We start from the raw sequence: 142,392 nt of genomic DNA on the forward strand, positions 1-142,392 counted from the left end.
CATTAACATTAAACTTATGGAAGAAAAAAATAATTGATATAATTTTAATAATTAAAATAACTAATCAAAACATTTTAAAATTTAAAAATCAAAGTACTGTAGTAATTAAACTTATATTCTATTTGGACCACCAGACAAGTAATAAATAATGAAATACCGCAAAACACGCCCAGTTTGATTTCATGATACCGACACGGGAGGCAAGGTACTTACTACTAGTAGTACACTACAAAATTAAGGCAAATGCTAATCATACTTTTAGGCCTTCGGTTATTGATTATATATATATATATATATATATATATATATATATATATATATATATATATTGGAATATTAAAATTGGATTTTTTATATTAAAGATTCTAATTCAATTAGTTGAATAACATAGATAGATATTATAAATCTTGTAATATCATATTTAATTTTTATGAAAAAGATTGAATTCCTTTTGTAATTTTTTTTTCATGTTTTTTGAATAGATATTTTTTTAAGTTTTAATTCCTTAATCAATATATAAGATTGGTCATGAGTAATACTCCAAAATTAAATAATGATTAGTATACAATAATACCCCCACCCCCACCCCCGCGTACAGAATTCGTTCAGAGTACAGTACACTATTTTTCCTACAAAATTTACTCTCTCCTCCCTCCGTATTTATCTGTCTGAGGTCACATGACTACCCTGCAACTAAGGAATCTGACAAAATTTAATAAATAAATAAAAGCAAAGGAAACAACTTCCCTCTCTCTCTTCCTCTCTTTCTTTCTGTTTCCTCTGCCACTCCCCATTACTATTGCAAACTCCATTAAGCTCCCACCATCCAAACCTCTTTCTTCTTTCTCTCTGTCTAAAAGGCAAAGTCACTCTCTCTCTCTCTCTCTGCCCAATTGTGTATACTGGCTCTCCCAACCATGGAAGCTTTCACCTTGCTCAAATACTGGAGAGGCGGCGGCGGTGCTCTCGGACACCCACCTTCCTCCGACACTCCCTCTTCAGACACCGCAACCACCACCATCCTCACCGGCGTCGAAAACGAAAATGCAACCGAAAGCGACGATGACAACGACAACAACGACGACGACGGCCCCTTCTTCGACTTAGAGTTCACCGTGCCCGACGAAGACGCAAATGAAAATCCAAACGCCAACCACACCCAAGAAGAAGAAGATATTAGCTTAGAAGAATCCGACGGCGAGAGAGAGTTTAAGTTCACTCTGTCCCCTTCGAGCAACGATCGTAGTGATCCCAACCTTTCCCTGCAGTCTCCTTCAGAGGATATCTTCTTCAAGGGAAAGCTGGTGCACGTCGACCCTAATTCCGAACCTAACTCCAAGCCTCAGTTCACCGCCTCCCTCTTAAAATCCGCCACCAAGTTCCGCGTCTTCATGTTGGGCCTCAAGAAGCCCAAGCCCAACGATGGTTCCGATTCCACACCCGCCGCGATTCCAGAGGCCCACAAAGGCAAGAAGCACTTCACCGTCAAATTCAAAGTCGAAGAGGTCCCCATCGTCTCTCTCTTCAGCTCCAAAGGTAACAAAAAACAATCCTCCGAGGACCAACCTTCCGAAGAAAAACGTTTCTCCAAGGAAGTAATGCAAAAGTATTTGAAAATGGTCAAGCCTCTCTACATTAGAGTCTCCCGCCGCTACGGCGACAAACTCAGCTTAAACTCCGCCGCACCAGAAGGTGTTAGTGTTGGTGGCGGCGAAACCAACGTGATGAAGACTAGTACTCAAAGTCAGAAACTACCTGCAGGGCTTAGCGTTGTGTGCAAGCATTTGGGGAAAAGCCGTTCAGCATCTTCGGCGGCGGTGGCGGCGGCTCCTCCGGCGGCGTTTGTGTCTTCGAAACGACGCGATGATTCGCTGTTGCAGCAACAGGATGGGATTCAAGGAGCCATCTTACACTGCAAGAGATCCTTCAATGCATCCAGACCTGGTAATATATTTTGTATTTTATTTTTTCGTCATTTAATGCTTATAGTTAATTAATAATAACTAGTGTTGTGTGTGTACTTGTTGAAACAGAGTGCGAGTCTTCTCAGCTGCCGCGTTCTGTGAGCCATCAATGAAGCCAAAGACAAGCGCCTTTCAGCATAGAAAATATTGCTTCCTTCCGCCGGTGTCAGTGTGCAAAAAGGATAAATGTATGTTATTCTTACTTAGATTAGACTACAAGGAACTGAAAAAGAACAAGATAAAAATAGTAAAACTTGAGTCTTGGGCCACCATCATTTGTTCTGAACTCAGATGAATGAATGAAGCTCGTCATCCATTAGCTTAGTGACTCTTTTTTTTCTTCCTTGGTAGTGTAAACTGTAAAGCTCTTTCCGATAAAGCGAAAGAAGAATCAGAGCTTTTCCCTATATGTTTCTCTTGGACGTGTCTCTATGTGTCTATTTCTATTGTGATGTAGCTACTAGCCACTAGCCACTAGCCAGGCTAAGATCAGATAGCATCCTTGTGTACAAATTGCTTTGCTTTGGTTGGTACTTAGTACCATTGACTTCATTCATTATTTTTATTTTTTATTTTTTGAGATCTAAATAATCGATATTTTAAAAGCTGGTTCACGAATCTAATGTTTTCGGGTAGACATAATTGGGTATTTTAAACCTGATCTAGCGGTCAAGGGGTGGGTAGAAAGATTGGCTCACAACAAATAATTATTGCTGTTGATTTCATGAAGTTTGAAACTTTTAATAATATGAAGCATCATAGTTACTCGAGAGAAGGGAAAATGCGGTCGGTCAGAGAAGTGGGAAAGAGATGGACATGAGCAGTGAAAGTTGGATTTTCTTTTGGGGGGAGAGAGGAAAAAGAGAGAAAAAGATGGTGTGGTGTGGTGTGTGGTGAGGTGAGGAGAGTGGAAATGGAATTTTACATGGGAGAATTGAGAAGGAGCCATGTTCTAATCTGTGCTGTGCAATGTGCATACTGGTTTGGGTCTTTGGCTCTGCAATCACAATGTGTCGAAACTGTCTGTTTATTAATTTTGGTGCACCGATTCGTGTGTGTCGGGATATAGCGTCGTATATTCAATTTGTCTCTTTGTGTCACATTTGGACCCCAAACTCAAAGATACCCCTACTAACTACTAAGGGTTCTTGCCACGTCCTCCTAAAAGTTGGATAGGAACCCCCATCTATCCACCATCATCAGCCCAATGGGCCCACGCACGTTGATCATCATGTTCCTTAAAATTTTCCCCACCGCTTGCATATGTCATGATACTAAACTTTGTCGTCATTTCGTTTTAGAAGTAGACAACTTAATAATATGAGTCGTTACTTCGTAAGTTCAAAATGAGGCGAATGAGAAGATGAGGACAAATCTAAGTATAATTTCGCTTTGACAGTTAAATAGCTTATGTCTCCCGCTTCTAGGATTGATAACTTTTCCTGATTTAACACATCTTGTATTTTCCTGGATCTTGTGTGCTTACGCTTCAAACCTGCTACAAAATGTTTCCCTATTATGAGCAAGAACGTGTTCCACATTACATGCACTGTATGGAGGATGGGATTCATCATCCTCCAGTTAATTCTTCATGAAATATGGATAGCCAAAGAATAAAGTCGATTAATTCTGCATCAATTAAATTAAGCTATTTTTTATAATAAATTTTTTCTTAGAAAAAAAATATTTATGACAATTACAATTAAGTCTTATTTCACTAGATGATATCATAAATCAAATGACTCTTCAATATCTTGTGGTGATTTTTGAATCATATTTATAGACGAATTATTGAACTTCGAAACGTTTAAAATGTTTTCAGCTATATTTTTTTTTTTCCGAAGTCTCCCTTTACCTACAATGACAGAGGAGAGCATAATCAGCATTTTTTTTATTAGGAGCCAAATTAAAATATAATATTAATATTTTATAATCATAACGATTGTATATATTTTAATATTTTAATATCAAAAGAATTTTCATTCAAATACAAGTACTCTTCATTCTTACATAATAATAAAGAATAAACCATCATATTAATCCCTCAAGGCCTCAACTACTCAAGCATTATCTTCTCTCTTATCTGGTCCCTAAAATAATAAATAAATAAATAAATATATAGGGAATCCCCCTGATTATTACATTATCGGTTTAGTCACTTAATTGGTTTATTTTACTAATGTCAGGACCCAATTGATAGAATTTTTTTATACTTGAAGGACTACTTGTTATATTTTTTTATATCTGGGAATTATTTATATAATTTTCTTACTTTAAGAACCATTTAAGAGAGAGAGAGTAACATTTTAGAGATGAAATTGACATTTTATTCTAATATTAAATTTATTTATTATTGAAAATAAATGAATTTTTCAGCCTTTTTCCTGTAAATGTATATAATTATAAGATTTTTCAGTAACTCATCTTCCCATTTTATGACAAAATCAAGTCATAACAACGTTGGAGATTGCTATAAACAACTACTATGCAGACTATTTATCTCAATTTATGATAAAAACTCTTAACATTAGCTAACAAAATCATAGTCCATTATATATCAAAAAAGGTTAAAAGAAATTTGAAAAAATAGTTTTTTTGTCAAATATATATAAATATAAGTGCATAAAAGTGAAACTAAGAATATTGGAAAATAACTAATGAAGGGGAAAAAAATGAAAATTATATATAATATTCAAACAGGTAATTTCTTAGACAATTCGTTCCATTCCGTACTTGGTATGGGCTTTGTTATACTTACCCTCTTTTTGTTAAGTTTACATTTGAACCTTTTCACCTTTGTTACAAAAAAAAAAAAAATCTTAACAGAAACATATATTTCTAATTGCATATTTGTCACAACAAAAATGTATTTCTACTTTGTTACGGAAGTGTGACGGCATAAAATAAAAAATACGCTTCTGTTTTGTATTGTGAATTTATATACAAATGAAATGTGTTTCTATTATACTATATAGTGAATCCCATGTGTCATATGACCAAAATCTTAAATGACCTTGATCGTGAGATATAATTTTATTATAAATATGAATCAGAATGTCAATAGTGTGCACACAATAATGTCAACTCTAATAATTAATATCAAACTTGGGTACACAATCACAATAAAAATATGTTTTCAATGTGTTTTGAAACACAACAAAATAATAGAGACATGTTTTCGTTATGTATTAAAACTTGGGACTGAACAAAAATACACAATGATTTTTTTTTTATTACATCTACAATAAGAAAAGAAGAAAAAAAGAGTTTCGAAAGCTCTCCTGAATATCATCGCAAAGCTGGAAGAAGATAGGGGAACTATATGCCCGATGTAGGACTTTTATACTTCTCCGACACTCCCCATTAAGTCTAACTAGATTGATCTACTTGTGACTTGCATACCACTATGATTTAGAAATATAAATATTTGGTATTGTTATGTAAAAGATGATTTTGTCTCAAAATTTTAATTTGATTAGAAGTGATTAAATGTAGCTTTTGTATTAAGTTGAAAAATTTATACTAAATTCGATAGCAAACTTACTTTCAAAATAAAAGCATCCAAACATAATTATTTTACTTGAAAATCAATTTTACAAAAATTGATTCACACACTTCCTTGTATTGAACTCTGTTTGATAGTCCCCCTCCTATTTATGCTGAGGCTATATATCTTTGTATTTATATATCAAATAGATATTTTTTTCATTTTGCTAGAAAAATAAAATTAAAAAACTGAAGCAATTAAAAATAAAATAAAAGAGAAGCCTTCTTTTATACGTGCTTGGCTGAAAAATAACTTTTAACATTTGCATAACGACTCATCTTTTTATTCTGCTTTTAACTTGCTTTATGTTAAAAGATTTAGTTAGCTTATTAACTTATTCTTGTGCGTTGAATCGTTTCACGCTCGTTTATTGAATAGAACCCACAAACTTTCTCGTGGACTAAGCAATAATCCATGCTTTTCAGTATTTGGGTAAGTGTGTCTTATATTTTTGTTAAATTAATTGTAAAATAATTGATGCAAAAAAATATATTTAAGACCGCTATTTTGAAAGTAAGCCTTTTCAGGAACTAAAATTTTGTAGGAACTTTAATCCATTAGTAAATCTACCTGTGAATTCATGTGAATAATGTAGAAATGTCCATGAAAATCCTTCAGGAGAAAAAATACAATTTGGTGGGAAAATATCCTGTGATTTTTTTTAAGAGAATGTCCTGTGAGTTTTATATCTATAAGAAAATGTTCATATAATTAGTAGTCCGTAGAAAAAAATTGTATGAAATGCATGTGAAAAAATTTACAGAAAAATCGTATAATAATTCTAGTGGTATACATGCAATAATAGTTTTGATAATTTAAAGATAGTTATTAACATAATAACGTTATATATAATAACGAAAAAGTTAAAAAGCAAAGTTAATAGTTAATGAACCATATGAAAATAAGTGTGGGTCAAAACATAATTATTTTATTATTATTTTCAACCATAATATGAAATTGTTACTTATAAGTTATGACAATTAATATGTGTAGTATATGTGCAATTAAGTTGGCAAAAGTGTAAGTCACACAAGATAAAAATCTGCTGCTTGAATGAACTATGAAACACCAGTTAACAGCAATATCAGATGCCACTCAAAAGGCTGATGATTAGTTATTTTCTTTGGCATATGTGGATTGGAACAAAGAAAAGAGAAGTAAAAAGAAAACATAAACAAAAGAGAGAGAAATGTTTATTTTAGAAACAAAAAATCGTTTTTTTTTTAACTTTCCTTTCAATTCAATTTTCTTTTATCTCGCATCCTTTCTTTCCGCGGCAGCAGCAGTTAGTAAATATTTGTTTTATAATTTAAAATTTATAAAAATATATTATTTATATTAATTTTGTTTTTATAAAATAAATTATTTGTTGTAGGATATGTTAAAGGTAAAATTAAATTTTCTATATTTTTTAAAATTTTACTCTAATAGGTCAATGAGATTTGTTAAATTTGCTTCGATATATGTGAGTTGTTACTTTAATTTTGATATCTTTAAGTTGTTTTTTACCAGTCAAATTATTGTTATTATATACCTCTTTTCTCCTCTTTGACACAAATATAAAAACAATTTACTTTTATTTTTTTTAACACGATTTGAACCAACAAATTGTCGTATTTTGAGAGAAAAGTGTAATTAGATTTTTCTACCAGTGTGGTGGAGGCGTTGAGGGCGTTTTCCCTCTAAATATAGCATTTGTGCGCTCAGTATTTTATTGATTTACATTTTAAAGTTATTTTGTTATTGTTGTTTAGTTTAAAAATTTATATTTTCTTCTAATTTATTTATTTTATTTTTTCCAAGAGCAGCTACATAGACTATAAAATTGAAATGTAATGAATTGCCATTTGTCAATGTAAAATATTTTACTACTATTGATAAATATGATTTCTTCATTAAAGCCCTGAATAGTGTGATCATTATGAAACATTTACTTTCTAATGATTTGACATTAATACAGTATAAAACGAAGAACATTAACAACCTTGCTAGTTGGTATTAGCATTGGAAATGTTGTGTGGAATATGAGGTCAGGTTGAGATTCATAATACAAGCCATTCCTAAGGTCTTTTTCTTATTTACCATGTTCAGCACGTGCACTGTACCACTTAATTTTGCGTAGCTTCTGAGTTTAAGCATGCCTGCAGAGTCAGAGTGGGCAGTGTCATTGGTTAGATTTCTCATTATTACCAATAGCTTAGTGCTGAACCTCATGTGAACCATGAAATCGATTTCTTTGGTTTCTCTACCCTCCAATCTCGCACCTTCCAATTCCCAAGCACCAACTATAGAAGCCCCATATAGCACACTCACTCTACTGTTCCCGTAATAGAAGCGACCGAACAAGTTTGGATTCGTGAGGGACACACGAGCAATCATAGTCACGTTCAAGGAAGAAGTTGATGAAAAACTATGATTTTTAGTGTTGTGCATCAATCTAGCTGATTTCAACTGAATCTGGGGATCAACCACGCGCAACACGATAGATGCAAAAACAAGCCAAATGAACAATATGGCTACAAGGACAACCAAAGCATACACCAAACACTTGCTGCTGCTTTGTTTTTCTTCTTTGCGTGATGGGAACATGGTGATCACTTCCTCTGTTGTCATGTTATATTTGTTTGGAGACGGACTTGACAAGGACTTTGCCATGATTTCTTCTCTTTTCTTCTTAATTTCAGAAACTGAAACTTTAATTTTTGCCAGAGAACTTCTGCTTTGGCTTGTAGGACAAAGCTGAGATTAAGTCCTTTTGTTTTGGGGGAGAATACATATGCCGGGTTACTCATATATATGGATTTTTCTTTTCTTTTTCACATTACTTTATATTTTTTTATCTCTTAATTTCTTTTCACAGACTCATCATGATATTTTATTATTTACTCTTACTCCTTTTATTTTCATTCTGCTTCTAATATTATTCATTTCAGATCGAGTATCCATATATACAGTACTTAATTTCATAAACGAGCTGAGAAGAAAAGTTGTTAGCTAGAAACTAGAAAGTATGTGTTAGACTGAACTCGAGCTCATAGTTTTACATCCCATTCTTTTTTCTTTTTTCTTTTTACTTTTTAATTAATGAGTGTCCCAAAGATAGCTGCTAGTATTATCTTTTTTTATTTAAAAAATGTTTCGAAAAGTGTGTTGTGAGGTTTCGGCATACTTATTTTTTTTCAAAAAATGTATTTTGTGGTCTAAACTATTTTTTTTGGTGAAATAACTATCAGAATCTGAACCAAACGTGTTTAGATTCTCATTATAACTTTTAAATCATATTTTTGTATGAAAGTTGTATAGAATAGAATATATCTCGTGTTCAAAACATGATTTAGAAATTTCCAAATCAAAGTCCAAATTTTTTTTATGGCTCTGAGATACTTCTGGGAGTTATATGGTGAACTAATTTTAAGCAATTTTTTTTAAGGTTACAATTACTAGCTAGTTGAAGGCAAATTTTAGGCAAATTCTTACTTACGAAACCTACGTACGTATAATAATTCTTCAGTGAGATAATATTTATTTAAGCAAAAAGTTCAGTGAGATATTATTTACTGCGATGCTTCTCTCTCTTTTCTCTTATTAGCACTCGCAATTCTCAAAAAATAAAAAGCACTCGAGGCAACGAATTTGGATGTACGTATTGAATAATTAAACCTTTTTTTGTTTACGGAACACGCTTTCAATTACTTCTCACAGAAGTTTTTTTTTCTTAATTTCCTGAAAGCCTTCTCACAGAAGTTATAAATAAATTAAAACTTTCACATTATATAACTCTTTTTTCTTTTCATTTTCCACTTTCCAGTATATGGATTCGCCACTAAATTCTACGAGTTAATCCACCTAGCCAAAGAGTCTTGTGGCAAGCTTTTTATATATGTGCGTGGTGACACAGAAAGCGTAAGATCCATCTTTGCTGCTTCCAATACATGCGTTGGCTTTCTTGCCATTCAAACGGAAGGGACTGGAGCTCTATCTATTGCATGCCCTACTATTTTTAGCTTTTTCTATTACAATTTACAAGGTTTTATGAAGGTTACTTTTGCCTCAAAAGTTGTTTATAATTTTGCCCCACTCATAAATGTATTAAATAATTTTGTTGTAATTGCTAACTTTTTCTGAAAAAAGTAGTTGAGAAATTTCTATCACCGAAAAGTTTCTATTTCAAACGATAAAAATTTCTATAATTTATAAGATATTAGATTATTTTAGAAATGAATTTAAGGAAATATAATTGTTTTTTCTTAAAAATAATTGTTGATCGAGTAACGCTATAACCGCCCAATAATGATATATACTTACTAGATAGTCTGAAATCTGAATAAATACATTATCTACTTGTTAAGCTTGACCGTGTTCATCTTCTAAATCGATCACTATCCACTTTCAAGCACTATATTAAGGAACACAAATGTTCTTTATCAAAGTTTCAGTTTTAATTTATAATTTATAAAAGTAAAGAAAATCAAAGCATAAATTTTTTTTTGATAAACACCAAAGCATAAACTTAATCATATAAAATTATTTTAATCAAATTTTTCGTAGAATTTGTTAAAAAAAAATTAAAATCTTAAAAAAACATCATAAAAATTACACTTATAAACTTAATTAGACACATCTTTAAATGCGTATATAGTAAAACTAAGTCCTAAAATCTATTCTAAATACTCCAAATTCCAAAGAACGTCCATTGTTGAAATTAAATTCTTTATAACAAAATATAAAAAAAAATACAAGAAAATGATTGGGAACGAACGGAACCGCGTCTCTTATGACTTATGTTAGCCAATATGGGCCCCCATAAAAAACGTATCATCGTGGGCAAAATTAAATTTGACGTTATGAATTCGCAACTGAATATTCGGAGAACTATAACCATGTACCAAAATTTATGCACGTAGTACGGCAGTAATGTAATGTAATGGAAACAAAAAGGAAAAGATCACCAAGAATCTAACAAGCAGTACAAATTAAACGAAAGAAAAAAAAAATAATTAGCTATTGGCATTGAATAGCCTGAGTTGCGTGAGAGGTAAAGTTGAGGTTCATAGAGCAAGGCATTTCAATGGTCTTTCTGATGTTAATAATCTTAAACAGATGAACTTTGCCACTAAAAAAGACATTAGTGGTGAGATTCAACGACCCCGAAGTAATGTCAATAGCGGACATGAATTTCACAGTAACATGAATTTCTTTGGTTTGTCTGAAACTCACCCTGCCACCGTTGATTTGGCTATGAGCGATCTTTAGACCCGCATAGAGCACACTGAGGCTGTTATTCTCGTAAGTGAAGGCACCGAAAGTTGGGTTGTTGAGGGCAAGAAAGATGATGAGGGTGGCGTTGAAGGAAGGTGATGGTGAAGCGCTGTAACGGATTTGGTTGAAAGTAGCTGATCTTAATTTGAGATATGGATTCTTGAGGCGCAATATGGAGGCAAAAACCAATACAAGTGCGCATAAGATGACAAAGGCGCCCAGAAAATATACGAAACACTTGCCGCTTCTTCCTTCTTGCTCTATGGACTTGGCCATCTTAGGGAATAGAATAGCCCCTTCGTTTTCAGTTATTATGCAACCTCCCTTCACTTCTTATACATATCAATCAATCTACATTACTTCATTATCATCAATTATATTATATTAAATCTTTTTTTTTTGTTTGGTGGAACAACCGTTGGAAACCCTTGCATTAGTTTTTATTTTTTATTTTTTTACTTTGAAAGTCTTTTTAAAATGCTCCGTGACATTAAAACGTAAGGTATTATCAGCAAAAAAAAAAAAAAATGTAAGATATGCTTAATTTGTGTTAAGTTAGAATGTATCAATTTCTAAGGCACCAGTGCTTTGTTAAGGGCCTAAAACATTATTTTAGAATTGTAATTAGACAGTTGAAGAAACTAACGAGAAAACACAAAATAAAAAAGAAGAATAACGTCAAAATAAATATGTGAAGGAGACTACATCATTCGTGTTTAGAGTAAGAAATTTCATTCGAACTATTAAACTTTTTTTTGCATGCTTTTTAATTTTATAATTATATAAATTAAGACAACTATATTTAATATATTCTATTTTAAATTAATTAAATAACTATGACCAATATATTTTTTTTAGTCTAGACTGTATTCTTTTTTTATTATAAACATCCATACTTAACTCAATAAGATTATTATTTGACCACAAAGTTATTTCTTGAAATATTAAACGCAATAACACAAAATTATTAGTTGTGTTAAAACTATCTGATATCAGTTGATGCACGCGTTATGATCAATATATATTAATTAATTAATGTAATTATGATTATTTAAAAATAAAATGCTTTGTAATAAATTCATGTTGAGTAATTGAGTAATAGTTAAGGAGTGTTGATATAATATAATACTTTTTTAAGGGAGATATAATATAATAATTAATATTATTTTATTAGTTTTTTTACTTAAATTGTTGAATTATATTAAATTAATCCTCCTGAACATAGTTATGTATACATGTGAAATATTGATAATAAATGGATGATAGGGTGAATTTTCGCATCAAGCAATCATACTCAAGTAATTTAAAACAATTCTAAAACAATCCATGAAAAATTTAAAAAGGAAAGCAATTATTATAAGAGAAAATTATTGTAAGAAAAAAATTATCGTAGGAAAATTTTAAAACAAAAAGCAAATTGTAAATTTTAAAACATTTATAACAAGTAATTAATGTAACAATATTTTTTTAAAATTGTATATTTACATTTAATTAATCATCTCACCAACACAATTATATATTATATATAAGATTTTGTTAGAAAAGACAAAACCTATCTTGATAATTTCTATACTTTAATGGTTAGTCTCATTGCTTCTAGAAAAAAAACCAAGACTAAATAATGTGGCTTCAATCATCCAAGCGGAGTAAAAAAAAAAACGAGTTTAAAGTTTGAGTGATTTTAACTATAAATAAATTAAAATTTAGTTTTTTTTAAGGATAAAAATTGTTAGTTTTATAATAACGTAAAATCGTCTTCTAAATTTCATATTAAAAGACGCTTGAACATATTTCCTTTTGAATGATAAAACTGTTAGCATTTTTATTTTGAAAGACCAAAAGCAGCAATTGCCGGAATTCCAGAAGACAATCCCTTCAAATAATAAATAGTCCAGAAGACAATGCCGGCAAATACTGTCCTTTATGAACCATTTTTTTACGAGATGGATTCAAAAGAAATTCGCCACCTCAGAGTTCAAAGTGTTTTTTTAAATTAAATTTTTAGGTGAATTGAATTTCAAAAACTTATTAATACCATGACAAATGTCAAGAATAAAATAATACTTATAAAAATACTTACAAAATACAAAATTATAACATCAGCAACAAAAATTAAACTTACGTTCTCGTGTGACGAGTATATGATGTTATGCTATCTAATGTCTGCCTCTGACTATTTATCATGGGGCATTCCATATGCCACTTTTTTTTATAGTTACTTTTATAAAGTAGAAAAAAAATTCAAAAATAAGAATATTTGTCGTTTATTTAATTTAAAATATATAATAATTATAATTTAATAAAATTCATCAATAAATTTTAATTTATGAATGTTAAAATAAATTACTTCGGAGAAGCAGTGCCCAATATAAATACTAAAGGCTGGTTGGAAGTTGGAATGTTGTAAACAGGCTCGGGAAAGCCAGTATGAATGAAGCCCAATTCACGTTAATTTTTTGTTGCAAGCAACATCCAATTGGATGAACATTATTTTGATAAGCACAAATACTTTGATAATAACCAGATGGGGAACTACTTAACATCGGCTCATTTGTAATTCCTGTTTTCCACCAATTTCCCTTATTGGATAAACATAGGCTTTCTTAGGTAAAATTAGTTAAAAATTGATTATTGAAAGCTAGAAGTTAACTTGTTAAATTATTGATATAAAACTAGTTATTGAAAAAACTGAAAAGTGTAAAATACGGAAAAATAATAAAATTATAATTTATTTAGAAAAGATAAATAAAAATTTTGAAAAATGTATTAAGAATAAAAAAATATAAAAAGTTTGAAGTTAAAAATTAATACTTTAAAAAAATACTAAAAAATTACTAAAAAAAAACTTATTTATAGAACAATAAAATAATTGATCTAATAAAAAAACTAAAAAATAACTTAAAATGTATTGTGTAACATAATCACACTGACAATAAAGAAAGCATAAAGAAAAAGAACATAGTCAACATACGATTAAGAGTCTCATCTCATGTACAGTGTTTAGACATTAGATCTCCTCTCCCGGAGAAGAAATCCAAGCAGAAGCAGCAGGGTCGAAACAATAGTTTCACCCACAATATTCCACAAAGATAATGGAATCCACTCGAAGAAAACGAAAATTTGGTATATGTTTGTTGACATTTACTTAAAAAAAAAAAATCATTTTCAAGTATATTTTTTAAAATAAATATTAGAAAACGATAATTTTTAAAAAAATAAATTATCCACAAACCAATGCATTGCTCCTGAGGCAGAACACTAACTAATTCCTTTTTATCACTTTCAAAACTGTTGTATATTTTCTATGGGATGTATCGGCCAATAATCTATGCGGTTCGGCAGAATGTATCTGAAGTTGCTGGAGCCTTGTAAGGGCAATATCTCCTTTGAGCTGCAGCCACATGTATGATCAATGCCCAGCCATCTTGCCGGCCGGCCGGGATGTACAATGCCTCATATTCTATACTTAAGGTTTTAGCTTATTGAACCATATCTTATAATTGACTACGACTAGTTGCTAAAATTAATTGTGTTGATTCTAGATACAGATATGAAGCTCCCTCCAAATTCCCTTAGAAATGCTCCTTGTGGAACTCAAATTTTGTTTGACCTTTTTCGTTGAACTCGAAGCAGAGCTTGCTTAATTCTTTGGCCAAAACCGGTGCGCCACAATAGAAAACCCCTGATGCGAATCGAAGATGTTAGTACAAGATCAAAGCAATGTCTACAAACGTATGCTTGATGGGATTGACTGACCTATTCGTCCATTGCAGTGCTTAGAGCATATTCTTGAGAAAACCTTCTTCCAGTTAGGCCTGGCAAAATGAGTTCTCACCTGATAGTAAATTCAGAGAAGCAAATCAAGGTTTAAAATCAACTTACTCAAGACTGAAAAGCAAACTCTTTAGGATACTTCTATTTTTCCAAAACTAAAACGCATAAAGGGTAAAGTAAAGGGCAAAAATCAAAGGCTTACCCTAGTCCCAGAAACAATATCAACTCCATTTTTTGCATGGTTGAGGGCTTGTACCATTGTAATAAGGGCGGATCTGGCATCGCCTTCCTCATATACGCTAGTTAAGTAGTTGTGCATCTCAATAACACCCTGAAGTCCATAATTAGACATTGAATATTAGCTGATGTAAATATGACTTACTCATCTGGATGCAATGGAAAGGAATACCAAGAATTCTTCAAGAGAAAAGTCTTTTAACGGGATAAATATTCTATGGCAGTTAATACCCTTTGATCAAGTTCAGCAACTTCATTCATGACCCCTTTAAACCAATCGAAAGAACCTTGTTCTCTTGTTACCCAGTAAAAATAAGCGTTTGTAGTCTTCAGTGTCTTCTTCCGTTTAGGAGAAATCTTATTAGAAGATATTGAATCTGCACTCCCAGTGCTAAGGTCTGAACCTCTACTTGAATCAGAGACTGAATCCTGGATAGAAAGCAACCATGATTATTATTTTCGTCGTAAATAAAGACCTTCGAAGAATGGTCAGTTTGACAAGGCTTATATTAAACACCATAGTGTTTACATTTTTATATGAAAAAGTGTCTATAAATATTGTTACTTGTTGGGCTAAAACTTACCGCCAGCTCCTCCATTTTGATAATATTGTTGAGAAGATCTTTCAGAATGCTGATAAAAGGTGTTGCTCCTATCCCGAGACCGACAAGTAACAGGACATCATAGTTTCTGTAGTCTTGTGCTGGCGCACCGTAAGGTCCATCTATCCTTAGCTTTGGTAAACTGTGTCAATTATTGATACCAAGATGACAGGAATATGAGCATAAATAATTTTTTCTGAGGGCAAAGTTACAATTACAAGATAAACCAATACGGCAGGCCCATTACGTACCACTTCTTGGTGGTTTCATCAGCCCTGAGAAGCCCGCTCTTCCCAGCTACGGGAGGTTCACAGGCCGCAGAGAATACCCTTTTGAGCTCCTGTGTCCAATCTCCCAGTTGCCGTATGTGAACACTCAGGTAGTCATCATCAGGGGCAGAGGTAATCGAAAACGGATGCCTGTCATACATACATTGTATTGATAGACAGCAGAAATCGTAACATGTAAAAGGTGATATCATTTCAATTCCTTTCTTTTTTCGACATCTGAGACTAAGAGGGGTTAAACCAGTATAGTACTAAATTTATTTTCTCCATTTTGTGGTTTGAATTTACATGAAGCAAGAGAAATTCACTCAAATGGAGAAAAGTAATGTAGAAAAACAAAAGTTGCAACTTACCACTCAAATGGAGAAACAGCAGGACATTGCACAAACATGTATTGTCCGCTCTTGTAACGAAATTGAGAGGGCTTCGATATTTGCAATGTCAGAACATTTCCAGGATAAATGGCAACCTAAATGTTTTCACAGAGAAAAAAAATCCGTAAGTTCGAGTTGCATCGTTTAGCTTATTGAAAGCAGTGATAGTTCTGCTCCCTACAATTTTTATTTTTTTAGCATTGTTCAATTGGGCTATACACGATTAGCCAAGAGCAAATGTAAGCAAACAAGTAAAATGCTAAATTTGTAACTAATTTGATTAATCTTTTAGACGCATCTGACGCTATTTTTTATTCCCCTGCAGCCCTGCTCACCTTTATAAGACGGACTGTATAGAAACCAGAACGGAAGAATCTTAGCGTTCTTTCTCCCGCATAAAGTAAAATTGGAACTGCAAGATACATCCATGTCTGAAAACAGAGATCAATGTGTCAAGTAACCAATAACCGACAAGGAAAGAAAAACCTCTGATAATGCTCCTAAATAATTGGAATCTGATACTACAAATTGCATACCGTTTGCCGGTGCCATCTGCGCTCGAGGTAAAGACTTACACCATGAATAATGAGCAGGACATAGACAATCACAAACAAATGGTGAGAATACCAGAACGCATTGAAACCAGTGAGCCTATTAAACGGTTTAGGCAGCTTAATGAGATTTCTCCTGAACCATTTTGTTGCAAGAGTAAATGCTATTGCCATCAAAATCACCATCAGAATTCCTGTCACACCTTCAACCCCTTTAACGAGGTCTCCGTAACTGGGTCTATGATCACCAAATACGCCATCCAAATACGTCTTATAATCTTTTTCAGACGAACTTACAAGTCTAGGAAAATCACAAGCAAGGTGATTCCCGGCATGAAGTATAACACCGATCATTACTGCCGCCGCAATTGTCTGCAAGCATCCATAACTAAACATTATATCCTTCACTAGGAACCACAAATTTATTGCGTGTTTTTTGTTTTACTTTTGTTAGTGTCGTTGAATTTCATGTAAATCCGAGGATATGCTAACATGGCTATGAATATATTAAAGGATATGATGTGATTGCTTTAACAAATTATTTTAACTTTAGACCGTTTGCATGAATTCTTATGTTCAAACCTCATCGTTGTCATCGTAACTCTGTCTTTTGAGTGCAGTTCCTTGTTTATAGGAGTTGGTTTTAACTATAAATCTTGTGCAACAGTATCATCAAAATATATATATGTTGATACTTGATACATAATGTTTTGAAATTTGATTTTGGTATCAAGTATTTGATACATAATATTTGATAATTAAATTTTGTAATATCTTAAATCTTTTATTTTCGTCTAATATTTTTTACTTTTTATTATTTGATCAATACCCTTATCGTTAATAAATTCCTAATGATCAGATAAGAATACATTACTAATAACCATAAAAGTCTAAGAAAACAGTATCATATTAGAAGTGATCTTACACTATATTATCCTGTAGAGCAAACAGCACTTTGGAATGATAGTTATTGACACTTGACAGCGTCCACTAACTTTTATATTCAACGTGTTTTCTGGTGGTGGTATTGTTGGGGGCGTACCTTATGAAAGTTGATATTATCATCGAAAGGTGCAACGTAAGCCAACTTGGTGGACCTGAGCCAAGTTATGGTATTTCTGCAGACGGGCAAGAGTATAAGTGCCATGTTGAACTTCAGAGTCTCAGCAGCACCTTTGGCCGCTAGTAGACAGTTACCCATGATATGATAAGCATTTTTTCTCTTGTACTCGATGAACTTCCAGGTAAACAGTCCAATCATAGCGGAAATCCACAATGCTAAAACCCAAAGTCTCCGCCAATTTTCTTGCAAGTAGTACAGCATTCTGCGGCTCATCCTACGTATCGGACTTCTCGCCCTTAGTCCTTGTAGGTTCTGGCTCAAAGCTTGACTGGTGTAGCTTAGTGCTTGGCTGTAGTTGAGATACGTGTCCTTTTGTAACAGAAGCGTCTCCAATTGCCATAGCTGCGGCAACACAACGACCATATAAGTGTTGCAAAACTATAAGAGGTTGAATCGTATATGTAAAAGATATTTCCTGCATGTCAACCTTATTCATTATTAACGTGACGATTATTTCCTAGATACAGAACAACAAAATGCAGCATGCGCAGTACGAGTTGAATAAAGCTACTCCACTCAACAGTCAACAGTACGATGGACCTTAGAAGGGGAGACCGTCTTGGGAACTCAATCATGAAGAAACACCCCTCCACAATAATTCTTCAAAGTGCTGATGTTGAAAAAATATTCTTAAAAACACACTCACTATACACAGAAAGGATTTGTGTAAAAAAAAATCCTATTGAATATGCTTTTCCCTTTTTTTTCATTTCCAATGATTAATCTTTTACCAATTACTAATATTCATAAATATTTTTAATTATATTTTGTATATCTCACCTGTATTATAAGATTAATGTTAATTTGCGTCTTAAAGCTTTAACTAGGAAAACAAAACTAAAAATAAATTATTATTAAAAAGGAAATATTCTTATGTATTTTTTATTTTAATAATTCACATATTTTGTTTAATCAGTTAAGTTAAATTATCTTCATCACCACACATTAATTGTTAGCTTTACTTCGTCTAGCCTATAATTAAGAAGTGGAAAATATAAATAATAATCTATTAAATTATTTTAAAGCACTCTATATTGAAAGCGCCATAAATAAAAGTAATGAAAGTATGTTAGAAAGGTTCCATATTCTTTTTTACAGCTTTTAGTGTGAAAAAAAAAAGAATTTTAAATGAACCCTGTAAAATTCAATTTTTAACATATTTCAACTTCTTGTATTTTAAAAAAACATATTTCAACTTTCTTCTTAAAAAAACATTTCAACTTTTGAAATAAGAAGAAAACAATTATCAGTTTAGTCTTTCAAAGTTATACTAGTTATCATAATATTTTTTCAAAAAATTTAATCATCGTATTAATCTTTCAAAGATATTTCTATCACTTCTTTAGTTATCTAAAGTTTTTTTCTCATTAAAAGAATTTATCATAAATTCTTCATATTGCCTTTTTAACTCTCAATAGTATTGTGTAATATGATGTGGTATTTTATTTTTTCTTCTTTACAGATTTAATTTATCACTAAATTACACATTTATAAAAATATTTGGTAGACAACAATATGAAAACATTATAAAAAAAAGTATTTACTCTAATAAATACTATTTATTAGCAATAGAGCCCAACACCTATTATCAATCATTCATATCTTCTAAAAGTTTATATAGGTTAAATAAATTAATATGGTCTCTGAGAGCATGTTATGTGAGAATGATCAATCTCGATAGTTAAATTAAAATGAAATATTAAAATTAAAATATTTTAAATTTAAATTAAAGTTTTATTTAATTGTAAAATATCTAAAAGATTTATTAAATGAAAAATTAAATATATTAAAGATTTAATTTATTTCATCAAAAAATATTTTAAATTTATTATTGTCATGACTATCACCACGGTGATGAATGTTTTTATCACCAATATCATGATTGTCATCACAACAACCATCACCATTGTAATCGCCAGCATGATCGTTATCGCTACCATTAACATAATTTCTATCGATGGTAATGGTCATGGTGGCGACAGTGATAGTAACGACAACCACGACAGAGATCATGTTGTTGGTAACAACGATGGTCATGATGATAATCACGATAATAATAGTAGTGAAAGTATCGTGATAATAATCATGATGATAGTGACAATTGATTACAGTGGTGATCGTCCATAATAATTATGATGGTATCAGTCATGATAGTGGTGTTGGTCATAATAATGATATGTTTAAGATATTTTAGAATAACATAAATTAAATATTTAATATATTTAATTTTTATATTTAGTAAAATTATAAAACATTTTATGGTTAAATAAAATTTAAAATATTTTAATTTTAATATTTTATTTTAATCTAATTTGAGTAATTGATTTGAAGTAACAACTTAATCACATTACGTTCCGTAAAATATATATATATATGCCCTAACTGACGTGTAATTTATAACATTCATTGACAAAACCAAGTATATTAGTCTAGGCCTCTAGGGTACACCTATTAATTAACTAGCGTGTAATTTGCTAACCAATTTCGCCCAACTTTGGACTATATAAAGGAGCAGAGCTGGTTATGCATTGACTTAATTAACCAGTATATATATATATATAAACATAATTAACAAATTAAGTGGTCGTTTTCTCATGAACAAATGGCATAAAAAAAAATTTAGTATTAAACGTATCAAGTATTTTTATTAAAATATGCTTAAAAGAAAAAATAATATTTTTTATATAATAAATATTTTTATTTAAAATTTTATATTTTTATTTTGTTTATCATTTATTCTTAAACACATACTAAAAACAACCCCAACAAAATTAACAATGGAAACCAAATTAACCATGGACTAGATTAACATTAATGTCTACCACTTACAAAGATTTTCTATTGTGACGTACTCAAATGTGTTAGAAAATTAAAATATATGCATGCATGCTTGATAATTAAATTCACATGTTTATCGTTTGTAGAGAATTCCCACCTCAATGTAGCCAAGTCTTTCAGGGTCTAACTCTTCCATGATCAGAGCTGCGTATTCCTCGGCCTGCTCTTTCAATCTGGATAACTTATTTGCTGAAGCGCTTAGCATAATGATCTGAAAATCAAATGAGATATGTTAATTGTTTAATACAAATTTTAATTTTAAAGAGTGATATAATTTAATTTAATTATAAAATTTTCACAAATTTATAAATTCACATGCTTAGGACTTAAGGTATTATTTTTCTTTGCAAAGATTATTATTATTATTATTATTATTATTATTATTATTATTATTATTATTATTATTATTATTATTATTATTATTATTATTATTATTATTATTATTATTATTATTATTATCCATCCGTCTTGGACTGAATTCAGGTCAAAATATCAAATAATTAAGAGTGACAATTTTTCTTAAATCTAAATTTAAAGTAATTATATTTTTAATATTTAAATTTGAGAATATTAATTTAAGTTATTATGAATTTGGATCTAATTTAACTCTAAAAATTAGCTCATAAAATTGATAATCACTTGTATATTTTATCTTTGACATTATTTTTACTTGATGTAAGATTTATGTCTTTCTTAATACACTCCTTTATATCAAAGATTAGTCATCTCAAATATGAAGTTTGTAAAATTAAATATTTATGAGTGATTTGATAATAAGAGATATGACAGATTTAATAATACTAACTTAAAATGTGAATTTGATAAGATAAGAGTTATGAGAAATTATCAGGTGGTTCAAGATCATGAATAACGTGATAATCTTAAATTATCTAATAATTTTTCAGAGTTATCTAATTTATAAATTTTATATTCTCAATATTTTTAATTGACGTTAACTTACTTTTATTTTTTCAATATATTAAAATTTTAAAATATTTAGCTAAATACTAGTACTAGTAAGTGTTATGTGCTGGCGCCAATAAACCGGTGATTAATTAAACAAATTCACGTAAAGCGATGTAATTTGCAAAACAAACACGGAACTATGAGGATGAAACAATTATTTGATGGTTAGACAGATGGCATTTCCTAAGACATAATGCACATTTGGACCACCTAAAAAAATGTTTAACCTAAATGACGAATATGCCCTCACCAACCGCACTGAAAGCGTCTACATCATAAATTCCAAGAATTTGGTTTAATAAGGAAAATGAGAGTGTGATTTTGGGCTTGGTCATTGGCCTTAAAAGTGAAATTATTTTTGTATAATAAACTATTAAAATTTCTTTTACAACTATTAAAAATAAGAATTCAAGAAAAAGTGTGATATGATAAATGACGTGATAAAAAGAATTTTAAAAAAGTATTATATGAATAATATAACTTGACTTTCAATTGATAGCAATCAACATCAACTAACAAATATGCTTTATTGCTTTAGAACAATAAGAAACGTAGTAGTGGGAATATTGAATAATAATAATAATAGTAATTAATTTATTAAAAATATATCTATACATTGAAAATTTTATATTATATTTACGTTTTATTTGTTTGAGAAATATAACCTTCATCGTAAATAACCAGGGTTCACCTAATCCTGGATATTGTTACGGTCAATTATTAAAACTCAACTTGACAGTGGACACTACACTAGGCATTTGCATTGGCTACAGAACAGACATAACTCACGTGTCATTTGAATCAGAATAGCATCTATGCAAGCACAAACTACAAAATAAAATAATTAATTAAAATTATAATAAAAGTACAAATTGCACGTGTTTTTTCTTGAGGAAATTAACAAAAGAAAAGGAGAAAAGAAGGATGAGATAGATGATATATAAAATGAAAAATTTAAAAATAAAAGCAAACGCGATACATGTAAAACATATACAATTAATTGAATTAAAGATATGCTTGCAATTACTTGTGTTAACTAAGTGTGTATGGGAAGAGATGAATTAATTAATTCTAACTTTAAGCAATTTTTTTAGCTATGCCAAGTCTCTCTCTAAGTTGCTGATCATCCTTCCTCTAAAATAAAGTTGTTACTTATGATTTACTATTCAAATTTCACGGATGATGTACCTCTTTTACTTCTTCTTCGATGATCCTACCATCTTCATTCTTGTCCACCCTATGAATGTGATTATGATTTAAATTAGACACAGAAAAAAAAACAAAGATAGATTGAGATATTTATTGGTTACAAATATGTAATATACATATATAACAATTAAAATAATTCATTATCTTATTTTATTTTAAATTTAGATTAATACAATCTTTTTTTTTTAACTCCTAACTTTTCTCCTAAATCTGTGAAATCCTTATTACAAAAGCAAATTACGAAAATTTAGGAAAAGTGGTGTTTATCCTCTGCCCTGGAAAAGTACAAGTGTTTATTAGAGATAAGAAAAAATGACGTGAGAGATTTTTTTTAACTAATTGGATTGTACTTTAAAATAATATTTAATCAATCAACTCTTACATGTCGAAGAATATCTGAAGCCGCGAATCAAAGCTTTGATCGGTAATTTGCGACCAGAATTCGTTAAGCTCGTCTCTGCTGATCTTTTCAAACTTCAGTCTCCGTCTACGACTCAGCGCGTCGAATAGTTCCAGAGCGAACTCCTTAGAGTCCTTCATCCCTTAAAAAAAATAAAAATAAAACATACAAAACTCTTCAAACAAGGAGTAAAAATGACGACGACAAATCAAACCGATTAAATGCACATGCAAAACGCACGAATGTGAACTGATATTTGAAAAGGAATCGTACCTATGCATTGCGCAAAATCAGTGCGATACAGATAACCGTCCTTGGCTAGACTATAGAAATTGCTTTGCACTTCGTTCCAGGCGTCAACGCCATTGGATTTACTGCTAATAAATTTCAGTCCACGGAGCGCTTTCTTCGTATCCGAACGGTTGCGTTCAAGCTGAGCGCGCTGCTTCCTGAGATCTCGAGCTACCAACGCCGCTTCAGATCCGCCTTGGCTCCACGAGAACCACCGCAGCTCCGCCTTGAGCTCCTGCGAGAACTGCCTCGCCTTCGCAACCGCCTCGGCCTTCAGCTCCTGCGAGAACTGCCGCCACCGGTTGGGAGAGCTCCTCCTGATGGACGGCGACCACGCAGAGGACGCCGGAGTTTCGTTTCCGCTTGTGGCGACGCCGTCGTCGACGTTAACGACAGTCACCGGCTCAACGCCGCGGAGAACGATGGTGTGATCGTCTTGAACATCGAGAGTGACCTCAACGTACTCGTCGGTGACGGAGTTGTACTCAGTTCCCGGCGAAGTCCCGGCGCTGACGAATGCCATCTCCGGCACGGTGTCGGACGCCCAGCGGCGTTCGTGCTTGGGAGCACCGTTCATGATTAAACAAAAATCAGATGAATGTATAGTATAGTTATAGTTATAGGTTTTAATTTTATAATAATTATATTATATACAGATATTTTAATCTAAGGTGGTATGAGTTTGTTATATAATGCGATAAGGTGCGCTTTGCTAACGTGCGCGGGAAGTTATTCGGACGAGTTTGGTTGGGGAGAAGAGTTAAGAGAGTAGAGTTTAGGACCGGGTGATATTATTGTAATTTGCAAAGGTGAGACGCAGCAGTAGAACGCACTAAGAGCGAGAATCAATCTATAAAGGAAAAGACAACAAGGTGTACAGAGCTCTTAAGAGAAACCAAACAAAAGTATTTGACCAAAGAAAAGGACAATCACATTGCTTTTGCAGCATAAATCAAATGAAGTCAGGCGCTGTTTGTTATACAAGTTAGGACTTCACAATGCTACATGGATTATTCAATAATTGGGTGTGTGGTTTTATATGGTAGAAAAATCAAAATTTGTAGGTGTGAATAGTGACAGAGGAAATGAAGACTGAGTCTGAGATCAACAAAAGACGATGGTGTCTCTCTTTCTTGTTTATTTTGCGTGCAGCTGGGGCACGGGAGTGTCAAGAAACTGAGAGGGAGAGAGAGTGTGTGTGTGTGTGTGGCGAAGATTAATACTTAAATGCTAGTGGGCCCTACCGCCCCTACGATTCAAGAGTCTCCGAAATCGACGGCATGGATGGCCGAGTAAACTCCACTCACGGTTGTCGCGATCAATTGTTTTGTTTTTCTGGGTTTTCCTTTTAAGTTTTAAGTAAATAGTTATTTATCACTGACAGTCTGGATTATCAGGTTAACAGACCTGTTCAATTTAAATTGAATTGTGGATATGTAGTTGCTTTTTAATTTAATGTTTAAAAAGACTATTCAATTGTTTATATTTTTAATAATTATATTTAATTTGAATAGAATTATCTTATCTCCCATAAAAGATATTGTGTTTTCTGGAAAACAAAGTTATTTTAATTTTAGCTTTTAAAGACCGATTAAAGCATTTCATGACACACGAACGAATAAATTTCAAATTTAGCAGACATAACATTTTTCTTTCTTTTTTTCTTTTTTTGCAGTAAAAAACATTTTTTCTTTTATCCTCCTATAAATTCAGATTCAGAAAATGGGTTAAAACATAACACAAACCGTTTAATATTTTTTCAATACAGGTGCTAATTGTGCCTTCAATTCTAGCCTTATTTTAATTTTAGTGGTGGTATGTCGATACGTTTTAAACTTTAGTTATATCTTTGAATATTTTGGGGCGCAATGGATAAGAAGAAAGGGGTTCACTTGACCTTTATTTATTAGGATATCTTTATTCATTTGTTTGGCAATTAATAATAATAAGTTTGGTTCTGTGTGTGACTTTATTTTTAAGGCTTCTTGAATAAATTAAATAATCTATTTCTCAAATTAAAAAATAGTTTTGTAGTCAACTTAAGACTCTAAAAATATTCTTTTTCTTAAATAGTGGGAGATATATGATAAATTTAAGATATGAAATGATTTTAAAATTTAAAGTATTAGTATAAATTTGATAAACTTCAAAAGATTTAGTATGGTGTAAAATTAAGGTTTGAAGAAAAATAATTTTTTTTTAATTTGAATGAAAATCGATAAAAGTATGGTGTTTTAGGTGAATGAATATTTAAAATGATTTGATCTATTTAATTTGGGAATATTTTAAAAATGAAAATTTGAGATTTTTAAGTGAAGGAAAAAATGACAAAGGGACTTATTTGTAATAAAAAAAATTAAGGGATTGAATACCTTAAAACAAATTAAGGGATCAAAGATTCAAAATCATACAAAGGGTGTACTAGATGGGGGAAAATGCAGCTAAGTTAAGCTAAATATTCTTAAGAATGACTTTGATTGCAAATCTATTAAATATTCTCGTTACTTTCATAATCTTCTCTTCTTAAAAAAAATATGGTAAACATTTAATGGATTCTAACAATTAAGACAACTACAAAGTGGCAACTCTTAGAAACACAAAATATGAACAACAATGAAGAATAACGCATGATGTTAAATTGTTAATGGTATGTTTGGTTATATTATTGGTTGTATGCACTGAGAATTAAAATGTTATTCAATTGTATGAAAAGGCAAATTTCTCAATGTGATCATGTTAAACCCATGATTATGCTCGAAATAGTAACTTAACAAGACAAAAATTTGGCATGTCTTTTTGGCAATGCAAATTTAAATAGTGATATTAATGTATTAAACCAATCCAATGACATTTATCCCCCACTGGGTTATGTTTGTCAATATTGTTCCAATACTACAAGGAAAACAAATAAAGCATATGCTCAACGTCAAGAATCAATAAGGGAAAATGTAGAACTTGCATTTAAAGTGCTCCGCTCTTAATTTACGATTCTATATAATCTAGCACGTGCTTAGCATACGAATACAACCAAACATATGATATATACATGCATAATGTTACGTAACATAATTGTTGAATATAAATTATACACATATAATACTAATTTTGATTATGATCAGGTGGCAATAATAACTTCTCAAAAGTTCAAGTATCTATTAGGAATTATCCCGAATTTGCAACTTACATACAAAGAAGATTAAGTATATCATTATGGAAAACAAATTCATCCACAACTTCTTATAGACTTGGTGAAGCATATTATTTGAGAATATTTTGATCCGAAATTTATCTTTTACATTTATAAATAATTTAGCTTATTGCGATAAAGATATTTATATATATATATATATATATATATATATATATATATATATATATATATATATATATATATATATATATATGCATTGATGTTTCAATTTGATAATAAAAACAAGAGTTCATTACAATGATCACTTATATGTGATTTGCTTTTATTACATTCATCATTTTTTTACATTATTTTTAACCTCATTTATTAATTTTATGAAACTTTCGTTAATAAAAGAAGAAAAAAAGACATTCATTTATGAAAGAAAAAATAAAGACAAAAGGAAAATGATGTTTAAATAGTGACATGCAAAATTTTGTTGATATCCATTTTAATATTCAATTACATGCAATTTTATTTGTTTAATCAATTGAACTTTAAATCTTGATTGATCTTGTTAAAATTTAATAAATTATTTTATGCACATATACGTATGGACAACCACTTTGATGTGGAACAAATGCTAAGTTAAAATGAATGGATAAGAATATTTTAGGCAAATAAAATTCATTAAAAACTATGTATTTCTCATGTGAGAAGCTCAAACTAAACGTTTCTAACATTTAAAACATCAAAGGATGACTTTTTTTTAAAAAGAAAACAAAGGGTGACCAATGAAACAAAAAACCAACGATTAAGATGTTTTTTATAGGATTAAAAAATAGGAATGTTCAATGTAATAAAAGTAAATTACATAAGTGTTTATTATAATTTACTCTAAAAATAAATATAAAGATATACAATCACTTGTAAGAGCTATTAAAATAAAAAGTAGATATATTCTTTTTTGAAGGTAAATTAGATATATTCTTAAATCTTATATAACAAATCCAAATATACATACATGCTTTCTTATCGTTTTGATCATATGTATGTCTGTTGGTGGGTGAGTCAAGTGTTAATACGTGTTTGTGCGCATGGCTATTCAATACTGCCATCATTGTGAGGGGAGAATTAATTGTAGTTGGTGGATGGGTAGTGATAAATTGGCCGTGTGATAAATTAAGGCAGGGGTAATTTGATGTAGGGGTTGGGGTAACGAGAATGGGGGGCAATGGTTAAGGCCCAATGACTATGCCATGGAGTGGTTATCTAATACTTATATCCTACGTTGATACAAATATAATATAACCCTCTTTTTTTTTTTTTTATTTGGTACCTCTGGTACCCTTCTCTTTTAATAATATACTTTTGCTGATTTAAAAAAATCTCTCCTCTTGTTTGGTGGTTTCAAAACTGGATGTTTATAGTTGGAAAGGGTAGTCCTAACCAAGAAATTCCACTTGGACGACGACAAGCACGTTAGAGTCACTCTAATAACAAATAAAGTTGTTTGTTATTTAACCCATGATCTCGTCATAATTGACTGACGTACCTATAGAGGTGGGTAGTTAGTTACCTTATCAAATCAAATGAAACAGGATATTAAAATAGAAAACTTCAACTCGATCGTATACTCTATCAAATCACAAAGAAAAACTTCAACTGGTGTTATACCCGTCTTGGCTTCAGTCAAAGTAGAATATATAGCAGTAGTTACTTTTCGTAACTGTGGGGGTCGGTAACTAATTTGCAAGCAACTGAATACGTGGCTGGGTAAGAGCCGCGCATAGTATGATTCCCATTCTTGTTCGTTGCTTTAGCGTAATGTGAGGGTAAAGCAGAAAAAATAAAAACGGAGACGATGGATTGGACAGCTTGTCCTAAGAATAACAATTTGTCAATATTTTAGACATGCGAAAAGAATGACTTTTAAAAGTGATGGGAAATGGATGCATGTGCAATCCATTTATTTAAATTGCAGTATAAATTAACTATATTTTTTTTCGGAGAAGTGTAATTAAACTATTATTTAAATCACTAATTAATTAATACTAAGAGGTTTATTTCAATTATTTAAATAGAGTGTGTAAGTGTTATATATTCTTGATATCATGTTTAATTTTCACGGATAAAAAAATAATAATTAATAAAAGTAGTATATTAATGATAAACAAATAAATTAAAGTATAACAAAATTTGGCTTAAAATTCTTTAAAAATTTAAATTTTGATTAGTTACTAAAAAGATATATGTTTTATTTATAGTTTATAAAGGCCTCGTTATGCCTAATAATAATTAATTGAAAAATATAATTAAAGAAATTAACTATTTTTTATTAATGAACTGATTAATAAATACTGATCTGTAATAAATAAAAACTAAGAAAACGTCTTTTTTTTTACAGCACTCAGAAAAAGTCTATTCTAAAACGAAAATTAGGACACATAACTAAAGTTAGAAGAAGAATATTATTAATATTACTCTAAAAGGTGAATATTTAAATTTATAATATAAAGAAATATGTTAAATATATGACAGCAAACTCGATTAGAATGAAATGAACGAAATCATTTATCAAGATTCAAGGCGGAACAAAGAGATATGCGTAGGGGCAAATTTTAAATAAAACATATGCATCACATTCATTTTCATGAAATATTTTTTAGTTATTAATAATTTGATATCTTTAATGTTTTTGACAGAATATTAAATGTTTGGAACATTATAATTGAAATTATATAATATATTGATACTAGTTAATAGATATTATGATTCTTCCGCTTCACAGCCACCGAAACCACACACGTGACGGAAAAAAGAAGTGGATGTGTATCCCTTATAATGCCAATATATTTGTGGCAAATATCTAACAACTGCTATAAGAAAAATGTGCCATATATGATAATTGAAGCCACTTACATATGGCTAAGCATGCGGTCAAATTGAATTAATATGGTCAGTTTAGTTTAAAATAATTAAAGAGTAGATAGGGAATGTATTATACTAAAGATTTTTATATTATTATCTAATTATTATACACGATAAGTTTTTTAATTTTTATAATAATTACTTTAAAAAATTATATTAATGAATAATGAATTTTTGATTAGTTGTTACCGTAAAATATTTTATTATAATTTCTGATTAGTCATACAAAGCATAAAATTAAACTCTAAAATAAATTAATAAACAAAAGAACCGAGTGATTACTGTTGATATGTTTCCTTTTGACTTTGAAATTAAATATGAAACCTTCGAAAATATGTCCAAGTAAATTAAGTATATAACTTGTAACATAAGACTTCTCTTTAATTTCTCTTTGGCAGAAAATCAACACGGAGCAAGGAGAAGAAGGAAAAGAGTATAAGAAAAATGAAGTCGTTTGAAAAATATCATTCACCAACCACTTCACTATAAATTAGAACAAAATATGGAGAGAAAAAAATCCACCCCATTTACAGTTGTTTGACGCCATACACGAGTTTTTCATTACCAGAATGAATCACACTGGGGGGGTAATTTTTATTTATGTGAGAAGATCCCATGCGCAATTGATTGGGAGAATGAGCATAATGACTTCAGGAAGTTCACCAAACTTCTGAATTTCTATTCACGTATTTTCCTGTGTATATATCAATGATAGAAAACAAACGAGTAAACCACACGGCCAACAATCTGTGTCAGCATGGGGTTTGGTGCGATGCGAATTTATAGTGGGGTATGTGTCGAAGGTGCATTTGTGAATCCGGCATTTTGCTTAACCCTTGTTAACTGTTTGTGATGGAATGGGATGAGATCACCTATCTAACATGTTGCATTCAAATCATAGACCTAAATTTGATTTTTCTTTGAATATGATGTAACCATAGTAAAGCAATAATAACATCAACTTCAGTAAACAGAAAGTGGGGAGGCCCGGGGGGACCAATATTGCATCAATATCTTGACTTCTTTATAAGATAATCAGTTTATAAATATATTTTTATACAATGATTCAATATCTAATTTACCTTCTACCATGTTAACTGATTAAACAGTTAACTGTATACACTAAAGTAACATTGGTAGACGTAGACCACGAGTTGCTTTGTAGAAACACGCATAGACCACGAGTTGTCAACTTACATATGAGTAAATTATACGATGAAATAAGTCAAATAACGAATGGGAGAACAAAGAACATAATGTAAGTAAAAAACAGAAACAGGGTAGCACTCTTTCTTTATTCTTTTAATCAGTGGAGATAAATTGTATGTCGAAATCTTCGAATTGTCAATGTACTCTGCATGTTTTGGCATTTTCTAAATTTTACATACAAATGGCTAACCGAAGAATTAAAACAAAACAGAAAACCTTTTCACACCCGAAGCAGGGGAGAATAGCTGAATAGAGGCAATCACCTTGTAGTATACGTATGTGTATTGTTTGTTAGTGTCCAATCTTGATTCTTCACTGATATTGAAAAGACAATTTTGAAATTAACCACTGTTGAAGGATTATCAGATGTCAATATGCAATAAATGCATTGATTATCTTGTTAATTTAAAAAATAAAACTTGGAAAGGTCATGTTCATGGCATGTTTTTTTCAATATGCAGTTACTTTTTTTTCTTCTCTCGCTTCCATCAAGCTTTCTTAGAATTTCAATTCAAGAATATGTTTGTGCTGCCGACCAGGGGAAACTTCGTTTGAAATTGATTTCAACTAATAGGAGTAGCCTGTCCACAAAACAAAACAAGAGCATAGACTTATAATTAGTTCTAGAAGCTTCTTTTGTATGATGAATCTAAAATGGGATAACATTTATTGCATACTTTTGTAGTTTATTCATATTTCTAAATTAACAATTAATCATATGTCTTACGCTATTTCTTAACTTTTAATTCATTACTTCTAAAAAATACTTTTAATTCATTAATTCTCTAGCCACTACGAGGAGAAAAAAAAAACTATCATGTCTTAACTTCACGCCACTTGCTTAATAAAAGAAAATCAGAGAAGGTGGGATTCGTGAATAAGTGGGCTTCTTCTAGAAGACAATTACGTATAAAGCCCAGACTTCCACAAACTTCCAAGTTTCAAGTCAATTGTTCACCAACTCCTATCCTCAATAAGAATTGCTTATAGGTAGCATAGAATTTTTGAAAAATAAGGAATCAAACTGGATAAAAAATGAATAAGATAAAAAGATTAACTGTGTAATTTAGTACATCTAATTCACTATTTATAATATATAACTTTATTAATCATATTTGAACTTTTAAACATACTTAAATTTAATGTCAAGCATGTGGAACAATTGATTTTGACTTGTTCTAACTCAATCAATCTTGTCTAATTCAAATTTTGTGTATATAATTGCACTAAAGTGTTGGAAGAAGAGCTTTATAACAAATCATAAGTAATTTTTTGGCTCAAAAGAAATGGGTGCACATGAATGAAGAAGGGATCATCATGAAAATTTTAAATAATTAAAGTCCATTCATTGAAAATAAGAGAATCAAATAATAGAAATTTCTTTGACGTAATGGAGTTTAAAGAAAAATTCATTATTCATTCAAAAGTTGTCGTGGGACTCGTGGCCGAACGAGCACTGGGCATTTAGTTATTTCATATTGTTTTTTGAAAATTGGTTACTGCATCTTTGCATAGAGCCATAGACTACACCGGGTGTGATTGGATTTGGGTATTATTCAAAAATCAAACGTTTCATACGTAACAAAACCATATCAGTGAGATACTTATATTTTATGTTGATCATTGTTGAATTTTGTCTGATTTGGATAATTGGAGCATAAAATCCTGGTTAGTTTTTTTTTTTTAGTGTGCATACTTTGTAAACGCAAGTCTGTATCAAAACCAACCTACATTAATTTTTTTTTTACGTGATATCTCCAAATAACATTACTGTAAGGTTAGTTTTCGGATAAAATTCCTTTGAGTATCATACAAAGGTTTTGGGAAATTACATAATTTTTTTCTTCTATTTTTTCTATGCCTGCACTAACATCTTATACTCCTTAAAAAATATTACATTCATACTCCTTATACATCACATTTAATTGTTTAAAAAATATTATTTTTTTCTTTTCTTCCTTTTGCTTTCTGTACAACCCGTTTTGCTTCCTGCACCCCTAGTTAATATGAGTGGACAAAATTGGCCTTCATAGACTTATAATTAGTTCCACAAAATGTGAAAATACCTTCCAGAATTGCTATTTACATTATGGAATGACCAATTTGAAGGTATATAACATTTTCTGGATGGTATTTCCTTGTTTTTCGGAGAGGCTATTCCATAGACTGATTATAATTACGGGACACTCATTCCATTTTAGTTATAATAGAGATCTGGAATACCCATTTCGGAACATTTTGGCACTATTATACTTCCAGAATGCGTAGTCCAAAAAAAAACTTTGGAAAAATTGAAAACTCCCAACCTTGACCCAACTTCAAAGCTGTGGAGATGAATGAAAGCAGCCAATATGTAAAAAAACACCAATGTTTGTCACGATAAGGAATAAAACCCAACTGGAGATGACTTTTACTGCAATGACTTCTTCGGCGTGGAGTAGATGGAGACAAGACACCTTTAGTGTGAAGTTGCAGAGAATAGGTCAAGGAGGTGTGAAGTCCTTTAGGAGAAATAGGGAGGAGGAGGAAAGTTATAACCTGAAAAGGATATTTTAGAGATATTCAAAATTTGGAGGTTGCAAGAAGCTAAATGGGAGGTGCAGAAAGTAAAAGCTAGACGCAGAGGCTGTCTAATGTAGTGGTGGTGTTTTTTTTTTGGGATATTATTATGTATACATCTCAAATTTGTTAACTGTACCTCCCTTCAGCCTTTTTTGACGTTTTTCCTCCCAGAAAGTAATATACATAATCCACAAGGATATGCATAGAAATAGCAATATCATGATAAGAGTCTCATGGACATAGTTTGACGGTCTCCATACGGTGCCGAGGAAACAGCCTTGAGACCACATAAGAGAATGTCGAAAATTATACCATGCGCTTAGGCTGCAAAGACTCGTTTGTGAGCTTCCTTTATGTGACGTGGGCATAAGCAGATCAGCATATGAGATCACCAGAACTGAGACCCTCCCAGATGGTAAAAGATGAACATAAACAAATGAAACAACAAAAAATTGATACAAGAAACCACATGATTATTTTATCTTGATTTCGCTCCCATCTTTTACAATGTGCATTTTAGGACCATCATCACCGCAAATCAAGTCAGCCATGGCAATTTGCTTGCATGAACATCCACCACCAAACTACACCAACAAAAGCAGCTAAGATCTAGCCTACATGTGTTGTTTATTGCCAACGTCATTAATGATATCCATCCAACACCGTCACACTCCATCAATCATGCACCACCATCGTTGCATTTCACAAAATTAGCTTCCAGAAAATTATTTCCTGTAGGACGTATACTTCCAAAAATTCTGGAATGTGGTTACCCAAATAGTTCTGGGAACGTAGTTTCCGGGAAAAGACAATTTCAGAAGGAAAAAGAAAAGCACAAAAGGAGGTATGCTAGTAGAATCGGAGAGTTAAATAACATTTTTCTATTTTTTCAGCCTAAAGATTTAATTGGGTCCGAAATCTAAAGGTATGTGGTTAGTCGTAGGGGGTTCATGTGCCCTCAATTGTTTTGGGCTGTTACTCTGGAATGACTGAAGCCCATTATGAAAAAGGAACAGGAATGTTGTGTGGGCCACTTTTTTCAGTATAAAAAGGAAGAGGAATGCTGTGAATCTGTATCCAATATAAGTTACTTTTCATTTTATTTCCCTTTGATTTTTAATTTTTAAACTTTTTTTTACTGTTTGTTTAAAGATTTAAAATTTTCAATTCAATGAAACATTTATTTTTAGCAAATCTTCTTCAGTTTCTTGATCGCTAATTCACTATCACCAAAATTAACTATCCTTATAAAATTGAAGTGTCTAGCCACATTTTAACCCCATAATCCACACAAATATTATATTCATATATAAAATTGTGTTATTTGAGAGCTAAATTTAATAATATTTAAAAATTAAATATCACCAATGTAGGTGTAACACTTAAAAATAATCAACAAAATTTTTTGAACTCAAGTATAGATTCATGTTAATGCAAACATTTTGGAGGAGTTCTTGGATGATGGACGCAACAACAAAAATTAAGAGATTCTTTCTAGGAAACACCGCCAATTGCTTTGTCAATAAAAATGAAATAGTGTAATTGGATACCTTGAAAAAATATTTCAGTGAAATAAAATTATTTTATTCTAAAAACCGATATAGTTTATTAATATTTTTAAAATATATTTATTATTTTAAATGACAAATAAAATGAAAGAAAAAAATGATGGACTTATCAACAAGGGTTATTATCATCACAGAATTCCAAAATCTAGTTGGTCCTCAGGCACGTGGTCGACGTTTACAAACTATTGGCAGCGATGGATATCTATTATCTAAGCAGGACCCACTAAAATTACTATCTTTTGCATGTAGTAATAGGGTCACGTGTCCTCCTGCATGGTGGTATATAGTGCTCATGTCAGTCCCTAAATAGAATAATTTAAAATCGAGTAATAAAATTAATTCAAATTATTGAAATTTATGTGTACTGAATTAATATTATTTATAAGTGTTACATTAAAAGGTGTAATATAGTAATTAAAAAATAATAATCATGCGTATTTATCAAATGAGCACCAAATATCCCTACCAATCTCCAGTTAATAACTAGATTAGGAGTTTTTTGACCTTCTTCGGGCCATGTTGAATATCTTTTTCTTGAATTCAACCTCCCATCTGACCAACCTGGCCTACTGGTGACCACCGTTTCAGTTTGTGGTATCCGTGGATCCTTAATTATGGGAGGATAGCAAATTAAAGTGCAGAGTTTAAAAGCCAAACGACCACAAAAACAATCAAGGAAAAATACACTCTTTTGCCAGCATAGCAAACAAACAAGATTATTGTCATATTTGTACAAATGTACAATAGAAAAATGTTGCCAGTACACTTTCTATATTACTTGAAATTTATTAATAATCAGCTTTACTTTATATTTAATTAATTTTATTTATATTTTTATAATTTTTAATGAACTTTAATAAATAAAAAGAGCGTATTATTAACATTTATCTTGTATAATATGTAAATTAAATTAGCAATTTCTGGGGATTATTTTAAGAACCCATGCATGTCTACTGATACAATTGGTAATTAATAATTAACACATATCTGAAACTATATCTAATCCTTTTGGGGAGATGACGGGGCTGGGAAAAAGACTTGTGCGTGAGACTAGGCAATAGGCATAAAAGCGTAACCAAATGCGGCAAGGGTCGGTTGGAAAGCTCTGGCTACCACAAAAAGAGAGAAAAACCATGTTTGAAATCTGAGGACAAGTCCACACAAGTGACTGCAGATGATGATGTGTGGTACAGGACATTAGATTTCCTATCTACATCACATCACCTCCTCTCCATATCTAATCTTACCAAGCTTAATCTTCAAATAAAGCACTATTAATTAGTATTATTAATGATAAAAAGAAATATAATACTAGCTATCATTCTTACTTCTTAGCTAGCATGCATGCTCATGTTGGCCACCACCCTCAGCTTCCCATGCATGGGACTGGCATCCAATTTCAAGGAAATTATCTTATTGGATCTTTTTATGTGGTTCCCACTGGAAGATACAATCTAGCCTTATTTTCATCCACTTGAATTAAAAAAAAGAAGAAGATCGGTGTATTAATTAAATCAATAAAAAGATTGGTATCCCACTTTTTTTAGTTTTATTTTAGATTAACTTTGATATTTAGTAGGTGAGTTGTAAAAAATTAAAGGAAAAATGAGTTTTTGATGGTTTTAATTGGTAAGAGAAAATTACCAATGAAACAAATTTTGTTTATTTTTAGAAAAAATAAAAAAGCTCAATTAACTTTGTAAAATCAAGATACACAAAAGAAACAGAAAAAAATTAGGTATAATTAAACATAATTTATATCAATGAGGTCCCCTCACTGTTTTTGGTCAAACCAATTAGTCTCCTATGCTTTTAATGGCAGCACGCACCATATGACCACAGACCAGATGCAAGTTTCAGCTGCTTGACCAATTGAAAGGCCACACCACTGGCTGGTAGGCCATTTCTATTTTTTTAAACAATAATATCCCAAAAATATCTGTTAATATTTTCCTTTACCAATATCAAATTTTCTTTTGATGACTCTCTCTACCCATTAGTAGTCACTAGTGTGTCCTCCCTCTGGAATGTCGCTCACTTGTTGGCTTCCTGTTCTTTCTCAAGAATTAATCTGCATGTAGTAGTCTGTGTATAGACGTAACTATAGGAAAATAAGCAGCCCAGATCTGCTTGAATAAAAAATGTATAGTAGTAGAGTTTTGGAATCCTTCTAGATCGACCTTTAATGCAAATTAGCCACGCGTCGCCTTTCCCCAACATCTGTTTCTGTTACTTGAAGAATTTCAATGTCAATACTTTTCTTCTTGGATCTCTCGAAATATCTTTTCAATTCGCCTTTTCTTGCAAAACTAAAAAAAGATACTAGCTAGTAGATACGTAGAAGATTGCTTTTAAAATTCTTCAAGAAATCTCACATGTTAAAAAGGAGTTTACGAAGCAATAATCTAAACAAATTAACACTACCAAATAAACAAACTGCATGAACATGCAGCTAATTTCCAACTCAAGAGGATTCCAGTCTAGGCACTATGTAAACATGTTTGAACTTTACATAATTTTAAATATATATCAAACCACGTTAATATTAAATGAAATCTGTTAAGTTTATACTATTATTGAATAAAATGTTGGGATAAAACCCCAAAAAAGAAAAAAGAAAGTAATAATAATAATGTGCCTTTAAATGACACATCAACGTCCTGGCCCTATACAATAATACGTGCTCATCCAAGAAAGAGTGTGTGTGCTATTAAGGGTTGGTATGTCAACATGTCATATTGTCACCCATGTTGGTAGCAGCAGAATTGGAAACCAACTAAAGCATTCTTTTATTATCTCTATTTTCAAGACGTACGTTGTCAGTGTAAATAATATAGTATATAAATATGTCCCTTGGCCCCGTTTAAACTTAAGACAGAGAATCTAGCTAGCAAGGTAGAAACTAGAAAATAAGAGAGTGTGGATTCCATTAAGATCAGACCGAGAGAAAGAGAGATGAGAGTGTTTCCAAGGCTCAAATCGCTGTCAAGAGCGGTGCACGAGGAACAAGAGCGTGAGCATGATGATGAGGAGAAAAAGAAGGCAGCAGAAAAGTTGTACACATCCCTAACAGTTTGGAGAAAATCCTTGCTAATGAGTTGCAATGGATTCACGGTGATTGATTCTTATGGAAATTTGGTGTATCGTGTCGACAATTATATTGGTCGACCCAACGAAGTCACTCTCATGGATGCCTCAGGAAAATCTATCCTCACCATGTGCCGCCGCAGGGTATATCTATCTCTTCATTATATATTCTTTATGTTATCTTTTATCACTCCATTACTTTTTCTTCTTTCTTTTTAATTTGTTTATATAAAAATATATATATACACACCTATCTACATAACGAGAAGTAATATATAGTTTATGGTTGACGATGTGCAGAGGCTTGGATTGTTAGATAGCTGGTTTGTGTATGAAGGGGAAGTGGGGAACAATATTAATAACATGCGTACGAGGACTAGGAGGAGGAGTAGTAACTTGTCTAAGTCATCAAAGACTCCAATTTGTTGTGTAAGGAAGCATGTGAATATTTTACATGGCAACACCAACGTTCAGGCCTACGTGTACCGTGGAGCTTCTTCACATTCAGATAAACGGTGTGCGGCGTTTACCATAGAGGGTTCCTACGCACATCGAACGTGTAAGGTGTTGGATGAGTGCGGAAGGGTCGTGGCTGAAATCAAGAGGAAGGAAGCTAACGCCAAAAGTGTCTCTTTTGGGATAGAGATTTTTCAGTTGATTGTGCACCCTGGCTTTGATCCTGCCTTTGCCATGGCACTCGTCTTACTCCTCGATCAAATGTTTACTTGACACTTTTTCATTACGTATATATATATATAATCTTTCTACTTCGTGTGTATTGTTAAAATTTTGATCAGATGAAGTAATATATTTTCAAGTTTTGATAATCGTGGTCATGAAAGATTATAATTAAATAAAGGATGAAGGTTTATAGTTTAAGCCACGTTCAATTTCTCAAATCATATCTTTCGAATTTAACTCGCTTATACTAATTTACACTTTTCATCTAGAATGAATTTCATTGTGCTTTCTACTAAAAGTTTAGGTCACATCTCCAATCTTTAATCTCTAATCAATACGTAAGGACCAAATTACCCACACATGGGGCACCACACTACTGCAAGTCACTCCCGCACTAAGCAGAGTAGAAGTTCACGCCTAAGAAAAATAATAACAGACGCGGCATGCTATGGCATAAAGTCGTCCTACATAAGCACGCGCAAAAACAGAGATATAAATATAGAACTTGCTTGCTATTGTTGCCTCAGATGCTGTACAGTGAGCAAAGAATGATGGTGTTTTGTACACCTATATTTAAATTACAACATTTGAAACAAGTTTGTGAAAATTAACCTTTGCAACAATAATAATATATACAAAGCAGCCTATACTAAGAACCTAGCTTTTGATAAACAACTCTCATTTTTATTATGTAATTATTTAAAATTAATTTGATTAATGGAACTTCATATTTTTTTCTTAAATAATATATTTTTTCTTAAAAAACATTAACCAAATTAATTTTAAATAATTACATATTTTTTCTTTCCATTTATTTTCTCTTCTTTCTTTTTAAATAATTACATAATAAATGAGGGATAATCCATTAATTTTTTTTCTTTTTAATTACATAATAATTAAATTAATTTTAAATAATTACATAATAAAAATGAGAGTTGATATTTTTTCTTTTCATTTATATTCAGGAAAATTAATTCTCATTTATTATGTTAATATTTTAATTTTAGTATATATTTTTCTTTTCTTTATAAAATTCTTTTTAATTTTAGTATATATTTTTTCCTTTTTTTTGTAAAATCTTTTTTAATTTTAGTATATATATTTTTTTGTTTGGCCACTCCATGTGCGTCAGGTCAACAATGAAACTCTCACCTACAACCTAACCTCTAATACCACCAACGAAACCAACGCTACTGTGGTGTGGACGTGATGAATGCCTATTTCACCAACGAAATGCCATGTCCTTTTTTGCCAATTCCATTGACGAAATGTCATGTTTAGCTTCATAATTACTTTCAAAATAAATCCCATTTCGAAAAAAGTTTGTAAAATTAGTTTGGCCTATTTCGTCAATTTGACACATGTTAACCAATCTAACTCCAACCCAAGACAAAAATAGATTTACTTGACTGATTTCGCGGATCAAAGGTATTTCTGACGTAGGCAATCCGAGACTAATCAAATCGGGTACGGGTTCAACTTACAGAACCCGAATGGATTTTGTAGTAGAAGAGAAGAGGCACATATCTGTGATTTTTGTTTTCGTACCCGAAACCCGATCCGAATTGACCCGTCCTTCCAAGTTCCTACCACTAAACTAAACAGTGTTGAGCATTTACTAAGGTTTATAACGAGGCAAAATTGAAACCCTCACTTGTGTTGGCGAAGAAAACGACGACGGACGGAAGTCTTGTTCGAGTGAGAGTGCAAATGAACAACAGTTCGCCGGCGTTGACACTTCCGTCGGATACGTCGCCGTCAGTGGTGAACATGTTCAGAATCAACAAAGTTGCTGACCGTTTGGCTTGGATTGCTCAACCTGGCAACCGAGGCGAGCCTCACGAATTTTACAACCTCTGCCTCTCGCTCTCTCGGTTCGTACTTTCTAATTAATCTTCTCCCACCATCTTATATATTTAATGTGCTGCGCTTTTTACTTACTAGGTTTACTTTTTACATTTTACAGAGGCATTGATTATGCACTTGCCAATGGCGAAACTCCACCCAAGGCTCATGATCTGCCACTACTCGTGAAACAGGTGATTCCCATTGCATTCTGTGTGGAACAAGTTTCATCGTATTTTTATTTATTTATTTTTTTAATTATGATGTGCATGTATGTTTGAGGCTTTTACTTTTCCCCCCTTCCCATGTAGATATGTCAACTAAAAAATGATGAATGTTCGCAAGCAGCTATGATGGTATTGCTGATATCTATAAAGGTAAGTTCATTTTTCCATGTTGTTGCTCATCGCTATCATTAACTTTCAAACATTCATTAGCTATTACTTGGTAAATTTTTTCAGGAATTGTAACACACTACATTATGCTCTTTTATTTTGGCAAGAATAATGATTGTGTTGAAACTATCAAATCGTGAAGTTTATGCAGATATCTGAATCTGAATGCTTTTTTAGTTCTTGAAGATTTTTGGTTCTTATATCACGACTCATCTATATCACTATGAGCAAAATGTGACATTGGATTTATAGCTCTTTTGTGCGTACCTATAATATGTTTCTCTATAAACATCCAGATGTTATGCACCATGACATTTATACAGTTTTGGATTTCCTACTGACAATTTTCATTATTGTAGAATGCTTGTGAAATTGGATGGTTCCAAACCAAAGAATCTGAAGAACTTGTTAGTATTGCTGATGAGGTTTGCTTATATGTTAGATTTTCTTCTTTGCTATATGGTGGCTTCTAATTGTCTTGTTTTCTTACCATCGTCTTTTCCTAGTGTAGATCGGAAAGGTCTACAGCAGTTTGGGGACTATAAATGTCAGACCTAGATCTTGCAGTACTGTAATATCAACAATAATGCAGAAGTAGGGTCCTATGAACTTCTTCTACATATCTTCAACTTCAACTACATCTTTTCTTTTCTTTTTCTAATATAGACAACACTCTTTTGCTTTGTGTGTTTTTTATATCATGGTAGTTGCAACTATCACCATAGACAAGAATCACAACTTGGAAAAACGAAAGGACCTATAAGAAATAGTGCATTTGAATTTATCACTTTATTTTACCTGTAATAGTAATAATTTGCCTACATGTGGATTTTCTTTCAGATTCTATCCTAAATTTAAATTGGGTCCTATACTTGCATCGATTGAAGCCCAGGTGGTTCCTTGTGATTTGTCGATTTGGTTCTTATTTCTTGCTGAGAACATATTTAATATTATTTTACCTGCAATGCAGCCTGGATATGGAGCTTCTGCGGTTGATTTTCATATTACCAAGAGTGAAGTTCTTAAAGACAAAATTGTAAGAATTGACTTGTTTTGTTAAACATGGTTTGTGTGACTTGATTTTTATTTGTTAGGATTATCATATATATTCATGTTAGAGCTTGTATCTTTGGGGAATCATCAAATAATATTTTATAAACTCATTTTCTTCTCCCGTCATATTTCAAGATGGTATCAAAGCTTATTATCTTCTGTTTTAAACTTGGTAGCAAAGTTCCTAATCTAGGGACTCTGCTTCTGCGAAAAAACCCTAGTCACCTTCATTGCAGCCCTCTTAGTTGCCTTTATTTCTGCATTTGGCGCCTTTGTTGTGCCCTCTATTCGCTGCCTTAATTGCAGCATTTGACACTTATATTGTACCTTCTGTTCACTATCTTTCTTGCAGCATTTGACACCTTCATTGTGTCCTCTATTCACGGTCTTTATTGCATCATTTGGCACCTTCATTGTGCCCTCTATTTGCTGCTTTCATTGAAACAATTGGCACCTTCGTTATGCCCATTTTTTGCTTCTGCTCAGGCCCCAGAGCATCAGCCACCATTGGCACCTTTGTCTGTACCTATGAGCCTTCATATGGTAGGCCAAGACCATCCCGCTTCAATAGCACCTTTGAACCCTAATGATCTTCCTATTCTTCACCAAACGTACTGCCTTATTCGAAGAAATTATTTGCAATGGGTTTGGTATATTTGCACAACTCTCCCTTTTGCAAACCGTTGTGTGACACTTTCTCCTAGTTTTAACTTAGGGCCTGCCTACTAGGTGATTTTAGCAGCTTACTTGCAATATGAGAATGATTGACATCCATTCACTAGCTTGGGGGGTAGTGTTGTAAATAATATTTGAAGATGTTGCTTGCTTCATTATTTGATCTAAGGTTTAGCATATTTTAGGTTCTTTTGTACCTCCAATCACTATCTATTTTCTTTGGCGCATCAATAGTAGTATATAATGGATTTTTTTTTTCTCTTTTTGGTTTTTGTTCTAAGTCATATTGCATACTTCAACTGCAGTTTTTATTGGTGGCACAAACAGATAACATTGAGACACCCGCATGCCTCATAAGTCCTCAGCAAGTGAAGTATGGTTGCTTTATTAAATGTGTGGGCAGGTTCTGCATTGATGCTGACTGACTTTTATTGTATATGTTGTAGTTTTCTCCTCAATGGAAAAGGAGTACTCAATAGGACTAATGTTCAAATGGTCTGTTGTATATTTGCTCATACATTCTTAAACATTTGGTTTGGACTTTTTTCTTGGGTGTGGCATCAACTTCTATCTGTCATTTTGTTAATCAGGATCCTGGAGCACAGGTGCCAACTAATGTGACTGGTATGCTTAAATTTGGGACAAATCTTCTTCAAGCTGTGGGTCAGTTCAATGGTAAGTATTTAAAACTACTGTTCTTCCCTGTCATCCTAGTAGCTTTCAATATATGCATCTTACTGTATTATAACCATTATCATTGTGAAGGTCGTTATGTTGTACTTGTTGCCTATATGAGTGTTACACCTTTGCTTGAGGATCCAGTTCTTCAAGATTATCTTCAGCCTGCTGTTACATCTGTTGATTTAGGTATAATTTGGATATTTAGGATGAACTGTACCCTAAAAAAAACCCTACGTCTTTTTGTTTTTTATATTAATCCACTGTTGATAATTCATTATCTTTTTGCCTTTATATAGATTCAGATATTATTGAGGGGGCTTCACGGATTTCACTTAATTGTCCAATAAGGTGTGTTGTGATTTTCTCTGTTCATGACATTGATCAGTGATAACTTTATCTTTCTTTTGATTCCTTTGCTTTGTTGGTTGCATAGTAGTAATCATAGATGGTATTTGTTATTAGAGATCCATTTTAGTCTCTCACTGTCTCTGGATCTAGTCCATTAGAAATTTTTGCCCTTGGCTGACCTTGAATTTGAAGAATGAGTGAATTAGTCATTTTTGCTGTTATCCTTTGTGTCTTTTCACAATTAATATGTTGATGGTCTAATAATGAGTTTGGTTAAATTGAGTTTCCTTTGGCTATGTTTGTGTTGGAATTGTAGTTAGAACTACTTTATGTGTTCATTGTAGAAAGTCAGAGGTAACAAGTCCTCTTTAATTAGCTGATTTCTAATATTAAATTATTAATTATATAGTTTATTCATTTCTGGTACCTTTAATGGAACTTATGCCTTATTTTCACTTCCGGTACCTTTCTCTATTGGGCTACAGTTAGATATGAATGAACAATGATTATGTGGCTGTCATGTACAAAGTACTTAATAGAATATCTATGAAATTAATTAATAAATCTAAAATATTAAAAATATTTTATTGTGAATTTTTTATCCTGATTTCTATTTTCCTAATGATGTTTGCTATCAAATAACCATTATAATGAATATTATATTTATATTTTCTTGTCCCAAAACCTTAATATTTTTTACCTCATATTTTATTTTAATGTATTACTTTCTAATTCTGACCTTATTTTTGGCCACCACTAGTCTACTATATTGTTGGATGCTTGATAATTGGTTCTTCCTGATATGAATCTTCATTGCTTGATAATTGTTAGTTTGTGTACTTTCACATATGCCTTCTGTGAGCGACAATCTAATTGTACATATAAGTTGTTAACTACCGTTTCATACAATTCTTGTAATTTAAAATTTTAACATTGATTTTTAGCATTAAGCCATTAGCTATCATCTTTTGAAGTTTTCTTTGTTTTGCAAGTATGGTTTCTCTATCACTCTTCAGTTACACTTATTTTGCGGCTTATTTCCTTTTTACTGGAATGCTTTCTCTGCAGAAATTATGCTTAAGATAATTTGTTCAATTATCTATAAAGTACATTGGATTTTCAATTTTTTTATAATTGTCCTTCTGTTTTCTTAATGTTGTTTTTGATAAAAGTTGATGGTCTTGTGTTTTATCTGTGCAAAACAGCTTTACACGTATCAAGACTCCTGTTAAAGGGCATTCATGCAAACATTTCCAGGTGACTATTCCTGCATTAGCATCACTTAATGTGCAGCAAATTGTCGCTGCAACTTATGCCTTTCTCTCTCTGGTATTTAGTATGGATAAAAGTACTAAAATAGTAAAATTTGCTTAAATGTATCTAGAATCATACCTTCTCATGATAAAGTGAAAATTTTATGACGTGTTTAATTGCTATAAGTCTGTCTGTGGTGTGGTTGTATGTGTATGTTTATATAATCCTCATCTGTTTCATCCCTTCTGCCTGACATTTGTCTTCTCTCGTTACTGTAGTGTTTTGACTTTGACAACTTCATTAATATAAATTCAAAAAGGCCATCCTGGCGCTGCCCTAGATGCATTCAGAATGTCTGTTATGCTGATATTCGTCTTGACCGAAACATGGTTGAGGCAAGTTGATTTACTTCAATCCTTCAATTGAGTATTGTTATTTATCATCTCACACCTAGAGTCAGTTTGGTTATTGGTATTACCTTAAGATTGGGAGTGAAAAATTTGGTTTATAGTTTTTTGTATTAATTTCATACAACCACCACACACTTCTGAATTTTAAGGTTACACCAAATTGACCCTAGGGATTAATGAAAGGTTGAACAGGAAAGGAAGTGAAAAATAAAAATCTCTTATTATATTTTTCTTTTTAAATAAAGATCCTGAAAAATGTTGGTGAGAACATTACGGAAGTGATTGTCTTTGCTAATGGATCATGGAAGGCAGTCTTGGAAAAGGATCATGATGTGGATAAGATGCAGAAGAAGGCACCCAATTGTGAAAAAGAACAAACTCAACCACAAGAATCTACTTGCCCTCCTAGTACTGTTGACCTCACTAAAGATGATGATGGTTTGGATACAGTGGGCTCTTGTGATATTGTAGAAAGAAAACCTCCCCCGGCATCTATTCATAGTCATTTTGTCTCCCCAAATTTAACTTCCTTGGGTATGAACTCTACTGGTGTTAATCAAAATGTTGCCGCTCAAACGGATGACTTTTGGACTGGAGTTTATATTGGCCGTAGTAGTTCTGATACCCCAACAGTTGGTAACTCCGAGCTACCTGTTCTGCCCGATACTGTTTCTCCTGCATTTAGTCAGGAATCTGCAGGTCGTGACAATAACCCTGTTGTTAATTCTGCCATGCATAATCAATTTTCGGGACCAAGCAACTTGCAGATGCAGATGAATCATATGAATTCAGTTAACGAGTATGGTAGGTCATCCTCAGCGCCAAGACATATTCATAGGACTCCGGTAGCTGTTCAGGCCCTCCCAGTTCAATCTCAGGCATTGGGACCACAGGAAAATTCAATAACTAATTTGAATAGTTCCTTGCTACCTAGCAATTCCTCTGCTGCTCCTCATATTTCTTTGTCCAACCCTGCCTCTGTAGATACTTTGAATGCCATACTAAGTGATACGGAAAGACAACAACATTTTTCTCGAACTCCAGTGAATCCGCCTCAGGTCTCAGGTGTAAATTCACCTGCATTTCAGCATCACACTGCAACCCAGGTTTGGTTTGTTAGTACTATATTATTACTCTGTACCGTAGTGACAACCTGCTGTTCTATGTTATGTTGTTCCTTAACTTTCAGTGTTGATATCTTGTGGTACCTTAACATAAAAGAGATGTGCTGAACTTACATTGTGTAAAAAATTGTTTCCAAAATAACAATAATCATCCCATTAGGTAAAGGTCAATCACATGAATTACATGATACCATTGGATTCGGTTAAAAACCAAATTCTCAGGGATATTATTTATTATGAGATTTATTTTAATAATTTTTTCCAATGTTTTTCTTGATCTCCCTTTACCCCTTTTCCTAGGTTAAAAATCATTTGATCACCGGTGCTATCAGTGACATACTTTGTAATATCCAAATCACCTTAACAAATTTTTGAATTTCTATCATCTTTTCCTTGATAGGTGTCACACCAATATTTCCTCGAATATGATCATTCCATATCATATCAGTTTTTGTGTGACCACATATCTATATTAACATGCTCATGTCGTTAACTCCGTTATGTAATCAGACAGATTCTCTCATGGATCAACTGCAAGCTCTTTTATCAAAACTCCTTACAAAAAAAAAATTAATTTGCAACCTTGAGATTCTAGACTTATAAGTGATAAGATTAAGATGTTCTTCATCTTAAAACAAGTGTACCCAATCTTGAAATCATATATATACCATTGAGAAATCAAGAAAAGTCTGTTAAAATTTATCTTAGAAAAAGGTCAATTGGTAGTAAGAAAATTGGTTTCATGAAAGAACGAAACTATGATATTGATTTATGTTTTCAAAGAAATTATATAGATGGTCAGGGGGAACCTTTGGAGATTTGAGTATGTCCTAGTATACATTATATTGGTTTGTTAATCTTCATTTCTTATAATGTAATAGTCATTGATGCCTGTAATTTATTTCTTTCACTGTGAAGTTGAAAATCATTAGAAGAGCCTTACTTTTATGGGTTACTTTGTGTGTATTGTACTTACCCTTTACTTTTCATTGAAATCAGAATCGGGTACCTCTTATAAATACGTCAGTGCCAACTCAACCGCAGAATCAATACAGAGCAAATGTGTTTTCTGAATTTAGAAATTCGCATCTGCAGCAAGCTTTGAATCGCTGGCCACCCCCATCAACATCATCTAATACCCAGTGGTCCCACATCCAGCAAAGTGTTCCACAATCTGGGAATTTTCAGGTAGCAGCCAGGGGTGGTGCACTGGCTGCCAGACAAGGTAGTTCCCATGCTAGGAATGTTCCGACAGCTGGAGCTACTACTCATAGGGGTATGGTTCCTAACCAACCTGCCAGATGGACGCAATCTGTTTCGGTTCAAAATCTAAGTACTGTAGCAGGCACACCTTTCCAGGGGTTAACAGGAGAGCAAAGAGGAAATACAGCACAGTCAGTTTCTAGGCCTGAAGAATTATTCAGTCCGCAATCAGAACAGAATTGGACTCCCACTGGACGAATGCGTGGAAGTCTAGATTTAAGTCAGCTTTACGATGAGTCTATTGCACAGCGAATAATTACGCCAACACAAGGTCAAAATTCAAAGCCACCAGGTCCACAACCCGTCCGACGGACTGGTATTTCCTCTTTGCAACCCGCCACGACCCAACTGGATGTGCTTATTGCAAACAATAGAAATGCAAATGCTCATAATCGTTCTTCCAGTAGATAACATTTCTGCATGGCTCCACTTGCACATTTCTGCATAGGCTGTAAATACAGTTATCTAGTCACAATATATATTTTGACTATAACCAGACGGACATATCCAAGGTTTTTTATTCTTATTTTTTATGGAAGTCTCATGGTTTTCATTTGTTCTTTGAAATTATTCAGACAAAACCCCATCGAGAGTGGTGGGATTGGTTGAAGTTCTACAAAATAAATAGTAATGGTTTAGGGTAGTGGGAGGGAAAAATGAAATATTTAGAGATAATTTTATCTTGGAAATCTAAGCTTGACCCAATGATTGGAAAATGATGAGAGAGAGACATCACGGATTCGAATCCCTCGGTTGACATTTTTAATAAAACTAACAAACATTTGTTGATAATTTTTTTATTAAAACTATATAAAAATACTTAAAGGCTATATGATTTTTTGAATATTATTTTCAATAATATTATGTTCTATTTTCAATAATATTTTACGAATATTATTTTCAATAACATTAATGTACTTCACTAGTCAATAGGGTAGAGATCATGCACTTTGTTGTGTTTCTTGAATTCTTACAAAAAAGGGACACTTCAAAAGATTGATATTCAGGTTAGTGAGGGTAAGAATTAAGATGTAAGTAAAATTGAATAATGATGTATGCATCTTGGATTTCTTGTCTAGATCATAGATATATTGAAAATAATCTTGTTTGAGTTGGATATAATTATTGTGAATAACAAATTTTTTTTTTAAATATTTAATATAATTGTATACTCAGGACATAAATTTGAAAATTTTAATTAAGTTAGAATAATTTCATATCAACTAAGGTATGTGCTTGATGGTGTTGCATACCTTAGATGGATTAGTTTTTCTTATATATGCTTGGTTGATTCTTTACACGTAACCACATAACCCTGGTAATTATTTGATTTCCATGATTTTCACTAGTCGTTATGATATTTTTTAGGTGTTTGATATTGTGCATTGTAGACATAGTTCATGGCTTCAGGCAGATATAAGATTTTTTTTTTATCAAGGGTAAATTGTTGGATCTGTTTGCTTATAAGGATGACATGGATTGAGATATTTTGGATTCATCTGGGCGTTGGATGCCTAGAACAATAATCATTTTTAAAAATCTTATATTTAAGAATGAAAAATTATTCTACTAAAATTAATGCAAATGAAAGATTATATGAAGAATTAAATTATGGTGTTGAGATAGCAAATGAAGGAGAGTTAATACCACTCGAAGAGTATGTTTTATTGAAAATTAATTATTATCGTAAAACAATTTTAATTTCACCACTATTAGATGCGAATGATAATTTTATTTGCATTCAAGGATGATTATTAGGTAAATCATTTTTGAAAGTGACAACTCTTGATATTTTTTTCTTAGGATTAAATTATAATTTTAGTTATTTAGTTTGATAAATTCACTGGTCAACCTTAATTGAGACTTTTGGTTCCTTTAATTGTAAAAAGTAACAGTTGGTCCATCCGTTAGATTGCTTCTGTTGACGGTCAATATATAAACATTGATCAAGTAATTATTGACACTCAGTGCCCTTTCCCCCTCCTACTTGTATGGGAAGGATATACATCGCTGAACCAAGAATACTAACGAAGCTCCATCATTAACAATGTCTATTCACTCATTGCGGGAATGTCTTGAGGAGTGAGAATGGAGCTAGCTAGAAGGACTTTCACTCACTTCAGATGGAAAATCGTGGGTGGCTTTGTGCTAGTTGAAAAACTTGAAATGACTAAGACAGTTGTTTCCTCCCTTAACCGGGATTTAACCAGAAACAATAGATTGAGATGATTGGTCATTAGAATCCACAAGTGGACCAAGAACTGGAATACTTTTTCCTGTCACCTCTAGAGTAAACAATCAAGTTAGTCTAAAAAATTCCTGAAATTTTGAAAATCTCAGTCTGACTCAACTAATGTTGAACTTGTAGAGAGCATCTTTGTTTAAGCTGATCTTCATACTTAATATTTCCAATATGTGATTCACAAAAAATAAAAACCCGATTTTCCTCATGTTTAGCATTATCAACATACACCAACAAAATAAAATCCACTTCCACAGCAAAAGCAAATTAGGTCATTCTCCCAGCTAATTACTTTCTCCAACACAAAATAATAACGAGTTTACAGAATTTCTTTTTCTTTTTGCATTTATTTGTTGGCAGGAGTTGGGAGGAGACGAACTTGAACTCTCACAAGCATAAGCTTAAATGCATATTTAAGTACCGAATCAATACTCCCATTTTTTCAACTCCATACCTTCTGGAGCACTGCCTTCCACCTTCTTTGATCCCACTTCTTTCCAATCAGTTGATAGCACTGTTCCATTTGACTCCAACTAAAAAAAAGCGTGCAATTAAAAAAAGGAAAATGGGGCAAATTTTAATGATTTCAAAAACTAAGAATACTTAGCAGAAATAAAACGCATGAATTTCAAAGCAAGCAAAGAATGGATATCTTACGAAAGACTTGCTCATTGCTCTCCTCATGTCCTCATCTGCATTTTGGTAAATATCACGGAACAATTTACTCAAAGCAGCATCACCATCAAGCTTTTCTTCTTTCTCCTGAAAGGCAGACCACATTTTCATCAATATTTTTTAGACATGTTCCACAAAATTATGAGGTAGTGAGGTACAGATTCTGTTTGATCTTGATGTATACTCTTTGAATTTTTTATTATAAACATATCATGTAGGTTTACAATTCAGGTCCTCCAGCAGTTCAACCAAAATTTATCTGGTCCTGTGTCCATTTTAAAATCCTGAATATTTCAAATTAATGCAAACACTACACCCATCCCTCAGCATGCCAACAATATCGACTCTCACTGCTGTTAAGGAATTGAGACACACGCACCATCTCAATGTCAGAAAGGTAACCCACATCAGTAAAAACACAATCATGTCAGCAAAGACATTGCCATAATTGGCCGATTTTGCTGACATAAAAATATTTTGTTGATGTACACACAAACAAGTACACAAAGTTAATATTAAGCTTAAATTATCCCAAAGGGAGGGGGGGAGGGGGAATGGGAGCTGGCAAACCTCTTTTTTCACTTGAGCTTCCAACTTATCCCAATCTCTTGTCCTCGGTTTTGATGATGGATATGCAGACCTTTCAGATTGAACTGCATATATACACATTGAGAGTAAGCTCGCCATCAGGAAAGTAATAGCAGCAAGTTACATTTTCATTTATTCAATTAGCAATTAAGGCAACTATCAAAGGTATATGAACCTAGGGAGAACTACACCACAAAAGCTAGCTGTTGTAGTTGGAGAGCCCAAGACCTTATAAATCCCACACAAAAATGCCATACTTGTGGGACTCAAGTCCCATACCTTGCAATTGGATCTTAACATCCCACCGCACTCCACAGCCACTGAGCCCATGCGGGTTGGCTGTGCACTAGCCTTTGTTACTAGTCCTGGGGGAACACAATAATGCCGTTGCCACCACCTGTGCCACTCTTTTGCAGCTAAGAGACATGGGAAAAGGTACCAACTGATAAGAACCTTGAGAGAACCACACCACAAAAGCTAGTTGTTGTAGTTGGAGAGCACAAGGCCTTATAAACCTCACACTATAATCTCATACTTCCAAGATGGGACTCAAGTCCCATACCTTGCAATTGGATCCTAACAGAATCACAAAAAAGGATAAACTAAATAAATAGTCATCTCACCTATCGGCCTATTTATTATTGGGGGAAGCATATCCTTGCCATATTCCAGAGATGCCCAATTAATAGCTTCAGCTTTTGCAAGATGGATTTCAATTTTGGTTGACAACACCTCAACTCTGCAGTTGTTGGGAATGATCTGTTTTGCTCGTGCAGAAGGAAAAAGAAGGTTAAGTCACTAATAAATTAATAATGAATTTGGATATTTTAAGTTGCCATTTGTCAGTTAAAGGAATTCTACACCAATTCATTCCAAATGAATCCCTTAAAATTCTATAATTGAAGTGTCCCAATACAGGATATCTTAAAAAAAAAGGAGGAATTAATAAAGACCCCTCAGACCCACCAAGCAAAAAAAATGTTTTGCTTATTATGCATCCAATGTCTGCATGATGGTGAAATAGGCAAGCAAGCTCAAGGTAGACAAAGCAGCATCTTTCTGTCACTATACTGACAGAAAATAGTATCTATTGTATGCGATATTCAAAAAGATAGTACATCACCAAGCACGGACAAGTGAACAGTATCCTATTGTATGCTATATTCAATAAGATAGCATATGACCAAGCATGGACAGTATAAATCAGTTACCTTCCCAAACAATCGAGGTTGGTAATGATAGGCATCTTGGCCAGGAACGTCAATAGTAACACTAAGCTGTAATGTTAAAGAACTTCAAGTTATCTGGAGAGTTATATATGTAAAACATGAAGAAATCAAGCAAGAGTAAGTAAAGGGAAAAATGAAGCACCCATTATATAAACCTACCATCTGTTCACCGAAGTCAACAACTACATCGCTTGCTGATATTCCTTTTGCAAATAGTGTCACAACCACTTCTTCTGGCTTCTGGTAGTATTCATGCCTGGTTAAGCATGATCAACAGGTTAGTTGAGGAGGCAATTTTGACACACACACACACATATATATATATATATACACAAATAGAAATATGCATACATACAACAAAGAGAGACACACATACCAAAAAAATAAACCAAATTCAACTTAAGTTTTTAACATTGTCACATGACATATCAACAAATTGTATCCCAAGGGTAAAGCGACCCCCCTAGTGCATATCTGATAAGCCCTTTGTTTTGGAGGAAGTAATCATTAAAAAGAAAAGCTATCCCAGGAAGGTTTTGATTAAAAGCTTTTTGATGATCTGATAATAAGCTTAATCAATACATGAACCTAGTAATATGATTATAAATCATAAATTATCATTTTAAATGTTCTACTTAATGTTTCCTATCAACCATCTCCAGGGGAATTGTAGGTAAAAAAATTAAAAACCACGGGAGTTGTGAAGCTGGTTATACCTTCTTGTACAAAATTTAATACGATAAGACATAACAGCAAGGATTAAAGAAGAAAGACAAGAGTGAGAACCTGTATTTTGGTCTTTTTAGTGTGGCTTCATTCTTTTGGGATACCAAACTGTCTCCTTCAGCTTCTTTAGTCATCCCATCATTTCTATTGCTGAAATGGGAACCATTACCAGACGGTACAGATGTTATGGACCCATTTGATGATAAGGTGCTAGTAAGGCCACTTGATTCCTCTGGTAAATGAAATTCAAGAAAGCACGAGAAGCATAATTTTTCATTAAGCCATACAATACATAAGAGTATGTTTGGATAGAGAATTTTAACCGAGGAAAGTAATTTATCAGATAATTTAAATTTCTTTAATCTAAAATTCATTATTTGGATTTTTTTTATGAAAAATTTAAATTTTTGAAATTTTAAAACAGAATTTTAAATAACTAAAAATGTTGAATTTTAATTTCCTTCTAAAAGGTGAGAAATTGAAATTTTCTTCTTGATAGAAGAACCTTCCAAAACTTTCATGTATTTCCTTTATAACCTTCATCTTCTCTTACAGCTGAAAGTTCCCGAAATCTCGTTTTCGAACTCACGACCCTTCTCTCATGCCGATGATTTTCTTCTTTAAGAAACACCTCTGAGCTCGGGAAGGGTCAATCGGATGCGAGTGTAGGGGAACACATAAAACTGCACCCGCTAGTAAGGGAGCAGGTGTGGCTGCCCATCACGCGACAGAGGTGCTCGCTGGGGCCGGGCCATGTCTTGTGTCGTTAACTGAATGTTGTGATCGAGTATGGTGGTATACGCCGTCGTGTCACGGTCTCCCGTCACTCCCTATGCTGCATCACCATTTTTTTACCATTTTTCTCTTTGGAAGCCCATCAACTATATATTCTCTTCTCTTTACATTCATTTCTTTTCACCCTCACAATTTTATTTTATCAAAACACAAAAATTTTAAAATAAAAAATTTCAATTGAAATATTTGAAATTCTTAGAATTTAAAATTTCTCATCCAAACACATTCTAAATGAATTTCAGACTTCAGTAGCTACTATCTAACAGACCAAAATCTGATTAATTGCTAAGTGTCACTGCATTGAAACCTAAACAAGAAACGAGGACGTTTAGTGACCTAACCTGCTTCAATGAAGCGATCACATTGTTGAATCAAGTTGGCGAATCGTGAATCATCTTGGGCAAAAGCAGCACCGTTTTGAAGCGCTACCTTGGCGGTGTGATATTCTTCGAGTTTGATACAAGCGGTGCCTTTACGAAGATAGGCCTTGGACAAGGAAGGGTTTAATTGGATGGCTTTGTTGGCATCGGAAACGGCTTCAGTGAAAGCGTTGAGTTTGATATGGGCTTGGGCTCTGTCCGCGAAGAGATTTGCGTCGTTGGGATCCAATCGTATGGCTTCAGAGTAGAGATCAACGGCCAGAGCGAATTCGTCGTCGAAGAATGCTTCCTTCGCTTTCTTCTCCGGCACCGTAGCCATGAGCGTCGTTTAATTCAATATTCAATCCGTAGTGTTGTGTTGTTCTAGACCCTTCTCTTCATTCCTTCTTTTCCCGAACCCAAAAACGCTTGCGCTTTATACCAAGCACCAAGAAACGCACTTCATCAGAGAAATGCTATATCATCAGACGACAAGAAATCAAATAATCCTCCGAACGAATTATTTTATAAAGATCTGGATTATTGATAATTAATCTCTATATCAAAAATCTCTCTCTTAATTAAGTTTTTTCATTCACAAGTTTCTTTAAGGGGATCCAAACTATCATCAATAACTTTACTGATAAGATTAAATATTTAATTAATTTAACTTTTTATCCTTTTTTTTTCTTTCCAAACTTACCCTCTTTACAGAGGACTCACATCTCGTCGGATTTACCTTGATTTTCACTGTGTTTTGTTTCATCAATGCTTTGACAACAATGGGTGTCTTTTAAATGGACTTCACGACCATAATTTCCTTGGCCAAATCTGTGTGGAATGTGGATGATTACAAAGGCGAAAATTGGAAAAATAAAACCACTTTGAAAAGTTTAAATTAATTAACAGTTAAATAATTATTTTTTATCTCCAATACATAGAAATATTTTTTTTATTATGTTTGTTCTAACTTATACTTATTTTTCTTACTTATTGTAATGTTTATTTTAATATTATTTTTGTAATCATTGAAAATAAAAATTAAATTATATTTTTAATAAATAGTTATTTTTGGAAATAATTGTGAAAGCTTTTAAACATAAAAATAACTATTGATCTTAATTAATATTTGGTTGGAAGATGTTTACATGTTAACTGGATCTTCATTTTTTCGGTTAAATTCTCTAGGATATCTTAGCATTTCTCTATTTTTATGCAAGTCATTTTATTTTTATGCAACATTTTAGTTAGTTTTAGTCTTTTTTTACTGGAGGAAAAATTTGTTTGAATTTTCAATAATTTTTTTAAGTAATTTCAAACGGTTTTTTTAGTAATTTATAATATCAAATATTATATACTTCATTTGCAAATTATTATATATTAATATGCTTTAAATATATAAAGTAAATTTACACTAATTAATAATAATTATACTTCTCTACTTAAATAATTACTAGTATATTATCTTTAATTTTTTTTATAAATATGTATAATTAACTATCTTTTTATAAATAAATTGAATCATATGTATGAGTTATGTTAAATATACAAAGAATAATTTTAATTACTATGGGTCCTTCAGGAAAGCCAACATTGAACTAAGACCATCTCACAGAAGTTGAGCTTTTAAACGCAAGAAGCTACTGGAAATGGGAGCAACTATTTTATTTCTGTTTTCCTTCAATTTAAACTTGTACTTGTAATCGCAGTTGTCACACATAATCATCATCTACAATGAAAATTGAGTTTGGCTTTTTGCCTTATTTGTTTTCATACGGGAGGGAGAGGATGGGATACTCCCAGAGAAGCTGATGAGGTGCTTGGTAATCCATTCACTTTAATACATTAAACCATTGGAAACCAGCTTTGTACCTATAAATAGTACCTCATTTGTAGAAATATAGTAAGAACTAAGAACTCCTCATTCTCTCCGTTTTCTTTTTATCTCTTCTCTCTATCTTCTCTACTTCTAAGTTATTTTTCTTACAGTTCTTGTATTACCAAATAATCTTATTTAAGTGAACTTATTGTAATCAAATAATCAATGCATACTATCTTATAAACAACCCTGGCCACATAGAAATAGATAGCTAATCTTGCACATAAATTATTTGTTTATAGTGAATTGAAATATGAAGCCAGACTAGAGAATTGCTTGTCTCCAAGTCTGATCAGGGAGTGGAGTTTAATGTAAGTGATGGTACGTTAGTGAGAGTTGAGCATACTGTCAGCACCTACTACTATAGTGAGTTGTGACTAGTATTATTTATAACTTCTGAGAAATTTTCTTAGGTGCTTAAAAAAGGATGCATTTCTTTAAGTATTTTTAGTGTTATTCTCCAATCAAAATTAATAGTTTCACAATGATAATTTGCATAATAAAAGTTTGCATTAAATGACTAAATGTCAGTATACTGAGATGAAAATTTAATTTTGATAGGAGAGCAACACTAAGAACACAGAAGATATTGTACTTAAAATTTATCCTTAAAATAATCATAAGAAACTAATCCATCCATGAAATGCTTAAAGATTAGTGTTTGGAATAGGCTATCTATATGCACAGCGGTGAAGACAATGGGGCGAGGTGGCAGAACTGTCTAAATAAGTAGAAAACAAAGAGTTGAGATGTCATAGAGATTTGCAAAACGTCATAAAGAAAATAGAGATTTGTAAAAGTTACAAATTTTATTTTTAAAGAACAAAAGTTAAAAAGTTAAAGAATAAGTGGATAGTTAAAAAATCAGCTGAAGGATAAAATATTAAAAATGTCTAAAAATATGTAGAACAGAACATGCATATGATATCGTCTTTATTAATTATTATAAATTATAAATGATGTACTCAATGTATTATATTTGAAGTTAATAATATAGACTATAGAAACCCAAAATGTGAGTGATATTTCAATTTTTGCTAAACAGCCACTGTAGCTTCACCAAAATATTTCTGCTGCTTTTTCATTATTGGCCATCTTTTCCATAACAGAGTGGAGTAATAACATTTTTTTTTCAAAAGTTAAAATTAACTAATGTATAAGTTAAAAATAAACTCTTAGAAAAATTAATATAAGAAAAAATTTACAAATTAATAAGTTAATTTTAACTTTTGGAGAAATTTATCTTATTTTTTCTTTTTCTAGAAGTATTTGTGATTTTTTTATCGGACCATATAATATATATCAGTTAAGAGAATGGATTGGGTTATTAAATTAATTTTGGTGTACACAACCATTTACCTGAAACAAGTTTGTAGACTTAATTTTAGAGACTACTGGACTCCATAAATGGAGAGAAAGAAGTCCAAATTGCATATGGCAATTCTCGTTATGGATATTAGCATTTGAGGGAAAGAGAAGTATTAAAATACTCCGATTAGTGCATAAACTATGCAAATATTAAAATAACAGCTGAATTGTCCCATAATGAAATCCCATTCCATATATCCGAATCATGCAAGTAACGCCTAATTCACATGATTTCAGTGGCACTGAGATAAGTGTCTTTGCTCATGTTCCTAAGATAAGGAATGAGGCCTGGTCATTCAACTGATGAATGAACCAAGTATTCAAGCCAGCTTGTGGCATTATAAGAAACCAATTCAAGCAAAAGCACCCTCTAATTTTATATCCAATCATAAAGTAGTATTATTATGCATATTCTCAATTTGTTAAGAATAGTTCCACATAAGATCATTCATAAACATGATAAGTGCTTATATAGCCGGGTAGGCCACCCTCTTATGAATCGGTTTTTAAGGAGCTGGTCTACCCACTTATCATGTTCATAAATGACCAATGTGGAACTATTCTTAACACTCATAAACATTGGGTAATCATCATCCACAGACCACAGTCGTACGTTCTATGTAAAAAAATGCTATTAACAGCGTCTAGAGCTCAGAAGAGCCAGAAGTTAGGATCCAATATCTCCTCGAGAAATATATAGTATGTTCAAATCAAAGGAAACTTAGGAGCGATGATACGTATATACTACAAAATATTTGGCAATTTAGAAAATATTTGTCCAACCTTCCCCGTCATTCCAATGTGCTAGCTACAGCATACCTGTTTAATAAGCGTTAGGCTCTGTTATTAGAAAGCAAAATTGCTCAGGCAAGCACACGAAGGTGAATGCAAAACTCAAATGATATGCAAATAAACCTAACTGTGCAAACAGTAAAAATTGTACAAAGTAATGGATACGTGTAATTAGTATGTGCGGTATTAATGCATTATTCATTTTCGTATTCTCTGAGCACGGAAGTAAGATCAATTTGAGATTAAGTATATAGACAACTATAAAAAGAAGGTAATTAAACCTTATATGATTTGCATGTGCATGCATGTTATCGCTAGTATTTCTTCTTCCCTTTTTCTCAGGTTAATTTACGTTGAGTGTGATAAGCCTAATGCAATTGATTTGTCTTAGTACCTTATTTGAATCCGAAAGAAAAGAAAAACAAATCTATCCATATGTATTGCCGAAATATGTGGTGAACAATGAATAACGAAGCTGATCGATATTCGAACAATATTGCAGCAAATTTCTCGGAGAATATGGCATGTCATCCATGTGATCTGTTGGACATTAATCATTCAGGAAGAGGATCCAAGTGGATGGGAATAGTAATCGCCGAACACGGTCGTCAATCAAAGTCATTAAACCTCGGAGCAAGTAGGTCCCACCGAATTTGAGGTAAGTTGTACTTACACTTTTCTATAGTCCTATCATATTAATTAACATCTCATTCACACCTATTTCTTTCTTTATTTGTCTCTTGTTAGTTAATTAACATTTTTTAAGTTGTTTTCATCTTATAATTAAAAAGTGTCCAAATATTTTTTTAAAATAATATTTGGATGCTCCATTATTTTAAAAATCCAATTAATCTTTTTTATTTCTCTTTATCTTTCTTCCTATCATATTATATATCACATATTATAACTATATTCTTTAATGCTTTTTTTTCGTCAATTAACATTTAGGATGCCAATATATATTTGTAAGAGTGTTCCTCGCTTGTTTGGTTCGATTTTTTATTAAAAAGTCATTCGAACCAAACATAAAAAACATATATAGTTCAATTTTCATTTAAAATAAAATCTGAACTGAATCAAATCAATATTTTACGATTTAGTTTGGTTTGATTTTTATGGTTTTTATTAAAATATTATTTCATTAAAATTTATATACTTTCTTTTCATATATTTTAAATAAAATTATATTAAAAAATTGTTGATAACAATTTACGAAACTTATTAATATGCTAAACATTTTACAGTAAACATCTATTTTATTTATTTTAAACAAAAAATATCTTAAAAAATTATCTAAAAATGAAAGTAACATACATTGTATAAGTTTCATATGCATAACAATGCAAGACATTATGAAATTCAAATGATACACACGTAAAATGTGTAACTCTAAAGTAATATAAGTATTAGTATATTTATTATAGTTTGATTCGACTTAGATCAATTTCAAAAATATAAACATGGACTGAATTGAACAAATTGGTTTGAAAAAAAAAATTATCCAAAAAAATAAAAAAAGAATCAATTTTGTTTGGTTTTCAATTTTTTTTAACGATTCTCAATTTTTATTTTAAATTAATTTGAATTTGAACACCCTTATATATTTGTCATATTTTCATATCCGTGGACAAACATACCGTAATATATATCGGACGTATTTTTTTTTTTTCTGAAAAGTTAGGTCATTGTCTTAATCGAAACATGAGAAGTGCCAATATTTAGAAATGGGAAAATTTTCATATTTATTGGTTTCTTATTGATCCTCTTCAATGAATATTGAACGATTAAATAGGAGAAAGAGATATGAATGAATCGTCCCAGAGAGCTTTAAAAGTGTTTCCATATATGAAACTTTTTGTGGCAAGTGAGTATGTTTAAAAGTGTTTCCATATATCTTATTCATCATGTATGAATTGTCTGTTTGTTTAGAGTTGTTGGTTAAAAAAACTGTTTTTCTAATAAAATTAGTAGTTTTTAAGAAACACTTTTTTTTAAGAATTTTAAACAAACATGCCCAAATTTGTTCCATCTTCCATATATATTGCCTATATTCTCTTATTCTAATAATTTGAGATTAAAATATTTTTCAAATATAAACGACTAATTACAAGATGGAATATTTAATTGTGTCCTTATATAATACAATATATAATTATTTTAGTATTTTTTAGAACATTTATTTTAATAATTTAATTATTATTGTAAAAATCAATAAACATATTATATATGTTTATTTATAATTAGATGTCAAAATATTGTATAGTTTCTCTTAATGCGTGTGTGTGTTCACATGTAAAAAAAATGCTATAATTAAATAACCGAAGTGAAATGCTATAGATTAAATAACTAACTCTGTGCCTGTATCAAATTGAGCAATTAGAATGTGAAACGTCAATGGCCATCCCCTTTCTTGAGTAAAGAAACATATCTATGTAGCGTTTTGTAAAAAAACGGATTCTAATTGAATTATATTATAATTGAAATTAAATCGAATTGATTTTTTTAGTTCGATTAATCGAACTGTTTTTTACTTTGATTATATTTTTTTATTTGAACCATTTTAAAATTAATTAAAAATTAATTTAATTTAAAAGTATCTTTTTAAAATCAGTTTAATTTTCAAGTCATTTCTAAATCAATTTAATTATTTGAATATAAAATTAAAATAATTTGAAACCAGTTCATTTCTCTTTTTTCTAGCAACTAGTTTTTGCACACGATGTATGTATGCATGATGCCTAACCTTTTAATTTCTTACCTAACATACTATTTAGACACCAGAATCTATTGCGCCACTTTCTGTATGAAAATTGATAATCTTAGGTAAACCCCCAAAAAAGAAATATTGGCAATCGTAAAGGAGTCGCACATGAAGAAGAAGGCATCATAAACACGGAAAACAACATGCATGCATGGCGTTAATTAAGAGGGAATGGGATACGGAATATATATATCTCTTGTCCATCAACACTTACACCATATGCACCCAATATCTCCGTGACTCATTTAGTCTGACTTATATTGATTAATTCTCATATGCATTATAGTGATCACTAGCTATACGTCAAGTTATCTCCCATTCCACCTCCACTTCATCAAGTTATGTAGCAGTTAATTAGGTAAGGCCGCAGACATTCTTCCTCTATATATACTAGCAATAACTTTAGCTGAATCCTTCAGAGTTAAGAGAGCCATATATCATGGGGTACTATTTGGTATTCGTTGGTGTGTTCTTGTGGTGTGCCATGGCTAGTCACATTAATGGACTAGCCATGATGGATGGAAAGTTAATGAGTTCCTCGGCAAATAATTATGACTATGGAGATGCTCTTGGCAAAGCCATCTTGTTTTTTGAAGGACAACGCTCGGGGAACTTGCCCGCCACCCAAAGAGTGAAGTGGAGGGGAGACTCCGCTCTCTCTGATGGCAAACTTCAAAACGTACGTATGACATAATAATTAATCCTACATTGCAATAAACTATATATAGTTTTGAATAAGACTTACATATATATATATATATATATATATATATATATATATATATATATATATATATATATATATATATATGATTATATTTAAGTGTTACATAATTGATAATTGATCACATATCTATATATTATATCTTTGGCAGGTGGATTTGATTGGAGGATATTACGATGCTGGAGATAACGTCAAGTTTGGATGGCCAATGGCATTTACAACTAGCTTATTGAGTTGGGCTGCTGTAGAGTACGAGAGTGAGATATCTTCGGTGAACCAGCTTGGTTACCTCCACAGTGCTATTCATTGGGGCGCAGACTTTATACTGAGAGCCCACACTTCCCCAACCACCCTCTATACACAGGTCCTTTTCTATATTTAACAAAGATATTGATTTTTTTTTTTTGTCACAATGCAATACAACAGTAAATTAAAACCATTTTATAAAATCAAAAAATTATATATGATGCCTAGGCTATTTCATATCTTGATTTATATATACCATGAATGGGGGGAGGTCTTCTTGGCTAACCTTTGACAGACAAGCACAACAATTTAATTACCGAGTGCCATCAAATCAAAACCTAAAAAACTAAATAAATAATTGAAAAGAAAAAAGGTGCAGAATTAATGACATGTGTTGCTATTTGGTGATATATATATATATATATATATATATAGGTGGGAGATGGGAACGCTGATCACAATTGTTGGGAGCGCCCGGAAGACATGGATACAGCAAGGGCAGTGTACAAGATAGATGCTAATTCCCCGGGAACTGAAGCCGCAGCTGAGTCTGCTGCTGCTCTTGCTGCTGCTTCAATTGTCTTCAAGAAAATAGATGCCAATTATTCCTCCACGCTATTAAGCAAGTCAAAATCAGTAAGCAATTTAAGGAGCATGATTTTTTCATTCGTGAATCATATATGATGAGCAATTCGCTCTCTCTCTCTCTCTCTATATATATATATATATATATATGATCCATTGGTCAGAGTTGGGGCTTTCCACTTTCTTTCATTATAATTAAACTCCCCTCAAGTACTCCGATTGAGCTCTTGTACGTATGATAACAGTGTATATATATTAATAACCTATATATATTATAACGATGTGTGTTTTGCAGCTGTTTGATTTTGCAGACAAGTATAGGGGTTCTTACTCGGGTTCTTGTCCATTCTATTGCTCGTACTCAGGTTACCAGGTAATAGACGAAGATACTGGTCCTGGTTAAACATTTAAACTCTAATTAAATATTTTTTCATAGATCATTAATTCACTAATTAAGGCCGTTATTTCGAATTTTATACAAAAAAGGATGAACTGTTATGGGCTGCTTCTTGGCTATATAAGGCGAGTGGAGAAAGCAAGTACTTGAGTTACTCCATAGGCAACCAAGGTTGGAGTCAGGCGGTGTCTGAATTCAGCTGGGATAACAAATATGTTGGAGCTCAGACATTACTAACGGAGGTCTTTATAGATTTAATAAATTAATAACCAGTTAACTATATATAGTGTAACAAAATTCTTTTACTTATATATCTTTAGTTTGAAGGTTATAATTCTACTCCGTTTCTATTTCTTTTCTCCAGGAATTCTATGGTGGGAAGAAAGACTTGGCCAAGTTTAAGAGTGACGTTGAATCATTTATATGTTCAGTGATGCCAGCAAGTAGCTCTCTACAGATTAAAACAACTCCTGGTATATATGTATACATTATTAACTAAAAATTTAATTATTTTTTATTATATATTAATATTAACTAGAGATTCATGCATGGTATTATTGGTGGAAAATATAAATATTTTTTTATTGATAAATAAATATTAATTGTTAGTTTTATTTATTTTTTAATAAAAAAGATCATGATTTTTTTTCTTAATCATCCAACCAATTAAACTATAAGGCAACTAATTAATTTTGTTTCATATTCAATTAATATTGTGGCTGACGGATCACTCAGGTGGGCTTCTATTTACTAGAGACAGCAGTAATTTGCAATATGCCACGAGCTCAACCATGGTGCTATTCATTTTCTCTAAAATCCTAAACAGAAATCACATTGATAGAATACATTGTGGTTCTGCGCTTTTCACCCCGTCTCAGATTAGAGCCTTTGCAAAAACACAGGTATACGTATATATACGAATCTGTCGTATCAAAAAGTTATTTTTTGGGAAACAAATTGAAATTCAACGTAATCAACTATTGATATTACCTAGTATAATTAGAAGTTATCTAAACTTTAAAAGCTCACATAGTAGTTGCTAGAATTGACAAAATAACAAAAAAAGGTTCATACTTGTCATTCTATTACTGGATATAATGTGTGGGTGGCATGCAGGTGGACTACATACTAGGAAGCAATCCGATGAAGATGTCTTACATGGTGGGATTTGGCAGTAAATACCCAAAGCAATTACATCACAGAGGCTCATCCATCCCTTCAATCAATGTTCATCCGACCAAGGTGGGTTGCAATGATGGTCTCTCAGTTTATTACAATTCTGCTAATCCAAATCCAAATACTCATGTGGGTGCGATTGTTGGAGGCCCCGATTCAAATGACCGATTCAGTGATGCAAGATCTGACTATTCCCACAGCGAACCTACCACCTACATGAATGCTGCTTTCGTGGCTTCAGTGTCTGCTTTGCTTGGCAAAACGACCGATCGAAACCAAATTCAGGACTCTGCAGTTTCCCCATATCGATGCTAGGGAAACTAATGAAGTTAATTAATGTAACATAATCACCGATTATATATGTGTCAGTGGTACTAGTTATTTACCCTGCCATATATTGAAACTCCACTTTTATGGGCTGGTATAATAAAATCATACGTACTGTTTTACCAACTGCCAAGTGCTTGTGTGTTGTTTACTTGTAGAAAAGGGAATTTGACTTTTGTAAGCACAATCAAAATTTCTCCTCAAGCCATTTCACATACCTTGTTATTTCTATTATTCAAGCAAACTAACTCTTAGAATAAGTAGGTCTTATTCTGAAATGCACAAAATATTTGTTAAATTTAAAACACACACAAGCCCCTATATCCTAACTTAACGTAATACACAATTCTTTTTTTTTTTTTTTGAAGTGACACAATTCTGATTTTTTTTATAAAAAAAAAGGAATCAAGGGAAATTAATGCAACCTAATACCTTTAGTTTAGGCCATTGTGTGACGGTGATTCACTCCTTTTGGTCAAAATATAGAAAGAAGTCGTTCTCCCTTACAGTTGGGATAGGTCGGTGGCTCAAGGCTGAAGTCGGTGGATTGATCCCTTGTTTCCATTAGCGTAAAAAAAGAAGAGAGAAGCAGTTAACAGCTGTTATTTGTGACAGAGGGTTAAAAGAAGCAGTTAACAGCTGTTATTTGTGACAGAGGATTAAGAACTGATATGCTATCGTCCTAATTTTCTTGGTCAAAGTAAATTTTTAAGAAATGTCGACAATTTGTGAGAAATTATTATATAATTTGAATCACCATATATGTTCACAATTCTAGTCAATTATTTTGTAATTTTTTTTGTTAAATTGTGATTTTAATTCTCTTAATTTCTCAAATTCATAATTTTAGTCATTTTAAAATTTAATTATAATATTTGAGCACTTATTTTTATAAATTAGTAATTTTGACCTCTTGATATATTATTAATAAATAATTCTGATTATTTAAGTTATTAAATTAATTATTAAAAATTAAATAAAAAATTATTAATCTTAATTTTTCATTATCATAATAGCAGTAATACTTTATTATGATTAATAGTCTTTTATTAAAAAAAATAATTAATAATTTTTATTTAATTTATAATTAATCTAATATTTTTAATATTCATAATTATTAGTTTGTCATTTATAAGGAGACCAAAATAATAAATTTATATAATTAGAAGGATTAAATATTATAATTAAAAATTAAATGGACTAAAATTATGAATTTGAAAAATTAGAAGGAGAAAAAATTGATTGAGATCATTAAAAGCATAATAATACCATACAATAATTTGTCCAAATTTACACCTAAATTTTCTCGACTAAACATACATATGTGATCACTCTTCCCACACACTACTATCCATCGCTATGCAAAATTTCCGTGTCTGTTTAGAAGAATTTGTTTTTCTTTTTTACTTATTTTATAAGCTTGAATAAATAAATTTCATTTTAATTTCAATAAAATATGCTAAAATTTTGTTAAAAAATATTTTGTTTTGCAAACTTTTTTTTACCCGTAAAAATAAAATATGATATCAAAAAATTTATAATATTCATACATCTTATTCAAATACTGGTTATTTTGCAAAATCTAACAATACTTTTAGTTTAAAAAAAACCATTACTTTAAAGTGTATAAATGTGTATTAGTATGTTAATGTTAATTACAATATATAAAAGGCTAAATAGAATCAATTAAACCGTTAGTTGCAGTGATAATGGTTATTCATCATATTCAACTGCATGGAAATATCCGGACGATCGATGAAGAGTATATATATGCTTGGCCGCATTTAATTTTATTTCTAATAGATATTAGAAGCGAAGAACGAAAGATTTACTATAGACAAAACAAACAAGCTTTGAAATAAAAAAAAGGTAGGGAAACTTTGGGGGAGGGATCAGATCGAGGATCTCCATTAATGTCTGTGCCATATATTGAAATAGAAAAAGAAAAATGGCAAGCCTAAATTTATGACATATATGTTACTACGTTGCATGAGTTGAGACGAACCAAGTACTATCCAGGAAGCCACGGTCATCTAATGCAAGTCCTTTTAGTTCCTCAACTTCGATGCTTGGAAACCAACCATCAGCTTCTACAAAATCTTCCTCTTTCTTAAGCTCCTTAATTTGTTCATGCTCATCTTCGATAGCCTCCGCCATCATGAGTTCTTGGAGTTGCAGGTGCAATTGTGGTTGTGGAACTGTTGTTCCTTTGTTGTGAGTTTTTGCATGTAGGGTGAGGATCGCTGTGTTCTGCTGTGTAGGTAACTATCAAAACTCCAGGATCCAACTGGCTCCGTTCCACGTGTTTCCTAGCCAAACACCCTTTGGAGCTGCTGCATCTATAATAGCTACGAGGATAAGCTGACCCCTTTATTGGTTTCTGCCCATATTTACGCCATGCCCATGGGTCCGAAACACCATCTGCTGCTGTCACCACCCTCTTATTCTTCTGCTGCTTCTTGCTGGAAAATTATTAGTAGCACTAGCATTATATAGTAATATATTGATTTTTAATGTAAAGCAAAATCATATCAACTTTCAAATTCAGTTGGATGGATATGATAAATAGTACGTTATATATCCTACCTTTTTTTACATCTAGATGCTGCTTTGTGTGATGGTTTGAGTTCTTTGACTTCTTCATCGGGGATAGGTAGGGAATTTGCAACGATGGGAAGAGGGTTGTTATTATCAACATGAACATGAGGAGGGTAGAAAGGTTTGTAAAGCTCTTCTAACTCATCAACCACCGTTGTGGTTTCCGAGAATTCCTGAAAATTGAAAAGTAGGTCATCTTGTTCTTCAGGACATAAATGTTGAAAAAACATGAGATGCGAGTTGTCCATCACGGTGGCTGCAGGGGCTTTGGTGCATCCCACAATAGCTTGTAAATCCCAATCCATCTAGCGTGCGTGCAAGTTCATCCAACACCAGATCACATCTATATGGGAAAACGTAGAGATAGAGAAAGAGATCGATTAGTAAAAGAAGAAATTACAAGGAGAATGGACATATATGGCCGACTAGGATTATAAATTGAAGGCTCAGCTCGCAACTTCGAAAGGAAGGTTTTGGAGAAATGTCAACCAAGTTGGCTATGTATATATATAAAAATAAAAGGAAGTAAGCTTTGTGCTTTGAGCCTTTGAAAACGAGTTCTTTGCTTCAAATAAGTTCTAACAAGCAATTGCATTTCAATGGATTTGACTAACTATACTAGTCAAATGGGTATGTACAAGTGCAAGTGTGGTTCCCGCAATTTGGTGCCAGATCTCTCTTTGATGAATGATGATAGTGTTGCTCTTTGTCTCGAAATAGACAGATGTGGCGTGTGTGAGCGTGGATAAGACAATGGAATCAATCTTGCCGTTAGCCGATACATCGCACAACAATTGGCTGGAGAATCCTATGTGGGCCGACAAGAAAGAAAAATAGTTAGCACATGCTTGCTGATGCTGACTTCTTCCATCCTACTTTTTCACCCAATAACAACTTTGCAAACTCACATAACATGACACTAACGGAAACGCCTAACTAAAAAATAAATATAAGTTCAAAGACTTAATATCCGTATGGAGTATTACGAGTTTTTAATTATTGATTTTTAAATATAATTTTCAAAATATTTTATAGAGTTGATACAATTTTTAACCCATTTTAAAATATTTTTACATTCATTTTCAAAATCATGAATTTAATTTTTAATTTAAAAATATATATATTTCCTACATTTGATAATAAATCTTCTCATTATCATCATCACCACTATCATCATTAATTATCATCATTATCATTGCCATTCACATAAAAAGAATTTTAATAAAATATAAAACTTTTAAAATAAATTTATTTAAAATTAAAAATTAAAAAAAATATTAAAATTAAATTTTAAAAACTAAAAACTAGTTGTTTTTTAAAAAATTAAACGTGCAACTAAAACCCAACCCAAAGAGGCTTTAATTAAAGATTTTCAAGGACTTACAAATCTAATTTAACTGGAAATTAGAAAATTAATTTTTGATTTTTAAAATTTTAAAAACCAACCCAAAGAGGCCTTAATTAAAGATTTTGAAGGACTTACAAATTTAATTTTCAAATTTCAAGAATATTCAAATTTGCTCGTAAAAATATGCATAAATATCCAATTTGGTCTTGAAATTTGTAAGGCACTTACACTTGAGTTCCTCCAAGATGAAAAAAAAATTGTTCTTGAATTTTCAAAAGTGTAACAAATTTGTTCCATCGTCTTTTTTCTCTACTAACCCAAATGGTTAATCTTACATGACATCGTTGGACTCATCTGTCATCTTAAATTCTTGGTGTGTGTTGTAACATCTTTGATTGTTGATTTCTCTATGGTCACACACTATGACACTTCACTCAATAGATAGTCCTTCATGAGACCTTGACAATCTACTTTGGCTACTTTTAAGATTAATGGTTGTCCCTACAAATCAACACAAAACTTTTCAGTGTATTTTATCCTCACTTACACGCTTTTCAAAAAACATCCCAGAAGGCCACTCATCCTATAATTATTCCAAGCCAAACACACTTAACTATGAAATTCTTAAGTGATGGGCTACCGAAAAGTATATGCATCTTGTTGGTATAGGTAATACCAATCAATTTCTTTAAGTTATCCTCGATTGTACCGTCTCATACTTGCATAACCTTTGGATCCCTTTCATTTTGGTGTAATTTGATCAGGGTGTTACATGTGTTGCTAACACGACAGGACTAAATTATCATCAAAATTTTGACAGACTAATTTGTTAGTTTGAAAATTTGTAGATTTGTTACTTTTGCCTTTCTCTTTTTCCTCCTTTATTCCTCCCCTTTTCTTCTCCATTGCACCTCTGCCCTCTCCACCTCTGTTATCCCTCCGCACTCTCCACCATTGTTGCGTCTTAGTGTCTTACCATGAACCCAACACCACCCCGTACAATCAATTTCATCTGCTCCCCTTTCCCCCCTAAAACCATGTAGTGACAAATTTATTCAGAGGTTAACACTTGTCATCACGGCTGTAGAGGACACATAAAAAGTCATGAGTTTTATAATTTATTTTAAATGTAATGTTCAAGCTACAAAGAGAATGGATTTATGTGACTGTGAGATGAAATTGAACCAAAAGGAGAAAAAAATGAGAAAAAGGTTTCATGCTTAGATTTTTTCCTTCTTTGTTTGTGGGGTTATAGGTTCTTGACTAGATGATTTTATTCATAGTGGTTCGTTTTGGTTTGTTGTTGTTTGCGATGGGGTTTTGTTGTTATTATTCACAAAGATACTAATTTCATTGCTATTGGAGAGTTTTGGGTGACTCTATGGGTGGTTGATGGATCTACAATGTTTTTACCTTTTAGTGAGAGGGATATGTGAAGTCATGATTAATTATGGTGATGAAACTTGTGATGACAATAATTATATCAATTTAGTCCATTCAAATTTTTGTGACAATTTAGTCTTTTCATGTTAACAAAGCACTTAACAAAATTTAAAATGACAAATTAATGATAGGATAAATTTGCTGTATTTTTAGAAAATTCAAAGGACAAAAATTATTTTTCCATCTTTCAAGATCCAATTATCAATGTCTTCTAAATTTAAAGACTAAATTAGATATTTATCTTAAAAATATTCTATATTTCTTTCCTCTAGAATGAGTGTCGTTTATGTGTGTAGTTCAAACTTAACCGACATGAACTGTGTTTGGCAGTACAAAGCCCTTTCTTATTAGAGCATTGCGCGCCAATTATACTTGAGTTACCGCGAATTCTATAGATTTCGCCTCCGATGGAAGATCTTCGGAATTTGACGCTAAAATTCTTCTCCGATCAAGAGCTTTGCTATGCTGATATCGTCCCTCTTGCTCAGGTAATAATTGATACTCTTTCATCATCCATCCCCTCTCTCTTTCTTTTGATCGTGCTAGTTTTGTTTTGATGCGTTCAGGTCCGAGCCAGAATTGAAGTCTCTGTCCTCAATTTTCTCAAAATATTAAATGCCTCCAGCCCTGCCATCTCAGATTTGCCTTTGGTACAAGTTCAATTTTCATCATAAGCTATAATCTCATTGTTTCAGCTGTGAATAACTTCTAATTATCGATTTGGCTTGTTCTAGTCACCGTGTTATCTTATTCTTTGCTTGTTTTGCTAGCAGAAAACAAATATGAATGTATTTCTAATATTAGCATAATAATCCTTTGAAACGAACAGATTCAGAGAAAATATAGCAATAGTCGAGTGAATCATGGCCTGTTGACTGAACTATCACGTGTTTTTCTCTCCAATTCCGTATCGACGAGGTCTCTGATGAGACCTAACGCAGCAAAGGCTTTTGTTAGGGGTACAGATTATAATGCAGCGTTTCATTTTTATTTTTTTTTATTTCCAATAAATTTTACGTTTGTATTAAAAATTTAATTTGTGACTTGTAGTGTGGAAGGTGATGGAGATGTGCTATCAGATATTGCTTCAGGAAAAGCGTGTCACTCAGAGGGAGCTCTTCTACAAGCTGCTGTGTGATTCGCCACACCTGTTTCCTTCTCAAACACATGTCAACAGGACAATCCAAGGTTATTACCAGTGTGTTGTTTGCTTTGAATTTAATGCTTGGTGTTTTAGATGGGAATATATCAATCTGTGCCAAACAGATCTTGTAGCATTGCTTCGGTGCAGCCGATTCAGTCTTGGAATTATGGCATCTAGTCGAGGACTTGTAGCTGGCCGTCTGATTTTGCAGGTAAATCATGAACCTTCATTCCAGGATATTGGAATTTTGCAGAGTTCGTACACTATCTTGAATCTGTAATAGTATTTTATATGAAGTGTTCTGTCTCACTGTTTGATTAAATATTGCAAATGTAAACATTATTCACTTCAGATTTTTATTGTGTAGGAACCGGGCAAAGAGGCTGTTGATTGCTCTTTATGCGGTTCTTCTGGATTTGCAATATCTGGTGACTTGAATTTGTTGGATAGTTTGGTTCTAAATGCAGATGCTCGGTACGTTATAATTGTGGAAAAGGTGAGCTTGTTAGAGGTCGTTTGGTTTATTCAAATTCCTAATTAGTAATTTCACTGATCAACTACATCATGCTACTTTGAAACGTTCCATACTTTTTCCCAAGGAAGAAAAATAGTTATGATACTTACAATTGGTTCTCTTTAGCATGCAATATTTCAACGGCTTACTGAGGATCGTTTTTTTCATCAAATTCCAAGCATTCTTATCACGGCTAAAGGTTACCCAGATATTGCCACAAGGTACTGTGTACACCAGTTTATAGGATAGAGAATTCAATAACCTGGAGCTTTTACAGGATGCTAACAAAAGTTTTTTTATTCATACTTGACACTACCATGTAATATATGGTAGTCTTGATCCATTGATATGAGTGCTTTAGTATCTAAAGTTTCAAAAGTTCAAATACAGATTTCTTCTTTACCGAATCAGTAAAGCTTTTCCTGACTTGCCAATTCTAGCTTTGGTGGATTGGTATGATTGCTTGCCTTTTTTTTCTGTAAAATAGTTTTCTACTGTAATGTTTGAAAAAGGCATTCTGTTTTTTTAAGTTCATTTTTTTTTTTTGTTAAAATAATGCAAAATTTGTTTCTCCTTGCCCGTGTTTAACTTATAAAGGAATCCAGCTGGATTAGCTATTCTATGCACCTTCAAATTTGGAAGCATAGGAATGGGCCTAGAGGCATACCGATACGGTAGTTTTATAATCACATTATACCACAAAGTATACAAACTCTAATATGTTGGAAACAAACTTGAGAAATGCTATGCATTATCTAGCTTGCAATGTCAAGTGGTTAGGACTGCGGGGGCATGATCTACCCTTGCTGCCGAACCAATCTTTCGTTCCATTGAAGCCAAAGGATCTGCAAATTGCTCAAAGCTTGATGTCCTCGGGAATCTTACAGGTAAACTATCCAGAACATCTGGATTTAGCTCCTACTGTATTATTTGCCTATCCTGGAGTCCTGTTTTGAGGTTTATGCTCGTCACTTTTAGTTACGTAATTTTATTCTGCTTCATTAAATTCATTTCTTGTACAAGACATTTTGGCATGCATAGCTATCGTAATTCATACCTTTAGGTAGATCCCAAATGATTCTGCATTCTTAGATGCCCATGCAGGAAACTTTTTGTGCACAATAATTGCATAAGCATGTAGCTGTACATAAGAACCAATCTGTATAATAATTATTGTGTTAAATATAATGTGCACCAACCATCATCCCTTACAGAAGAATATTGTCTTCAACCAAAACGTGTTTTCCATTAACAAAATGCTGTTTAACAGGATAATTACAAGGAAGAAGTGGCCTTGATGGTTCAGAGCGGAAGGAGAGCTGAAATCGAGGCCCTATACTTTAATGGATATGATTATTTGGGGAAGTACATAGCTAAAAAAATTGTACAGTCCGATTATGTATAATTCATTTTTGATATATATGTTTAAAACCATAAAATACAAAGCTGAAGCAAATAGGTAGACTTTTCTGCATAATCATCAATAAAACGCATATGAAGTAGGGAACATGTTTTTCTCATAATTTTCCTTGTTTATTTAAGCTTCCAAATATTTAAATTATTTTATTCAAAACTAGACAGAGTATTTTTCTATGCATTTTCAAATTTTACAAAATATTAGAGTAATCTGCTCAGTCATTGCATGTTTAGAAAATAATTAGTTAGTAAACATAATTATTTTTTCAAACACTTTTTTGAAAAATTAACAAATAAATTTTATCTTTTTAAAAATAAACTAGATTAAGTACACAATAAATGGAAAAAAAATATTACAATGCATGTTTAAAAAGTAATTATTTAGGAACATTATTTTTTCTAAAAACTTTAAAAAGCTAGCAAATGGTTTTATCTTTTTAAACTAAACTAAATTAAATTAATCGAAGTATGGGACTTGAGTCTAGTTGAAAGGATTATTATGAAAGTTTGAATTGTTACAAAGTAAAAAATCCATACTTAACATTTGAAAGTATTTTAGATAAAATTGTCTTCTAAGAAATATACATCAAGAAAACAAAAAGAAATAAATTGAATTAAGTGGACATTAAATGAAAAACATTTATAATTTGCATTCAACTATTCATTTTAAAAGCCTCGGGAAAATCTTTTCATATATACAATTTTTGTCTAGTTCATAATATATTTTAAAAAAAATACTCCAACATAGGTTCATTTCATTTCATCTCATTTCTATTTTATTTTCTTCTTATTTCTTATTTCTTTCTACCTCTGTCATTATTCTTTATAATTTACATGATGTTATCCAACCAACTCATTTTTTAAAATATATATATATATATTTTTTTATAAAAATTCAAAGGAGGACCAAGACTGAATACAGAGAAGCAGAATGTAAGCTAAAATAAAGATGTATAGTCAGACTAAAATTCAATATTGAATTCAGATAATCTCTAAATAGTAAATAGATAATTTCATGTATTGTTTTTAAAATAATTTTTGTTTAATTTTTTGGGGGGGTAAGTCTAATTTGTGGAACTCAGGCGGCCGCCACTGCAGACTGGCAGTTCTCCCATACAAAAAGAGAATATTAGTGGGCATTAGACAAACAAACTTGTGTCTGAAATTGAGCAGTGCAGAGACTCCTGAACGTCAACGGCTATGGCAGCTTCTTCCTTTACAACATCTTCCATTCTCTTCCCATTCACAACTAGTTCTAAATCCCCTCCTTCTCAACTATTCCCCTCTTTTCCTTGCAAACATCATACCCTCCGTCTCAGACCCGTCTCAGTCTCAGCCGCTTCAACCCCAACCCCCTCCATCCAAGCCGACAAATCCCCGGTCTCCGCCACTCCCTCCAAGCTTCTCCCCTTTCGGATTGGTCACGGCTTTGACCTCCACCGATTGGAACCCGGTTATCCCCTAATCATCGGTGGAATCAACATTCCCCACGATAGAGGTTGCGAGGCTCATTCCGATGGTGACGTTCTGCTTCACTGCGTTGTTGATGCGATTCTAGGGGCGCTAGGTCTTCCTGATATTGGCCAGATTTTCCCCGATTCTGATCCTAAGTGGAAGGGTTGTGCCTCTTCCGTCTTCATCCATGAATCTGTCAGTAATATCTGCCTCCCTTTTTCTTCTCTATCCATATCTCATACTACTTTTGGCTATTTCTATTGTACTATTATTGATTTTAATTCGATCCCTGTCTTCAATGGATAACTTGTGGACACTGCGTATGACTATTGTTGATTTTAATTCGATCCCTGTCTTCAATTGTTTCTCAAATCAAAGGTGGAATGAGCTTTTTGAAGTTAGTTATCGACTGTGCTTTATCAAATGATATTCCTAGCCAAGCATACAAGAAACAAGAGTACAAACGAAAATGTCTATCATCCAACCAAATGATTTTGTAGTTATTGAATAAGTGTATATATTGCCCTCAAACATGAACTCATATTTAGAGTTTTTTATGTTACTGATTTGCAACTCTGTATTTACCATTTTTTATTTATTTGGTTTTTACATGCAAACTTTTTAGAATATTATGATTTGTGATTCGAATAACACAGATTCAATATGATTCATGCCATGTGATTAATCAAATATGACTTTAAATCACACAATACATGGATGAATTGGTTCAATTTTGTATCTTCAACGTGAATTACCCAATTCAGTGATTTGTTATTTTTAATTTTTTCACCAAGTCTCATTGAAGAAATTGAAAATTTTGATCAATTTAAAAGTTAGATTAGCTTAGATTGCTGAGTAAGAGGAAATGAAGGGACACTTTTGATCACACATTATTATTCCACTTCCTTTTCTTTCTGAAATTTTACATAATCACTTTCTTATGATGTGTGCTATTTGGCAGGTTTGTTCTTCTGAAATATAGGTTTCACAAATCAGTTATAGCTTACGCTTTTGTTTTGTGAGACTTATAGTTAAGCTTTTTTGTCAATTTCTAGTATAAAATTGTTACCTTGAACATTATACATTATTTATATGATATATCTTCGCATAGCGAAGAGCCTCTGGGCAATGGGGTACGAAGTTTTTATATCTATTTTTAAAGTTATTTTTTATTGGATCTCTGAATCTTATGATCCAGTTCAATTTATGAATCACAATTTGATAACTACATGCCATTTGGTTTGATTTGTATATGATGGCTGTACGAGGGAAATCATATTTAGTTATTGGAAGTTTTTTTCCTAGGAATATGTTTTAGTTATGTACAACTGCCGGATATTTTGTCTGCATCTTCTAATTTGTGTCAGCGTATTTTACAGGTGAGACTTATGCATGAGGCTGGTTATGAGATTGGGAATTTAGATGCTACATTGATACTTCAGAGGCCAAAACTAAGCCCACACAAGGATGCTATCAAGGCCAACTTATCTGCACTGCTTGGGGTGGACTCTTCTGTAGTAAATATCAAAGCAAAAACTCATGAAAAGGTAGACAGCCTTGGAGAAAATAGAAGTATAGCGGCTCACACAGTGGTTCTTCTAATGAAGAAATGAGAAGACAATCTGGAAATATTGAGGAACATGAGAGAACTTTAATTGGAAAAAAAAAACCCATAAAAGTTAATAAACTATGTTTTTTTAGCTTCTAGTGTACTGTTTATTGTTTATCATATCTTATAGTTCACCCTGACAGCAAATTATTCATTGGTGTGCCTCTTGCCCTGCATTTTGCTAAGATCTTAGTGGCTGTCTTTTACGTTTTATCATTTGGTATTAAGAGGGACCCTGTATAGGTTTGAACGGCAGATGCGGCCAGTCGGCGACAAATATATTTAGTTATGTCTGTGTATAAACTATGAAGTGAGCTTGTTTTTAAAACAAGCAAGGGTCCATGAAAAATTTGTAAGTGCTTACGTCATTTCAAAACAAATTTATGGTCAAATGTGGTGGTTAACAACTTTCATTTTTGATGATTAATTGACCTTTTCTTCGTCCTCATTCGTGTAATCTTTTTCACCCAATGGGGGGGAGGCAATACATACACCTAAAGGGTTGATGCAGGAAAAATTCCTGTTCAATTTCTATTATGTGTAAAAAAAAAAAATACATTAAGTATATGCTGGATGTTATTGCAAATTTGACATGCAGGGGAATGAGAAAGCAGTGTAACAACTAACTTGAAAGAATGAGAAAACAATGTAACAACTAACTTTATAGACCGTTTAACTGTCAAAATTGACGGTGAATGGTAGCGGTTGAATGAGTTTGTTTTGATAAGGTATTTTAAGAGGGGAAAGTAATTTTTAGGGGATTTGATTATGCTAAGTTTTTTTTTTTTGGTTTTTTTTATTGAAAGGAAATTAAAATGGAGAACTTTAATAAGAAATTTCAATCAACTACAGAGAATTATAAATTTCATCTCAAAACATAGAATTTTAGAATTCTCAAGCTCACTCAGTTCGGTTGTCTTTCTCATCTCATCTCACTTGTATGTATATCTCTCAAGCTTGACTTATGGTCGCTCGCTCTCTTGCCCTCATTAGTTTGTCTTTCCCTCGAGCTCTTTCCTCTCTGCATGTCTTCTCTAACCATTCTAGAGTTTGTTGATTTAGTTTTGGCCATTGGAAGCTCGACTGTGGTGATTTGTATTTCGATTTTGATTTCATTGATTTGTACTTTTTTTTTGTTACTTAGGAAAGCATAGCAATTGCCAAATGCATCCCCTGAACATATTTTATTTGAATGTGTGCCTTTGGGTTTGTTGAATCAATTTTTAGTAGGCTTACACAAATATGTTATGTTATGCAATGGACACATGTAGTGGGTCTAGAGTCCAGAGACAATGCATATTCTTCATAAAAAAAATGGAAAAGGAAATTATAATTTGGACTTAGAAAGTTGTTTTGCTACCTTAAAATGTATTTGATTCTATTTTCTGATTCAAAAGTTTGCCGATTGTTTTTAACTTTTCTACTGATTGTTATTCCCTTGAGAATTTGTGGTGTCCTCATTGTATATATAAATCTGATTTGGGAAGCTATCAGATACATAATCCTAAGTCTGATGCGCTTAATTTTCAGTTCATATTGTTTGGTGCTGCTCTATTTCCTATTGATGTTCCCGCTTGAAGGAGCTTGGTGTTCGTGGGGTCATCCCCATGAATGAGTGATTAGGGTTCCAAAGACCAAGGGAACATAGTTACTGTTACCTTTGCCCATGCATTCTGTTGTTTAATGCTTGCATGTGTATCTTGGTTTTTATAATATGATTAGAAATGAAAATTTTGTGAATGGGGGGTTAATTATATTTCGAAAAGATTAGCACTGTGAATTGCTTGTTGTAAATTTTAGTCTATCTTCAAACGTATATATAGCAACATGTTTTAAGAATGTTAAAACAACTTAGAAATAAAAGTGTGCTTGCATGCACATGAGATCAACCAATGTGGGGAAGTGCAAATTGTTTTATTTGCCCCTTGCTTGCCCATTAATGAGACTTCTGAATTTTTTATTTTATGTTTTGGTATAGAGCATAGGTATTCAACCTCTGGAAAACAACATTGCTCTCTGTGTGCGTGTGTGTGTTCTGGTATGCTGTATGCACTTTTGTTCCAGGAAAAGTGGGTTTTGTACAACATGGTAACTAGTAAGATAGGCTTTCTCTAGTTCTTTGTGAATATTTGTGTTCCATAGGCATTGTAGCATATTTTAATTGCATTGGATTATTATAGCATATCCCGGGTGTTTTCATGACTTCAAAAGTTCATGTACTTTCATATATGTTCAATTTCCCCTTTAATTTCCTGTTAAACTTGACAGGCTCATGGAATTGACCATCTGGTGATTCCAAGCACAGTATTGTACATTAATCTTTAAGAACAATAAGTTTGGAATTGAAACTCGAGGAGCATTTTATATAACGTTGGGAAACTCACATTTATCGGTGCACCATTTGTTGTTTGCACAGAAGTCCTTTATATTTGGGATTCAATTATGACATAAACACTTTAATTTTGAGAGCTTGTTCTAAGGTTTTAACTTAGATTGTTTTTCTAGTTGTGATAGATATCACTTATCAGTGTGAAGCTTCTCGATGAAACTCATGTTCCCTAGAGGTTTTTTTGTTAATTTTGGGGTGAGATTAAAAAGAAAGTGTTTGTCAATTTCTAAATAATGTCTTTGCCTTTGCATTGAGGACTAGTGCAATCGAAACTTAAAATCACATGTGCATCACATTGCATGTCTGAATGCATTTCTTTTGAAGTTTTTATAACCCTTGGACTCTTTCAATCTTCTCTGAGCCATGATTCTGGTCATGTTTGAGGCGTGAGTCATGTGAACACATTGCTATTGCAGTACGTATATAGAGGATTCTGATCATTTTGTGTTCCCACAATGCAGTATTAAGTGGCGGGGAAAAGGTGTCATTTTCTTCACAATTCGGTACTAATTCTATGTTTGTTTTGTGATGAAAATCTTTCTGGGTCACGGCTTTACTTGATGATGACTTCTTTTGAGGGTTATTGTTCCACCAAGAACATGGTTCATATTTTGCACGTTTATTGTATGAACCTTACCGCTGCTTGTGATTTGCTTCATCCTTGTGCAATTGATGACACAAATCATGCTGCTATAAAGGTCTTTTAAATAATGAGTAAACCGGAACATTTGCAGCATATTTATTATTTTTTATTCATTTGAAGAATACTTATTATTATAATTAACTTATGTTGCACTAACTTCTGCTGTGCTAACTCATTATTGCTACTGCTCCTGATAGTATTTTTGCTCTTGATATATAGTCATTTTCTGGTCCTGACAGTATCACATAACCTCTGATTACTAGCACAACAACTAGAAAATAATTTTGTTGGGCATTATAAGGTTTATCTCACCCTAGGATGCAGTTCCAGGATTTATATACGAGTTTAATGGTTTAGTTCACTCAAGCTGAATTGAGAAAATTAGAAGACTTGAGCTATGCTTCAAATAATGTGTTTTCCAATTAATTGTGTCTCCAAATGTGTCAAAATGGTTTATCTGGTCCAGTGCGAGTCAGTTCAATACGAGTTCAGATTATAATGATAAGAGCAAAAGATTTAATTCAGGCTTAAATAATGAAGTTAAAGTCTTATAAAAGTCCGACTTTTGCATACGTACTTAACCTGTATTGCATTATGATTGGGTCGGACTAAAAATTCATGTTTAATTTAGACTAAGAAATCACTATTAATAGAAAATAATAAATACTAGTGCTTGAATTCACTAAATCAAGAAGTTTTAAATAGCTGTGGACTTTGGTTAAAAAAAATATTATAATAAATGTTGTTGCGCAATATATAAGTTATTACAAAATTATAATATTATTTTTTTCATCCATAAAAAAATAATTTGAAGAGACAAATTATATGTGAACTAAATGTATAATTTGGAGGAAAAAAAATAGCCCAAACTAATGATAACCTTATTTTAAATTTCCATCTAAATACAGAAGGATTATAAAATACTATCGAACGTACACGTAACAATTTTTTCTTAGTTTTCCTCCCCTTCTTTCTGTTCGTCCCAAATACATCCTAACAAACCAATCATTAAAGTTTTTTAAAAATATAAATAAAAGAAAAAAAAAAACCAACCATGAAAGACTGGTCAAATCATAAATATTAACGTAAATTTTATTTTGAATGACCTTGTCTTTTTTTTTAATGACCGTTGTTATTTTTAACATCAAGAACGTATACGTAAATCTCTATTCTCTGAAGCTTATTTCACTATAGTATTTGAAATTTATATTGTAATGTGGAAAAACAATAAGTGGGTTTTATTATTTATGATACAAAATATTCTTATGTGTGATCATTTTTTTTTAAATGTATTTGGTAGTGTTCCAATAAAAAAAATTTAAGATATATTTTACTTAACAATACAAGCTATTATTCTAATTTGTAATATTTTAAAATTTAAAGCAAACTTTTATTTAACTAAAATTTAATATATATATATATATATATATATATATAATTTAACAATGAGTGTAAAATATAAAAATAAGATGAATAATAAAATATAAGAAAAATGATGGGTCCATTAGAAAACTTTGTTGAGCTTTTTGTTTAGAGAATAAGTGTGATTAAGTTGCTTAGTGTAATTTTAGTGGGAGTACGTAAAAATTCTTGTAGTATGTGTTTGGTAATGAAGAAATAGGAAAGCAAGGGAGAATTTTTTTTTAAAAAAATTGTGCCTGAGTTTTACATCTCAACCAAATTGTCACCCATGTATAGGAATTAACTTTTTTAGGTTTCGTTTATCATTAGAGTGTAAAGGTGAGTTTGTGACACGTAAGAACTAAGAATTACTACTCTTACTAAAGAATGAGTTCTTATCAATAAAAACTTATCAATTAAAAAATTAGTTTTATTTGTTAAAAATAATAATATACACTACGGTAAAGGGTTTTAAAATAAGTTTATTATTGAAGTAAAATTTGACTATAATTTAGACGATATAGTAGAACTCATTGAAAATAATAACTCAAATAATGCTTTACGACTATGAGTGCTCTTAAAATATGAAAGATGATGTGGTAATATTGAAAAGTGTGAAAAATTATTAAATATTTAACGTAAGAACTTAGGTGAGTTGCTCCATTGTAAATGCTATATAGTTTTTACGCATTTATCTATCTTTTTTGTTTTTAAACAACTCTTTTATATGTTTTATGTTTTTAATTTCATTGCTTAATTTTCCTTAATTATGACATTTAACTATTTAACAAATGTTCCTCAATTTGTTTCTTATAAAAAAATCTCATATTTTAATATAAAAAAACGTGGAGATGATTTCTGTTAGCATGGGCTTGTTTAGTGTATATTAAATTATAATTAATTTATACATTTTAAGTATAGCAGTAATATATATAAATTTATATTAATATAATTTTTTTCTTAGTAAATTACGTTGTAATAACAATATAAATTTTAACTAGATAAATACTACTATTATATTAACCAGGAAAAAACATAATGCTTGACCGTTATATTATAATAGAAGCTGAATTATAAAAATACAAGAATATATAACAACTAATGAATATATTGATAAAAAAAAACTGAATGATGATTATCAAACTTGTTGAACCTCTCCAAAAAAATCAAACTTGTTGAAGATATGAACAGATGATTATACTAAAATACTAAATCTTTCCTTCGTTTCTATATATATATATATATATAAAGAGTCAATTACCTAATTTATTAAGATTTAAAAAATAATTAATTTAATTGATAATCACAAATTTATCTTAAATTTATAATTTTTTAAAATTATTTTCGTCATTAATATTTTTTTTGAATTGTTTGTGAATATATTTTTTTAATAAAAAATATTTTTAGTCTAAAAATGATTAATACAAAAAATATTATAAATTAAATCATATAAAAAGAAATCATTACTATTACAAATTTATATCTTATAAATAAGTATCGAGAAATTACCATCTTTTTTTAAAATTGTAAGGAATATGTTTTACATTCTAAATTTTCCGTCGACTTTGAATGGTGTCATCGTCGTATTAGAAAGCAGAAAGCGTTAAGTTTACTTCTCCTTTATTCTTTTTTTTTGTTGTTGTTGTTTAATTTCATTTTACGTCTAAATTTTGTTTTATGTGTGTATTTTTTTTTTTTGGAGTCTAGTGTACGATTCTCTTGCTACTGATACATGTTTCACGTGAACATAAAAATAGATTTGACCAAAACTATGAGTCTACAATGGAATATCACCGAACAGAGCCGGTCCATTTGGAGAGTTATTGGTTATTCCAAATGGCAAAGGTTGAGTGAGTAAAAGTATAAAACCAAATCTATTTGTATACATAAATTATTGAACCATTGACTAGAAAACCTCATTAGTGATTTCATTAAAAAAAATAAAATTGTTCTTCGAGTGTAGAGCGTATACATTGCATTTGTTTAAATTATAAAAATTAATTTCATCATATTTATTTTTAAAAAACTACTTTTAAAATGTTGAGAAAAATATTAAAAAAATTAAAACTAACGGTCATTCTAAACTCTTCATTTTTTTTTACAATTAATGTACTCTTTGAATTGCATAATTCTTCTAATCCATCACTCTCATATTCATACTCTGATGCTGAGGCTCCCACGTGGATGGTGATCAAAATGAATATACCTGGTCGTGTTATCTTCCTTCCTTGAAAATCCCAATTTCCACGTTCGATAAAATGCAGACAAGTGACAAGGACATCACTTTCCATCTCCAACCAAATTTGTGTTCTTTGATCATCACCCAAAGCAAAAGAATTTATGAAAGCAAGGCAAATTCTTCTTTCGTCTAGAAACAACGAACGGGACTAAATGCAGTCAAATGTTACATTCAATTAAAGTAGCGTTAATAACAGTAAAATGTTAAAGTTAAATGAGTGGAACATATTACTCCGTTGATAATTAATCAAAAAGTCACTTAAACTTGTGTTTCTTTAAAATATAAGTAGTTTTTAACTTGAGTTTAATAGGAATGTACATATGTAAAATAATTTTATAAAAATTAATTAATTTATTATATATTATAAATTATAATTAAATAATAATATAAAATTATTTTATATTTTTTATGCATAATTTTTTTCTCTTTTAACTTAAAAAACTAATTTTAACTAATCAGTTTTTATTTTATTTTTCTTTCATGTTCTTTTTGCTTAAAAAGTTTTTTAAAATTTTTATCCAAACAGTTACTTAAAAAGATTTATCCCATATTTGTCTTATTGGAGGAGAATAAAAGTACTAATTAAAATGAATGAAAGACAGTGAAATACTAGTACATTTTATTTGATTTTTTTTTTATCTTATTTAAACTTGACTTACGGGATTAAATTTAGCTGAAAGAACTATAATCTCTCGTTATTTGATGAAGTTCAAATATCTATTGTGAGAAATGTTAATATTTATTACTTAACCGCATTTCAACCAGAATTGCTTTCGTAGAATAATATTTGTAGGAAAAGAAAATAATGAAACTTGTATCATTTCATTTAATACTAGAGAAAAAGTGTTATGCTCGATCTGCGAGTGTAATAGTGATTTTTATTTAATCACAATTTATCATATATAATAATTTGTTAATTTTTAAAATAATTTAAATAATTACATGTGATTAAATAAGTGTCAGGACATAAATCTTGAGCTCTTGGTATTAACACATCCATAAAAGGAATTAAATACATTTTATTAGATGTCTTTTTATTTTATTTAAACTTTACTTGCATTAATTGAAGAAAGAACTAATCTCTTGTAATTTGATGAATCAAAGTTCAAATATTTGTTATTAGAAATGTCTATATTTAGTACCTAAACGTGTTTCAATTAATTAATAGAATTGCTTGCATAGGATTATATTTAATTTTAACCCTATGAAGATTAATTTGCAATATTAATTAAAAAAGCAAGAAACATATTTGTTAACTAAATTGAAGATTCCTCAGCGTCATCAGTAATTTGTTTGATCTTTAATATATAAAAAGGATAAGATGAAGAGGACTACTTACGAAGAAGTAAGCAGCCAGTGTCCTCCCAGCAGGAAACTTCATATTATATTCGGTCCAGCGGGATTCTCACCTTTGAAAATCAACGCTAATTTGCGGGAACACGCTATAAATACCTCCCATGGAGTCGTAGTTCATTCACAGATACACGTTGTAATTAACACACACAAGCACGTACAACCGACCACTCAAAAGCGGCCCTTGCTTCTCTCTCGATAAGATTCAACTTCTTTTAGACTTATTTTGATTATATATCATTATTTCACGTGAGATTTTCAACAACTTCACTAAACATCTAATTTGTATATGGAGCTAATGAGTGTGAACGAACCCCAATTACTGTCTAAGATTGCCACTGGCGATGGACATGGTGAGAACTCCCCATACTTTGATGGGTGGAAGGCTTATGAAGATGATCCCTTTCATCCCATAAAAAATCCTAATGGGGTAATCCAGATGGGTCTTGCAGAAAATCAGGTATATCAATTGATTAAGCTTCTTTTAAAAATTAATCTTATGGGTTAAAACTTATCCCGAACCATAAAATAAATTCTCTCATTAATACTTTTTTTGTTGTTGTTGTAGCTTGCTTCTGACTTGGTTCAAAATTGGTTAACGAACAAGCCTAGGGCATCCATTTGCACTCCTGAAGGAGTGCGTGATTTCAAGGCCATAGCTAATTTTCAGGACTACCATGGTCTGCCGAAATTCAGAAAAGTGAGTGACGTACAATGAGAAATTGAAAACCTTAATTAAATCAAACATGCTAATTAACTGTGGCTAATGGTGAATTAGTTAACATAACTTTGAATTGCACAGGCTGTGGCTAAATTCATGGCAAGAACGAGAGGAAATAGAGTCACATTCGACCCTGACCGTATTGTTATGAGCGGTGGAGCAACTGGAGCACATGAGGTCACTGCCTTTTGTTTGGCAGACCCCGGCGAGGCATTTTTGGTCCCCACTCCTTATTATGCTGGGTAATACTCCACATTCAATTGATCAATTTGCTTATATACACTTTTAATTTATATGTATTTCATATATAGTCACTTTCAATATAGAACTTACTTACACTTTATGATTTTTCTTCAATAATTATAATTACTCCTTTTTTTAATTTTGGAGGGGGAGCATTAACTTAAGAGAACACTAGGCTTGCAAATTGCAAGGACGTGAAAATTTGTAACAAAAAAATTGATTTCTACTCAATTGACTTCCTATATATGTAACATTAAATCCAGTGTTGGAACAAGTATATGTTTCCGCATTGGATGCAAAGTTAAACGAAATTTAATTAAGAGATGACCAAGTCCCGGTCAAAAGCTCAATTAAATCACAATTAATTGAGTAGCAAGCAGTAGCTCTCCATCAAGCCTAGCTTGTAGGTCAATAATAATACACCGTGATTTAATTTATCATCCACTGTCTTTTTCTGATGTTTGTCACGACTCTCGGCCAAAGACTAAACAAAGCAAACATGCATGAGTTGAAATTGATAAACAGTTTTTTCACAAATTAACGCGAATATTATGACGTGTTAAGATTCTATTAAAAATTAACTTCTATTCCAAACCGTTTGGTTAATTATGCATAACTTGTATAAATAGTCACTTAAAATTGTCATTTTTCATCCACTAAACAGCGACTTGTACTATTATTTGTATGGTATGATATTTGGTACTATTCATCATCTCTCTCATGTCACATAATTCGATTCGATTGACTTCAAGTTCTCAATATGCTAGCTCTAATAAATCAATTGTTTTGTTTTTTTTTTCTAAACAGATTCGACAGGGATTTGAGGTGGAGAACGGGCGTTGAACTTGTTCCTGTTAAATGTGAAAGCTCAAATGATTTCAAGTTAACAAGGAAAGCGTTGCAAGAGGCGTACGAGAAAGGCAAAGAGAACAACATAAGAATAAAGGGCTTGCTAATTACCAACCCATCAAACCCGTTGGGAACCATCATGGACCGAGAAACTCTAAGAACAGTGGTGAGTTTCATCAATGAAAAACATATCCACCTAGTAAGCGACGAAATATACGCTGGTACAGTTTTTTGCCACCCAGGTTTCACGAGCATCGCGGAGGTAATAGAGGAAGACACAGACATCGAATGTGACCGCGACCTTATCCACATTGTTTATAGTCTTTCAAAGGACATGGGGTTCCCTGGGTTCAGAGTTGGCATCATATACTCTTACAACGACGCAGTGGTGAATTGCGCTCGCAAAATGTCTAGCTTTGGATTAGTGTCCACACAGACCCAATACCTTTTAGCATCAATGCTTTCTGATGATGAGTTTGTGGAACGGTTCCTTGAAGAGAGTGCAAAAAGGCTTGCGAAAAGGTATGGGGTTTTCTGTAGGGGACTTGCACAAGTTGGCATAAAGTGCTTGGCGAGCAACGCTGGTCTGTTTCTGTGGATGGACTTGCGTCGTCTTTTGAAGAAGCCAACTTTTGAGGCCGAAATGGAACTGTGGAAAGTGATCATTGAGCAAGTGAAGATCAACATCTCCCCTGGCTCTTCCTTTCATTGTTCTGAGCCAGGGTGGTTCAGGGTGTGCTATGCTAACATGGATGATAGAACCGTGGAAGTTTCTCTGGCGAGAATGCGCACCTTCGTGAATCAGAACACCGAAGCCAAGAAATCTTGCAGCCAGAGAAACTTGAGGCTGAGCTTCTCGTTCAGAAAGATGGATGAGTACTTGGTGTCACCTCACTCCCCTTTTCCTCAATCACCTCTTGTTAAAGCCTCCACTTGATGATTCAAGGGATTTCTGCCACTCTTGAGTCCTCTAACACATACTGCTTGATGGATATACCCCCATGGTCCATGGTCTTGGGGATTTTTTTTTTTTCTGTTTTCACTTGCAAGTAAATGGATTGGTGGTGAAACAAGTTTAATAAAGTTTGTAGATTTTTATTTTATTTTTAGTTAAGATTGGCAATTGGTTTGGAAGATTTATGTATTCTGTTATGGAGATTGTAATGTCAAGATTAATGCTATTAATTTTCTTATGTGTATAATTAGTTGGAAAGATATTAATAAAGCAGAAGACTGAGCCAAAGTAAAGATTTTAATTGAAGATGTCGTGGAAAACTTGTATATAGTTGACTAGTTGAGGATGTACAAATACACGAAGACTTTGATAAAATTATAAGGCCTTCTCAATTCTATAGTTTTAACAGTAAAACCTTTACTTTGCTTCATTTTTTTATTTGCTTAAAAATTTCTAATTAATTAAACACACAAGAAAAATAGTAATGAAAAAATTAAGACATTAATTACCATTAATCTTTAATCTTAAAATAAAAATAACAGAAGTGTTATAGAGTTTGTAAGATTTTTATTTTTAGTTTAAGATTGGTTATTGGTTTGGAAGCTGATTTATGTATTCTATTATGGAAATTGTAATGTCAAGATTAATAGTAATAAATGTCTTCGTTTCGGACGGCTCAGAACAGCTCCAAAAGACTACTCAGAACAACTCCAAAACTTTACCTTTTTAATATGCAGGAAAGCTTTGAGTAGTTTTTTTGTTCCACAGTATTAAAAAGGGTAAATTTCTAAATAGAAGGTTCAGGTTGTATATAGGATATTAGGATTCGTTTATACTTTTTACAAATTCAAGGCTGACATATATGCTTCAAGATTTTTCTACTACAATCAAATACCGCCGCCATAAGTGGACCTCGATCATAGTTAACTATATACATCAACCAATAAATTAAAAGCACAAGCAACTTGTGTATTGAAAAAGAAAAGACATACTCCAAAAATAAGGGGTCCAACCCCTGAATGTTACTAATGCGGTCGATAACGTTTCTTATTCGTTCGTTTATTATCGCTGTATGGGAAAAGTCCATTTTGATTGCAAATATTGTTTGATATGGTTTTTATTATTAATTAATTAATTGGCTTGCGATTGATCCACATAAGTGACATAAGTCGATTTAAACAGATATGGATTTCTTGACATAAGTCGATTTAAAAGATATGGATTGCTTTAGGGTTTTTTTTTTTTTTTTATGTTACCATCCCATGGTAATTAATCTTTGTGAAACAATTTTATTGATAATTTTTTTAGTGGAGTTTCTTGTTTCAATCAAATTTTAATTTTATTCATAAAATTCTAATTTAAAATTTTATTGAAGAGAATCAAATTCAGTATCACTCAAATTAACAACTTATTAATATATTATTTTTATGTTTTGTATTAGAAAGTGTATAATTTTTATTAAGAGAAAAAAATGTTATGCATTGATAGTGTAAATAGTTTTATAATATTAGTGCATATGTTAACTCTTTTGGTAAAACAAAGGAAATGAAAGAAAATGAAAGAAGAGAAAGGAAATGAAAGAAAATGGAAGAAGAGCTCTAAGGTGTGTATTTTTACTTCTCTTTATGCCCTTGCTGCCAACTCCCTCCAAAAAGCATAATATCGTCTTTTATATTCTTCAAAATATTGCACGGTAATGATTTTCAAAGATCATTGTACACTAAGCTTACATATACGCACTTAGTGCACATAAAACTAACTTAAATGACCACGTGTTAAGCCTTCAATCGCGCGCTTAGCACCCATGCATGATATAGCTGGTTTCCAGCTTGGCTTTACACACTACACCAATTCTTCAATATCTTTTGAACCTCTGTTAATGTGTCAAAACTCTACAAAAAAAATTAGAACCAAAACACTGTAAATTTACTAATTTCAATATTCTCGAAATAAAAACTCAGAAGAAATTAAATACCTATCTTTTTAAATCAAAAGAAGCATTAAAAGAGAAGAAATTAGGTAATTACTATATAATTTAAATGAAGTATGCATGGCAGTTACCAGCGTAGGCATTACCTTCTTTTGTTAAATGCCAATCTTCCAAACTCGGGTAGTTTGCCAGACTAAATCTATTACATTAAGTTAAAAGCAAGTGATTGAACACAAGTGATCAATATGTTGAATTGTTTGAATATTATCTGAGTTTGATCATTAGCAAAAATAATTATTGATCAAGTTTTACTTATTTTTCAGTCAAACTCCAAATTAATCAGAGTCTCTTTTTTCTAATGAACGGTAGGGTTAAGACAAAAAAAAATTATATTGAAAATTTATAAAAGAAAAATAATTTAAAAATAAAAAATTACAATAAATTAAATTAAGTTAAATATAAACATAAATTATCTTAATATAAGAATATAGAAAATTAAACATTATACATTAATAGTATATGTTCAGTAATAAAAAAATAGTATACGTTATAATTTATATAATATAGTAAATAAATGATTTCGTACAAATATTGCATACTATAAATTACTACGTCTTTTTTTTTTTTGTGAAGTATTACGTTATTAATATGGTTATGAACTTTTGTTTTTTAAAAGAGAAAGGATAAGTTAATGGGCTAACCTGCTCGTTCTTCTTACAACCTTAAATTGGTCAAGCCCAATTCAATTTAAGAATTTAATAACCTGTCCTAAGTCGGCTTGAATGCGACATTTGGTTAAGTTAATTCATATCGGCACCTCTATAGTAGAAGGTATATATGAAAAAATGTATTATATATTTTGTAGACACTGTGTGATATTATTTTTTTACCATTTATTTTATCCTTTTAGAATAAAAATTACAGCCTTATTTATTTATTTATCATTATAAAAGTTTAAATAGCATTAACTATAATTTTTAGTTATGTTCTTATTTTAATACTTATAAGAAAAAAAAAGGAAAAACAATGATATAGAATTATGGAAATATTAAAATAATAGATAAAAGATATAATGCATATGTTAAAAATATAAATATTTTATAATTTAGTTAAAATGCTCTAGCTAAGCTTTTTGCACTCTAATTTGAGCATAGATCGTTATATCATTAAAAATTATTTTAATAGTTATATTATTGTGTATTAAAATTAAATTGGTATTTTATGAAAAAAATTATTAAATTTATTTTATATCTCTTATAATAATTTTAAGAATTTAATTAAGTTGTATAAGAATTTTCTACATTGTTATCTAATTATAGATTGTTAACCTATGATAAATTATTGGTTTTATAATAATTACTTTAAAAGTTATATTTATGAAAGTTTTTAATTAATTTACAATGTAAAAATTTCTATATTGACAATTATTAAAATTAAACTTTGCTTTGAACTCAACCCTAGGAATGTCCAAACCTATATATAGATAAGATTGGCCTAATTAACAAGCAGGCCTTACCTCTTATAAGTTGAGTTAATTTATTTTGACCAATGAATAAACGCTGTAGGCTAATTCAGAACAAAAGGTAAAGTGGTTAAACTTAAAGAGAAGCAAGCTTTCTAAGTAATAGGATAGTGAATCTTGAGCATTAGCTTAATTTTGATTAGTTTGGAAATTCATATGTGACAGATCATGTTATATGTTCTGTAGACAGTTCGGGCTCCGGCCCCTTTTGTTTTTTTATTTTATTATTATTATAAAAAACTAATTTTTATTATTTTCCATATATCATCTACACCCTAATGGTAACGTGCGTTCCTACATCCCTGTACGTAACTGCAATGGCCACATGCATCCATTTGAGCTGAAATTCTCGGAGTTGTTTAAGGAACTCTGTTGGCAACTTATGGAACATCTAATGTATATATAAACATAAAAACATCCTTAAAAACAAAGACTCTGAAGTAGAAAAGTAAGGATCCTATTTTTTCCTTGTCATTTGCGAGCTTAAGCGGAGACTACATCTTCAAAGCATCTTTATAGCAATCCTACTACTTCAATTGATTTTGATTAATTAAGATCTAATTTCTCCCCTATTTTCTCAAAGACCATATACATTTTACCACTCTTCATTTTCAAACAGTGGTCGGTACATAGGCACCTAGTAAAGCATTTTTCCTACAATCTTCCAACAACAATAAAGAAGCGTATTCAAAACTCCTTTCTCTATCACATTGTAAATGAATAAATAAAGAATTGACGAACGCAAGTAGCAAAAACACCACTTATATAAATAAGCTTTCTTTTCTTTTCTATGTTCTATTCTTATTGGAAAATTCATGCATACTATCATACTGGCTTGTTCATTTTTCTTCTTACTCGACCCCGCTTCTCTTTTTCTGTTCATCCTCCACTTGATTTAATATGATATGCCAGCACAATTTTGACGTATAATTATGATTGTTATTTTAGCTTTTGGGTGACTTTTGATGCTTCCATTAGAAAGACGGAAAAGAGGGGGCTTCCATTGAAGGAAAGAGGGGTCCATATGAAGTATGAACGCTTCCACCAGGAGAAAAAAAAGGGCCCTTGGGTTGGGAATGGTTGGCCAAGAAAAATTCATGGTTCATTCTTCAACTAAACTATACTGTAGTAGTACATTATTTGTATTGATTGACGTTGTATGTATGATGTAGTTTTGATTAATGAAGAGATATAAAGAAAGAATTGGGAAAGGAACATGCGGATCACATCTGTGTTAAAAGAGCCAATGGTGGAGACATTTCATCCATGACTTAATAACTTAACCAACCATGCTTATAAAGGCAATGTCCTTAATAGTTTTTTTTTCTCTCTAATCACTGGTTAAAAATCCAACTGGCAGGCCCACATACCTCTCTCTTGCTCCTCCTTAAAGCTAAGTACAACCATTTTCCTTTTCATTTCCTCCTAAAGGTCTATTTTAAAAATCATTTGTATATTACTTTCAAAGCTTTAGCTTGCGATTCATACAAGCAAATATCATTTTCCTGCTTTGCACATCAACTTGGTGGTTCATTCGCATCAATCAACACTTCCTCCCCATCCCTTTCAGTAGCCCCCTAACTATATATTCCATATATATACGTATTGATACAAACGTTTGAAATGCCATATTAAACAAATGCCTTGCTAGTTTTGTGGGCTAACTAACCAACACAACAAGAGCCCAAACAAAGGCTATATTTCTTCAACAATCAAGATATTTCTGCAAGTGAACATTTTCAGCCTTGCATTGTACAAAAAAAATCGAGTTACTCTCTTGAAGTTAATTAAATTTAAAATAACCCCTCAAGTCCTCTAAAGAAACACATATATAGACTTTAAAAAAAGTTAGTTACCAAATTATTTAAAAATAAATAAATTAAAACGTCATCATATTAATTAATCCTTCAAATATTTTGTTATAAAATACTAATCTCCCCACAAATTTAACTTATAACTAAATTGGTCTCTCGTATACTTTATTTATATAATCACTTTAGTTTTTATAAGGGAAAATATGGTATCATTTAAAACCTTTCATAAACTAAGTTGTGACAAAAAGATTTAATTAAAAGACTAATGTGATGAAAAATTACAATTTTAAGGGATTTATTTAACTTCCACATTTTCAAGGATCAATACAAGGACATAAAAACCTTAGAGATTAACTTTAGAGTTTACTACCAACAAAGCCCATAGTTGAATCTTAAGACATATATTGATTGGAGTTAAATTCTTAGCTGTGTTTAAGAAAATGGTTTATCAGGAGATACAAAACCTATTTAGATGATCTATGCGTTTCAAGAGACATTAGCTTTTTAGAGAAATTCTTAACAAACACAAAAGAAAAAAAAAGCTTGAGTGTACTCTTAAATAATTATTTTAAAATGTCAAAGTTTATAAATATATTAGGATACAAAATTATCGAACCATTTTTCTATTAGAAAAAACACTGTAACGATTTTTAAAAAATTTGGAATCAATAATTAATCATTTGCCTATGCAACATACGACATGCCGTCTTTATCCAATCGTTATCAAGACAAAGAAATCATTTTCGAATTCACTAATCTATTTTGCAAAATCTTGATGACGATATTAAGATTGAGGAGATTACTGAAGTTCACTGCATGGTTACTTTAAGAGCCAAAGTCATTGTAATAGCAACATGATCTCACCCCCATAACTAATGGAGCTTTTCGATGGAGGTATCATTGAAACACAATAATAGGCCACTTTAGGCTAAGCCGACAGTCTATCTTTCCTGAATGTACTGCGGTGGGTCACCTTTTCCCACTTAGGAGATTATTAACAAGTGACATGGTCTTATATCTTTACATATCTAGTTACGTTTTTGCCACTAAAAAAAATAGTCTACTTATGTTTTTTTTTTTTTTTACAAATGTACTTATGTGTTAACTATTAGACATGTTAATACAAGATGGAATATATCATTTTTTTTCTATTATACATATTTAATTAATATTTATAACTTACGAGTCGAAGCAGGTAAATCCAATTATGGGAAGATATCCCTCTTTTAATTAGCACTCCCCCCCCTCTAATGACCCGAATCTACTATTTTAAAAGAGAATTGGGTTCTTTATCACTTGGGAAAAACATAGATAAGTGAAAGCGAGATATATCTTGATTTCATTCAAAACGATAAAGAATTTTTTATTTATTAAAGTCTCACTTATGTTATGTCCATGTACCAAATACTCCTGCTTAATTAGAGAAAAAAATGAAAACCACACTTCACCTCAGGCAAGTTGATTGTAGTTCAGTCTCGTGTGTGTGTGTGTGAGAGAGAGATTAAGTGGTCCTGAAAATAAACTTAATTACTATACATTGATCTAAATCTCAATCTATTTTAGACTCGCCGAATTCTGATTCACTTTGAAATTGAGTGTAAGTCTTATTAGCGTGTTGAAATTGTTGAGAAATGTTAAGATCACCAATGATTATATCTTTTAATAATTGTAACTCTCAGCCCGCGAAATCTAAAACCTAAAATTTACAAGTCCTATTAAGGCTATTAACTTTAATTGTTGTCAATCATGTTACTTATACACGTTTTTCCAACAGCATTAATTAATGAATTTATTATTCCTTCTTAATTAATTGAAGAGACAATCAAGTCAAAATAATTAGTAGTTTGGGATTTCTTAAATCATAAAACAACAACTGATTTTTCAGTCTTTCCCACACTTGTAGTATACAATAAATTGCTTTAGAAGATTCTGTTGGAAGAAATAAATATATAAAATGTCAGTTTCTTTCTGAATATATGAAATTTACGTTATCCCACCGGCCACTATTAGCAATATATTTAGTATATACTACTAATAGATTATATAATAGTGAATAATAAAAAGAAAGGATATATATTCCATTTTGATAACGTGTAAATTGTCCTATATTGTAAAAAAAGATATTATCTTAATAAATTAAAAAACTTCATATTGTCGCACATATGTTTTAATGTATTTTTTTACAGTATATGTTTTAATGTACTAAAAGTATAAAATGTTTTACTTTTTTTAAGTTTAATTCATACTAATTTGAGCGTTAAAATATTTATATATGACGTCCAATTGTAGAGCTTGGAAGGAGCCAAGGAGGTCATTATTAAGGGATTAGAATATCCCTGATTGAAGATAAATTATTAAGTGATACAAGATTATTATCTATTTGTGATCTGAATTAATTGATTTCTATACAATATGTGTATTTAAGTTTTTTAATTTATAAGAAAAAAATTAATAACATATTACATATGACTAATGGAGATTATATGATTTAAGAATATTGAATAATTTCTCCCCCTGTATACTGTTCCTCACCACCGTTCTGAGCCTGATCAGGCCACCGCTGGAGGACCAACTTTCTCCTTTAAGTTGGGAAGAGTACATGTGATTCTCCAGGCCGGGCTTCTGTAACACTAACAAATAACAAGCATTGAGTGTCCAAGGAGTAGGATTATGATATCCGTTTGTGTGTGTGTATTTTCAAAGTATGACCTATGAAAAGAATATTATATATTACATATATAAATTATTACTTATGTTGAATACGCACAATTTATATATAATAAAGTTGAGAGAAAAAAGAGTTATATGATGATAGAATTTATACAATCATCTAATTATGTTCCATAATTTTATTAACTTTTAAAATAATTCAAATAATAATTTATAATTATATAATAATATAAAATTATTTTGTATTATCAATGAATAGACATTATATAATAAAGTTTAATGATTATTTTTCTTTTAATATTTTAAACAATCATGATCAACCGTTTTTAGCCGGTCATACAATGGTCATAATTTATCTAGAACTTTTTAATTGAGAAAGAAGAAGAGAAGAAAACAGCAGCAAAAGTAATTTTTGTCACACTTCTACTTGAGATGAGATGTACAGGTTTAAAATTTGTAGTATGTGTTTGGTTTAATTTATTTAGATAAATAATTAGTCATTTTTGCGTACCCGTCTTTTTTAAAATTTGTTAAATTTTTATTATTTCCTAAAGCATATAATAGATGACAAAGATTAGAAGTGTATGTCTCCGCAGTTTCTTCCCCTCTTCTTTTGTCTGCTTGCAGGTGTTTGTGTTCCATATATGTATATATCCTTCCATTTCACTTCTACATACATATTTGGAAGAGTATTTTACGGGTTGTCAACAATTGATCATATACAGAAATAGGACGGCCAACAGTATAAAATTCTTATTGGGAATAAATAAATAAATAAAAAGTGCGTAAGGCACTAAGCGTAAACCATTGGACACATTGAATTATTTAATTATATTATATTGTAAGAGACGACCATCTATTCTTCTGATCCAGTGCAAAATTACAGGAATAGATGAAACCGCTCGCTGTGATTTACTCCACTTGGCAATAATTATATTTATGAATTAATTCTTAATCACACGTACGTAGTAACTGCACTTGCTATGATGTAATGACGTTGCTGAATAGTTTCAGACAGGGAAGCGCACGAAACAACAGGCAATATTCCTTCGTTTTCATCTTCCGCTAGCTGTGAGAGTTTTGTTAAGTGTGTGAAGAAAGTTTGGTTACGTAATACTACCACACATGTACGTAGAAATGGTAACAGTATAACTATAGCACACAACGCAAGGTTGATGAAACGTCATTTTAGGGTTAGATGGAGATCTGGGTCCCTTGCATGGACCCCATCAGGTTGTAAATGTCGGCTCTGGCATTGTGTACTTCCCCTCACTTTTAAAGGAGAGCGAAGAGAGAGAGAGAGAGAGAGAGAGAGAGAGAGAGAGAGAGAGAGAGAGAGAGAGAGAGACCTAACTTAACTATTGCATTGGCATACAAATCCCCGTATTTAATCCAGGCAATAAAAGGCCACTGAGGGAACAAGACTAAAAGACAGGAATAGAAGAAGAAGACCCTTGCACGCACATAGCTACAAAGAAATTAATTAAAGATGGGTCACCATTCTTGCTGCAACCAACAGAAGGTTAAGAGAGGACTTTGGTCCCCCGAGGAAGATGAGAAACTCATCAGATACATCACCACTCACGGCTATGGTTGCTGGAGTGAAGTTCCAGAGAAAGCTGGTCTCTCTTTTTTTGTTTTTATAAATAATTCTTGATCATCTCTTTTTTCATTTTCTTCTTTGCTTGATGATATATAGAATTGCCCTCAACTTATTTTTGTGATGAACCAACCTTTTTTGCTTTTTCTTTATCAAGTTTAATTCTTAATTTTGTGTATCTTTCAGGGCTTCAAAGGTGTGGTAAGAGTTGTCGCCTGAGATGGATTAATTATTTGAGGCCTGATATTAGAAGAGGCAGGTTTACACCTGAAGAGGAGAAGTTAATTATAAGTCTTCATGGGGTCGTTGGCAACAGGTTTGAATCACACTGCCGACACAATTAATTCAGCTAGCTAGCTAGCACTACCAGGCATTTTTGAATTATGATCAGTCCATTTTTTCATTGTTTGCTCTTCTTGCATTTTCTGTCCTAGTTGTACATGTCTTTCTTCTTTCAATGTTGACCCGACTTATATAGCCATCAACCCTGTAGATTTTCCAAATTAATTAGTATGAGGATGGTTGGAAGTATGATAAATAATGTTTGAAATTTGGAACATAATCAAGTTAATTAATTTTGATGGTTAATATCTATATATAGAATGCAAAGAAAGCATCTAGAAATGGAATTGAGACTTTTATAACACTAGTTATTCAACTCAATAGTCAGTATTGTAAAAACAAACCATAGGAATTAGTCCTAATTAGATAAACTATAGTTATTAATGAAGCGATCTGAAGAAGAAGGAGCAATCAGCCTCGGAGCTACAGTTTTTGGAGAAGTTATGCAGGCAATTTTGTCAGTTGAAATTTACTTGTCCGTTTTCAGTGTGTGTGCACTCCCAGCCTCTCATGTCGACATTCGTCATCATACTTTATTTCTTGAAATCCTTTACAAAAGCAACTATATTGTTATCTTATTATTCTATTCTTGCCACGTTTTTCTCGACACATATGCTTCCAATTTACGATTTTATGCGAGACATCATAATTAAGAAGATACTTTTTTTTTATAATTTAAACATTAAAATATAGATATGTACGTACTCAATTAATTAATTATATATGTTCTTGTGTTTGGGAAATGCAGATGGGCTCACATTGCAAGCCACTTACCAGGTAGAACTGACAACGAAATAAAGAACTATTGGAATTCTTGGATCAAAAAGAAAATTAGAAAGCCTTCTACGGTGACTTCATCAATCACCACTACACAAAGTGTTGATCACCAGCTCCAATTCAATTTTAATTCCAATCAACTAGATCACTATGGCAACCAAGAAAATGTAACAGCAAAGCCACCGGTGCAAGAAACCTTATTTTCCTCGACGTGCCCCCTATTTATGTTTGACACTAGTTCATTAGATCAAGGGACAACAACTGTAGACACCACCAATAATGTACGAGCAGAACTGTTCCAAGATTCATTGGGTTTGAGCAGTAGTGAAACGTGGAACATGAGCCACCATCAAGTCCATGCTCTTCCTCCTCAACTAGCAGCAACTTTTACAGCAACAAACGTTATTGATACTACGAATTATCTGCCACCATTGATAGAGAACGTTGAAAACATGGTGCCAAATATGGAAGTACAGTCTTGTAGTATAGACGAGGAAGGAGAAATGGCACTAGAGTGTTTGCGGAGACAAGATTTGAATGAGTGGGTGGAGAATCAACAACAATGTCCCAGCTTTCTTTTCTGGGACAATATTAATGTTGAAGGACAACTTCGAGGGGAAGAACTAGCACCAAACACGTCAAATATGGGAAACAATACACTTTCACCTTTTCCTTCCTCTTTATGACTGCAACAAGGACTGTCCCCACTCCCCACTATACTCTTTTTCTCATGCTCCCTCTAACCAGGAAGAGTTTTCAGGAATGGTCCGGCCCAGGCTGAAACTTATATTGCAGAGATTGCTTTTTCTTCTTTTGTTTTTTTTCCAACCTCTTTCGATTGCTGATTGGAAAGATTCAGAAAAATGAGTGAAGATAAAATATGTTATATATATATAACAAAGCGTGATGGGTTTATTACTTTTTATTGAGTGTTTTGACATGGAAGAGGAAAAAAAAGAAGGAATAATAATAAAGGCGATTGTAACCAGCAGGAAAGTTTGATTTTGAAGATATATATGGAAAAAATCTTCAATTTGCTTGTATATTTGGTGGTTTTTTAATGAGAAAAATAATGAATTTGCCTTTTACATTTCCGCGTCTTTTTTATACAACAACCCCCTGTCTGTCTTATAGAAAAAGCGTTGCTTTACCTTACCACACATGCACGTCCTGAATTGAAAGAGAAAGCGATATGGTCATCTATATGTATGTTTTGCTTTGTTCCTTTTGGAAAGGAAATGATATGCCAATTTGGCCATGCATCTTTTTAGTCTATGTGATATATATATATATATATATATATATATATATATATATATATATATATATATCTTGTACTTAAAGGGTAACGATTCTTTAAGAAATATTTTCGTGATGTCTACTCTAAATGTGGTGGACTGAATAATGCTAAATAGTTAAAATTTTCAAAATAGTCACTACTTTGAACATTTGGCAAATAATTTTAATACTGATAACTAATAACAACATCAAATTATTCATTTAGAAATTCCGATAATATGTTTTTTTTTTCTCTTTTGTTGCATTTATACGTAACCAATTAATTAAATCTGAATATACAATATACAACTTGAAGCTATATATTTAGTTTAGCAAATACTGTGAGAATCTATAATTATTATATTCAATTGATTAGTGAAAGAATGAGTTGAGAATTTTTTGGTGTCCAACATAAGTAATCTCTATATGAATAGTGGACAATTTAGGTTTTTTTTTGTTTTATTAGTATTCAACAATTTAATTTAAGCATAGTAAAATTGTTATGAATAATTGTTTTTTTTAAGTATTTAAGGCATAGTATAAATAAGACTTGATTTTAAAACCATTCATTAAATTAAAATAATTATATGTCAATACATCCACGTGTTTAATGGTAACAAATAAGTTAAAAATAAATAAATATAAATGATACACACTAATAATTAATAGATATACATAAAAGAAAATAGTCCAATTTACATAGCTACACGGAATGATAGATTTAAGAATCAATTTTTTTAAATTTGGAGCAGCCTTTATGAAAATGTATTTTGTATATTCACGAAAGGACATTCTGAAAAGCACTATTTTAGCTTATGGTAGAATCATTCCAAAAGCAAAAATTACAATTCAGAGTAACCTTTTTGAAAGTGTATGTTGTATCTTCAGGAAATGATGTTCTGAAAAATACTATTTTAGTTTATGAAAGAATCATTCCAAAAGTGAAAATTACAATCAGGAATAGCCTTTTCCAAAAGTGCATTTAAAAAAGAGGAAGAAGATAAAAGGGGTAAGTTAGGGATTTTAAAAAAATGGGAGGTATAGGATACAATAATGGAGTTACATAATTTAATTGTCTTGTTTGTTAGTCAACAACTAAGCAAAGCTCAACAGAAAAATGAACCCTAGATGGGCAACTAAAAAAGGGAAAGGCCTTGAAACTTGGGACATTGCTATTGTCACTATTAGAATTGATATTCGCACTAGCTAGCCTTGGCAAATGATCATTTTATCCTTTTGAGTTTTCCTGTATCCCCCAACCCTAGCCTTCTCCCTTCCTCTCTCACTTCTCCATCCTAACACTCCCATCATTTCCCTTCCTCTCACATTATTTTCTTCCCTTCTATTTTTAATTGTAATCAAATTAATTATGATACAAAATAATATCATAAATGGATTTGATTACTATTATTATAAGCAACTCATATAATGATTAATTCAAATACTTTATAAATGGTAATTTCTATTTAATTAATTTAATTTTAATTAAAAAAATTGAAAAATCATAAATTATATCAAAATTAATTTTATTTATTTTTTAAAAAAGGTATCTTGCATTTAAAATTAATCAAAAAAATTATAAAAAAATATACAACTAAATCATAATTTCCTCGTATTATTTGGAGATGAAAAATATTATACAATGTAATTATGATTTCGTTGCCTACATGGGCTGAGAAAAATTATACAATGAAATCATGTTTCCTTTATGTTTTTTTTTTTCACTCCTATATAACAACTGAATATGATTTTGTTATATTTTTGTCAAAATGACATTTTTGGGATTTTGTCAAAAGGCACCACGTGGGTACGTGCCAATAGTAACTCTCAAACTCGGGCCATGTATAGGCCCAAAACGTAAGCCGTAACTCGTTGAGAGAAGTTCATTATAAAATGGGAAGAAAGCAGAATTAGGGTTTATATCGCGTATAGTGTGGTAGCAGCAGCTGAGCTTGTTTCCGTCGCCGCTTCACCCACCGTAGCAACCATGGTATCCGAACGAACTTGGTCCTCTTAGCTGTTTCATAGGTAATAATGGTGGAATCAGCTTATGCAAATCCTAATTTGATTTGTTTTGTGCAGATCATTCCCGAGAAGAACCGTAAAGAGATCTGCAAATACCTCTTCCAAGGTCCGTTAGTTAACATTGTTGTCTCCTCTTGTGCTTTACAGTTGTGTTAAAATTGTAAGGTGTGTGTGTTTGATTCAGAGGGAGTTTGCTTTGCGAAGAAGGACTTCAATCTGGCAAAGCACCCAGAGATTGATGTGCCGAATCTGCAGGTGATAAAGCTGATGCAGAGCTTCAAATCCAGAGAGTATGTGAGGGAGACATTTGCGTGGATGCACTATTACTGGTTCCTCACCAACGATGGAATTGAGTTCCTCAGGACATACCTCAACCTTCCTTCCGAAATTGTCCCTGCCACTCTCAAGAAGCAGGCCAAGCCCGCGGGAAGACCATTCGGTGGCCCACCCGGTGATCGCCCCAGGTAATTTTAACATTCTTCCTCATGGTTTTTACTTTTTTACTATGATTTTTCTGTGTTTGACCAAATATTCAAATGTGATTGTTTTCAACAGGGGCCCACCTCGCTTTGACGGAGAGAGGAGATTCGGTGGTGACCGTGATGGATACCGTGGAGGTCCACGCGGACCTGGTGGTGATTTCGGTGACAAGGGTGGAGCTCCTGCTGACTACAGGCCTTCTTTTGGGGTAAGCTTTTTGCAATATATCAATTAACATTATTTGCTATTATTCTATATCAATCAATATTATTGTGTTTCTATTTGTTTATTTATTGTTTGCTATTATTCTATATATGTTCAGTATCTTTTCTTCTACGATTGTGTGTGTTATTACTTTGCGCTCTAGTTTTGATTTGTTTCTATTTGTATATCTAGTTTTGATTACAAATTTGACTCTGCCCGTATTTTTCGTGTTTCTAATAACATTGGTATCTCTCCTTGAAAAATTACTATAATGTCTATATATCTTTTGTGGGTTCAAATGTGCATATTCTAGCATTCAAACGATGGGGTAAGGCATTTAATTGTGTTAATAAAATCAAGCTTAGAGCTGCACCTTTTGTTTTCAATTTGCCAACTGTAGTTATGTAGTTTTCTGTATCGGATTATGTTTCGTTGTTAGCTACATTTTTATGGTCTTCTTTATATTGTTAGGAAGGCGGGAGGGGTGTTGCACTGACTTTTTGTCCAAATAATGTTGACTGTAGTTGCAAGTTTATTTGGATGATTTAAACCCAAATTCTTCTTGTTTACGTAATGCTATTACTGTTTTCTCTTATATCTGTGAAGTAGCATTGTCCTGATTTTGATAACGAATTTGTAGAAGTTAGTTCTTGTGATGGCCTACTTTGACATGTCAAGTTTTCCTGATATGTATATGTTTTCACTCTGTTTGCAGGGTGGTCCTGGTGGAAGGCCTGGTTTTGGTCGTGGTTCCGGTGGTTATGGTGCACCAACTAGTTCAAACATTCCTTAAATATAATGTTATGTGCTCTAATTTTTGCAGTTTTGGCTGTCATTGGAGTTAATAGTAGTTGTTCCCCTCTCCCAATAGTTGCTCATCTGACAATTTACTTACTCGGTTATTTATGCAATGAATATTTTGAATTGAGTGTTTCTGTTATAATAGGTTGACAATATTGTTTCTGTTGGATGATTGATGGTTTAGAAAGTGAAAATTGGCTGGGAAAAAGCCTTTATTTTTATATCAAAAAGTAACTTTATTTCTGATGGTTTATATATTGTTGCGAATTTTTAAGACAATAAATTTAACATGTGACAATAATTCAGTTTAAGTTTCAAATATATTTTTACATAGTGTCCAATATCTGAACCGAAATATTTCATTGCCAAATATTGTGCCCAGAAAAAAATGCCCACTTTTAGATTCGTAGAGTGCATGTTTGGATCGATGTATGAAGTAATGTTTTTTTAATAATATGGATTTATATTTTAATATTTTAGTTGGATAATTTTAAAAGTTGAAATTTTACTTTTTTTAACACTGTAAAATAAAATTATAATATTGTTTAATCATAAATTATAAGTTTAATTATTGTTCTTGAATTTGAATTTGGGATGTGTACTTTATTTGTCTTAAAATTTAAAACTATTTTGTGTCTTAAAATTTTGAAAAATTGTTCTTTTTTAGTCTTTGGCATAATAATTGGATATTTTGTGGTGATTTTTAGTTATCATCAATTAACTTCTTTTTTTAGTCGTTTGAATTTGAATTTTAAGTGTTGAAAATTGTCAATTAATGTTAATTTATTATTTTAGGACTAAACAAATAGTTTTCAATTTTAGGAGCCAGTAATTAAATGTAGTTGAAAATAATTTTTTTATTTGTAGTGGTTATTTCCTGTGAAACGTCTGTTCCTTTTTTCCATCCAACCTCAGGTAGAACTTGTGTATCGTTATAAAAATAAAGGCTAGGAAAAAATGAATGCAATAAATCTATGCTGGTAATCACTTAATTATGATTTTTTATTCTTCTGGTATGTCTCTTTATTTTCTCAAGAATTTAAATAAAAGAGGTAACTTTTTTTTTTGGTAGAGAATAAAACAAGAAACTAGAAAAGTTAAATGAAACATTGTGGTTGATGGTATGACTTAAAATTGTAAGTGTAAAAGTTGTTAAAATAAAAAATTAGGAAATAAGATAAAAAGTAAAGAGATAAGAGATTAAAATAAAAGATAAAATAGATAAGATAAGAAAAGTAAAAGATAAAGATAATAAAAAAAAAAATTCAAAATGTGATAATGATGAGATCTATCATGCTTTGTTTGCAAGATGTATTATTTTAGATTATTCTATTATAATACTTGTGTCTGATGTTTCTCGCCGATGACAAACATATTTTACTTGTTTATCTCTCAAATTTTTTTACAAAGACTTAATAGACAAAATGCATGGAATTTTAATTATAGATGTTTGTTTTGATACATGAGCATAATACAATCACGGTATGTTATTAAGATATCATTTCCTTTAAATTTTATTAGAAATTATCCTCATATATGAAGCATACAATACATTTTTGACTTTTTAAGTCAGTCCATAACTAAGGGGATTTAGCCACAATACATTTTTTGGCTTTTTAGGCCAGACAATAACTAAAGAGGGATTTAACCTCTCATTATCATGAAAAACTTTACAATTTTAGGAACTGACATGAGTAGAAGAAGAGGGATGAATAGAGGAGGAGAGAGGATAATAGACATAGAAAAAGAGTTTCCCCTATTAGAGATACTCAGGCTTAGGAGGATCGGGGTGGTGTGTATGGATTAATGTTTTTCTCCTTTACTTCCTACTCCTTTTATAGGTTTAAGATAATTTAGTTTTCACGCGAACTTGCGCTTAGCGCGGACTTTTGCGCTGAGGGCGCCTTTGGATCTCCTTTGCACCAAGTGTGAGGTCGCTAAGCAAGGAGATGCACTGGGCTCGTCGCGCTAAATGAGCTGTTTGAATCTTCAACCTTTTCTTCCAGGTTTATTTTTCAAGTTTTTGCATCAATTTTCCTTCAAATACTTAAAATCTTCTTCTTTTAATTTCTGTTAATAAAAAACTGTAAATATTATAATTTTTTTATTATTTCATTAAAAACAACATTAAAGTAAAGAAATTGCAATTATTCTTAACCAAAATTGACTATCAAATTTCGGAATTATCAAAAGTCAAACAATTTAATGATATATGACTTGTGATAACTTAATCAAGATTTTTAATTCTTTGAGTATGTCCCTTTGTGTTTTTTTAAAATTTAAATAAAAGAGGAAACTTTTTTTTTAGAGAAAATAAAAGAGAAAACTAGAAAACTTAAATAAAATATTTGTTGAATAGTTATAATAGTTATTTCACAAATCATGATTGATAAAAATGACTTTTAAATTAATAGTTATAATTTATAATTAAATGATAATATAAAATTATTTTATATTAAGAATTTTTTTGTTAAAAGAATTACTTCATATCAATTTAATTTAAATTGTAAATACTTACCAAACACTTATTAAAGTCGTAATAATACATGTATAATCTTTTAAAATAAACATTTATTTTTTATATTTTTTTATCACATCTTATCTAATTAATCTATCACTTTTCTCATTTATTTTTTTATTTCTCTTGATGCACACATGGGTGTCCATCAAATATTTTTCTAAGGAAGTGTTTTACATAAGATTTTTTTTTTTGGTTTTCCCTGGAAATCTAAATTGAAAATATTTGTTTCCCATGTTTTCTTTATTTTAAAAAAATAGTATTCTTTTGAATTTTTTACGAATTCTTTTACCTATGTTTTCAATGAAAATATTCCCACATGAGGAGAGAAAATCTAAGTTTTTAAAGTTAAAAAACAAGTTAAATTATGATAAAAACATCTCATTAAAATATTATATTACTCATTTATTTCCAAGTTTATGATGCTCAAACATAAAAAAAGAAAGATCTTATATCAACGTCTGCTAAAAAGAAATGCGACCTTGACTCGCTTCCTAGTGGCCTCGCGATCTTGTCTATTGCCTGCATTTGCACCAAATTCAACCAACACATTTTTGAGTTCACTCTTCAACGTTGGGATATGTACAGTGACATGGTCGTCTACCTTAGAAATACAAACAGAGCTCGAGGACTTATTCTACAACTTTTTTGTGGTCAAAATTAGATCCGTTCAATTGCTTGCTTTATGAGTAATTACTTGATATTTAATACTGATTATACTGATTCGGTGAGTTTCAATATCGTTGAAAAATTAGTTCCCAATTACCAAGGAATTAATCATTTGAGATTAAGTCAATGTAAAATTAAATTAGAAGTCCTTAAGAAGACCTTGTGCTGCATTAGAAAATCTTTGCAAATTGCAAATCAAAATTAGTTATTAGCATGAGACGAATTGAAATGCTAATCAGCTATTGGCTATTAACTCATAGATAAAGAACGATAAGAATTAGGAAGAGTGATGCAAACTATGAATGAGTAATAATGGTCTCCATAGGAAGAAATCAATAATATTTGAATAAGCATAGAGAGAAATTTGGCATTGCAGTGCATCACCGCATTCATTCCCTCTTAAGATTTGATTTGATTGAGTTGGAAGATGGGTAGCAAAGGCAAACACGCAAAGAGCAAGAATCAATAATAGCGAGAGTTATGACTCACGGAGGTAGTACGTGCAATACAACGTGTACGGAAACTTGTTCGAGGTCTCCTCCAACTATGTCCCTCCCATTCGCCCTATCGGTAGAGGCGCATACGGCATCGTTTGGTATCTATCTATGCTTTAACAAACCGTTTTCCCTTTTCTTCTCTCTTATACTTCAATATCCTCCTCACTTCTCAGTGCTGCTGTTAATTGCGATACGCACGAGGAAGTTGCCATAAAGAAGATTGGTAACGCCTTTAACAACATCATTGACGCTAAACGGACCTTGAGGGAAATCAAGCTCCTTCGCCACATGGACCTTGAAAATGTATCTAACTTTGAATTCTCCTTTTTCTGATTAAGCTCTTCCTATTTCTATTTCTAGTAATCAATGAATCTTCTTTTGCAGATAATTGCTATTAGGGATATCATACGACCTCCCAGAAAGGATGCCTTTGATGATGTTTACATTGTTTATGAGTTGATGGACACTGATCTTCATCAGATTATTCGTTCTGACCAACCTCTTAATGATACCACTGTCAGGTTTCCTTCTATTTATATTATTTCGTTTTCAGTTTTCTATTCATATTCTATACAGTTTTGTATTCAGATTATTCCTTCTTATTGCATAAGGGCTGTTAATTAAGTTTTGACTTGTGCTTTTCTTTTGAAATTAAGCATGGTATCCATGTTTCGTGAAACTTGTGCAGTACTTTTTATATCAGCTGTTACGGGGGCTGAAATATGTGCATTCTGCTAATATCTTGCACCGTGATCTTAAGCCCAGCAATTTGCTTCTCAATGCAAACTGTGACCTTAAAATTGCGGACTTTGGTCTGGCAAGGACAACATCTGAAACGGATTTCATGACGGTGTATGTTGTCGCACGATGGTACCGAGCCCCAGAATTGCTTCTTAATTGTTCAGAGTACACCTCTGCGATTGATGTTTGGTCTGTTGGTTGCATATTTGGTGAAATTATGACCAGAGAACCCTTGTTTCCTGGGAAAGATTATGTTCATCAACTAAGGCTTATAACAGAGGTATGGGTTTGCTGCTTCCATTTGAAACTACGGGCTCTGAAGCATTCTGAGTAATACATTGGATTACCTATCTCTCACATTAGTTTATTGGTTGTTCGCTAAATTTTTTATCCTTCTAAAGAAAGTGAATACACTTATGAACCCTGTTCCCCTTTGACCTTCCCGACATGCTTAATACTCCCAGCTGAAGCTGCTGGAAACTAAAAGCCATTGGTTTTCATTTTTCTACTCTTGTTTTATAATCTCTACTTCTGAGAGGTTTTCACATCACCTTGAAAAAGGATGTCCTATGTTTGTCCAGAATGGGCACTCTTACTTAGAAGAAGTGCAAAACCAGGCTATTTACTAAAAGTTATTGGTACAAGTGATTTGATACTTGAGTCTCTTAAGGAATGACTGAGGTTTGATCCTCATCTTGGAAATGAAGCCATGATTGAATGTACTACTTTACTCCAAAATGGACTGACTGGTAGGAGGTGGATTAGTTGGGTACCAAATAGAAACTTTAGACACCTCCTGTTTACACAAAAAAAGGCTGTTCAAACTTCCAATTCCTTCCTGTTTCATTGTTTACTTTCAATTCTAGCTATTGGCCTATTGCTAATTGAATAATGCTATTCCTACATTTTCTTACAACACTTCCCAACATTTTTTTCTTCTTTTATTTCTATGCAACATATTACCCATCTTATTCCACACTTCTCTCTCTTCTCTTCCTGTCTCTCTCCTTGACCTGGAAATAACATTACTCTTCCTAATTTACTATTGTTGATAACTGGAAGGTAATCTCAGTTTATGATATGATAAGCCAATACCCTTAGCATTGTTGTGGTTCTTCCCTTTCTACACTAGGGAATAACATATTATACTCCTTATTATAAATAATCCATCTTGAATAATGCTGTTATTGTTAAAAAAAAAAATGAAAGGATTGCATAAGCTGATTTTATAGTTACCTGTAAATTGATTAGTACAAGTTGTAACACGACATGTGTTTGTGTTTTCCTTTTGCTTAAAAGTTATTAGGTTCACCTGTTGATGCCAGCCTTGGATTTCTCCAAAGTGAAAATGCAAAAAGATATGTTCGCCAGCTTCCACAATATAGGAAGCAAAATTTCTCAGCTAGATTCCCAAATATGTCTTCTGAGGCATTGGATCTACTAGAAAAGATGCTTATCTTTGATCCCATCAAACGCATTACAGGTATGCCGTATGCTAGGAGAATTATGTTTCAAGGACAGTTTTTTTAACTTGCTTTTCTAATGTAATTTCTTGTTTTTTAAATTTTTATGTTGTATTTTCATTTATTTGCACCAGTTGATGAAGCACTATGTCATCCATATCTTTCATCACTTCATGACATAAATGATGAACCAGTTGGTCCTGGGCAATTCAAATTTGATTTTGAGCAGCCGACATGCACTGCAGAGCACATCAAGGAGCTCATCTGGAGGGAAGCGGTGAAGTACAATCCAGATCCCCCCAGTCAGTAATTCTTTCTTGAATAATGATTTTCTCATTATTCTTGGGTATAAACATCCAGAGAGAGATAAGTGATTGATATAATTTGTAATGTAAGGTAACAAAAATGTGTCTATCATTATCAACTTGGCCTTGTTCATTTTTTGAATATCAATCATATTTTGATGTACACTTTTTCTGTTTAAAACTGTCATGAATACTACCTGAACTTGCATTTTTGAGCATGAAGTCTAGGATAATGCCAATGGACAAACTATCATTTGGGAAAGAAAATGCGTCATCTTCTCTAGTCCCTGGAATGGCAACATATTGCGCCACGCAGGAATCGCATAATTTGAAGTGCCAGCAATAGCAGTGCAAATCCAAGAAACTTCTTTGGTTACATTGGATATGCAGATTCATGGCACCAGATATACATTCTAATCTGAAAACCAGGATATGTCTATAGGGAGTTGAGATGAGAGCATGCTATGGTGAGAGCAACTAATCTTGACTACACATTATAGAATAGTTCAAGAGGCGATCTCATAATTCCATTTCGTGTGTTTGGGCTTAGTCTGCGTCAAAAGCGTAAGCGTACTCCCAATCCTAGATCCCCGCAGAATCCTAGTCCGTCCGCACTTGGGGGGTCTAGCAGAGAAAATAGTTAAGTCACGTGTTAAAGAAAAAAAGAAGAAGAGGAAATTAATAACTTTAATTGTGGGTTAACCTTAATTAGCCACAAATTAATAAAATGTGATTTAGTGATTAGTGATTTTTTTATTTAATAATTAATAAAACTAATAGATATTTCGTATAATATGATAACAAAAAATTTGAAAGTATTTTTCTTCTTTAGATGATCTAAATTTTAAGATTATTGTAGTCTTAATAAATCTTAAATTAAATTTAATTTTTAATTTTACATTTTGACATATCATATCAATATAAATTATGCGTCTTAATTTTAATAATTTTTCCTCATCTTAAAAGTCTATTTTTTTTTAATTTTGTCTTATTTATAATAAATTATTTATATCTATATTTTATAAATTAGAATTTACAACTTGAAGAGTGGATCTCACACCCTCTTTTCTCTTTAAATTAAAGATTTTTAATATTTTCTTTGTTTTCTTATTTGGAGCTATATTTCACAAACTGTTTCACAGTTAACCAAATATTTATCTCAATCATTTCAAACTATTCAATTGTTTTTAATATTTTTATTTATATACTTGACTTCTTAATTTCTATTTCTCTTAATCTATTATGTTTTATCTTTGTCTTTAAATTAAATTTTAATAATATTTTTAAAGGAAATTATCAATAACACTTTCATAATAGATAATAGAAGTCCTCTCACTTGAATATATATATATATATATATATATATATATATATATATATATATATATATCTTTATTTCTATTGCATTGTCACTTGAGGTGATAAAATAGACTACTTGAGCCATTACAATTGGACTTGATGATGTGAGTTAGAACTTATAGTGTATCAAATAAAAAAAAATATAAATTCTATTCAGGCTTATAAAATGAAGTCAAGTTTAATGAAAACTCATTTTTTTGGGCTTTTGATGAGTTTTTGCTAGTTAAACCCAGCTCAAATTGGACTAAAGATATCCATATTTAATTTGCAATGGATTATGACAAGGAACTACTTAAGTCATACAAATTACTTAGTTACAAAACAAAATGATTAAAGAGACAGAAACATATTCTCATCAACGCTTGATGTCGATCAAGATCCTCTGAAAAACATCGAGAGATCTTTGACCCTTCTTATTGTATGATAAAATATTCATAGTGAACCAAGTTTGTGCAGAACATTTCCCGTACAAAATATATCATCAATGGGGAAAAGAAAAAGAGAAAAACGATCATATAGACAAGATGAAAAGTTTATGAATCTATAATGGGAATACTACGTATAAACAACAAAACCGCAATATTTCAAATGGTGAGATAAGAAACTGTACTCCGCAACTTCAAAGGGTTAGATAAGAAACTGTACTTTTTGTAATTTTCTATTAACAGTGAGAGATACCATTCCTTGATGAATGAATGATACGCGTTACAGCGATATATAATATATAGACAGAAGAAATAATATAATTAATAATAATAAAACTGTGACTCAAGATTAAAGGAAATTTCTGAAGCATTCAATTAATTAATCTTCTTTGCTAATTGGGAATTAATTATTTCCTATGAAGAGAATAGGAGACCCAAGCCAGCCTGACAAATGCCTGAAATGAGACCCAACTGTCCCAACCCGACATATTTCTGAACAGACATTGCCCACTTCATCGCTACTGTCTACGATTTATCACTAGCTATGACATATGATGCAGACTAATACACGTGCAATCTTGCCTTCTTTCATCCTTTTCCTGAAAGCTTGGTCCATTCATGGTCACTACTTTACTTGGTATTAGTATTTCGTTTTATTTGAAGTTGGATCAAGTCTAAGCCACCCAACATAAAGTTTGCCAGTACTAATGATTACGCCCTAGCTATCAGTCAATTAATTTACTATTAATCAATCACATGTGATCTTGAAGACAGGCCAAATTAGCTGTTAGATAGATAAACTGGCAGCAGATTCTAGCCCACATAACGTACTTAATTAAGCACGTCCTGCATTCGCATCTTCAATTCCCATTTGATGAAAAATTAGGAGAGCATAACTTTTGATCGGAAGTCGTTGTAAAACATATATACATGTGACCCCTTTCTCTCCTTAACGAACTATATAACCATCCCTTTCTTAATATAATCAATTCAAATTGTTTAAATACGGTTGCAGTCTATGCAAACAGAAGACTGCTATTGTGCTGCTAACGAGAAACTGTTACATACTTTAAGAACACTAGTACAATGTTCCGATTAATATTCAACTTTTTTTGTTTTTTTTACTATAAAAATGTTTTTCACACATTTGCATGTATTATAAAAATTCTTATATAACAATACCAAACGGAGTCACTAAGCATTTTTTTTTATAACAAAAGGCATAAAAATAGAAGATTTAAATTTGTCAAAGACACAAATAAACAATTTTTTTATAGGGATCAAAAGCAGAAAAGGCATATTTGTAGGACTAGAAAACATATTTGAATTAACTATAGATTTTCTTTTATAAATTAATTTGATTTACATACACTGTCAGAGGGAAATACTTACGCTATCAATAATCTTTTTGATACATAATAATCTATTATTATGATAAATTACATTTACAGTAAAAAACTATTATGAGCATTTATAAATTTAATGAAAGCACCGACCAACGAAAATTGTTTGATGAGCATTTATAAATTTAATTTTGATGTAAAATTGAATTTGAAGTAATTTATTTTTGGAAAATTTTATATTGAGGACACTAAAACTTCAAATTCTCACCTTAATTACCTCAAGGATATTTTTTAAAATTATTATTTAGACATACTTTTAGTAACAAATTTGATTATAAAAAGCTACAGCTAGATATGACTGTTTTCCATAAAATCATGTTTGCCATTTTCAGGAACAAGTTTGGGAGTGTGTGTGTGTATATAAAAAGGCTTATAGTTTCTACATTAAATTTTTTTTTTTGTTGTTTCTAATTCCCTGCAGGGAAAGATAAGGTGATTGAATCAAATTCACGACAATTTAGCTCATTATTATTTGGAGTATGAGGTAAGCTTTTACTTGGCACTCTCTCCCTCCTCCTCCCCTATTTCCAAGAGTGAAATTAAAAGGACATGGAAGAAAACAAAAGGAGAAGGAAACTTTGAACATGAAAAGCTAGCTGAAGTGCATGGTTACTTCGGAGAAACAACAAAGCTTCAATGTAATAGGTGTATATATATATATATATATATATATATATATATATATATATATACACACACGTTTTTCTCATATCATTAAACCAAACGAGATCAGACTAAGAGCACTATATTTTGGATATGCCCATAAACGTGTTAAACAGATGGTATATATGCACTATAAAAAGAAAAATTATAAATATATCCTTCATCTCACTTTTCACTCATTTTCTTTCTATATCTTTCTCTACACTGTACTATGAAATGAAGAAGAATTATAAACATATACTTTCTTCCTTCTCATTTTCATATATATGCCATGTTCTTTTCTCCCTCTCTTTTCTATTATATCACTTATCACATTTATTATTATTTTTTTACCTTTTCTTTTTTCTTCAAATCTCTATCACTTTTTCAACTCAATCGACCCAAAAATGGATCGAGTTGACGTTTATTACAATTCAAAATTGATTAGCCAAGAACATTAATGTTAGTTTCCACCAAATAAAATTAAGAGCTCAATCAATCGCCACAATCCCCCAAGGAAGGGTTAAGCATAACACATACTTTTTATACAGTAAATAAAACACATAATCTGGAGGGGAAAAAATGAGGGAGATCGATGAGTGATTCCAGTATACCAGTTTTCTTTATGAAATAAATGATAGGGGAGTAAATCTGAACTAAAAGGAAACACCTACACTTAGAGTACAGTTTTAAGCTAGTAACCAAATCCAAAGCTTTTTCAACTTCTAATTTTTGCAGTAGTTGTATTGAGAGCAAGAGTAAACTATATTATTAATTAGATCACTTAATAAAGTTGTTTGTCGCTAAAGAATACTATCTTAATTGGCCAACATATATACTCCATAAGAACCAACCCCTGATCTTAAAACATGGAATTAAATCAGTCTGCTATTCAATCAGAAAGCTATGAGAATGAATGATTAAATCTCTAGCTAGCTTTTTACTATAATTTAATGTAAAGCATTCTTAATAGAAAAAAAGTTCCGTGTCAACTGAATATAAATATTAGCGATCGATGTTAGAAGATCAGCCAATTAACACAAAACTGAAATGAAATTAGATAACTTGTATTATTTGTTTGAAGTACGTACAACTAAAAAATAACAACAACACTCTCAACATTCAATTCAAACTGATTTAACCACGTCCCAGAGAAAGCACACACACCACTGGTTTATTTTTCAGTCATATCACCCGCATATTATCCACTTGTATTTAATTTGGGTTTTAGATTTAAACTGATCCTTGCTAATCCAACAAAGGGAAAACTTAATCCCTTGTTTGATTTATCTATTGGTTTCTTTTTTCATTCTAAAATCAAACTATAAGTGATTCACTCAAACGTCACACAAATATTATATATAGTTACAATAAGCAGTATCGATTCTCCTTGTCAGAGAATAACACCAATATCAATGAATGTCGGAGAAAGAAACATCACTTATCTCCAAACAAGTATCCAAGCGATGAATGACCACCAGGTACCGATTTGACTTTTGTTGACGGACGATCCTGAAACATATATATATATATATATATATATATATATATATATAGAGAGAGAGAGAGAGAGAGAGAGAGAGAGAGAGAGAGAGAGAAATTTATATTAACAGATAACTAATTAAGATCACAATTAAAATAATATGAAATATAGTCATAGAATTGAAGCTTACAGTTACAATGTTTCCCAAGTGGTGACCTTGAGATCGGTTATTTGAGACAACAAGTTGGGTGTTAGAAGGAGCAACAGCGTGAGGGGGCGCGGCGTTGTCGATGTCAATGCCATAGGGTGGTAATGGAGCTGTCTTTGTGGGCAGAGGCTGATTTGGCTTCTCTTCTGACCCAAATAGGTACCCCAACGAGCTCTGTCCACCACCTGAACTTTCACCTCTACTCATGGTGCGATTCTGATCAGCTTCAAGATCTATATGCGACTTAATTGCAAATCTAGCCAATTAATATTTCACTCATAACATTAACCCTAGCTAGATATATATGTACATCTATATATACCCGCTGCTTTTGTTGTCTGCTTCATTAAGCAAAGTATGCAAATACTTAAATACAGTAAAATATAATGGTGCGGATAATATGATAATGCACTGTACCTAATCAGTCATTATTGCCTTGATAAATTTAAAGTGTAGTACTTATAGTATGTAGTAGTTTACATTATTCCCTTACTAGAAGGAGTAAGTGGGTTAAGAAATAATGTGGACCGCCAACCATACCATTCAATTCGTTTTCTCCATCCGTGACAATATAATTTCCCAGTTGACTATAACATATTCATAAGGTAGGGATTTTAAGACTGCTTTAATCTTTATATTAAAGATGCTTTTTCTTACAGCCGAAAGAATCAAAGTGTTTGGACTAGGGACATTTTTTTTTAAGTAGTGCATCCGAACCAGTAGTAGTCTCAGTTGATTTCAAGAAAATTATAATGTTAATTACTTAGCTACACTTTTCCCTTCAGCAACCTAATCAGTTCCATATATATATATATATATATATATATATATATATATATATATATAAGCAATTACTTAGCTTAGCCTTTTTTTAAATTAAATTTCGTCAAAATCAATATTACGGATATAAAGTTGTAAAGACTTGACTGTATAATCAGAAGTAGATTGCAAAACCACCTCTACAATTGTATTTGAGAATATATAAAACGATTTTACCGCTACTATCTCTTTATTCAGTTCATACATTAATTATTTATGTTGGAGTTAAAGTGTGGAGGATAAAGTCACATTGATTAAAAATAAATAAACTGAATAATATATAAATGAAAAATCCAGAAATTATTTCTAGATATTTGTATTGTCACTCTACAATAAATCCAACACCATCTTTTCTTTTAGTGGAGAAATTATTAGGTGGTATTATCATGTCGTTTATGATTTCAATCAATAATCATATAATATATAAGTAATTTTATATTTTAAATTGATTAAGATAATTTTTAACAAATAACACAATAAATTCTTGTTGGGTAGTTATTGAATATATTTTTAATTTAATGAATGTGTTTTTGTTTGTCTACCTATCACATAATTATTAATTGAAATCATGAATCCATGCTGATTTTGGATCACATAATAATTTCTTTTGGTAGTGAGAGGGGAGAAGGTGATGTCAAGTTAATTGTGGAGTGATAATACTAGTATCTAAAAGCTTTAAGGAAATTCACGTTTGAACGGAGATTGTTGGAATATAAATAAGAAGTTTGAGAAAAAAAAAATACTTACTTTATTTAAAGATGTATTTTTTTATAATAAAAATGATCCCTCAAGTCAATTAACATATATACAACATTGCTGCCTAAATATTTATTTTATACACAAATAATCAAACTTATAAATTATCAATCGTTAAAAGATAAGAAGAATAATGTTAAAGTTGAAGCTTCGTGATTCACTTCAGGCGGACTGGCAGTAGGTTAAGTGTCAAATATCGCGTAACCTTTCATTTATAATATAGACCCACACCATCCCTTAATCGTTCATTTTTTTTTACCCTTTTTTTCACTAAGGGAAAAGTTGAGGTGGTACTCTCCATGGACGATATACTTTCAAACACAGCTTGATGTCAAATAAGATATAATTAAAAACAATAAATTTTAATTAGAGAAGGATTTGTAATCTTTGCAGAAATAAAAGAGTATTCTGAATATATAGTTGCTTAATTATTAAGTTAAATGATTTTTCGATGAGTCCTACATTTCACTCATACGTAAGAGTTTTTGTTATTTTTTCCTTAATCGTAAACATTAGATGAGTATTCAATAATATATTTTTATTGTGTAACGCTGCTTATATAAATAATAATATTTGTATAAGCAATATCATTTCATTTGTTCCAATGATAAAAAATGTTAAAATAATATTTTTTTAAATTTAAATAATTCATATAAACAATAACTTTAAAGTTACTATGATAATTTCATGTTTAGAGAGAAAGGGTAAAATAATACAAATGTTTTACACACGATTTCTTGATTTTTCTATAAGAAAATGGTGAATCTCGTGTAAGAACTAATTTTTATTTTTTCTGTGCAAAGGTGACACTGATTTTTTTACGTACACCAATTTTAAAAGAGCGATTTTTATATAGTGAATAAATATGTACTTATATGAAATAAATAAATAATCAATGTAGTTGCTGAGATCTTGCAATGCAATGGGGAGGTTTCTAAAATATGTATAATTTCTAAAAGAAGTTGATGATCATGCAATGCAAGATGCAAGTATGCAACACCAATAGCTCCATTTTGGGAAATTATCGTACGAAAGTTGTTCGTCGATTCAAAAAGTACAACAAAACCATAATAATATTTTTGGGCACTGTCGTACATGGTCTTTTACATCATTAGTTGAGACATAATTATATGTTTTTATTAATAACGATTAAAACAAATAATAACTACTTGTGTCTTTTAATTAAATCTTTTAGAATTCAAATCATAATTAATCATTAATTATGAAATAAATCATGTTAAGAGATAAATACTATTTTACATGCGCTCATTATTTTCTACAAATATTAATTAGACGAAGAATATATTTTATGATTTATTTGGTTGCATGTAGGAAATAGAAATAAAATAAAAAAGAAGTGAATTAAAATAGATGAAAGATAAAGTAAAATTAAAAATATTTTAGTTGAAAAGAAATAGAAAAAAACAAGGGAGAAATAATACTATAAATATCATCGTTTTCAAAAAGTTTATATTCACTTTTCACTCACATAACAAACCCTATTATTTTCATCCTCTTTCCCTTTCTAATTTCTCACCAACCAAAGAGAGGGTTAATATAAATAAGTATTTGTATAGTTATAACTAAATAGAGATGATTTTGACTTCTGCATAATCCTTTATATATATATATATATATATATATATATATATATATATATTCTTAAAATTATTATTTGAAAGCTTAAGTAAATCAATCCTAAATAAATAGATAAAATCGAAGAAATAATGGGTGGCTGTAAAGTAGAAGACATAAAGAGTGAAATAATGGCATTGATAGCTTGTTGTTGCACTTGAATATGGACCCGTTGATGAAAAAGGTGACAAGATAAAAGACGCTACAAAGCTCCATAGACAGAGTTCGGTTGGCGGGGATCTTCTAGGCCCCTGGAATCCTTCGCAAGTTAAGCCACCCAAAACTCAACTTCAAGTTAATCTCATTCAATATGATATCTAAATTTGTATATATCAATATATTAGTTTTTTTTTTACTTTAATTACTAAAATAATTATTTAGAAAAGTGAATCTTGGTTATGTCAGTGTTTTAAAAAAATTTCGTTAAATTAATCTTTATAAATATCATTTATTTTTATTCATCAATATTAGTCTCTGCCAGGAACAAATTTTTGTTCATTTTTAGTCCCTCTTAGCAAATATAAAAATAAAAAAGAGGGTGCAATCACTACATAATGTATTGATGGCCCGAAAAATACCCACGTTGCAAATTGTTGAGATTTGGGCATACTTTTATTCCAAAGCGTAGGACTAAGCATACCACTGATGATGTTTTCAGCCCAAACTACCAACACAAATATACAGCTGTTTACAAAGCCCATATATAATATGCCATAGGCGTAAGCCATTGACACCCTCTGTTTGACCTCTGCACTCCATGCTATTTTTTTATTATTAAAATACTTTTTACATAAACTAGTTTCTATTGGATTTGATTACACAACAAAAATTTGTTGTTTTTATGCCGAAAAAATTGGTATACAATGCGGCAATAAAAAAACAAACCTAAATGTTCATGCAACTATCCCAACTCAACCATGAGGCCAATCTTAGTGGACATTAAAAAATATAATTTATATAATAATTAATTTGCTTACTCTAATAAATAAAATTGATAACTCTAATAAATAATTTATATAATAATTAATTTAGTACATCATAGTCCAGGGATTGCTTGTGGCATGCAAGAATTTTATTTGATAGTTAATATCAATAAAATGATTTTCATTTCTCTTCTTTAGAGACTAAATCAGTGCTATTATCGATTGCTGAATTTTCTCTTTCGAAATGATATTATACTATACATGCTTTATCAAAAATAGTTACTCCAGTACACTTTATCCTGATATGTATTGGATTATGCTGTTAAAATCAATTTGTTATGTGATCATACTTGTTGCAAAAATCAATATGTAGATGTGTCTATTGCCGTTTACAAAAACCTCTGGCTGAATTTTTCCTATGTTTTAGTTGTTCTGATTTTTTTTTATTCTTACCATGGAATTTTTCATAAATCTAAAGCATGTTTTCTTCAATCATTGCAGGGACGCCATGGTAGCTATAGAATACATGCGTGGACCTTTTGCACTTGCATTGCTGCCTGCAAAATGCAGGTTCTGGCAAATATACTCGATTGATGGATCGCATATTCACATTCACGGGTAGTGTCTAATGCCTTTAATTTTTATATTGTATTGAATACGTTAAGTTGATTTTTTATTCTTGGACTTCATCTATTTTTTAATTTTTCGTTTTCTCTTAGAGTGGGGAGACTTGTAAATGTAAGAAAAATTATTAATGAAATGAATACTTGAAACAGGTTTATTGGCGACTTTAACACCTAAGAAACAAGAGAAGAATGAAGCTGACGAAACAGGGCTAGCTACTAAAGAGATGATTGACCCAATAGTCGTATATAGCAGGCTTCCACCTCTTATAGGACCGTTGCTTTGCTCTCTCGTTGTTAGAAACATGGTGGAACCGTGGCTCTGATGAAGATGGCAAGTGATGTGATGAAATAGTCTGATCCTTACTTGAAGAAAGAAGCCCCATAGCTTTATGTAGCCTTCTAGGGGTGGATGAAGCCAAGGCGCAACAAATATATTGTAAACTCTCAATATCCTTGTTAGTATTACATTAGGACTTCTTAAGAACCCTACAAGAGCACGCACTGTACATGTTAGTATATGTTAACGGTAATTTTGAGATTGTTAGAAGGAAATGTAAATTATAGGAATTACGACTGACACTCGGTTACTTTTGGAAAGTCGTCAAATATTGAAGTCACGTTTTTCAATAGGGTCTCGATTTCTCAAGAGAAAACGCCAATTGAACATATCCAAACGAAAAGAAGAGTACCATAGGATTATCAGATATTGATGATTGTGCATAAAGGAAGGGGAAAAAAAATCAAGATGCTTTCATTATCATAAAAATCAAAATACTTAGCGTTTTCGGAGTTTTACCAAAACTATGCTTCCTGGTTTGATAGGTGATTCAATTAATACCTCAGCGTTCTTGAATATACTTTTATTGTGAGCATATGTTTAACACAAATCAGACTGTTGGGAATTTAATCGTTTTGCTACGTACCAGATGACCAGGTTCTTTCCTAATTTTGGTAACTTGATGAGGGTGCAACCTCTGGTGAATGGGATCTGTTTCTCGTTCCAATCTGCCATACCAATTGTAACCAAGGCCTTGATAATTTGTTTCTTAATTAAGAAACACCGAACAATAAGGAGAACATTGATGAATCTAGGAAAGAAATATGACCCAAGGGGCAGCTAGCTACAGCAGTTAAATCATCTCCCCCGTATATATGTTTGACTTTGAATGCCACATTCCGGTCCATGCAATGAGTGAGCCTCTTTGTGATGTTGGAGTTTATTCCCAGCCAATGGCATGAAGCTCGATCAGGTTGGTAATTTGACTACAGCATCCATTCACTAGCAATGGCAACTCGCTGACACTAATATATTCTGCCTATATGACTTACTTGCGCAGAAGAGCAAATAACTTGTCTAGCTTTAACCAAAGAATCAGTCCCTAGTTTGCTTAGCTACTCCATTTGTTTTGCTGTTTCTGGCTTCGCATGAGATCCAAGAATATTCTTATCTCATCTCTTAGTCGGGTTTGGAATTATTCAACTATTATTTTACCTGGTGTATTTTGATTTGCAAACTTCTCATCCTTTTCTCTCAACATTGCTGCTACTTAATATGCATAGCTCATTGCCTCGACTCAAAACATTAATTGGACTTAGTCTAACATGCTAAGTGTTGACTGAAGTCCACACCACTAACCATCCATGCGTAAGATTTCTACAATTGTGAAAACTAAAACACACAACAACCCAGAGTAAACCACTAAAAAAAAAACCAACCTAGAGCAAAGTTACATTGCCGTTATACCAAAACAGAGTAACATTACCACTGAAAGGCTTTAGGCAATGCGCCAAGCAATTTAGCCTATTTCGAATTCCTATATGCAATCAACTTCACAGTGTTGGACAATCATTTATTATATATCGTTACTTATGCACAATAAACTTCATTTGTATTTTCTTATAAAAAATGTATTTGATAATTTCAAACAAACATAACCTTCTTCGGGTTTTTCTTGTACTGGCTGAAATTATAATCGTATTTATTATTAATAAGAACTATTATAAATAATTTCAGTTAAAGAGCCTTATTTCCAGTATGGAACAACAATTTGATAAAAAAAATTATAAGGACAACAAAAAATATTTACATTTCTTTTTATTCTTTTTTGTTTGCCTAAATAAGTAAAAATATTAATGATTTCTCTATTTTTTATTTATCTAAATAAGATGTTTTTTAGTTTATTGCTCTACCTTATTCATTTTGATCACCCAAACAATTCCTTATTTTCGAAAACATAATTTTTATTTTTAAAATTTAAATAGAAACTGATTGTTGAATTTCTGTCTGGTTGCTGTATATTTGTCAAAAACATAGCAGTCAGTCATATAATTATTTATTTACTTCCATATTCATTGTCTTGGGAGCAAGTGCATTATGAGAAGTCACGTCCAAATGTTCTAAAGCAATTAATGGAGTAGAACATATATAGGCAAATTCTATCCGTCCATGTCCTTGTGTCTAACCAAGCAGGAGGCAGACCTGAATCTTCCACATTATTATTATATATAGAACTGGGTCAACCACGACAAAAAAGACTAATTCAACACATATCAAACAGAAACAGTGAGGAATTAAGATATATGAGCGTATAATAATATTTGCTTGACCTGCAGACTCTAATTAATATTTAATAATAATAGCTTTCTAATTTACACTGAAAATGAGGACAGCGACTAAAAAATGCAACATGCTCCCTGAATGCCACCCAATAGCCATTGGTGTATGAAATGTTAACAAACGTATCCGCGACAAAAATCATTCGTACTGGTGCAGCAGATATCGCACGTGTTCATCGCTCATACTGGTGAAGGCTGAAAACAACAATACTCCATCTCTGATGATTTATTTTTGGTTCACTGAAAATCAAAACTATTGTCATGCGTTGAGATGAAAGGAATCTTGTAGGGTAACACAGATTAGCTGGCATGCTCCCTAACTCCCACCAGCGAGACAGAGCTGCTTCACCCTCTTTTCCAATCACTCGCCCACGGGTCTCACCACCTAAATATAATAAATTTTCCAGGGTTCTATATAAACTCATACGTACCATACATTCCTCATAATTATCCCGGGTGTTGAGAAAAACACTTGCTACCTACATTAATTCAAAAGATATATATCAGTTTGTTTGAAAGAATGGGTCGTGTTTCAGCTGCAGAATTTGCCAACAGGAACAGGTTTAGAAGCCAAAAGCCACTTCCAAAACGAGGGCAGATAAAGTCCAAGATAGCAGCCAATGCTTTTCATTCTATCATATCTGTCATTTCCAGAGCCTCTTCGTCGGGCTTGAATTCTCCAAGGAAAAACTAGCTAGTCGCTTCAACCAGGATTATTTCTTATTGAACTACTCCATCTAGCTGTTCATGTTCCTATGTAATTCGTATTCCCTTTTACTTAGCGCTCCTCCTACTTTTTTTTATTATTATTATTTATTGTTTTCTTCTTAGTTAGCTACCTCAAGTTTTGGATGTTATGTAAAGTGCCAAAGGAAATTTTGTCCATTTCGTCGCTATATATATATATATGTGTGTGCATAATCTAATTATTCATTAGTTAATATTATACCATTGTTCCGGTAAAAAAAAAAAAAACCTCCAAGCAAGTCTAGATTAGGGGTGTGAAAAAAATTGATTTGGATCAAATTGTAATCAAACCTAAATTCAATTCACTTTTTCTCTAACTAGTTAAAAAAAAGTATACTAATTTATAAAACAAATTCAGAAAAATAGTTCAAAAATTAGTTTAAAAACCAGTTTGAAACTAGTTCGACTAATTAAAAATTAGTTTAGTTTAGAATCAATTTTTTTAAAACTAATTCAATTTTGAATCACTTTCTAAGTTTAATTATTTAAATATAAAATTGAAGCGATTAAAACAGTTCAATTTGATTTGATTTTTTTACTTAACTGATTTCTGCACACCTCTAGATGAACAACTGTCTCAAGAGAAATTACAAAATGAATTTAATATATTGTGATAAGTTGGTTTGAACCATAGATCTAAAATGGATATAACCGGGCCTAAAATAAAATCGGAAGAGCGCACCGTCAAGGTTAATTATCTAGAAGGATCAATGCACTGCTGCGTGTAAAAAGAAAAAATGTTGGTAATTTGCAAACTATTAAAAAAAATTAAAAAAATGTGGTGTGACCATCCGGATAAGAAAAAAAAAAGAACAAGAAAACTGAATTCTAAGGAATATGGATATTGGTTCGTGCATGGTATTGTAGAGCCTTTTAATTTATTTGGGTCTATGGACATGGGTGAGCCCGGTTACTCCATCTTCCACTCAGGCCCACACTAGGAAAAAATAGGCCCATGTTAAACTTTTTGAGGGTAGGAACTAGGAAGAAAGAGGCACTGATGCCTAAATCTGAGACACATTTACGTGAGTCTCAACTCTCAAGAGTCAAGACTTTATTTTCTTTGTCTGCGAATCATAATAGGGTGCACAAATTAGCAAACACAACATACAGTTTCATTAACAATATTGTAGGTGGTGAAAATTCTCGTAATTATATGTTAGTCCCTGTAATGTTTCTCTAGATAAAAGGTAAAATAAATACTGTTTTGTATATAAGTATATTATTGGTGCTCTGCTTCTACCTCATCTGTTGAGAAGGTTGACTTACTTATCTAAGTACACTTTTCCAGCTTCGACGCATGTGGTGAGGAAGAAGTTGTGTGAGAATAAGATTAAAGATTTCATATTATATTAACTTGGGATCATGGTGGATCCTCAGCCTCACATAAGCTTATGGTGTGGCTCATGTTCTTGGTTTCCCTCACCTACATGGTTTACACTCTCAAACTGGTCTCCACGTCCACATCATCAAGCACGTGCAACCACGCGCCTTTCATCATCAACCACCTATTCCCAATAAGTCATTCATGTCGGGTATATTTCCAGGTACATTTCACGGATCACCAAGTGAGGCATTTGGGGTCGGTAGTTCATTATTTTGGGTGAATGAAGGAGTCCCCCCTGAAGGAGGAGAGGATCCAAATATGTCTGTCATACTGTACCCTGGTTGGAAATCATGTGGGTATGAATACATCGGCGCCATCTGCGATGGTTCTTGGGTGAATACCGGCGGTGTGTAATACATTCCATGTTCTCGTTCTGGCATCGGAGGCAAACTGTACGGTGCTGCATCCACAGTTTGCCGACGTCGCCCTAAGCCTCGAGTCTCCACACTTCGCTGTAGTATATTAAACTGCTGATGTTCAAATTGTGGCTGAGAAGGGGGAGCATCTTGATGTGCCTCAAGTATCCTATCCTCTTCTTCAGATATAAGAGTGATCTTCTCGATACATGGCAGTAAATCGTCAAAAGTACAAACCCTTCTCCCAACAGGCGACACCATAAAATGTAGTGTTTCCGCGATTTCACCCTGCATAAAAAAATAAAGGAATAGTTATTAAAATAATCTTCAACGCAACATTATTTTCTAAATTATAATGAACAATTTATACCAATAGTCCTCTTCTTGCATGTTTTGGGTCGACATAAACTTTTGTCTTACGCCTGTACCACCTCATATATTCAGAGTTCAGACTAAGGGTCCCTGTTTGTGGCGGCGTTTGTTCTACTCTCTTTTCATAGCGACTATTCCATTCATTAAGCGCGGGTTGCATTAGTCGCATCCAATTTCTTCCTTCTTTTCCCTTTAAGGTCAAGTCATGTATGTTTTCGGGTTGCATTACTGGGCCCGGAATAGGTTGTTGCATTCCAAACTGTCGCATGACTCTATCCGGCTGGTGCCATTCCACTTTTTGAAAACAAATAAGTGGTACGATACATGTCCATAATACAGACCCAATAAAATAAACTTGACTCAAATTCATTTCCACATGTCCAGCATAAGGGACCCAAACAAACTGCATATAAAAGTTAAATTTAATAAATTAAGTAACAATTACAACATCATTTAATAAACAAATGTCAAAATTATTACCTCGTCGCGTTTCATGACATCTAATTTACGACGAAACTCAAGTAAATTGTCATTGCCTATGTGATGCAATTCACCTCCCAACCATCTTCACAAAAAACCAAATAACAAAATAAGATGTTACGTATAATAATGATTAACATTAAGCAACCATATTTATTAATTATCAATTCAAAATATTAAAGGAAAGTATACATGTAAGCAAGTGGCGCGTTTTGTTGTTGTGGAGGAATAACTGACGGGGCTAACGTTGGGCATCGTTCCCATGCCCATAACTGAATCAAGAGAGTGAAACCGCCTATTGATTTAGCATGATAGTCTGTTGCGATGCACATCTCTCTATAAAGGTTCCCCAGAAGAGCAGCTCCCCATGCATAAGTGCTGCACTCTCTAAGGTCTCTCAAAAATTGCAAATATCTCATTGGCACCCTTTTGCTGCTTTTGTCAACAAACATCACGCCTCATATGAATCTTAAGATCCAAGCTCGAGCAAATCTTTCAAGCCCTTGTTGGTTGCCTATGAAATCATTAATATTTGCAAATTGAGAAGTCAGCCAACTCAATAAAAGTGAGTTCCCGTCAACTGCATCATCGTCAGGCATGACACCCAATAATTCATGGCACAACTCAAACCAATCAATATTTGTATTGCCGGTTAAAGGTCTTCCATCCACAGAAATACCAAGTAGCACAGAAACATCTTGAAGTGTGATAGTTGCCTCGCCACACTTCAAATGAAATGTATGTGTTTCTGGTCTCCACCTTTCAATAAAAGCATTAACTAATGCTCCATTTATCTTCAATTGCGCCAATTTCATTATCGGGTACAAACCCGAAACTTGTAATAAAGGAATAATTTACTCGGGTAGTGCTTCTCTATGATTATACAGTGGTGTAGCTCGTCGAATTTTTAACGTCCTTCGATTAGCACCATTCCAAATATGTTGTGATATATGGCTTTTTTGCATCCACAGTAAATCATCCTCTAATGGTCCAGATGCCACGTCATAATGATTAGATGATGACAAACTTGCCATATTAAAACTCCTGTATAACAAGAAAAAAAATTTATAATCACACATATCATAAATAATTAATAATAAATTACAGTATATTTAAATACATTTTAAATACGTACGCAAACAATATTTTAAAAAAATACATAATTTAAATTTTAGAAATGAACACATAATTTAAGTAAATGAATTATAATGACACACACACACACACACACACATATATATATATATATATATATATATAGCAGCAATTTCAGCAATTTTTTTTCTTAATTTTAAATTTTTATTTTAAAAGTTATTAATTATAATTTAGAGTTTAATTTTAATTTTAATTTTAAACTATTGATATATTGTATCAAACTCAATATGCCTTTCTTTTTTAAATACGCTCAATAGCAATATTATAGTAATATTTATTATTAATTTTAATTAAAATTATATTCTACAAATTAAAATTATCAACCCAACATACAATTGCAAATAACATCAATTATAACTAATATAATTAAATATTAACAAAAATAATAATATATATCAATTTAAACTGCCTATCTATCATAAAAAAATATATATAACAAAGCATTAAAAATATAACACACTATCAAACTAATAATAATTATCTCTACAAATAAATTCACTAAAAAATATAAATTGCCTATATGCAAAATATATATATATATATATATATATATATATATATATATATATATATATATATATATTAAAATATAACAATTTATATAGTATTTAAATAACAATATTATTATCTATAATTATCTTCAACAATAATTAACAATTTTTTATTATTATAAAATCAAAAAACAAAGCACTAAAAATATATATCAATTTAAACTGCTTTATCTACCTATAAAAAAATATATAACAAACCACTAAAAATGTAACACACTATCAAACTAATAATAATTACCTCTACAAATAAATCTACTAAAAAATATAAACTGCCTATTTGCAAAAAAAAAAATTAAAATATAACAATTTATATACATTAAATAAATTAAAAATACAAAATAAAAACTAACCAATCAAACAGGAGAAGGGAAACCTGTAAACAGGGGGAGAAGCCTTGCTGCAAATATATATATATATATATAATATAAAAATTTATATAATTTAAATAAACAAAAAAAAAAACAAAACCTGTTGGAGAGGGGGGGAACTTCAGGGGAAGAAGGGGACTGCTTGGGTGGTGGTGGGGTTTGGGGGGGTGGGGGGACCATTTAAGGCGCCTCGACGCGCTTGAGGCCAGGGCACGAACCGAGGCGCCTCGGGCAGGGCACGAGTCAACGCACCTGCATGCAGGGCGCGACCCTTAGCGCCTGCATGCAGGGCGCGACCGTACGCGCCTGGTTGCAGGGCGCGACCAGCCCCTGTCACCACCGCCTGCCACCACCTGCAACGAACGCCACGTGTTGCGTTCCTCCGGTAAGCGCCCCTTAGGTAAGCGCCTTCAACCACCAGAACAACACCCCAAGGTAAATAAGAATGGAACAGACTCATTATGGTAAATTTTTTGTAAAAGTGACCTACAATGGTGATTTTGCCGAGAGAGGAGTGATAAATGTGATGTCAAATGAAAAATGTAGAGATAAAAAAAAAAAAAGTTAAGAAATGCGAAAAATTATACATAAGAAAGTAAGAACTCTTTGGAATCAATTTACCAAAATGGATCAGTCACCATACCAAACTCCATACATGCAGCTAAAGGAGATTCTATAATGTCATTGTCAGTTGTCAGAATCCGTACGTCGTCTTTCATTCTTTATGATCACACGTGATGTTCACAGAGTGTCTAGACAACAGAAAATTTAAAACTAAAATTCACGTTTTTCGTTTATTTGGCCTCTATCTTACAAAAAAACAAGAATCCAGTATCTAACATTTGGTGGCAGAATAATAAGGGCAAAATCTTCTCCATACAATAAATGATGACTTGGGGACCAAAAAGATGCTTCTCCATGTGTAAATATATATACCCACAGACAGTCCCACACACATACACCCGAGGAAAAAGGCCGCGCCTTGTACTCTTTCTTTCACTGGTTTGTTTCTTCCACTTCGTCTCTGTTGGTATGGATTCATGCATATAGATAATTACGTAACAGGAAAATACTTAGCTTATATAAATTCATCCGGCCCGAACCTACATATTAATATAAAATAAAAGAAAATGAGTGTACTTCATTTTATACTTATCATTTAGTTACAAACCGGGGTATATATACATCCAGTACATAGCATTTTTTGTTCTGTTACTAAACCCTTCACCATTATTACAATACCAAAAAAGAAATGTACGGACGTAAATACTTATCCATCGATCTCTGGTTCTCTGATGGGTGCTTGCGTTTCTGTTCTTCATTTTTAACACACGAGTTGCATTCATAAGAGAACAGATAAGGGTGATAGGATCGTTTGAATAACCTAGCACCACTAATACTAAATTTATGAATTGAGAGGTTTCTGTTGTATTGGCCAAAAAGAAAGAGATGTTGTCATGAAATCTTGATGAGTGTGAATTACGGACCACAACCACCAAATTATCTTTGATTTGATTTGATTTTTTTTTTTTTTTAATAATTCTTGTTCTTCTTGACATCCAACTTAAATCGTAGAGTCAAATGTTGTCGTTTTGCAATGTATTATTTTCTTTCATAACAAACTACACATGTCTCCAACCCTCACAAAGCGAATTTTATTTGCCACTAGATCAGTGACAATTGGAAGCCCCAATTAAAAGAGTCTCTCAGGGGATCGATCCCCCATGAGCATTCCAATTGTCTAAAGTACTTAAAGGTAGTAGGCAGTCAGAAAAACAAAAGATCATTAATTAAACGAATTCTGTATAAATTTTGACTCAGGAATTCTAGCTACTTGCAATTTATAGGCATGAATACACATGTTTATTAAATTAAACTGTATGTTATCTAATTAAGCTTTATGTATGGAATTAAGCATGAAGCACCCCTTTTCCTCCTCAAACGGAGCTCGGTGACGTGGTGTACTGTTGGGAATTGCGGCGGCGTCGAAGCTGCAGGTGGGAACACACGAAAGAGAAGAATTACATAATGATTTGGTACATAAGACTCTCTGCAGAGGTTTCCGTTGACACCTTAGTATTTTAATTAAAAAGTACGACCACAACCAGTGGAAGCTAGCTAGCTTTTCCAAGGAGATTCTTTTATGCTTCATTCCTTATACTCACACGTGACGTTCAGAGGGTGTCCGGACAACACAAAGTTTAAATTCATAAGTCACGAGTTCCGTTTCCTTGCCCTCCAGGCTCCATGCATCTTCCAATCAAAACAAACATTTGCTATGGCAGATTTTCTTTTCTCCGCACAAAGAATGACGACTAGGGGACCAATAAAATGCTACCGATTGTGACCTTTTTTTTACCTTTAGAATAATTTTTTTTTAAAAATTAAACATAAGTAATCACTTTCTTTATTTATTTATTTTCAATCCAAATCAATTTCATTCAAAATTAATTTTATTAACGTTACATCAAAAAAGTATTTTACAAAACTAACTCATAAGACAATGAAAAACTCATATACTAGTTAGAAACTAAGAGTTGCAAAATTGAAAACTTATTGATTGAATTGAAAAGTGTCTGATGATATTAAACGATAAATTTATCCATAAATGAAAAATGATATAAAAATATATATTTAGTTATTAAGTTATATATATATATATATATAAATTTTTAAATATAAATTTATTTTTAATAACTTATCATCTTTTAAATTAAGATATTATTTTTTTTGAAAAAAATATATCATAAAGAAATATTGAAAAATTGATTTTCAAGTATTGCAGTTTATTGCTTACTTTTGAAAGTAATGAATGGATGTAGTTCTTTTGTTTTTGTTTTTTATTGGTGTGTGTTTTCTTCTTTTGCACTTTTTTTATAAAAAAAAAACTCACGTAGAAGCTAAAGAAACTAGTTGGAATGACAAAAAATAAAAGTAGAGATTAATAAAAAAAAAGACTCGTATATGAAATAAGCTTAGTAAAAAAAACTAAAAGGTTTTTTCAAGATTTCATGGATGAAAAACTCAAATAAATGGGTTCTGATATTTGAAAATTTAGCCGAATTATCATACTTGTCTTTTCTTCCAGCTTACTGAGCTCAGATAGTTTGAGTTATTTTGATGTCAATTTCTAAGTCATTAAGGACAGTCGCTACAGAAACACGCAATATGTTTGGGTACATGTAGAGATAAATTTGGATAAGACAGGAATCATGCATATATATATATATATATATATATATATATATATATATATATATATATATATATATATATATATTTTGTTTGATACAAAAGAAATAGGAAGAAGGAGTAGAAATGAAAATGATTTGGTTTTTTTGGTAGAGAAGGTTTGGATTGTTTAAATAGTTTTAAAATTAATGAAATTTATTGCAATATTATTTTCTACCAGCTATTTTCACTTTTTATTTTGTTTTTTTCTACCTATTTTTATTCATTCATTATGTTTTTCTCCTTTCTACCAAGAGATTGTGAGAAGAGAGAACCATGATTGTGGAATGTGCTTATTATTAATATTAACCTATTAGATTCTTTGTCTACATTTTTGGAGCATAATTATTTCTTCATTCATTGGGCGTTAACTTCAAATTTTGCCATTCTTCCCACACGCCCTAAAATTGGGTGATTGAGGAAAGAACATACATATTGTAATTAAGTCATAATAGTTGTTGTTAATATTTGTTACGAATTTGTACTCAAGTTTAATTCAATTATGCTGCACATGAAATAATTGAAAAGTTCATCAATTTATAATTTGTTTTCATTGTTGGAGATAATCCTTAGATTTTAGATGCGTGCTTCACAGCGACTCTCCCACTCAAGATACATATATACCATGAGCAAAAATAAGAAATTACTGCTTAAAAAATTATTTATTTAGTCAACAAGTATTATTACATAATTATTCAGATTATTACTAACTTTTTATAAGAGAATTATAACATTAAAATTGAGACAACACGAAATATAATTTAAATTCATCCTCAAAATGCATTGAGTGTATTCTTGAATAGGATTTCTCTATTCGGGTTAGATGCTGTTACTCACTCAAGAGCATAAAAGTGTATTTTACTTGCTATCTAGTATAACGTGAATTATACAGGAGTTCTTTAATTATGATAAAATTTGATCATATCTTTATATCTAGCATTCCTAGAGATTTAATAAAGTTGAAATATAAATATGATTAGTTTAAATCCCTTAATACATGAAATATAAGATTAATATATTAATAATAACACATATTATTTACGCTCAGGATTGAGTCGACCGGATTGGTCTTTGGGTGGAGCTTTTTGGGCTGGACCGAAAGATGGCCGGATGGTACAAAGTCTAAAAACTGGAATCTATTAAAATTCTCTTACTTTGATAGAACTATTAAAAGTCTCTTTAGATCTGGTCAAATTGGTGAGACGGATAGATCATGAACGCGATGTTATTTAGCAATAACTACATGGTTACTGGTAAGTAAATTGTTTTGTATGTGCACGAGTAGGTATTGGACAAGTCATAGAATTGACTTTATTGTTTTCATTTAATATTTCCTTAAAAGGTGTTGATTTCCTTTGTGGGTTAAGAAATTCTGAAATTGTCGTTTTATTAAGAAAAGTAGCATTTCCTAAGAAAAAAGAAGAAGTGTCATCTGAAGTAAAAGTTTCAGACAAGAAATTAAGGCTAAGCACGGTCACTATTGTTAAGTGTCATGTTATTAAACACTAGTCACTTAAAGAATCGTAGATTTTTTTCTTACGAAAGTTTAATATTTATATAAATAAAATTAATTGAGATATTCTTGTACATATTAATAAAAGCTAACAATAAGAATTGGTATTATAATTTTGTTGTGTATTGCATTTGGTCATTAACAGAAAAAGCCAAACGGAACTAGCTATTGCCAGTTTTAGATGACAGAGTAGTTTGTTTGTTGCGATAGAAAGTAGTTAACCACTTACCCCCCTGAAGAGTAAAAAACAAAGAGAGGTGGAAATTGTTCAGTGCCATATATATGGTAATGGTGGCATGTATAGGAAGTAGGAACCTTATCAAAGTAGAAATTTAGACGTTTCTCTAACTCCGATATTATCACTCTCCCCACTTGCACACACACATCTCTAGTTTAAGTGCCAGCCCTCATTGGTTCAGAAGAGTGTGCAAGCTGGCACCTTTGCATGTGAATTCTATATCAGCAGGAGAGGAGGAATGAAAGATTCGGATAAATTAACGTGGGATCAGGGTCGATGTCTGAGTCCCGCACAGGCACGTTCCTCGGCCTCACAGAAGCTTATGGTGTCGCTCATGTTCTTGGTTTCCCTCACCTACATGGCTTACACTCTAAAGCTGGTTTCCACGTCCACATCATCAAGCACGTGCAGCCACGCTCCTTTCATCATCAACCACCTCTTCCCTTCCTCAAACGTAACGGAGTGGCCGTCTTCATCCCAAACTTCCCGCACCGGAAAGGGGAAACGGCCGGGGCGCCAGAAAACGGAGCTCCGCCACCTGGTGTTCGGAATCGCGGCGTCATCGAAGCTATGGGAGCACAGAAAGAACTACATAAAGACTTGGTACAAGAAGGACAAGATGAGGGGAGTGGTGTGGCTGGACGATCGCGTGAAGACGAACCCAAAGGAAGGGTTGCCACCAACGAAGGTGTCCACCGACACCTCGAATTTCGTATACACCAACAAGCTGGGGCACCGCTCCGCGATTCGAATCTCCCGCATCGTGACGGAGACGCTGCGTATGGGGCACAAGGACGTGCGGTGGTTCGTCATGGGCGACGACGACACCGTTTTCGTGACGGACAATCTGCTGAGGATTTTAAACAAGTACGACCACAACTACATGTACTACATTGGGAGCTTGTCGGAGAGTCACTTGCAGAACATATTCTTCTCCTACGGCATGGCCTATGGTGGAGGCGGCTTCGCCATAAGCTACCCGTTGGCCAAAGCTCTGAGCAAAATGCAGGACCGCTGTATTCAGAGGTATCCTGCTCTCTATGGCTCCGATGATCGAATGCAAGCTTGTATGGCTGAACTCGGTGTTCCACTCACTAAGGAAATCGGTTTTCACCAGGTCTCCTCCTATTAACACTATCCTATTACTAGTAATTAATTGATTATCGTCACCATGCTTCTCTAATTCGTAGTGTCTTGTGTTAATGTGGCTAATGTCTTTTGGTGTGCGAGTGGGGTGAGTGAGTTGGAGCTCAGAAAGGACAAACCAACTGGGTTTCCTTTTCTGCATTGGAATAGAACAGTAGAACTTTCCATTCTTACTGTTGTTGGCAATTGCCAGCTTTTCCGTAACTTGTCCCCTGGACATGAGTGACGAATGAACCGTGTCGGTGGCTTCTATTAAGTTCTTCTTTCTCCTTTGTGTACCACACTAATTTATTACCCAAATCAATGTCTAGATACACATATTACTGCGATTTAAGATAATTTTCTAAAGAAAATTTATATTATTACCAATTTTGAAAATGTCTTTCACACAAAATTGAATTCAAGAACTAAGTAATACATAAAAATCAACATGTGGTCCAAGTTGAATAGGATGATGTCACCTTTACTAAGTAAGAAGAGAGTGTGATGGGGAGAAGAGACCAATTCAAAGTGATTAATTATATATATATATATATATATATATATATATATATATATATATATATATATATATATATATATATATATTATAAGAGGCATCAATTTATAAAAAAGTAACTTTTTTAAAAATATTTTTTATTCTTCATTTATTTTTTTGAAATATAACAGTTAATTTGTAATCATTAGATTTTAAGAAAATGAATGTTCATGATGAAAAATAATTATAAAAATTAACAATGGTTGATACAAGAGTTAATTCTTTGTGTCTCTTAATCAAATAGTCCAAATTTAAATCTTGATTAATTATTAGATATAAAATAAATTATCTCTAAAGTAAAATACTTATCTTATATGCTCTTGAGGTCTCCAACAAAGATTAACCACTTTCAACATAGATTATTTTATACCAATATCATAATTAAAAAAAAAAAAAGAGTAACTATAAAAAGAGTTATTCTTCAATTAAGTTGATTCCCCTCTAATTATATACTTATATATATATATATATATATATATATATATATATCAAAATAACTTAATATTATAATATTTAATTTATTGGTAACTTTGTTTTATATTTCAACCAATATATTTTATATAATGAAGCATTGATTATTTTTTAAAACTAGTAAAACTTTTCAATTAATCAATCAGATTTGCATTTAACATATATGAAAAATAATAAACGGAACAAGCTTAACTACTTATTTTTATGATGAAGAGATATTTATCTAGAATAATTTTAAATCCTTCTATGGTATTCTCCTAACAATCATCTTATATAACATTACTAAAAAAACATAGTTAAGGAGGGGAAAAAAGAATAGGTTTTATTTATTTGTTAAATGCTTTAATTATTAACGTATTAAACTATACAGCACATCAGTTGCTACCGAACTTGATTGATAGTGGTATTTAATTTGCATTTAACAGAAAATCTCTTACAAACAAAACACGCTCCATTTTGGGATAGTGGGTGGTGAACAACTGCCTCTTCAATGTTCTTTTCACATTCACATAGGTTTCTAAAATTTGACTCTTATGTTACCATTCTATGTTGAGTCCCTGAATAATAATAAAAAAAAAATCAACGTTGAGTTCCAGTTTAATTATGTACCTGTTATTTTGGCTTTAAACAAATTAGGTTTTGGGTAGTTGCCAGGTCCAAAAATGATGTAGACTTTTGTTAGTTTTTTGCCCGTAATTAGGTGTTGTTTCTTAAAGAGGTAGCTAACGGAGACATTGCAAAACTAGGCTTGATCATCTGGATTAATTATCATTCTAAAAGGAAAACCTAGGAAATAGAAGTAAAAAATATATATGTATTAGAAGTACTATAGAATATCCAAAATATAAAAAAAAAACTGTTACATATATTTTTAGTAATTATACATAGTCATTTCTTTCTGATTTATTTGGTGAACAAAGCATTAGTTCCAGTCATGGTATTTCTTTCTGAGTTTTGCACAATCAATATTTTATCTCACGGTTAATAATATTCCTCAAACTTTGGTTTTGCAAAATCAATGTAGTCTTGTTTGCTACTATTTTGCAAGTTTTTACACTAACAGCCTTTGGTTTGTTGTATTTGTTTTTTTTTTTTTTTTTTTTTTTTTTTTTTTTTTTTTTTTTTTTACAGTATGATGTGTATGGGAACTTGTTTGGGCTTCTTGCAGCTCATCCAGTGACTCCATTGGTGTCACTGCACCACCTTGATGTGGTTGAGCCTATCTTCCCGAATGCCACCAGAGTAGAAGCCATTAAACGGCTAACCATTCCGATGAAGCTTGACTCAGCATCTCTCATTCAACAATCCATTTGCCATGACAGAAATAGGAGATGGACCATTTCAGTGTCATGGGGTTTTGCTGTTCAGATATTTCGCGGCATATTTACACAGCGGGAGATGGAAATGCCTTCAAGAACATTCCTCAATTGGTATAGAAGAGCAGATTACACTGCATATGCCTTCAACACACGCCCGTTTAGCAGAAACCCGTGTCAGAAACCTTTCGTCTTTTACTTTTCCAAGGCAAAACTCAATTCCACTTTGCAACAAACAGTGACTGAATATGAAAGAGATCCTATTCCTCCTCCAGAATGTCGATGGAATATGGCTGATCCTTCTGCTCTTGACAAAATAGAGGTGCACAAGAAGCAGGACCCGCATCTATGGGATAGAGTAAGTCATTAAAATCTTAATTAATCCTTAATATTACAACTTAAGAAAACTAATTGTAGCACCACCTATTGACGAGAAATTAATAATGTATGTGTTTCGGCCTTTTGTTGATATGTTTGGCTGCAGGCCCCAAGGAGAAACTGTTGCAGAGTGATGAAGTCGAACAAGACAGGAATCTTGAAGATAGAAGTGGCTGTATGTAGAGATGGTGAGTTCAGTGAACCTGCTTAATTGTGACAAGTGTTTATTAATATTACCCTATATGTTTTAGGTTCTTTGCATATATTCTTGGACCTTATTTCTTCATTTGTTGGACGTTAACTTGAAATTTTTGTCATTCTTCCCGAGTATCCTATTGGATGGTTGTGGAAAGAACGTGCATGTTGTAATACATAATAAGTGTTGCTATATTATTGGTTACGAATTTGTATTTCAACTTAACAACTATGTTGCAGATGAATATATAGCTCAGAAGTTCAATTTGTATTTTCTTTTTAATTGATGGAGATAATCCTTAGAATTAAGAGCACAAAACAACAACAACAAAAAAAACGAAAAAAATCATATCTGCCACTCAAGATACCGCAAGCATAAATCACTAATTGCTGTTCTTTGGTTTACTAAATTGCTATTACAAACACATCAGAAGTACAAATATCAGAATTTACTATCAAGGGTGGGAGGGGAAGGGAAGTATCCAGAAAATTTCACGAGGGGGGCGGGGGGATAAAAAAGAAAGGAGTGTGCATATTGGAGGACCTTGTAATACGAATATGTCCAGCCCAATATCAGTATTAAAATGCTTATGGCCTCATCAGAAGTACAAAATGGCTTTCGTCTATAAAATCATCAACCTTTGGGCCCAAAAAGAAATGGTAATATAGATAGAGGTAGCTTAATATTCGTGCCTATGAAAAAATTTCTACTTGTTAAACAATTACAAATGATTTTAGCTATATATTTTGAAGTAATAATTATAATAATTAAAAAAAAATATTATACATGGTAACTATAATAAAATGATAATGAAAACATATTCATACTATCAATATATTATAATTAAATTCTAAAATAAAAGTGAAAAATATTTATTTTTCAATGAGTTAAAATCAAAATAGAAAATAAAGAAATAAAAACAATTTTTCAAAAAGTGTTTTGTGAACCTTAGTTTATGAACATTTAAACCAGGAATCCAATTTGCAATTAATTGTCAGGTAATTAACGATGGAAAATCATCCAAAAACTCTTATCACTTTATCACAGTCCTCCTCTCAAGGTTTGATTCCATGTAGGAAAAGAAAATCATTTTTTTTTCTTTCTTTTGGGTACCTATTAATTGAATTTTAACGAACCTTCTGCGTTGGTTAAGAATGATCATGTCTAAGCACCTCCAAGAAGCCAACAGAGTCAAGTGGCCATACACAACAATTTAAAAGGATATGAATGATCAATGCAAATAATCCAATCTACATCTACGCTTGCAAGAAATCTTTTTTGTTTTTTATATGTGTAAGAAATATGTTCTATTTATAATGATCTTATTAATACCCGACTAGCAAAGCATCTATACCTACGTACACACACACAAACACAAAAGGAAATCTCGTACGCAACATGCGGAAATTGTTTTACGGTGGAATTAATGGGGTTATATATTTGAAGAGACAAAATTGGCAAGTTGGTTGGGAAGTTGAAGCCAGAAGGCGAAGACCTTATATGTCATATGATATATTGTTGTAAAATTAACATCAACGTATGGAAGACTACGATCTTCTAGGGCCTAGGTTTTACTTAGGTCTTCAGTCCTCAATTTTTAATTCTATCCGTATTTGTTCATTATCACACGAATTAACTGCACAGTGGATCGGAACAATTCATCTTCACTTCCATTCTCCTAGACCTGTGGGAGGAGGTCAACAATGGCCCTATATAAGGCCCTTAGTCCACTCTCCACACGCTTAGAAAATTCTTATTTTGCTATATTGCACTAATCAGCAATGAATTACGTGTAATTTTCTTATATAAATACAAGTTTCTCCGTCACCTTCCTCCCAATTTCTTAGAGAGAAAATTCGTATAATGTCTTATTTCTATATATTACTAAGAGAAATTATTATCGTTCTCTTCTTTTATGCCTAAAAAAAGAGATTATATATATATATATATATAACTTTCTTCTATATATTGAAAATATTATCCTCTTATCTGTGATTTATTTCTATAATTATTTTTTTGTTAACACTTAATATTATGTCAATATATTCCTATTTTTTAATTTTTTTTACTTACATAATATATATAATTAATACCTAGCTAGCTAGCTAGTTTGTTTCACTGGAGTATATTGTATATTTGCCTTTTATTTTAACTTCTTGGAGTCAACCATGATGACTTCTTTCCGTGTGTATATACAAACACCAGAAGAAAGAAACCGCGTCTTGCTTTTTCTAGTTTGTTTCTTCTACTTCGTCTCTGTTGGTATGGATTCATCATAGGAAAATACGTAACTGGAAATACTCCCGAACCAACAAAATAATATATATATATATATATATATATATATATATATATATATATATATATATATATATATATATATATATATATATATATATATATATATCAAATATAAGTATATACATTTAATTAATATAAAATTTTATAGATTTCAACTAATTAAAAATATCCTTAATTTTTATATATTTTAAGTTCTTTATTATAACAGTTAACCAAATTATCAGACGTGATATATGTAAATGATAAATAAAAAAAAATAGTTTTAATACAATCAAATTAAATTAAAAATTTAACTAAATAATTATTATGCATAGCAAATAGTAATAAAGGTTTAAACGAATACCATTACTATATGTGCTACAATTATTTTCTTTTGCAACAATTTTATAACTTAGGTGATCTTATGTTGCCCAAATCATCCACCATTATATTGTCATACCAAGAAACGAATACCATTACGTATCTGTCTCTGGTACGTGGGTGCGATTCTGTTCTTAAATCCTTTAACGCACTAGTTGCATTCCTTAGAGAACATATAGGGGCTGATAGGATAGTCTGAATAACCTAGCACCTCTAATACTAAATTCATTAATTGAGCGGTATCTCTTAGTTTGGCCAAAAAGAAAGGGGCACAGATAAACCAATAGCGAAAGTTGACATATCATAAAGCAACCAATTCTTATCGGCACGAGATGTTGTCTTCATGGGGTGGTGAATTAGGGACCACAACCACCAAAATTATCTTTGATATTTTTTATTTTGTTTTTTGTAATTCTTGTTCTTCTTAGCATCCAACCAAAATTGTGCAACCAAACGTTATTGTCGTTTTTCAATATATATTCTTTTCTTTTCATAACAAACTACAAATATCTCCAACCCTCACAAAACGAATTTTATTTGCCACTAGCTCAGTGGCAAACGGAAGCGAACCAATTAGGAGCATTCCAATTCAAAAGTGGGGAAACTATCTCAATTAGCTTTTAGTTTTAAAAAAAAAAACAAAGGATTATATTAAGTAAACAATTCTGTACGTACGTATAAATCTTGACTTAGGAATCCGAATTCCAAATTATAACATAAATACACATGTAGAAATTAAACTGTACGTTTATCTAATTAACCAAGTATATATAGCTTTATGTATGGAATTAAGCATTAATTGTGTACTATATAATAATTTTGTACGTAGCTAGCTAAAAGTGAAAAAAAAAAGAGACTAATCTTAATTTGTTGTTGATTATACTCACCATTTTAATCTCAATTCCTCAAATCAAGAATTAATATATATAATCTATCCTGCCAAGTCATGCAGAAGCTGTGCTCCCATCAAATTCCTGTAAGGCAGGTTTTGTCCTTCACCGTCCAAAAGAGAGTACTGATGAACTGGTTGACAATCTTCAATTTGGTCCCTTGGATAGTACAGTGAACTCTGTGTTGCTGGCGGGAACGCTAGACTCACCCCATGTTGCTGTAACCCTAGCGTCAAAGACACCCCACTCTGGTTGTTGTTCCCATTCTGATCACTACTTCCGTAAGAAACCATGCCCGAGGAGTGGTGTGTGTATGATGAAAAATCAAGCTCCACTGACCCAAAGCACTGTTCTTGGCCCTTTGGATCGTTTTTGTTATCTGGGGTACTGTGGTTGTTGATGATGGAGGACGCACACTCGGAGTCAATTCGAACCAGTGATGGCTTCTGATCCTCTGATCTTGATGATAAAGGAGGTGGAGGGTATTGAACATTATTTGGGTTTATATCATTGTCTTGATCAGTAGCCCCTTCTGAGGAAGCTATGTTGTTCTCAGGATCCTTCACTTCCTCCAAGTACATTTCTTCTACCATTGGCTTCCATAGTCTCACCCTTGCATTAATAAACCAATTCGAAACCTGCTTTCAAACATAATATGGGTCACCCGACGGAGTTTTCAATTTTCACAAGAATATCATATCATATATCATATATAATATAATAATAACGACCTCACACCTAATGTCTATTTTATTACTATATGCAAATTAAAATATAACCAATATGGGAAATGAGGTATGTGTGTGTGTGATCGAGAGAGAGAGAAAGATATGAACGTACCTGGCCTCTCGAGAGACCGGTTTGGCGTGCTAAAATATGCTTATCAACATCGCTTGGGTACCTGCAAAAGTTTACACTAAAAATTTAGTTATAAGAATCTGACCTTCTAATATTGTAATTAAGCTAGGGATTAGATATCAAGCAACATTTGAGGGGAGGGGGTCAAACGAAGGAGATATACATATTACACAGACGGCAAATTAAAAAAGTATTAGTAAAATAAAGAGAGGACCAAATTAATAAAAGAATTACTTATATGGCCACGTTAGAAACGTATGATTGAAAATAATATGACGAAATACCAACAGAAGGAATCTGAATAGTGATGCGCAGAAACTACCAAAATGTACCATAGTTTTTGCAAGCAGAAATGATTGAGATTCTATACGCCACGCATGAGAAACTCACGGCACCATCAACTTGCAATTTGTTTTCTTATTTTATTTTAGATAGAAACATTGATTCTTCAGTAAAATGTATTTTGTAGGTTACTTATATTGGGACATGAATATTCAATAATATAAGTAACCTATTAACTAGCAATCAGAAAAGAAGAGGATATTAATTAGTAAGCAGGGAGAGAGTTAGTTACGGATGGAGAAAATGTTCAAAGAGCCAAGCCCGAAGAACTGAAACGGCACGCTCTGGAAGGCCACGTTGGGGTCTCCAAGGATGTGTTTCCATCATGCTCATTTGCTGAAACGCCCTTTGTTGTCTCAGTGTTTGGTCAATGACTTTAAGTCTTGGCGTTTCGCCCCTTGTTGTGCCTGGTGCAACTGGGTCTTTCTCTCCCATGGCTTTTCTTGTTGCCTGAATCTGCGACAAAATCCCATCTTTCAAACACCTGAAATGTCTCGACATGGCCTTCAACGCCAAAGCTGAGTACACTGTCGCAGCACCATTCCCCGCCACCGCTTCAAACGATGACACCACACTCTTCATCTGATTCCGGTAGTGCTTGTACCTTCTGTCAACCTTGAAGCCAAACCAAAGTCAATAACACACTTTAATTTGAAAGTAAACTATAACTACCCTCCCATTGAATGAAAGGGCTTTCACCATGCTATTTATATGTAGATGAATGCACGTATGTATGTTATTGTTGGCAAGAAAAGGAAAAGGGGAAAGAGGTTTTGTGTTGTGAAGGTAAATTATGAAAAAGGTTCAGTTGTCATGAGGTGAGAGAGCATTAATGAAAGGGCCCGTTGTGGCAGTTCAGGAATCAAAATCGAAAGACCCCAATCCCATCCATCAAATAACCCACACACAACACCGAAAAGTTAAAGGACCTGAATGAATAGATAGAAACCAATTCACTTGGAGTAAAGGCCCGGATTTAACTTACTTACACACCTTTTTCCATACTTTGGGGAACGATGGATAAAAGGTGTTATTTCCTTGCAAAAAAGTAGAACTAACTAGTACACACAACACTAGCTCTTAAATGAAGCCAAACAAGATTTTGGAAACAAATATACCTCTTCCAGCATCGAAAGCAGCTTTGTCTTTCTCTTCTGCAACTCCACGAACTCTAGAGAGGTCAGAGAATGCTTCTTCGAAGAACCGACACCGTTATTTTCCTGATCTTCCCACTGCTTCTTCAACGATTTTGTTGGCTTTCCCAAGTCGCTTTGCTTTGCACAAAGGCTACAAAACTCGTTGAGAAGGTCCTGTGCAGGAACCAAGAACTTGGAGTTCTTCACCAGGAAATGTCCTTGTTGATAAACACTTGCAACTTTAGAATTAGAACTCACATACCCATCTTGTGACAACATCTGTTGCTGTTGAAGAGAAACTGGTTTTCCAAAGAACCCTTCTCTGGAACTCGACGAAACAAAATCAGGATGATGGCCTGTTTGTCTTAGCTCAAAAGATTGCAACCCGATAGTGGAAGGGTTGGTTGAACTAAGAGAGAGTGAAAGACCTTGGCTAGGCCTTTCGTTGGTTTCACAAGGAAACACACACCTTAGAGAAGAATCGTCAAATCTGTTGTTGTTGTTGTCTTGCCACGGGGCTGAATCGTGATTTCCCACGATTAGATTCTCGGCACTTGTTTCAGAAATATTCCCTGCTGGTGTGAAATCTGCATTCTTGTTGTTGTAGTCGTGGTGGTAGAAAGTGGTGGAAGAATCGTTGATGGTTTTGGAAGAAGAAGGACCCGGTTCGGGGATGAAACTTCTCCACATGACAGCGTTGGTGT

General features: G+C 32.0%; 18 protein-coding genes and 1 pseudogene across 22 annotated transcripts in view; 11 read left to right on the forward strand and 8 right to left on the reverse strand.

The window, feature by feature from the left end:
- The first annotated feature begins 643 nt into the window (after window positions 1-643).
- LOC100783671 (probable membrane-associated kinase regulator 2) lies at window positions 644-2,371 on the forward strand. The gene is made up of 2 exons (XM_003538641.5): window positions 644-1,944; window positions 2,034-2,371. Exons 1-2 carry the CDS (start codon window positions 918-920, stop codon window positions 2,075-2,077), a joined length of 1,071 nt encoding a protein of 356 aa, XP_003538689.1. The 5' UTR covers window positions 644-917; the 3' UTR covers window positions 2,078-2,371.
- Window positions 2,372-7,509: 5,138 nt separating this feature from the next.
- On the reverse strand, window positions 7,510-8,166 carry LOC102669620 (late embryogenesis abundant protein At1g64065). Its single transcript, XM_006591460.4, has one exon. The coding sequence runs from the start codon at window positions 8,164-8,166 to the stop codon at window positions 7,510-7,512; it is 657 nt and encodes a 218-aa protein (XP_006591523.1).
- A 2,346-nt stretch (window positions 8,167-10,512) lies between these two features.
- Window positions 10,513-11,046, reverse strand: LOC102669749 (late embryogenesis abundant protein At1g64065). The gene has a single exon (XM_006591461.1). It carries the CDS (start codon window positions 11,044-11,046, stop codon window positions 10,513-10,515), a length of 534 nt encoding a protein of 177 aa, XP_006591524.1.
- Window positions 11,047-13,714: 2,668 nt separating this feature from the next.
- On the reverse strand, window positions 13,715-24,540 carry LOC100775988 (respiratory burst oxidase homolog protein A). Its single transcript, XM_003538216.5, has 14 exons — window positions 23,405-24,540; window positions 23,114-23,273; window positions 22,711-22,759; window positions 20,654-20,767; window positions 17,638-18,060; window positions 16,581-16,967; window positions 16,380-16,475; window positions 16,024-16,139; window positions 15,635-15,802; window positions 15,366-15,525; window positions 15,013-15,210; window positions 14,747-14,875; window positions 14,527-14,605; window positions 13,715-14,452 (listed from the first exon to the last, which is right to left on the reverse strand). Exons 1-14 carry the CDS (start codon window positions 23,997-23,999, stop codon window positions 14,343-14,345), a joined length of 2,784 nt encoding a protein of 927 aa, XP_003538264.1. The 5' UTR covers window positions 24,000-24,540; the 3' UTR covers window positions 13,715-14,342.
- Window positions 24,541-37,507: 12,967 nt separating this feature from the next.
- Window positions 37,508-38,858, forward strand: LOC100779188 (protein LURP-one-related 17). The gene is made up of 2 exons (XM_003538222.5): window positions 37,508-38,053; window positions 38,210-38,858. Exons 1-2 carry the CDS (start codon window positions 37,778-37,780, stop codon window positions 38,636-38,638), a joined length of 705 nt encoding a protein of 234 aa, XP_003538270.1. The 5' UTR covers window positions 37,508-37,777; the 3' UTR covers window positions 38,639-38,858.
- Window positions 38,859-40,204: 1,346 nt separating this feature from the next.
- LOC100784204 (E4 SUMO-protein ligase PIAL2) lies at window positions 40,205-48,169 on the forward strand. The gene is made up of 16 exons (XM_003538642.5): window positions 40,205-40,464; window positions 40,557-40,629; window positions 40,747-40,812; window positions 41,190-41,255; window positions 41,342-41,424; window positions 41,671-41,722; window positions 41,801-41,866; window positions 42,864-42,931; window positions 43,005-43,053; window positions 43,149-43,233; window positions 43,324-43,425; window positions 43,536-43,587; window positions 44,793-44,844; window positions 45,120-45,236; window positions 45,497-46,357; window positions 47,375-48,169. Exons 1-16 carry the CDS (start codon window positions 40,301-40,303, stop codon window positions 48,047-48,049), a joined length of 2,631 nt encoding a protein of 876 aa, XP_003538690.1. The 5' UTR covers window positions 40,205-40,300; the 3' UTR covers window positions 48,050-48,169.
- A 1,845-nt stretch (window positions 48,170-50,014) lies between these two features.
- Window positions 50,015-55,019, reverse strand: LOC100784022 (protein SGT1 homolog A). The gene is made up of 8 exons (XM_003538229.5): window positions 54,235-55,019; window positions 53,159-53,330; window positions 52,532-52,628; window positions 52,355-52,420; window positions 51,767-51,902; window positions 51,126-51,208; window positions 50,538-50,642; window positions 50,015-50,413 (listed from the first exon to the last, which is right to left on the reverse strand). Exons 1-8 carry the CDS (start codon window positions 54,590-54,592, stop codon window positions 50,306-50,308), a joined length of 1,125 nt encoding a protein of 374 aa, XP_003538277.1. The 5' UTR covers window positions 54,593-55,019; the 3' UTR covers window positions 50,015-50,305.
- A 6,456-nt stretch (window positions 55,020-61,475) lies between these two features.
- LOC547834 (endoglucanase) lies at window positions 61,476-64,633 on the forward strand. The gene is made up of 8 exons (XM_003538231.4): window positions 61,476-61,731; window positions 61,928-62,140; window positions 62,458-62,658; window positions 62,903-62,980; window positions 63,094-63,246; window positions 63,369-63,477; window positions 63,740-63,906; window positions 64,121-64,633. The coding sequence occupies exons 1-8, from the start codon at window positions 61,492-61,494 to the stop codon at window positions 64,493-64,495; spliced, it is 1,536 nt and encodes a 511-aa protein (XP_003538279.1). The 5' UTR covers window positions 61,476-61,491; the 3' UTR covers window positions 64,496-64,633.
- A 1,753-nt stretch (window positions 64,634-66,386) lies between these two features.
- Window positions 66,387-67,491, reverse strand: LOC102669888 (WRKY transcription factor 22). Its single transcript, XM_006591462.3, has 2 exons — window positions 67,094-67,491; window positions 66,387-66,969 (listed from the first exon to the last, which is right to left on the reverse strand). The coding sequence occupies exons 1-2, from the start codon at window positions 67,408-67,410 to the stop codon at window positions 66,642-66,644; spliced, it is 645 nt and encodes a 214-aa protein (XP_006591525.1). The 5' UTR covers window positions 67,411-67,491; the 3' UTR covers window positions 66,387-66,641.
- A 2,642-nt stretch (window positions 67,492-70,133) lies between these two features.
- Window positions 70,134-72,972, forward strand: LOC100784732 (meiotic recombination protein SPO11-2). Of its 4 annotated transcripts, XM_003538643.5 has the most exons (11): window positions 70,134-70,384; window positions 70,463-70,546; window positions 70,726-70,855; window positions 70,947-71,084; window positions 71,163-71,251; window positions 71,408-71,536; window positions 71,681-71,775; window positions 71,945-72,007; window positions 72,152-72,228; window positions 72,314-72,441; window positions 72,825-72,972. In XM_003538643.5, exons 1-11 carry the CDS (start codon window positions 70,304-70,306, stop codon window positions 72,957-72,959), a joined length of 1,149 nt encoding a protein of 382 aa, XP_003538691.1. In that variant the 5' UTR covers window positions 70,134-70,303; the 3' UTR covers window positions 72,960-72,972. The 4 variants fall into 4 exon arrangements, with proteins under 4 accessions (XP_003538691.1, XP_014619257.1, XP_014619258.1 ...); XM_014763771.3 differs by having other exon boundaries at window positions 70,947-71,251; XM_041006550.1 differs by lacking the exon at window positions 71,945-72,007 and having other exon boundaries at window positions 70,135-70,384.
- Window positions 72,973-74,071: 1,099 nt separating this feature from the next.
- Window positions 74,072-76,479, forward strand: LOC100306378 (2-C-methyl-D-erythritol 2,4-cyclodiphosphate synthase, chloroplastic-like). The gene is made up of 2 exons (NM_001250965.2): window positions 74,072-74,620; window positions 75,805-76,479. The coding sequence occupies exons 1-2, from the start codon at window positions 74,171-74,173 to the stop codon at window positions 76,036-76,038; spliced, it is 684 nt and encodes a 227-aa protein (NP_001237894.1). The 5' UTR covers window positions 74,072-74,170; the 3' UTR covers window positions 76,039-76,479.
- Window positions 76,480-84,173: 7,694 nt separating this feature from the next.
- LOC100793020 (1-aminocyclopropane-1-carboxylate synthase) lies at window positions 84,174-87,115 on the forward strand. The gene is made up of 4 exons (XM_003538246.5): window positions 84,174-84,519; window positions 84,628-84,759; window positions 84,862-85,022; window positions 85,831-87,115. The coding sequence occupies exons 1-4, from the start codon at window positions 84,349-84,351 to the stop codon at window positions 86,807-86,809; spliced, it is 1,443 nt and encodes a 480-aa protein (XP_003538294.1). The 5' UTR covers window positions 84,174-84,348; the 3' UTR covers window positions 86,810-87,115.
- Window positions 87,116-96,103: 8,988 nt separating this feature from the next.
- LOC128125825 (myb superfamily protein) lies at window positions 96,104-98,513 on the forward strand. The gene is made up of 3 exons (NM_001415092.1): window positions 96,104-96,385; window positions 96,550-96,679; window positions 97,454-98,513. The coding sequence occupies exons 1-3, from the start codon at window positions 96,253-96,255 to the stop codon at window positions 98,166-98,168; spliced, it is 978 nt and encodes a 325-aa protein (NP_001402021.1). The 5' UTR covers window positions 96,104-96,252; the 3' UTR covers window positions 98,169-98,513.
- Window positions 98,514-100,679: 2,166 nt separating this feature from the next.
- Window positions 100,680-102,755, forward strand: LOC100797787 (uncharacterized). Its single transcript, NM_001415090.1, has 5 exons — window positions 100,680-100,750; window positions 100,843-100,891; window positions 100,970-101,249; window positions 101,341-101,473; window positions 102,185-102,755. Exons 1-5 carry the CDS (start codon window positions 100,748-100,750, stop codon window positions 102,260-102,262), a joined length of 543 nt encoding a protein of 180 aa, NP_001402019.1. The 5' UTR covers window positions 100,680-100,747; the 3' UTR covers window positions 102,263-102,755.
- Window positions 102,756-105,884: 3,129 nt separating this feature from the next.
- Window positions 105,885-109,201, forward strand: LOC100798847 (mitogen-activated protein kinase 4-like; annotated as a pseudogene).
- A 4,138-nt stretch (window positions 109,202-113,339) lies between these two features.
- Window positions 113,340-114,257, reverse strand: LOC100526947 (uncharacterized). Its single transcript, NM_001249431.2, is given in 2 exon segments — window positions 113,340-113,804; window positions 113,966-114,257. Coding segments are annotated over 2 exon segments (300 nt in total). The 5' UTR covers window positions 114,191-114,257; the 3' UTR covers window positions 113,340-113,729.
- A 9,402-nt stretch (window positions 114,258-123,659) lies between these two features.
- Window positions 123,660-125,152, reverse strand: LOC102670153 (serine/threonine-protein phosphatase 7 long form homolog). Its single transcript, XM_041006777.1, has 5 exons — window positions 124,893-125,152; window positions 124,701-124,785; window positions 124,576-124,623; window positions 124,219-124,500; window positions 123,660-124,136 (listed from the first exon to the last, which is right to left on the reverse strand). Exons 1-5 carry the CDS (start codon window positions 125,150-125,152, stop codon window positions 123,660-123,662), a joined length of 1,152 nt encoding a protein of 383 aa, XP_040862711.1.
- A 6,675-nt stretch (window positions 125,153-131,827) lies between these two features.
- On the forward strand, window positions 131,828-136,083 carry LOC100801504 (uncharacterized). The gene is made up of 3 exons (XM_003538259.4): window positions 131,828-132,873; window positions 135,043-135,585; window positions 135,712-136,083. The coding sequence occupies exons 1-3, from the start codon at window positions 131,995-131,997 to the stop codon at window positions 135,814-135,816; spliced, it is 1,527 nt and encodes a 508-aa protein (XP_003538307.2). The 5' UTR covers window positions 131,828-131,994; the 3' UTR covers window positions 135,817-136,083.
- A 3,132-nt stretch (window positions 136,084-139,215) lies between these two features.
- The window catches only part of LOC100803088 (homeobox protein BEL1 homolog), a 4,789-nt gene continuing 1,612 nt past the window's right edge, over window positions 139,216-142,392 (reverse strand). For both annotated transcript variants that reach the window (XM_003538262.5, XM_006590442.4), the window contains 4 exons: window positions 141,671-142,392; window positions 140,785-141,167; window positions 140,193-140,253; window positions 139,216-139,990 (listed from right to left, as the gene is read on the reverse strand). The exon at window positions 141,671-142,392 is cut by the window's right edge and continues 341 nt beyond it. In XM_003538262.5, the coding sequence (XP_003538310.2) occupies window positions 139,394-139,990; window positions 140,193-140,253; window positions 140,785-141,167; window positions 141,671-142,392 (1,763 nt within the window). In that variant the 3' untranslated portion in view covers window positions 139,216-139,393. The remainder of the gene's footprint in view (window positions 139,991-140,192; window positions 140,254-140,784; window positions 141,168-141,670) is intronic.

The sequence above is a fragment of the Glycine max genome, chromosome 11 (genome assembly GCF_000004515.6).
Source record: "Glycine max cultivar Williams 82 chromosome 11, Glycine_max_v4.0, whole genome shotgun sequence".
NCBI lineage: Eukaryota > Viridiplantae > Streptophyta > Magnoliopsida > Fabales > Fabaceae > Glycine > Glycine max.

What these genes read in the sequence shown, in the direction of transcription:
- LOC100783671 (XM_003538641.5), top strand. Translation starts at nt 918, where the DNA reads ATGGAAGCTTTCACCTTGCTCAAATACTGGAGAGGCGGCGGCGGTGCT. An exon ending in CTTCAATGCATCCAGACCTG is followed by an intron (nt 1,945 to 2,033) that starts GTAATATATTTT and finishes TTGTTGAAACAG; the next exon opens with AGTGCGAGTCTTCTCAGCTG.
- LOC102669620 (XM_006591460.4), bottom strand. Translation starts at nt 8,166, where the DNA reads ATGGCAAAGTCCTTGTCAAGTCCGTCTCCAAACAAATATAACATGACA.
- LOC102669749 (XM_006591461.1), bottom strand. Translation starts at nt 11,046, where the DNA reads ATGGCCAAGTCCATAGAGCAAGAAGGAAGAAGCGGCAAGTGTTTCGTA.
- LOC100775988 (XM_003538216.5), bottom strand. Translation starts at nt 23,999, where the DNA reads ATGAACGGTGCTCCCAAGCACGAACGCCGCTGGGCGTCCGACACCGTG. An exon ending in TCGAAGAAGAAGTAAAAGAG is followed by an intron (nt 20,768 to 22,710) that starts GTACATCATCCG and finishes TTTGATTTTCAG; the next exon opens with ATCATTATGCTAAGCGCTTC. An exon ending in GATGAAACCACCAAGAAGTG is followed by an intron (nt 15,526 to 15,634) that starts GTACGTAATGGG and finishes TAATTGACACAG; the next exon opens with TTTACCAAAGCTAAGGATAG.
- LOC100779188 (XM_003538222.5), top strand. Translation starts at nt 37,778, where the DNA reads ATGAGAGTGTTTCCAAGGCTCAAATCGCTGTCAAGAGCGGTGCACGAG. An exon ending in TCACCATGTGCCGCCGCAGG is followed by an intron (nt 38,054 to 38,209) that starts GTATATCTATCT and finishes GACGATGTGCAG; the next exon opens with AGGCTTGGATTGTTAGATAG.
- LOC100784204 (XM_003538642.5), top strand. Translation starts at nt 40,301, where the DNA reads ATGAACAACAGTTCGCCGGCGTTGACACTTCCGTCGGATACGTCGCCG. An exon ending in ATAAGTCCTCAGCAAGTGAA is followed by an intron (nt 42,932 to 43,004) that starts GTATGGTTGCTT and finishes TATATGTTGTAG; the next exon opens with TTTTCTCCTCAATGGAAAAG. An exon ending in ATAGGACTAATGTTCAAATG is followed by an intron (nt 43,054 to 43,148) that starts GTCTGTTGTATA and finishes TTTGTTAATCAG; the next exon opens with GATCCTGGAGCACAGGTGCC.
- LOC100784022 (XM_003538229.5), bottom strand. Translation starts at nt 54,592, where the DNA reads ATGGCTACGGTGCCGGAGAAGAAAGCGAAGGAAGCATTCTTCGACGAC. An exon ending in AATAATAAATAGGCCGATAG is followed by an intron (nt 51,209 to 51,766) that starts GTGAGATGACTA and finishes GTATATATGCAG; the next exon opens with TTCAATCTGAAAGGTCTGCA. An exon ending in GAGCAATGAGCAAGTCTTTC is followed by an intron (nt 50,414 to 50,537) that starts GTAAGATATCCA and finishes GCTTTTTTTTAG; the next exon opens with TTGGAGTCAAATGGAACAGT.
- LOC547834 (XM_003538231.4), top strand. Translation starts at nt 61,492, where the DNA reads ATGGGGTACTATTTGGTATTCGTTGGTGTGTTCTTGTGGTGTGCCATG. An exon ending in TATTAAGCAAGTCAAAATCA is followed by an intron (nt 62,659 to 62,902) that starts GTAAGCAATTTA and finishes TGTGTTTTGCAG; the next exon opens with CTGTTTGATTTTGCAGACAA. An exon ending in GAGCCTTTGCAAAAACACAG is followed by an intron (nt 63,907 to 64,120) that starts GTATACGTATAT and finishes GGTGGCATGCAG; the next exon opens with GTGGACTACATACTAGGAAG.
- LOC102669888 (XM_006591462.3), bottom strand. Translation starts at nt 67,410, where the DNA reads ATGGATTGGGATTTACAAGCTATTGTGGGATGCACCAAAGCCCCTGCA. An exon ending in GCATCTAGATGTAAAAAAAG is followed by an intron (nt 66,970 to 67,093) that starts GTAGGATATATA and finishes ATAATTTTCCAG; the next exon opens with CAAGAAGCAGCAGAAGAATA.
- LOC100784732 (XM_014763771.3), top strand. Translation starts at nt 70,304, where the DNA reads ATGGAAGATCTTCGGAATTTGACGCTAAAATTCTTCTCCGATCAAGAG. An exon ending in ATATCGTCCCTCTTGCTCAG is followed by an intron (nt 70,385 to 70,462) that starts GTAATAATTGAT and finishes TGATGCGTTCAG; the next exon opens with GTCCGAGCCAGAATTGAAGT. An exon ending in CTGGCCGTCTGATTTTGCAG is followed by an intron (nt 71,252 to 71,407) that starts GTAAATCATGAA and finishes TTTATTGTGTAG; the next exon opens with GAACCGGGCAAAGAGGCTGT.
- LOC100306378 (NM_001250965.2), top strand. Translation starts at nt 74,171, where the DNA reads ATGGCAGCTTCTTCCTTTACAACATCTTCCATTCTCTTCCCATTCACA. An exon ending in CCGTCTTCATCCATGAATCT is followed by an intron (nt 74,621 to 75,804) that starts GTCAGTAATATC and finishes CGTATTTTACAG; the next exon opens with GTGAGACTTATGCATGAGGC.
- LOC100793020 (XM_003538246.5), top strand. Translation starts at nt 84,349, where the DNA reads ATGGAGCTAATGAGTGTGAACGAACCCCAATTACTGTCTAAGATTGCC. An exon ending in GTCTGCCGAAATTCAGAAAA is followed by an intron (nt 84,760 to 84,861) that starts GTGAGTGACGTA and finishes TGAATTGCACAG; the next exon opens with GCTGTGGCTAAATTCATGGC. An exon ending in CCCACTCCTTATTATGCTGG is followed by an intron (nt 85,023 to 85,830) that starts GTAATACTCCAC and finishes TTTTCTAAACAG; the next exon opens with ATTCGACAGGGATTTGAGGT.
- LOC128125825 (NM_001415092.1), top strand. Translation starts at nt 96,253, where the DNA reads ATGGGTCACCATTCTTGCTGCAACCAACAGAAGGTTAAGAGAGGACTT. An exon ending in TGAAGTTCCAGAGAAAGCTG is followed by an intron (nt 96,386 to 96,549) that starts GTCTCTCTTTTT and finishes TGTATCTTTCAG; the next exon opens with GGCTTCAAAGGTGTGGTAAG. An exon ending in CATGGGGTCGTTGGCAACAG is followed by an intron (nt 96,680 to 97,453) that starts GTTTGAATCACA and finishes TGGGAAATGCAG; the next exon opens with ATGGGCTCACATTGCAAGCC.
- LOC100797787 (NM_001415090.1), top strand. An exon ending in CTGCAAATACCTCTTCCAAG is followed by an intron (nt 100,892 to 100,969) that starts GTCCGTTAGTTA and finishes TGTTTGATTCAG; the next exon opens with AGGGAGTTTGCTTTGCGAAG. An exon ending in CCACCCGGTGATCGCCCCAG is followed by an intron (nt 101,250 to 101,340) that starts GTAATTTTAACA and finishes TGTTTTCAACAG; the next exon opens with GGGCCCACCTCGCTTTGACG.
- LOC102670153 (XM_041006777.1), bottom strand. Translation starts at nt 125,152, where the DNA reads ATGTTTGTTGACAAAAGCAGCAAAAGGGTGCCAATGAGATATTTGCAA. An exon ending in TGGAAATGAATTTGAGTCAA is followed by an intron (nt 124,501 to 124,575) that starts GTTTATTTTATT and finishes GAATGGCACCAG; the next exon opens with CCGGATAGAGTCATGCGACA. An exon ending in ATGCAAGAAGAGGACTATTG is followed by an intron (nt 124,137 to 124,218) that starts GTATAAATTGTT and finishes TTTTTTATGCAG; the next exon opens with GGTGAAATCGCGGAAACACT.
- LOC100801504 (XM_003538259.4), top strand. Translation starts at nt 131,995, where the DNA reads ATGAAAGATTCGGATAAATTAACGTGGGATCAGGGTCGATGTCTGAGT. An exon ending in AGGAAATCGGTTTTCACCAG is followed by an intron (nt 132,874 to 135,042) that starts GTCTCCTCCTAT and finishes TTTTTTTTACAG; the next exon opens with TATGATGTGTATGGGAACTT. An exon ending in ACCCGCATCTATGGGATAGA is followed by an intron (nt 135,586 to 135,711) that starts GTAAGTCATTAA and finishes GTTTGGCTGCAG; the next exon opens with GCCCCAAGGAGAAACTGTTG.